This window comes from Cynocephalus volans, chromosome 7 (assembly GCF_027409185.1).
Source record: "Cynocephalus volans isolate mCynVol1 chromosome 7, mCynVol1.pri, whole genome shotgun sequence".
In the NCBI taxonomy this organism is placed as follows: Eukaryota; Metazoa; Chordata; class Mammalia; order Dermoptera; family Cynocephalidae; genus Cynocephalus; species Cynocephalus volans.
In genome coordinates, this window is record NC_084466.1 from 121,242,624 (window position 1) to 121,382,220 (window position 139,597).

A 139,597-nucleotide genomic window follows, 5' to 3' on the forward strand; every position below is an offset into this window, starting at 1 on the left:
GATCGAGAACAAGACAAAGATGCCCATTCTCACCACTTCTATTTAGCATAGTACTTCAAGTACTACCCAGAGCAATCAAGCAAAAGAAAGAAATAAAGGGCATTTTTGGAAAAGATGGAGTCAAATTATACCTGTTTGCAGATGACATGATCCTATATATAGAAAAACTGAAAGAGTCTACAAAAAAACTCCAAGTTGATAAACAATTTCAGTAAATTTTTTTTTTTTTTTTTTTTTTTTTTTTTTTTTTGTCGTTTTTTTTTCGTGACCGGCACTCAGCCAGTGAGTGCACTGGTCAGTCCTATATAGGATCCGAACCCGCGGCGGGAGCGTCGCCGCGCTCCCAGCGCAGCACTCTACCAAGTGCGCCACGGGCTCGGCCCCAATTTCAGTAAATTTGCAGGACAAAAAATCAACACACAAAAATCAGTAGCATTTTTATACTTTAACAATGAACTAGCAGAAAAGGAAATCAAGAAAGCAAGCCCATTTACAATAGTCACCAAAAAAATAAAATACCAAGAAATAAATTTAACCAAGGAGGTGAAAGATCTCTCTACAAAAAGAAATCACTGTTAAAATAAATTAAACAGGACACAAAAATGTGGAAAGATTCCATCCTCTTGGATTGGAAGAATTAACATTGTGAAAATGTCCATACTACCCAAAGAGATCTACAGGTTCAGTGCAATCCCCATCAAAATACCAATGACGTTCTTCATAGAAATAGAAAAAAAAAAAATGCTAACGTTCATATGGAACAAGAAAGGATCCTGAATAACCAAAGAAATCCAAAGCAAAATAAATAAATAAATGAATTAATAAATAAATAAAGCCGAAGGCATACCATACCACTACCCAACTTCAAATTATACTACAAAGCTATAGTAACCAAAATAGCATGGTTCTGATTTAAAAACAGACATTCAAACCAATGGAACAGAGTAGAGAACCCAGAAATCAACCCATTGACTTACAGCCAACTGATCTTCAACAAATGCACTGAGAATATACATTGGGAAAAAGATTGTCTGTTCAATGAATGGTGATGTGTAAACTGGATAGCCATAAGCAGCAAAATGGAACTAGTCCTGTACCTCTTGCCATATACCAAAATAGATTAAAAACTTAAATATAAGACCTGAAACTATAATACTCCTAAAAGAAAACAGAAGAAACACTTCAGAAAGTAGGACTGGGCAAAGATTTAATGACTATGACCCCCCAAAAACAGGCAACAAAAGGAATAATAAGCAAATGGGATCATATTAAACTTAAAAAGTTCTGCACAGCAAAAGAAACAATTAACAAATTGAAAAGACAGTCTATGAAATGGGATAAAATATTTGCAAACTATGCCTCTGACAAAAGATTAATATAGGACTGGGCAAAAACTTTATGAATAAGACTCCAAAAGCACAAGCAACAAAAGAAACAGTATACAAATGGGATTATATCAAACTAAAAAGCTTTTGCACAGCAAGGGAAACAATCAATGGAGTGAAAATACAACCTACAGAATGGGAGAAAATATTTCCAAACTATGCATCTGACAAAGGATTAATATCCAGAATATACAAGGAACTCAAACAACCTCACAGTAAAAATCCAAATAATCCAATTTAAAAATGGGCAAAGGAGCTGAATAGACATTTTTCAAAGGAAGACATAGAAATGGCCAAGAGGTACACGAAAAAGTGCTCAACATCACCAATCATCAGGGAAATGCAACTCAAAACCACACTGAGATATTATCTCAACCCAGGTAGACTGGCTATTACCCAAAAGACTAAGAGTAACAAATGCTGGTGAAAATTGGAGAAAAGCGTATTCTTCTACACTGTTGGTGGGACTGTTAACTTGTACAGCCATTATGGAAAACAGTATGGAGATTTCTGAAACAACTATAGATAGATCTACTATACAATACAGCAATCCCATTTCTCGGTATATACCCTAAGAAATAGAAATCGTCATGTTGAAGGGATACATGTATTCCCATGTTCATCACAGCTCTATTTACAATAGCCAAGATATGGAACCAAACTAAATGTCCATCTATCAACAACTGGATAGGGAAAATGTTGTATATGTACACAACAGAATACTACTCAGACATAAAGAAGAATGAAATTCTGCCAATCACAGCAACATGGTTTAGCTTTGAGAAAATTATGTTAAGTGAAATAAGCCAGGCACAAAAGGAAAAATCCCGCATGTCCTCACTCATATGTAGGAGCAAAGAGAGAAAAAAGGAAGGAAAGAAAGACCACAGTGGTTCATTGAACTTCCAGATGAGGGAACAGAACTAAGATAACCAGGGGTGAGAGAAGGGAGGGGGAGAAGGGTTGGAGAGAAGCTGGGTTGAGGACACAGGGAATAATTGCAATTTGCAGTGGTGGGCTTGCTGACAGTATTGATCCAATCATCACATCTTGTGCACAACTGTCATGGTCAGCTCGATGCCCCATTAATATGTATAATTAATAAAAATAAATTTTTAAAAAAGCACGGCCGAGCCCGTGGCGCATTTGGGAGAGTGTGGCGCTGGGAGCGCAGCGACGCTCCCGCTGCGGGCTCGGATCCTATATAGGACTGGCCAGTGCACTCACTGGCTGAGTGCCGGTCACGAAAAAGACAAAAAAAAAAAAAAAAAAAAAGCAAAGAAAAGAAAAATCCAGAATATACAAGGAACTCAAACAACTTAAAAGCAAAAATACAAATAGCCCAATTAAGAAATAGGCAAAGGAGATGAACAGGCATTTCTCAAAGGAAGATATACAAATAGCCAACAGACACATGAAAAATATTCTCATCATTAAACATCAGGGTAATGCAAATCAAAACCACATTAAAACATCATCTCATCCCAGTTAGACTGGCTATTACCAAAAAGACAGAGAATAACAAATGCTGGCAAGGATGTGGAAAAAGAGAAGACTTCCTACACTGTTGGTGGGACTGTAAATTGGTGCAGCCATTATAGAAAACAGTATGGCAGTTCCTTGAACAACCACAGACAACTGCCATACGATCCAGCAATTTCACTGCTGGGTATATACCCGAATGAATGGAAATCATCATGTCGAAGGGATACCTGCAGTCTTATGTACATCGCAGCTCTGTTTACAATAGCCAAGAGTTGGAACCAACCTAAATGTCCATCGACAGATGACTGGATAAAGAAAATGTGGTATATATACACAATGAAATACAACTCCACCATTAAAAAAAAAAGAATAAAATTCTGCCATTCATGGCAACATGAAAGAGCTTGGAGGAAATTATATTGAGTGAAATAAACCAGGCACAGAGAGAGAAACACCACATGTTTTCAATCATAAGTGGGAGTGAAACAAACAAACTAACATTAATCACAATAATGCATTGAACTTTCAAAAGGAGAGAACAGAACTGAGGTTACCAGAAGTGGGAAAGGTGGAAGGTGAAGGGAGTAAGGGAGGAATTGGTAAAGGGCCATAAAAAATGATTACATTGTATAATGTTGGATATACTAATTATCCTGATTTGAGCATTACATATTGCACACAAGTATTGATGTTCAACTCTGTCCCCTACATATAAATACAATCAACTATGTTTCAATAAATAAATAAATAAATAAATATGCAACCTTGAAAAACAAAAATAAAGTAAAATAAAAAATCAACACCTGGTTCTATTAAGATGTCCAGTAGGTCAGTGGGAAAAAAATATCAGTCCAATGTAGACATTGACAATTTGGATTGAGATTCAGTGACTTGTGAATTTCTATTAGCATCTTGCTAGAACAATTCCCTCTTAATCTGTTCTTTTTCAGTCTTATTGCTACTGTTACTTCTCAACAACAGAACCAAATACCAATGTTTGATCCAATTGCTTGGTGTTGTCCCCTGAGTTTGTCAACAATCTTTCAAAGTAATGGGCAACATTTGCAGCTTGCTTACTATACTGTGATAGCACTGCAGATTCTTCACACTAGGAAGCAATAGTTTCTCTGCTAATGGTCAAGACAGCCCAGGTACAAAAGGAAAAGTGTGACTTACTCCAAATTGGCTACCAAAAGATGCAGGAAAGGAGTGCAAAAAGCCTTCTTGGGCCCTATGGAGAGGGACACCTGCATATCTGCTGCTACTAGGGCCAGAAAGGGGCATTTTAAAGTGGAAAGCAGCCAAACTCAAAGGCTTGCTGCCTTCCACAACTAATTAGGTCAATCCTGCAAGTCTCACACCTGGTAGAAGTAATATAGCTGAGTAGTTTAAAAACACAGGCCACAGAAGTGAAACAACTTGGGCTTAAATCCTGACTTTGACACATTACTTTACATGACTTCAGGCAAGTTACTTAACATCTCTGTGATTTACTTTCCTCACAAATAAGAAAGCAGAAAATGATTTTGCTTATCTGTTAAAGTTGTTATACTATACGATATAAAGCATGTGATCATGAAATTGGAACAAGAACCCAGGCCTGACAATCTGGATTCAATGCTGTCCTATAATTCTAGCAGTATTAGTACAACATAAAGAAAAGTAACATAATAGGACTTATCTCAAACATCCTAGTGATAACTACTACATCTGTTTTGTATATTGAGACTCCTATATTGAAGCATTTTTAAAGTGCCTTCTTTCTTTTCTATAAATCTTCTCTCTAAGTTGTATGTGAATATTTATGTCTGCATTTTGGAAAGCAATCGGTCAATAGGTGAATTTGTAATGAGTTAGTGTATGTTTTGCCTCTATATTTCACATATGAGATAAAATGTAAGAAATGCTTTTGAATTTAGGCAGGGATCCTCAGTTGGCAAATAGCATAATTATATCTAACATTGTCACACTATACATTTCCCCCCAATCAACAACTTCCTAATCATTTAGTTTTCCAAGAACTCAGGCAGAATGGTATATTTTGCTAGGAAATTAATATAATCATAAGAAAAAATTACCTCCCACACACTAATCACATCTCAGCACATTGTGTAGTGGTTTTATGTCACATGTAGAACAGAGCTGGATATACACTTCATTCCTAGGAGAATACTGGGTTTTCAAATAAGAGCAACTGCTCCTAAGATACTCTTTTTTGTACCCTTGTGATTAGTCTTTTCAGCTGTGGGTTGGTCAATTACCAGACATTTATTATTACACAATTATCAGAATTTATCCATGACGGTATGTTAGATGTGGCCCAGATGTAATCATAATGAACAAACATGGGTGTAGCATGTTGAAGTCTACTGCAGTCTTAACCAATTAATAAAGAAGACCATTTATTGAGTAGGTAGTAGTTACTATGTAGTGGAAACTATGCTAAGCATGTTGTATGCACTCTTTTATATAATCTTCATAATACCCCTGTGATCCCTATTTTTTATATAAGGAATTCAAAACTTATAAAAACTAAGTTCATATCTAAACTTATAAATTAAGAAGTGGCAGAACCAGGATTTGCATGTACATTTTTCTGACTCCCAAAACCCAATGGTTAACCACAAATGTGACTGAGAAGTTGCTATGCAAACACAATGCTCTGTTCCAGATGCAGAAGTGAGTGAGGCACAGTCAACTCAGACCAAATCATAATACACTCATATCCCTTAGAAACTGGTTATTTCCTTCTAAACATTCACCAGCTTGATGATGGTGCCACATAGGATATAAGAAAACAAAAACTAAATTTTTTTAGGAAAGGAAAACTGGTGATTTTGACAGAGTAATATCCACAGTATGGCCATTTTTAATGAAAAATGCAATTATAAAAAATTATAGCATAAGTAACTAACAAAATGCCTACATAACTGCAATAGTTTTCTTGTTGTTGCTGTAAAAGTTATCACCAAATTAGTGGCTTAAAACAACACAAACTTATTCTCTTACAGTTCTGATGTCCAAAATCAGTCACACTGGGCTAAAAGCAAAGGTGTCAGCAAGGCTGGTTCCTTCTGGAGGCTGTAAAGGAGAATCCATTTTCCTGCACTTTCAGCCACTAAAAGCCTCCTACATTCCTTGGCTAGTGGTGCCTTCCTCACATCACTCCAACCTCTCACTTCCATCTTCACATCTCCTACTGGTTTTGGTCCTCCTGCCTCACTCTCATAAGGCCCACCTGGATAAAACAGGATAATCTCTCTATCTAAAGATCATTAACTTAACCACATCTATAAAGTCCCTTTTGCCAGTAAGGTAACATATTCACAGGTTCAGGAGGTTAGAATGTGAATGTCTTGTGGGGGAGCATTATTTTGTCTATCACAAATACCAATATTTACATTTTTTAAGTTAAGAAAAAATTTTAAATTAATTAATAAGAAATTGAATATCATTGGAATCATCTCTGTCCAATTTCCAGTTAATTTGTGGTTTTTCATGGCTTACTTCACAGCTAAGAAATCTTTTTTTTTTTTTTTTTTCATCTGGTTGGAAATTTTTCTGGAGCATGTGGGTGCAGTCACTGCTTTTGTTCTGGGTTAAAAAGCAGCCTGGATGAGCATCTGTATAATCACTGCAGTAGACTATATTTAAAAACCATTTCTTCCAAATGTTCAGAAAAGAAAAGGGCTAGGTCTCTAGTAAAGAAGCAACTCTGAATCCTCTACAAGAGGATTACAAAAAAGAGGGAGAGATTACAAAATGCACAGGGTAGTTAAATATTAGCTGTTCAGAAAAACTTCAGTTTCTTGAAGGATAATTGAACAAGTTCATCATATTATAATTAGAAGAGTATTGTGATGGTTAATTTTAGGTGGTAACTTGACTAGATTAAGGAATACCTAGAAACCTGGTAAAGCATTATTCTGGGGTGTGTCTGTGAGAGTATTTCCAGAGAAGGTTAGCATGTGAGACTGAGTGGACTTGGTGGGAAAAATCTGCCCTCGATACTGGCAGGCATCATCCAGTCCGCTGGGGGCCCAGAGCAAATAAAAACAGGAAAAGGTGAATCTCTTGCTCTATCCACTAGACCTGGGATGTAGTCTTCTCTCCTGTCTGTGGACATCAGAACTCAAGACCCTTTAGCCTTTGGGTTATAGAACTTATACTAACAACTAACTCCAGCTCTCATGCCTTTGGCCTTGCTGAGAATCAAACTATGAGTTTCCCTAGTTCTGAGGCTTCTGGACGTGGACTGAGCCATGCTACCAGCATCCAATTTGCAGACCTCCTATCGTGGGACTCCTCAGCCTTTGTAATCACATGAGCCAATTCCCCTAATTAAGCCTTTCTCATATATTTATGTCCTATAGGTTTGTCCCTCTGGAAAACTCTAATGCAAATATATAACAAGAAAATGTGTTGTATATTCCTGTGAGTTTTCTGTTCTAATTATGGGAAAAAAAAAAAAAAAAAAAAAAAAACCCAAAAGGTCAAAATGCCATTTGAATGGAACTGGATACAACAAAACAAAAAAAAATTCTCAACAAATTCTGACTAGGGCAAGCCCATGCAGAAACATATTTGGTTTGGTTTGGTTTTCCTGTTGAACTGGTAATTGGAGAACATCCGCTCACTTAACACCTTCGGGAGAGATGTACTAAAAGAACCCTCCCTACAATTGTTACTACAAAGATAGAGCTATGTATTTTGAAGGTTTCAGTTGCTTCTTCTAAGAGAATCAAGTGAAATTCAAAGTAGCTTTGAAAATAAGTTAACAGTTCTAATACAAGGAAACCCATGTTTATCTAAATGTTTCTCTTTTTTTCAGGCTTGCTTCTAATAATATTTCAATGTGTATATTCATCTCTTAGAAGGGTATTAGCTAATACATAATGTTACTATATTTAAAAGCTATAATGTAGTTTATTTTAAAATATAATCAAACCTGAAAATATATATAAGCTGCTTTGAAACAACTAGCAATACCTAATAAAATATTGTAATACCCTAAGTAGAGTTTCTTTATATCAGTGAAGAAAGAGAGAGAGAGAACCTTTAAACTAGTAGATACCAAAACTTGATGAAGTACTTCTCAAACCTTAATGGACATGCACACACACACACATATATACACATATACACATTTTAATGCACATACAAAGCCCCTGAATGTTTTGTTAAAATACAGATTCTGATCCAGTAGGTCTGGGGTTTGGGGTGGCTCATAGATTCTGTATTTCTTAAAAACTCCTAATTGATATCAATGTCACTATTCTTCCCCCTTTGAGTATCATGTCATAGAAAACTTTATAAAATTACAGATTCCCGTTTACCACCCCAGGCCTTCCCACAGAACTGTAATTTTAACAAGCCATCTCTGATTTATTTCTATACAACCAGCCTTACACTGATTCAATGAACTGAGTTGGCACAATCATTATAACTCAAATCCCTGCTGTGGACATGTGGTTACATTAATGCTTGAACTGTTTTTATTTTTAAAAAGGTGCTAAGCTGCTTGTACTTTGACTAAGCATTTGATCAACGTTAATTGCATACCTGTTAACATACTAATGCTGACTTCTTGCATTATATAAGCTACCTCTGAATCTAGAGTTGGCAGTCTTAACATTTTGGAGGCCCTGAACTTTGTGAAGATTTAATATAAGCTATGGAACATCTACCCCCAGGAAAATTTACAAACACACATTTTGTAAATAATTTCAGGAAATTGCATATTTCCTAGGCTATCCATGGCTTCCTGAAGGATTCATGAGCCTCTGACTAAGAAGCCATGGTCCAATCACTGTCTTGCCAGTACCATCTGTGTCAGTGATGGAAAACATACTAGTTTCACATCTTGTCTTGGTACCATTTTGACTCTCCTGAGCCAGCTCCAGGACCTATCCCTGAAACTGGCCTAAAGCATCTGGCTCAGGACTTCTCCCCAACCACTCCCAGGTGCTCTCTGAGGTACTGGCTTCAAAGCTGACTTCAGGCTGCATTGCCAGCCTCTGTTTCTCATCCTGTCTTGACTTGCTCCCTGATTAAGCTTCTAAAAAAGTCCCCCTCCAATTGTAATTCTCCCTTCTGAGGTCACACCTGTGTTTTTCAAGTCTTCTCTGCCAATCTCCTAACTTTGAGACTGCTTTCTTCCATCAGAAGTTATTACTTAAAAGACTCCTCAGTTGATCACTTAATATATTACCTTCCTTTTCTATCAATACAGTTTACTATAACAAGAAAGGTCTTTTGCCTCTTATCCTTGAAGTTTTACCAGCCTGAGAAGCCCTCTGCTTAAAGGGACTTTCAATTTTACCCATTTTCCTTAAAGTTTTTAAAATGCAAATATATTTTGAATAGAACATAATTGTACTTCAGAGAATATACAGAGAAATATAAAAATTTTAACATTAAAATGAAGAAATGGAGTCTAATTTGGATTTCTAATGCACACCTACACATACACACACTCACACACAAACACACTCTATAGAACTTTGGCATTGAGCAATTATTCCACTTAACTGTTTTATCAGCTATTCTTTTAAATTTTCTTAGGAATTTGTGTTTCACATTTCTTGTACTCCATTGTGCAAAAATGAAAGGTTATAGAATTGAGCATTACTAGTAAATTGCAATATGTGACATTATACATTGAATATTTTTGTTGTAATTTCTCCTTATTTAAGGGTACAAAAGTGGTAACTATGTAGAGGTGATAGAAATGTTAATTAGCTGAAATGCGGTGATCATTTCACAGTATATATTAAAATATCAAGTTTTATACCTAAAATATATACAATACTTATTAAATTGTCACAAAATTCAAAAAACAGAAGTCAAAACCAAAAAAGATGTCACAAATAATTGGTTATAAAGTCAAAACTTCCTTTATTGCAAAATATTACCTTCTAACAGTAAAACATAAGGGGAAGTTGGAATCTGCAGATTTATCCAAATAAACATTTACTGCTGCTTTAGCTTCATAAACATTGCCTAGACAGATATTAACTACCAAGTTTTCTGTTTTACTTGGTGAAAAAGAGACTTTACAAAAAAATGATGAGTCCAGAATAAGGGACCACCAAATCACTTGGAAATAATGGGAATTAGTTTGACCTCTGAGTGGAAAAAACACACTCAGAGTCTTAGAACAATTATGATCTATTCAAAATATATTTACATTTTTAAAACTTTCCCAAAAAAGGGTAAAAATGAAAGTACTGTTAAGCAGAGGGCTTCTAAGTCTGGTATAATTTCAAGGATAAGAGGCATAAGATCTTTCTTGGTATATTAGAAAGTACTCATGGAAAAGGAAGGTAAAATATTGTGATCCACTGTGGAGTCTTTTAAGATGCTCATATACTCTCACACACACTTCTGACACCAGATGTGTGGGGATTTCTCCCCACTGACAAGCAAGCAATTCTGCAGCAGACACTAGCTGGGTATCCTCTAATTTAGTTCAATTCTGACACTATCTACCTGGAGATAGCATCAGGTCACACTGGTTGAGGGTTCAATCCCCAAAGACACCAGTTCCAAGTCTGTGCCTCAAGAACTTCAGACTGACTGACTTCAAATTGGGGTTTCCATGACCCCTTCTTTGGGTTCAATTAACTTGCTAGAGCAGCTCCCAGAGCTCTAGAAAACACCTACTTCCATTTTCTGGTTTATTGTAAAGGATATTACAAAGGATACAGATGAAGAAATGCATAAGGTGAGACATGGGGGAAGGGTCATGGAGCTTCCAGGCCCCACCCCTCATGCCCCACCCTCCAGGAATCTCCACAGGTTCAGCTATCCACAAGCTCTCCAAACCCAGTCTTTTTGGATTTTTATGGAAGCTTTATCACATATTCATGATTGAAGCATGGACGACCATGTAGAAATGTGATTGGACAAAAAAGTATGATCTAATACAAATAGACTGAGTAAGGAAACCCAGCACAGAAAGACCTCTTTGTTTAGATTATTTTTGGCCTCTCTGTGCAGCATTCCTTCCTGCAGGGCATGGGGCAGGAACCCTTCTGAAAAGGAGATCTTATGACCTACAGTCAGACAACATAGGTCAGAGAATTTCTTCAGGACCAGCTCCAAGACAGAAAGGCGAGAAAAGATTAGAACAATGACTATGGGAGTTATAAGCCAGGAACTGTAGTTACCTTAGCTGAATTCCACAAATTCTAATACATCGTATTTCCATTTTTATTCATTTGAAAATATTTTCTAATTTCCCTCAAGAATTTTTTTTAAACATGGATTAGTAAAAATGTGTTGTTTGTTTTCCAAATATATGGGGACTTTACATATATTTATTATAACAACTCCTTTGTTATATTCCTTACTTTTATTCCATTATAGATGGGGAATATACATTGTATAATTTCAATTATTTTAAATTTGTTATGGGTTGTTTTACGGCCTATAGTAGTAAAAATTTCACATACACTTAAAAATCATGTATATTTTGCTGTTGTTTCGTGGAGTGTTCTGTAAAAGCTAGTCAACTCAAAGTTGTTCATTGTATTATTCAGTACCGTCTATATATAACTTTGCAGAATATCCACTTCATCATTTTCTCAGAGAGGAGTATTGCTGTCTCCAAATAGAATAGTAGATTTGACTACCTATCCTTTCTGTTATGTCAGATATTGTTTCATATAGTTTGTGGGGGTCTTTTTGTTTGTTTGTTTCATGTATTTTGAAGCACTGCTTTTAGGTGAATGAACAGGATTATATGTCTTCTTGGTTATAAATAAATAAATAAATAAATAAAATCAACAAAAAAACGGGTCAAAGCAAAATTATGCAAAATAAAACTTACAAAGACAGAATTGGTCTCATAAAAGCACAATTTACCTGAATACAATAGATATACAAAATAAGATTGTTGACAATTATGAATGGATAGGTCAGCCAATGTAGCATTTAAGAGGATTTCACAAAATGAAACGAAAGTGGTAGACACTCACACCTTGTGAAATTTTACCCAATGAACCTTAATTATTCATCCCTATTATTATGTGGATGAATCAAACCGTCTTAGAGTAATTCCATTAAATATTTCACTTTGAGGTTTTTTTTATTATATATGTATTATTTTTTCATTGTTGATGTAACAAATTTCCACACACTGAGTGGCTTCACACAAATTTATTCTCTTACAGTTACAGAGATCAGCAATACAAAATGAGACTGAAATCAAGTTGCAGCATCAGGGCTGGTTTCTTCCAGAGATTCTATTGGGGGAATCCCTTCTTTGCCTCTTCCAGCTTTTGTCGGCTGCCAGCATTCCTTGGCTTGTGGTGACACCACTCCAATCTTTGCTTATGTTGTTCCATTGCCTTCTTCTACTTTGATTTCCTGCCTTCTCTTGTAAAGACTCTTGTGATTACATCAGCCCCACCTGGATAACTTATGTAAAAATCTCCCAATCTCAAGATCTTAATCTAATCATATCTGAAAAGTCCCTTTTGACATATAAGATAACAGGTTCAGGAATGAGGATGTGGATGTGTTTTGAGGGCATTATTCAGTCTTCTACATCATGCTTACTAAGCAACCTTCCAATTACATCTTGGTTTCCCCTGCAGACTTTGCTATAGAGAAATAAGGAGCTATTCATGATGGATTAAGTTTTTCAGTTCCTACAGATTACATTTTCCCAAGTAAATTAATTAAATGATAGCCTGGTCTTATATATCAGGCCAATGGGTTTAGAAGTCTACCCCTTAGCAATGGATCTACTTTTAATGAACCCTTCTTGTCAGGTTTCTGAAGCCTGCAGGAATAAAAGCCAGAATCTAATAAGGTGTATCTCCAAGTCCACAACCAATACCTTTCCACAAGATGCCCTGCACTAATTAATAACTCCAAAATCTCAGTGGCTTACAACAATAAATATTAATCACAGCTTCGGGTCAACTGTGACTGTCCTCCTCTTTTCCTTCTGAGTTCTAGGCTAAAGGAGTAGACTTCACCTGGCACATGTGATTTTGGGGGCAAAGAAAAAGACATGGAGTAATAGTCAGTCAGTTCACATAATTCTGCTTGAAGATGACATAAATAATATTTGCTCACATCCCATTAGCCAAAGCAAGTCACATGACCAAGCCCAAACATCAATATGGGGTAAATATACTCCTCCAACAGGAGGAATTGAAATTCACTTGAAAGAACATGAATATATAATCATTTTTTATGGAAGGGCAAGCAAATATTTTGGAACAATAATACAAACTACTACAGAATTCTGGGCAGCCAATCTAAAATACTTCACACCACATCTTGACAACTTTATTCATCCTAAAACACAAGTAGACTAAAGAGTGTGACAACAATAATGCAAAAAGTGAGAGAGAATAAATAGCGCTAAAAGAATCTAAGGTTCTCTTGTATTGTGGGACAAATAAAAAGCTGTATTATATTAGGTTAAGGATGTTTATTGTAGTCTCTAGGGTAAGCTCTAAAAGATATAACATGTAGACCCTAATCAAATGAAGTCTTGGATAGCTATATATCAAATAAGATTTTAAGGCAGAAAGTATTAATAGAGATACAGAGGGACATTTTATAATGATAAAGTGGCTAATCCAATATATATCCACCTATTAATATAGATCCAAATCATATGAAACAATAAACACACAAAAAATAATGAGATAAAGACAAATTCACATTTACACTTTGAGATTTTAACACAGCTCTTGCAATAGATGTGGGAAGAAAAGTAGACAAGGAATAGTAAGAGAGTAGAAGGTGTGAAAATACAATTAAGAAAACTGACTAAATGAATATGTACACATATATATGGGGTGTGTGTGTGTATGTGTGTATCCAGCAAAAGCATTATTTACATTCTTTTCAAATGAACATGGAGCACTTACAAAAATTGACTCATTTAGCTGGTTCATAAAAAATGTCAACAAAATTCAAAAACTAAAATTATTCTGAGTGTATTCTTTGATTAAAATGGAATTAAGTTAGTGGTCAGTAATAAAAAATAGATAACCAGGAAAGCCCCAACTGCATAGAATTTAAGCAAGATACATCTAAATAATAGTCTGTGGGTCAAGGAAGAAATCAAAACTCATGTTATAGAATTCTGGTTTCACTATAGTAATGAAAGCCTATTATAGCCTATTCTCTTGCTGGTTAAAGCTAAAAATGTGGATAAAAAACTAAAATCAGCTACTTGGCACCCCTAAAAGGTAAACAAAAGCAGATACATTATACACAAGAAGCAAAACTGGAAGTGACTTATGCAGGAGTGGGTTTTCCTTTTTTCCTTTTCTCAGCTCTGACCTAAGGTCAGACCCAAGTCACTGAGCTCCTTGGCAGATCGATAGCACTGGTAGCAAAAACTCTGATAGAAACCCTGTCTTTCTGTCCAAAGAACCCAGAAATAGAATCTGAGCAGGCTGTAGAGTGATAGGGAGAAAAGGGGTGTCCTGCAGAGGAGAGAGCTGGAGAAGGGGATTCCCTAATATAGCAAGGACTTTGAGAACTGAACTGAAATTTAAAGTACTTCTCACAGAAGGAAAGATAGAACTTCAGATCTGAACCCAAATGTTCCAAAATTGCTGCCTAACTAAAGAACAATGAAAAACATGACTAATTCTCATTGGAAAAGACAGTAAGTGTCACCCCAAGATGACCCAGATGTTGAAATTATCAGACCAACATTATAAACCAGCCATTATAACTAACTGAAAAGAATGGAAACTAACATGAAAAGAGTGAAAAGATACAATTTCTCAGCAGGGAAATAGGAACTATAAAAAGAACTAAAAGAAAATTTTAGAATTAGAAAATATAATATCTGAACTAAAAATTCACTGGCTCATTCAATAGCTGAATGGAGATCAAAGAGACAAGAATCAGTAAGCTTGAGTGTAGAGAAATAGAAATTACTGAATCTGAACAATAGAGAATAAAAGATTTTTAAAAATTAACAGAGCCTCAGAGTCCTGTGGGACAATATCTAAAGGTCTAACATACATGTCATTGGAGTCCTAGAAAAAGAGAAGATTCAGGTAGAAAAAATATTTAAATAAATAATGCCCCAAAACATCCCAAATTTGGAGAAAAAATAATAAATTTACAGATTAAAAAAGCTCCATGAACCCATGTAGAATAAACTCAAAGAAAATCACTACCAAACACAACATAATCAAATTGAAGAAAACCACAGAAAAGAAAAATACATAATAGCTAGAGAAAAGCAACACATTGTACACAGGAAAAAAGCAATTTGAATGACTGCAGAATTCTTATCAGATACCAGAAGACAGTACAACTACATCTTTAAAGTGCTGAAAGAAAAGAACTGTCAATCCAGAGACATATCTAGTGAAAATATCTTCCACGAATGAAGGCAAAATTAAACACTATCAGGTGAAGGAGAATCTAATAGAACTTGTCACCAACAGACCTTTCTAAAAGAATTGCTAAAAGATGAAAGATATTCTTTAAGTTGAAGGGAAATGATGCCAAAGGAAAACTTAAATCTTCAGGAATAGAGGAAAAGCAAGAGATATGGTAAATACCTGTGCAAATGCAAACACCTATTTTTCCTCTTAAGTTCGTTAAAATAATATATCACCAACGAAAGTAAAAATTATGACATTATCTCATAGTATTTTAACAAGTGTAGATAAACTTCATATGACAAGTATAACATAAAGGTTAGTGAGGGGTAATAAATGTACCTATACTTGAAAGGATTTTTACTGGAAGTGGTACAGTATTAAATGCAACGTAACAGTGAGAAATTGGATATGTGTAGTGCAATCTTTAGGATACCCACTTAAAAAAATACAAATAGTTGTACCCAAACAGCCAATAGATAAAATTGAATTCTAAAATATATTCAAATAATCAAAAAAATGGGGGGAGGGGAAGGAAATAAAGAAAAGGTATCAAAAATCAAAGTTAACAAGTAAAAAATCAAGTAAAATGATAGACTTAAATCCAACCATGGCAATAATTAACTTAAATGTTAATTGTCTAAAGAAAAAACACTCCAATTAAAAGGTAGAAATTGACAGAGTAGATTTTTTTTAAAAGCAATATATATACTTATATACTGCCTAAAAATGACACACTTTACATACAAAGGCAAAGACAGGTTGAAAGGAAAGGTGGTGGATGGGGGAGGGGTATACACACCATGCAAACAGCGAGCCTAAATAAGCTGGAATGACTATTTTTCTGTAAGAAGAAAAGTCTTCAAATATAAGCATAAATAAACTTCAAGACAAAGAGTATTACCTGAAATGAAGAATATTCCATAATGTTTAAAGAGACAATTCATCAAGAAGACACAACAACTTAAAATGCATATTCACCTAATAACAGAACCTGAAACTACATGAATGAAAAATTGAAGAATTAAAGAGACAGACCACTGTACAATTACAGTAGGAGATTTTAACATCCATTTTTTAATAATCGGTAGAGAAACTAGAAATAAAAATATCAAGAAGGACATAAAGATCTGTACAACCCATTCAACACTTCAGTCATTATAATTAACATTCATGAAACACACCACCAACAAATACAGAATCATATTTTTCCAAATTCACATGGTACATTCACCAAAATAGAACATATGCTGAGTCACAAGACAAGTTACAATAAGTTTAGAGCACTGAAATCATATGATGTGTATCCTCTAACTATGATAGAATTCAATTAAAAAATAAATTTTAAAACAATATGTCTAGGAAAAACCTAAGTATATAAAATTTAAACATTACATTTTTAAATAATTTGTGGGTGAAAGACAAAACCTCAAAAGAAATTAGAAAAATATTTTCAACAGAATGACAACAAAAATACAACTGTATTAACTAGGGTTCTGTAGAGAAACAGAACTAATATTGATAGAGAATGAGAGAGGAGAGGTAAAAGAGAAAAGGAGGAGAAGGGGGAAAGGGGAAGGAGAGGAGAGGAGAGATTTTAAGAAATTGGTTCACATGATTGTGGTGGATGGTAAGTCCAAAATTTGTAGGTCAGGCTGGCAGGCTGGAAATTCAAGGTAAGAATTGGTGTTGCAGTCTTGAGTCTGAAATCTGAACGGCAAGGAAGCAAGCTGGAAACTCAGATTTTATGTTGCAGTCTTGAGACAGAATTCCCTTTTCTTTGGGAAACCTCAGTTTTTGTTCTTAAGGCTTTCAACTGATTTGGTAAAGTCCACCCACATTATAGAAGACAAAACGCAAGTAATACTTAAGTCTACTGATTGTAAATGTTAGTTACATACACAAATATCTTCACAGCAACATCTAGACTATTGTTTGACCAAACAATTGGGCACCATAGCCTAGCCAGAAGATGCATAAAATTAACAATCACATACAATGTATCAAAATTTGAGAGATACTAAAGTAGTGTTTAGAGGAGAATGTACAACTTTAAATGCCTATATTAGAAAAGAAGAAATATCTAAACCCAATATTACAATGTTCTACCTTAAAAATATGTTAAGAAAAAAGCAAAGTAATCCCAAAGTTAAGTAGAAGAAAGGAAATAATAAAAAGCAGAATTTAATGAAATAGGAAAAGGATAGACAACAGGGAAAATTTAGAAGCCAAAATCTCTTTTTTAAGAATATCAATAAAATTGATCTTCCATACCATCTAGCAACCCCACTTCTGGGTATATACCAAGAGAAATGGAAATCATGTCAAAGGGATACCTGCATTCCCGTGCTCATTGCAGCTCTGTTTTCAATAGCCAAGACATGGAACCAACCTAAATGTCCATCTATGGATGATTGGATAAGGAAAATGTGGTATATATACACCATGGAATACTACTCTTCCATAAAAAGAGAATGAAATTCTCCATTTGCAACAACATGGATGAGCCTAGAGAAACTTATGTTGAGTGAAATAAGCAAAGCACAGAGGGATAAATACCACATGCACTCACTCTAAGTGGGAGCTAAGAGAGAAAGAAAGAAGGAAAGAAAGACCACAGTGGTGCATTGGAATTGCAGAGGGAGAGAACATACCTTGGGCTACAAAGTAGAGTGGGGGTGATGGGGGAAGGTGGAGGGACAATGGGGATAATTGAGTGGGGGACACATGGTACAAACACAATTTGTGGTAATGGGGTATGCTGCCAGTATGAATCTGGCCTTCACATCTTGGGCATGGCGACAATCAGCTTTGTATCTCATGAATATTCATAACAAAAAAATTGAGAAACTTCTGTCGAGGTTGATCAAGAAATAAAAGAGAGAGAATACAGATAATTAATAGTAGGCATGAAAGGGAGGTTATCACCATAGACATCAAAAGGATAATAACAGAATATTACAAACAAATTTATGCTAACAATTTTACAACTTAGATAATATTGAGAACTCCTTGAAAAGCATAATTACCAAAATGGACACAAAAAGAAACAAAAAATATAATTAATTGAATATATACTTGAATTTAAATTTGCTATCAAAAGCATCTCCCAAAAGAAAACTCCAATCACATAAGATCTATGATACTGAATCATATCAAATATTTCAGGAAAAGATTAGTGCCAATATTATCTAAATTTTTCAGAAAAAAAAGAGGAGGAGGGATTACTGATTAATTCATTTTATACCCTAATACCAAAATCTGACAATGACATTACCAATAAGGAAATTACAAATTAATATTTCTCATGTAGATAGATGTAAAATCCTTAATAAAATATAAGCAAATCAAATCAAACAACATATAGAAAGAATAATGGATCATAACCAACTCAGATTTATACCAGGAATTCAAATTTAGCTTAGCATTTGAAAGTCAATGTAATTCACTATATTAAAACAATAAAACAGAAAAACCATATGATCATTTCAACACATGCAGAAAAAATTTTGAAAATATTTAGCACTATTCATGATAAAAGCTCTGAACAAACTAGGAATTATAGTGAATACCCTCAAAGTGCTAAATGGCAAGTATGAAAAACCTGGAACTAACATCATATTTAATGGTGAACATGTAAATTATTTTATCCAGATATCAGAAACAAAGGAAGGAAGCCTACTTTTGTCACTTCTACTCTGTACTGTTCTGGCAGTCCTAGCCAGTGCAATAAGGTAAGAAAAAGAATACTGTAGACCTCTTGGTTGTCATCTAATGATAATGAGTCACCATTCTGTTCAGAGTACATTTAATGTATGCTCAAAGTTTATTTATTCACACACACACACACACACACCACCACCACCACCACCACCTATATCACTGCTAAGGAAAAGAACAAAAATGATATTGTAATTATCAAAAATAGTATTCTTTGTCATATGTTTGCCTATGTTCCCCTCTTCTCACCATCAAAAAGAACAAGAATATTCTGTCATTATTTTGGGCAGCAATTGCATTTTATAGCAATTCTAACTGACAAAAGCATTTACAAATTCAGGTTATGTCCAGATGGTCACAATTGTATGAACAAATAGGGGGAACATTTTATTCTAAATCTGAAACAAACATTTGCCTCTCCAGGTCAAATTCTGACAGGGCTGGAACTTGCTCTGTCAAAATCCTTATCGCAATTCCAGGAATCCTGTTGGTGTGTCAGTCACCATTAAGCTGCTAGAGAATTTGAATTCTCTCCAAGGGTAGAGAGACATTTGTCTGGAGAACACATCAGACCCCACTGACAGATACCAAGGCATCTGAAGTTATGAAAAATAGATTTTTTAAATGGCCCCAATTATATTCCTCATTGTATCCATGCTCTTGAAAATATAACTTTGAGGCTTATCAAATCAATGAGTCTCTTTTTACACCCCTTGAATTTAGGCTAGCCTTGTGACTTGATTTGGCTAACAGAATATGGAGAAAGTGATGCTGTGATGGTTCTGGGTTTCAGCCTCAAGAGGCATTATGTCCTTCTCCTCTCTTCTTGGAACTCTGCCACCACTATATGAACAAACCAGAGCTAGCCTGCTGAAGGAAAGTTCTTTAGTACCAGCCAAGACTATCCTAGACCAGCCTATAACCAATTGATTTACATGCATGTGAGAGAGCCCAGTCAAGATTAGTCAAGTAGCTTATCCAATCCACAACTGATTATAGACACAGAATGAGCACATAGGAGACCTGAACTGCCTAGATGACCCACAGACTTGTGGGCTAGATATATTGATATTTTTAAGCCATTAAGAGGTTTGATGTGTATCATGCAAATAGGCAATAAGTGAAATGGAAATAGATGAAAGTATCCATATTGCCATCATCAGAGTTCTAGATCTTTGGGAAGAATATTTGGTCCATTTTTTTCATTTCATGAATATGAGTAAAGATAAAACATAAAGACATGAAAGAATAGAAAGACTTCAAATAAATGACCTAATGCTACACCTCAAAGAACTAGAAAAACAAGAATAATCCAATCCTAAAAGTAGTAGATGGAAGAAAAAATTAAGATCAGAGCAGAACTAAATGAAATAGAGATAAAAAAAAATATGATGCAAAAGATCAATGAAACAAAAAGTTGGTTTTATAGAAGATAAATAAAATAGACAAGCTTTTAGCTAGGTTAACAAACAAAGGAGGAGGAGGAAGATGAGGAGGAGAAGGTGGAGGAGGAGGAGGAGAAAGAAGACCCAAATGATAAAATCAGAAATTAAAAAGGAGACATTACAGATGACACCACAAAAATACAAAGAATCATTGTGGACTTTTATAAACAACTAGATGCCACCACATTTGAAAAACTGGAGGAAAGGAATAAATTTCTGGACACATACAAACTACCAAGACTGAAGCAAGAAGACAGAAAATCTGAACAGACTAATAATAGCAACAAGATTGAAGCAGTCATCAACAGTCTCCCAACAAAGAAAAGCTGAGGACCTGATGGCTTTACTGCTGAATTCTACCAAAATTAATGAGGAACTAATACCAATTCTCTTCAAACTCTCCCTAAAAGTCAAAACAGGCCACTCTCCCAAACTCATTCTATGAGTCCAGCATCACCCTGATTCTGAAACCAGAAAAAGATACAACAAGAAAAGAAAACTACAGGCCAATATCCTTGATGTACATAGATTGAAAAATCTTCAACAAGGTACTAGCATCAGAATACAGCAACACATCAAAAAACACATGATCAAGTGGAATTCATCCTAGGGATCCAAGGATGGTTCAAGATACACATGTCAATAAATGTGATACACCACATCAACAAAATCAGAGATAAACCATATGATTATCTCTATAGATGTTGAAAAAGCTCTTGACAAAATTCAACATCCCTTCATGATAAAAGCTCTCAGAAAATTAGGTATAGAAGGAAAGTATCTCAGCACAATAAAAGCCATATGCAACAAACTTACCACCAATATCATCCTGAATGAGGAAACACTGAAAGCTTTTACCTTAAGAACAGGAACAAGACAAGCATGCCCACTCTCACTACTCTTGTTTAACATAGTATTGGAAGTACTAGCCAAAGCAATCAGGCAAAAGAAAGGAATAATGGGCATCCAGATTGGAAAGGATGAAGTCAAATGGTCCCTGTTTGCAGATGACATTATCCTATATATAGAAAAACCTAAAGACTGTACCAAAAAACTCTTAGAGCTGATTAACAATTTCAGTAATGTTGCAGGAAACAAAATCAACATCCAAAAATCAGTAGCATTTTGATACTCCAATAACAAACTAGCAGAAAAAGAAATGAAAAAAGCAAGCCCATTTGCAACAGTCACCAAAAAAATAAAAAATAAAAACAAAAAAACTAGAAATCAATTTAACCACAGAGTTGAAAGAACTCTACAGTGAGAACTACAAAACACTACTAAAAGAAATTAACAGGATACAAAAAGGATGAAAAGACATTCCATGCTCTTGAATTGGAAGAATTAACACTGTGAATATGTCTATATTATCCAAAGCTATGCACATATTCAATGCAATCCCCATCAAAATACCAAGACATTTTTCACAGAAATAGAAAAACAATCCTAACACTTGAATGGAACAACAAAAGACCATAAATAGCCAAAGCAATCCTAAGCAAAATAAATAAATAAATAAAGCATAACCACAAGAAACAGAGACACAACTGTACCCAACTTCAAATTATACTACATCATGCCCTGAGGCACCTGTGCCAGAGCAGGTATAGGCACTGCTGCAGGATGTCCCCAGCCCAGGCAAGTGTGTGCTTCCCAGAGAGGTCTCCTCAGTGAGGCCCGAGAGCTGCCGGAACCATGCTCCCCAAGGTACCTGCACCAGAGCAGGTATACAGGCCATCACGGGATGGCCCCAGCCCGGGGAAGTGCGCACTGTCCAGAGAGGCCCTAAAACCCCCAGGCCCACAGGGCCCCAAGCCACCCGCATTGAAACAGGTAGGAACCACTGCAGGACTCCCAGCCCAGTCCACTCACTGCAGCCCAGAGAGGCCTAAGCCTCCCACCCACAGGCATTGAGGTGGCCGTGCCAAACTGGCAGTCTGGGCAGGATCCTAGCCAGATGATAAGGTAGAATGAGTGGACCATGAAATCCCCTGACACAATGACTAAACACCAAAGGAACGACACCAGAAATATGAAAAATCAAGAAAGTACACCACCAAAGGGTAATAATAACTCTCAAGCTCTAGATCCTATAGAACAAGAAGTCCTTGAAATGACTGACAAGGAATTTCAAGCGATAATTCTAAGGAAACTAAATGAGATACAAGAAAACTAAGCTAGACAACACAATGAAATGAAGAAAAGTATACAGGACCTGAAAGAAGAAATGTACAAGGAAATCAAGGCCTGAAAAATAATGTAGAAGAGCTTGCAGAGCTGAAGAATTCATCCAATGAAATAAAAAACACAACAGAGTTTAACAAGCAGGCTAGAACAAGTAGAAGAGAGAATTTCTGACCTTGAAGATGGGCTGTTTGAAATAACATAGGTGGACAAAAAAAAAAAAAAAGAAAAAAGAATTAAAAACATTGAAGAAAATCTAAGAGAGATAACAGACAACCTTAAGTGCTCAAATTTCCAAATCATGGGTAGTCCAGAAAGAAAGGAAAAAGGAGATTGCATTGAAAACATATTCAACAAAATAGTTGAAAACATCCCAGGTATAGAGAAAGACACAGATCTTCAGATTCAGGAAGCTCAAAGATCCCCAAACATATTCAACCCAGAAAGGTCCTCTCCAAGACATGTTATAGTCAAATTGGCAAAACTCAAAGACAAAGAGAGAATCTTAAAAGCTGCAAGAGAGAAGCATCAACTCACCTATAAGGGAGCCCCAATCAGACTAACATCAGACTTTTCATCACAAACCCTAAAAGCCAGAAAGAAATGGGATGATATATTCAAAATACTAAAAGACAGAGATTGCCAGCCAAGAATACTTTACTCCACAAGGCTAACCTTCTGAAATCAAGGGAAAATAGTACATTTCTCAGACAAACAAAAACTGCAGGAGTTCACTACCACCCAATCACCCTTATAAGAAATTCTCAAAAGAGTACTGGGTTTCGTACCTGAAAAACAACCATCACTGCCATAATGCTCAAGAAAAATCAAAATCCACTAGTAAAATAAAACTGCTAACAATAAAGAGAAAAAAAGTTTATCTAAAACCCCAAGAAAACAACAAATAGAGAAGACAAACAGTAAAGCAGAAAGAAAGGAACAAAAGACACTTAAGACATCCAAAGAAAAGACAATAAAATGCTAGGAGTAAATCAGCACTTTTCAACAACAACTCTTAATGTAAAAGGATTAAACTCTCCACTCAAAAGACACAGACTGAATACTTCTACAAAAAAACTCAGCAGAGTTGCAGGAAGGACACAAAATCAACACACAAAAATCAGTAGCGTTTCTATACTCCAATAGTGAACATTCAGAGAAAGAAATCAAGGAAGGTAGCCCATTTACAATAGCCACCCCAAAAATAAAATACTTAGGAATAAAGTTAACTAAGGACATGAAAAAGCTCTACAATGAGAACTACAAACCACTGTTGAGAGAAATTAAAGAGGACACAAGAAGATGGAAAGATATCCCATGCTCTTGGATTGGAAGAATCAACATTGTGAAAATGTCCATACTACCCAATGTGATCTACAAATTCAATGCAATCCCTATCAAAATTCCAATGACATTTTTCTCTGAAATGGATGGAAAAAAACTATTCTAACATTTACATGGAATAAGAAAAACCATGAATAGCCAAAGCAATTCTGACCAAAAATAAAAATAAAATAAAACTGGAGGCATAACACTATCTGACTTTAAACTGTACTACAAAGCTATAATGACCAAAACAGCATGGTACTGGCATGGATCAATGGAATAGAAAAGAGAATCCAGAAATCAACCCACAGACCTACATCCATCTGATCTTTGGCAAAGACACCACATCTATACACTGGGGAAGAGACTGCCTCTTCAGCAAATGGTGCTGGGAAAACTGGAAATCCATATGCAGGAGAATGAAACTAGACTGCTATCTCTTACCATTTACCAAAGTCAACAGAAAATGGATTAAAGAATTAAATATACATCCTGAAACAATAAAACTCCTTAAAGAAAATATAGGGGAAACACTCCAGGAAATAGGACGGGGCACAGACTTTATGAATACAACCCCAAAAGCATGGCCAACCAAAGGAAAAATAAACAAATGGGATTATATCAAACAAAAAAGCTTCTGCACAGCAAAAGAAACAATCAACAGAGTGAAAAGACAACCAACAGAATAGGAGAAAATATTTGCAAAATATACATCAGACAAAGGATTAATATCCAGAATATACAAGGAACTGAAACAACTTTACAGCAAAAAAACAAGTAACCCAAATAAAAAATGGACAAAGGAGCTAAATAGGCATTTCTCAAAGAAAGATATACAAATGGCCAACAGATACATGAAAAAATGCTCAACGTCACTCAGCATTCAAGAAATGCAAATCAAAACCACACTGAGGTACCATCTCACTCCAGTTAGGATGGTAATATCCAAAAGACTGTGAATGATAAATGCTGGTGAGGTTGCGTAGAAAAAGGAAGCCTCCTACACTGTTGTTGGGACTGAAAAATGGTGTAGCCTTTATGGAAAATGATTTGGAGTTTCCTCAAACAATTGCAGATTGATCTACCACATGACCCAGCTATTCCACTGCTGGTAATATACCCAGAGGAATGGAAATGATCATGTCAAAGGGATACCTGTACTCCAATGTTCATTGCAGCACTATTTACAACAGCCAAGAGTTGGAACCAGCCCAAATGTCCATCATCAGATGAGTAGATATGGAACATGTGGTATATCTACACAATAAAATTCTGCTCTGCTTTATAAAATAATGAAATACTACCATTCACAGCAACATGAATGGACTTAGAAAAAATTATATTAAGTGACATAAATCAGGTACAGAAAGAGAAATACCACATGTTCTCACTTATTTGTGGGAGCTAAAAATAAGTAAATAAATACACAAATTGAGGGGCAGGAAGAAGACACAACAATCACAACTCCTTGATGTTCTTAAGACAAGCAAACAGATATGATGTTGATTGGTTGGAGGGGTTGGGGGGAGGGAGGATTTGGTAAAGGGACACAAAAATCAACCACATTGCATATTGATAAAATTAAATTAAATTTTTTAAAAAGAGCAAATTATACTACAAAGCTATTGTAACCAAAAGAGCATGGTACTGGCATAAAAACAGACACTTGGAACAATGGGACAGAATAGTAAACCTGGAAATCAACCTACATACTGACAGCCAACTGATTTTTGACAAAGGCAAAATGAACATATATTGGAGAAAATACTGCCTTTTCAATAAATGGGGCTGGAAAAATTGGGCACTATATGCAGAAGAATAAAACTAGACCTGTACCTCTCACCATAGGCCAAAATCAATTCAAACTGGATTAAAGACTTAAGTGAAAAACCCAAAGCCATAAAAGTACTAAAAGAAAACATAGGAGAAACACTCCGGGAAGTAGGACTGGGCAAAGACTTTATGAATAAGACCCCAAAAGCATAAGGAACAAAACAAAAAATAAACAAATGGGACTACATAAAACTAAAAAGCTTTTGCATAGGAAAGGAAACAATCAGTAGAGCAGAAAGACATCCCATAGAATGGGAGAAAATATTTTCAAACTATACATCTGACAAGGGATTAATACCCAGAATATATAAGAAACTCAAACAACTTCACTGTAAAAAATAAATAAATAAAATAATAATACAATTTAAAAATGGGCAAAGAGGCTGAATAGACATTTTCAAAGGAAGACATACAAATGACCAATGGGTACATGAAAAAATGCTCAGCCTCACTAATCACCAGGGGAATGCAAATCTAAACCACACTGAGATATCATCTCACCCCCATTAGATTGGCCAGTATTAAAAAGACCAAGAATAACAAATGCTGGTGAGGATGTGGAGAAAGGGATACCCTCCTGTACTTTGGGTGGGACTGTAAAATAGTACATCCAACATGGAGGTTTCTGAAACAACTACAGATAGAGCTACCATATGATCCAGCAATCCCACTGCTGGGAATATACCCAAAGAAATGGAAATCATCATGTTAAAGGGATACCTGCACTCCTGTGTTCACTGCAGCTCTATTTACAATAACCAAAATATGGAACCAATCTAAATGTCCATTGGTAAACAACTGTATAAGGAAAATGTGGTATATGTACACAGTGGAATACTACTCAGCCATAAAAAAAGAAATTCCACCATTTGCAGCAATATGGATGAACTTGGAGAAAATTATAAGCGAAATAAGCCAGGTACAGAAAGAAAAAAAACCACAGTCCTCACTCATAAGTGGGTGCTAAGAAAGAAAAAAAAAAGGAAGCAAGGAAGGAAGGAAGGAAGGAAGGAAGGGAGGGAGGGAGGGAGGGAGGGAGGGAGGGAAGGAGGGAAGGAAGGAAAGAAAGAAAGAAAGAAAGAAAGAAAAAGAAAGAAAAGAAAGAAAGAAAGAAAGAAAGAAAGAAAGAAAGAAAGAAAGAAAGAAAGAAAGAAAGAAAGAAAGAAAGAAAGAAAGAAAGAAAGAAAGAAAGCACTACAATAATAGACTGATCTTTCAGAAGAAGAAAATATATGTATGGTTACTATAAGCAGAAGTGGAGGAGGTAGAGAGGGGTTGGGGAGAGATTGGGTGAGGAGCATAATGAATAATTATGATTTATAATCATGAATATACTGATAATATTGATTTCATCAACACATGATGTGCACACATGATGGTAGCCAATGCTGTACCTCCAAAATATGTATAATCGATTATGCTTCAATAAAAAAGAGTAAATAAATAAATAAAATAAAATAAAAATAGAATATCAAAAAAATAAATAAATGAGGACATGAACTAGGAGTCTGAAGCACCATCTCTTTTCTTCACTAGATTTGGGTAATATTACATCAAAATTTCTTTGAACATTTCTATTATAATAACTATATTACCAGCAAGTAGTTAAGCACTTAATATAGACAAGGAATTATGCTAAAAATTTTACATCAATCTTTTTCCATAATCTGAGGAAATAAAGAATTGTTCAGAAGCACACATGGAACCAGTATGTGAATGTAAATCCTTCTGATACCAGAGCCGCTGCCCTATAGTTACATTACATTCTATTGCCTCCGACTACAATAAGGCGTAGAGCTGCAACTTACATGGGGCTGAAATCCAAGTCAGTTCGCTGAGCAAATAACAACTGCAGTCCAAATTACCCTTGAAAATGTCTTTGTCCCTAAATTACAACACCAGCTGCCAGGAAGTCCACCAGAGTCCGTTTTTTCTCCAGTATTGAACAGACAGCTAGAGTGTGGGAGGAAGGAAAGTCAGTGGAAATGTAAAAAACATGAATATAAAATACATGGCCACTTAGCATGGTTAAATGCTCACACTGGAAGAGATTTATGAGATCTGAAACCACTGAGTGATCATCATACTCACCTTTCCCATCTCATTTCCCTTTGACCCATAAACCAGACTGACAGATGGAATCATTTGCAATATTAAAATTCTCTCTTTCTCTGTCTCCCTTCATTGCCAACTGTTTAAACTCTTAATTCACAAAAGTTAAATGTGTATCTGGTGCAATTCCACTATACTGTTTTGGAGTAATGGATAACATGCCAATACTTCCAGAAGAAATCAAGGCAGTAAGATCTATGTGGGGTACTAGAAGGGTGCTAGGCTAGGAGTCAGGAACCCTTGGTCCTGATCCCTGATCTGGTACTAACTTGCTATGTGACCTTGAGTTACGTGAACTTGCTATGTGTCAAAATCCATTTGACATCTCTGGAGCTCAGTTTCCTCACCTGTAAAATGATTTTTGACTCTGAGAAATGAACCTTAATCCTTCTATAGGAAGAGATACTGATTCCAGGAAATAAAAAAGGGTAGGGAAGGGGCAGGATTAATGCTGGGCTCCTGTTCCTTAGAGAACAACTGGCTCCCCGGGTACTTCCCGAGACCCAGACTTCCAGCACCTGCCCTTGGCTGCACCCCGCACTCATGAATACAGAGTATGAAAATCCTGACCTCCAATCTTAGCTTTTTCTTTTGTTACCTGCACATATTTGGCAACTTATCTAAGCTCGCTCTAATTTCAATTTCCTCATGCATGCAACTGAACTCATAATACATACCTCATAGTGTTTTTGTTAAATATATAAGATAATATTATGATAGGCCCAGATATTCTGTGCCCTTTGGTATCATTTAAACATTCTGTAAGCAACAGAAGTAGAAAACTACTAACTTAAGCAAAAATAAATAAACAAATTGGAATGACGCTGGGTGAGTGCAAAAAACTGAAGAAAGAGCAGGCAGGTGTTGGGAAGATAGGGCCCAGGGATGATTTGGGCATCCCAAAAGTAGGGTAACAATTCCTAGTTTTCCCCATCCACCTTCTGTGTTCAGGATGTAAACCGCTGACAAAAATAACTCATAGGCCTAGTTTGGATCACATGACTAAATCTGTGATCAGAGGGAAAAAGCCCTGTGATTATAAAGACTCCACTCAAGCTACATGCAGTAAGGAGGGAAGAATCCCATAAAGGTAGGAAGGGATGCTGAGCAGATGAAAACTAGATTCCATGCCCAGACCTGTAAGTTATCATCAATGCTATGCTGCAGTCAGATCCTTCTAAAAAGTCACTGGTTTAAAAAAAAAAATGGCCTGCACCCCATCTGTATTCATGGGTTGGCTGAGGGCAGCTTAAAGAATTTCCGGAGGATGAAAGGGTTTCAAGCCACAATGGAAAATGTCTGTTCCCATCAGTTGGCTTCTGAAACAGGGATCAGAGCAACCCCACCTGGAACACCTTTTATGGGGAATCCCCAGTCCACAGCCTTCTAACCCAACCTCCCTTCACCAGGAGAAGGAGACAGATCTCACCTGTCACTAGGACGCTGGGAGGCCACAGCTTCTTCCACAGCTTTTCCATGGGAAGCAGCTGCTGCTGGGTCTCCAACCCCAGAAACCTCTGGGCCTGAGCTTCCACATCCCCACACTGGGATGTGCTGAGGTCACCCCAACAGGAGGTCTGGCTGAACCCAGCAGCTGCAGAGCAGCTCTCTGATGTTTCCACACAGAACATTTCAAGGATTCCAAGAGACCTCACAGATGGGTGAAGTGCACCCCCTCCCCTCCCTTCACCTACCGAGGAATCCAAGATCTGAGTTATGTGATGAGTTAACATTGGAGTGAGATCCAGGATGCCTCCTCCCCAGCCCTCCATGAAGCCCCCTCTGTCCTTGATCTGGGTGGATGTACACATTCAAGGCAAAGGCATCAGGGTATCTGGGCTAAAAAAAACATGTATAACATAACTTTTAGGGGTCATGCCCTAAGGGTATGACCTGGAGAAACCATGGTGAGAGAAGTCAGGGTACGCTCTGCAGGGCCCGCCTATCTCTGTGCTGTGTGCCGAAGAGGTGGGGGAGAGGGCAGCATCCCCTCTCTGGCACCTCGTTCTCTGCACTGTCACTTCCTACTCGAGTGTGAGGACCAGCCATCCTCCAGTGCCAGCAGGGGCTTCCGCACAACTTGCAACCCATCTTGTCTAGGGCGAGCATCTCTGGCTCACTATGCACCGGTGTGTGGAGCAGATGGGTGTTCTGCACATGAGGCAACTTTGCCTTGCTGTATATTGGGCTTGTTCAAGTGCCCTCCTTCGGAGCCCATTGTAGCAGAGAGGGGGTAGTTGTCCTAATGGCTTGGTGCCCATGAGATGGAAGTTGCTTTGATACCTAAAACTGATCACAACAGGGAATGTATCAGTAGCAATGGGAACTCTATCCAATAGGAAAGCCCCTGGTATGTGCTCGATGAACCCATTGAACATTGAGGAAATATTAGGGGCCAACTTCTTAGTTGGAAGCCTAGCCAGATGTGGGGCCTCTCTGGGGACGGGAAGGGATTGAACTATGGAAGATGAGGAAGTGACAAGAGTTTGTGAAACCCTGCCCCCTCAACAAAATCCAGAACAGAACCCAAGTTTACCCCCTAAATCTGCCTTTTCTGGGAAGTCTGTAAAGAGCAGACAGGCATTCTCAGTAGTACTGTCATGATACAGGTCATTTGAAATGAACCAAGAAGTAAAACATACAAATCCAAAAAAAAAAAGGCCTGTCCAATGATGCTACCCCCTTAGTCATATCCTCAACCAGACCTTTCCTGCTAACTGCCTGCCCACCTGCTGGGCCTTTTGTTGTTCTAGCTCAGCTTTTCCTCTGAGAGCTTTGTCAAGCTTAATCACCCCTGGGGGCAAAGTTCTTCGTGCAGGTGAACTGGACTGAGGAAAATACCATCAATCTAGTGGTTAGGCCTCATTGCACCAAACACAAAACTTTTGATTTTTCTCACTTATAGAACCATACAAACTCCACATAATTGATAAATCAATGAATTCAAAAACTGTGAACTTCACCCAGAGACAACACAAAGAAACTCAGAAACCAAGCAGTAAGCCGACCTTGCCCTCTGTGAACTCCCTCCCTCAGTGAACTCATTCATGCTATTTGAACAGCTGTCACATGTTTGGTCTGGTCTTCTGAAATCTCCATGACATCAGGTTAGACAGTAACATCAACACTATATTTAGCCATGAGGGAAACAGAAGATGAGTGAAATCGGGGCCAAACAGACCAAGATGAACAGCTCAGTCACCCTTTTGTTTGTAATTTTTCTTAGCAAAATAATGGGATGCTTGCTATGAATATTTAGGCTCAAAAATCCAGATCCTAATGTGAACTTTCTGAACAATGTCTTATGAAATTTAATCTCTCCGTGGCTTTTTCTTACCCACACAAAATGGCTGTATGGAAATTCACACCTGCAGTCCACAAGTGGGGAAATATTATTCAGTCTATTTCAGTCTTCGGTAAAACCACTAGAAGTCAGGATTCCATGGTTCTGATCTAAATTCCAACTGCTATCTAACTTGAAGGAATTTGCTCCCTTCTGTGGCTCTCAGTTTTCTAATCCCTTGAGTTAGAATGCTGAACAGCATGTTTTCTAAAATCCTTTCCCTTATGTTCTGATGTTCAATAAAATTAGGGTCAGAGGAAATTCTAGGAATAAATACTTCCAGTGTTTGGGGAGCCAAAGCTTCTCCTAGGGTGGAAATAAGGACAATTAAAGGGCTCCATTCACCCACCTTGATTTAGCTGAGGGTGAGGAACTGAGAAGGGCCCCCGATGATGTTATTCACAAACTGCGGGAAAGCATTCTTTGAGGGCACTGATTCTATAGCAATCAGGATGATGAGAAAAGTCAGGCATCAGCTAACTTTTTCTGTAAACGGTCAAATAACAAATATTTTAGGCTATGCTGGCCTAAAATCTCTGTCTTAACTATTCAACTTTACCAGCGTGTACTATAAGCAGACACAGATAGTAAATACATAAACAAATGAGTGTGATCATGTTTCACAAAAACAGGTGGCAGGGACTTGGCCTTTCAGCTGTAGTTTCCTGACCCCAATATATAAATGATGCTCTTTGTGATAAGAAACATGCTACTTTATCCCCACACACACTTCACACATAGATGCAAGGCCTGATAGTTTATTATTGTTACTAAGAGAGCTGAAGAATGTTTCAAAGCCATAAAATAATTTGGAATAAGGAAAGCAATGTGAGTACCGGGGAACTGATCATAGGAGACAGAAAATGTAGATTGAAGCTAAATTTCACCATTGAACTACTTGGCAAACTTCTTAACCTCTGTGAACCTGTTTTCTCATTTTCAAATTAAAAATAAATACATAAATAAATAAATAATAAAAGGGAAATGGCATATGCTATGCCTAAAAGGAATAAGAATAGTAACAGGTATTTGAATATTCTCAGAAAAATTAAAATTCTCTATTCACATTTATCATCACATTTAATTCTCAAAAAAGCCCTTGGTATCTACCTAGAATGTAGATATTATTATCTAGCTCACAACATTCTGGCATTTCGATATCATTATTTCATCTTATGGATAAGACACTGAAGATCACATGAAGAGTAAAAGTGAGATGAAACTCTACAGTGTTGCATTAGGATGTGTTACAATTATTCAACATAAGGAAAATAATGTTTCCCAAGACTTTCCTCTACAGGTTGAAGTAGTGCAGTTGCATCATATACTCAACATAAATATACTAGCAGCCAATGTGTGTGTAATCAGCCACCACTCCTTTAAGGAGCTTCTGCTCTCCATAGGGCTCTAATTTACACCTAAAGTGAGTCTAGAGAATCTCTGTTTATATTTCATTGTCCTCCCTAATAGCATATCTAGGAACACAGAGTTGCTGCTAATTTCATGGACACAGTAGTTACACGGCAACAGAAATACAGGTTATATGTCCCACCTGGGCCAATAAGATATGTGGAAGCATGGAAAGGGAGAGGTTGTCAGCGAAACCTGGCCATCTTCCCACTCCCAACAGTCCCCGCTGGTAAGAAGGCTGAGGTTTCTCCCTTGCCTGAAACTGTGTAAAGACAAGGATGGCAGGTACACAGCAAATATCTTCCCGTGCTTTAAATTGGATGATCAGGCCAAAGGACACATACACAGCGCATCATTTGCAAGTGTTTGAAATCATCCCAGGCATTACCTTTAAACATTTTACATTTTTAAAGAACAAAGATTCGTGTTGTTAAATTTCATTTGCAAAGTACCTAACACAGTGTAATTTAGCACTTACATGACTTATTTCTTGGGTTTTTTTTTTTTTTTGTCTTTTGTTTTTTGCCATATGTTTTTCTGCTATTAAAGGAAGCATAGTCTTAATACAGAAAACTAAGAAAAAATAGAAAATATAATTTATGAACCAAGAGTAATCCATAATTCCATAAGGCAAAATAACTATTATTGTGGAAAATCAGTTTCGAAGACAGCACAACTACCCCTCCCATTCTGCACACCCCTTTGCGATGTGATTTTGTTACTATTCACATGTAGACATGGAGTTTGATTTTTTTTCTCCCCTTGAATCTGAGCTGATACTACAGCTTGTTTTGCCAAGTGTAATATCACTTTGGCAGAAGTGATATTGTACAAGCAACCATAAAAGGATTTAAGAGGACTTTGAGCATTTGTTTTTGTGTGCTTGGAACCCTAAGTCTTCATGTGAAAAAAAAAAGATCTGTTAAAATAAAAAATTTTAAATAAAATCTAGAGTCTTATAATACCCCACAAGTCCAAATTCTAACTGAAAATCACTCAAAGCAAGAACGTAGAAGATACCAAATCAAATGAGAAAAGAAAATCAATAGGCACCAACACCAAGAAGACACACATGTTTAAATTATCTGACAAAGATTTCAAAGCAGCCATCATAAAAATGCTTCAATGAGATTTTATGAACATGCTGGAACCAAATGAAAATACAGAAAGTCATAAGAAAGAAATAGAAGATAGAAACAAGGATCAACTATAAATTTTAGAACTAAAACATGCAATAAACAAAATTTTAAAACTCAATGGATGGACTCAATAGCAGAATGGAGAGAACAGAGAAAAGATTCAGTGAAGGTGAAAAAATTAAACCACAGATATTACCCAATCTGAACAACAGAAAGAAAACAGACTGAAAAAAAAAGAATAAAATTGGAAAACTGAAGGAAACTAATAAATTTCTGGACACATCCAAACTAGCAAGACTAAAACATGAAGAAATGGAAAACCTGAACAGTCTGATAACAAGCAATGAGATTGAAGCACTAATCAGCTGTCTCCCAACAAAGAAAAGCACAGGATCAGATGGCTTTACTAATGAATTCTACCAAGTCTTTAAAGAGTCATCAATACCAATTCTCTTTAACCATTCCAAAATTGAAACAGAATTCATTCTCTCAAACTCATTCTATGAGGCCAGCATCATCCAGATACCAAAACTAGACAAAGATAGCACCACAACAAAAAAAATTACAGGCCAATATCTCTGATGAACATAGATGCAAAAATCCTAAACAAAGTATTAGCAACCAGAATATAGGAATACATCAAAAAAATCATACACCATGATCAAATGACACCCATCCCAGGGATGCAAGGATGGTTCAACATAAGCAAGTCAATAAATGTGATATGCCACATCAACAAAACCAGGGACAAAAACCATATGATTATCTCAATAGATGCAGAAAAAGCATTTGACAAAATTCAACATCCCTTCATGACAAAGGCTCTCAGAAAATTAGCCATAAAAGGAAAGTATTTTGACACAACAAAAGCCACACATGAAAACCCACCACCAATATCATCCTGAATGGGGAAAAGCTGAAAATTTTTCCTTTAAAAACAGGAACAAGACAAGGATGCCTCCTCTCATCACTCCTTTAAGATAGTATTGGAAATACTAGCCAGAGCAATTAGACACGAGAAAGAAATAAAGGGCATCCAGGTCAGAAAAGATAATGTCAAACTATCCCTGTTTGCAGATGACATGATCCTGTATGTAGAAAAACCTAAAGACTCCACTAAAACACTCTTAGAGATGATGAACAATTTCAGTAAATTTGAAGAACACAAAATCTACGTGCAAAAATCAGTAGCATATTTATACTCCAATAATGAGCTGACAGGAAAAAATGAAAAAAGCAAGTCCATTTACAATAGTCATCAAAAAAAAAAAAAAAGTAGGAATCAATTTAACCAAAGAGGTGAAAGATCTCTACAAGAAGAACTTCAAATCACTGCTGAAAGAAATTAAAGAGGACACAAAAGGATGGAAAGACATTCCATGCTCTTGGATTAGAAGAATTAACATTGTGAAAATGTCCATACTACCCAAAGAGATCTACAAATTCAATGCAATACCCATCGAAATACCAATGACATTCTTCACAGAAATTTTTTTAAAAATTCTAACATTCATATGGAACAACAAAAGACCCTGAATAACCAAAGCAATTCTGCACAAAAGTAAGTAAATAAATAAATAAAGCTGGAGGCATAACACTGCCTGAGTTCAAGTTACACTACAAAGCTACAGTAACCAAAACAGATAGTGCTGGCATAAAAATAGAGACTCGGACCGATGGAACAGAAGAGGAACACAGAAATCAATCCACATGTTTACAGTCAACTGATCTTTGACAAAGACATCAAGAACATACATTGGGGAAAAGACTGCCTCTTTAATAAATGTGCTGGGAAAACTGGACATCCATATGTAGAAGAATGAAATTAGATCCATACCTCTTGCCATATACCAAAATCAATTCAAAACAGATTAAAAACTTAAATATAAAACCTGATACTATAAAACTTCTAAAAGAAAACATAGGGTAAACACTTCAGGAAGTCAGACTGAGCAAAGACTTTATGAATAAGACCCCAAAATCACAGGTAAGAAAAGAGAAAAATAAACAAATGGGATTATATCAAACTAAAAAGCTTCTGCACAGCAAAAGAAACAATTAACAAGATGAAAAGACAACCTATGGAATGGGCGACAATATTTGCAAACTATGCATCCAATAAGGGATTAATATCCAGAATATACAAAGTATTCAAACATCGTAACAATAAAAGAACAAGTAACCTGATTAATAAATGGGCAAAGGAGCTAAGGCATTTTCAAAGGAAGATATACAAATAGCCAATAGACACATGAAAAAATGCTCAATATCACTAAGCATCAGATGAACTGCAAATCAAAATCACTTTGAGATATTATCTAACCCCAGTTAGATTGACCGTTATCAAAAAGAGAATAAGAAATGCCGGTAAGGATGCATAGAAAGGGGAACTCTCCTACACTGTTGGTGGAACTACCAATTAGTGCAGCCATTATGGAAAACAATATGGAGGTTTCTCAAACAACTACAGATAGATCTGTTGTACAATCTAGCAATCCCATTGCTGTGTACATACATAAAGGAACGGAAATCATCATGTTGAAGGGCTACCTGCACTCCCATGTTTATCACAGCTCTATTTAGAACAGCCAAGAGTCAGAACCAACCTAAATGTTCATCATTGGATGACTGGATAAGGAAAATGTGGTATATATACACAATGGAATACTACTCTGCCATAAAAAGTGTGAAATTTTGCCATTCACAGCAATCTGGATGAACTTAGAGAAAATTACATTATATGAAATAAGTTGAACTTTCAAAAGAAGAGAACAGAGCTGAGGTCACCAGAGGTGGGAAAGGGGGAGGGACAGTGGAGGTTAGCGAGAAATTGGTAAAGTGGCACCAAAAAATGATTGTATGTGTCATGTTGAATATACTAATTATCCTGATTTGAGCATCACATATTGTACACAGTTATGGATATTCAACTCTGTACCCCACAGATATGTACAATCAATTATTTTTCAATAAATTAAATAATAATAATTTTAAAAATGAGTAGAGTATTTTTCATGTGGTAGTATAGCAAAAGATTTAACATTTATGCCATGGAAGTCCAGGAAAAGATGAGAAAGTAGTTAGGTACCTATAGAGAAAAAAACAATGTGAATGAGGCAGATTTCTGAGAATCTGTGAAGGCTAGAAGAAAGTGGCACAATATTCTTTAATTGCCGAAAGATAAGAACTGTTGATCCAGAATTCTATAACCAGCAAAAATATTCCGGTTATGAAGGGAAGATCAAGATATTCTCAGACAAAGGGTAACTAAAAGAATTTGTCACCAGCAAACCCACTATAAAAGAATTGCTAAAGGTAGTTCTCTAAACAGAAAATTATAAAAGAAGAAAACTTGGGACATCAAGAAGAAAGAACATAAAATAAGCAATAAACTTTCTTTCTCCTCTTAAGTTTTCTTAATAATGTTCGATGTTGAAGCCAAAATTGCAGCAATGTCTGGTGTGGTTCTCAATGCATGTAGAGGAGATATTTAAGACAGTTGTAGTGGGGGAGAGTAAAAAGATGTAAAGGGAAGTAAAATTTCTACATTTTGCTCAAACCAGTAAATGTTGACACCAGTAGACTAATACATTGTGTATTAAATATAATACCAATAGCAAATCAGTCAAACAACTGTACAAACCTAAAACACTCAAAAATACTATAGATGAATCAAAATTGAATTCAAGTAATCCACAGGAAGGCAAGAAAAAAGAAAACAGAAAATGTAAAAGAAACAGAGAGAACAAAGAGAAAACAAAAATTTCTCAGTAAGCACAATAAGAGCAGCTTCTGAGCAGTTCGGTGTATAGTGACTAAAGCCCATACTCTGGAGCCAGTGTGACTGGGTTAAATTTCTGGCTCCTTAACACTAGGCAAGTAATCTAACCTCCTTGTGCCTCAGTTATTGTATCTGTAAGTTAAAGACAATAATATTCATATTATTTAATATGAATATTTAAATAAGTTAAAATTTACTTACAACAGTGCCTGGCATAGTAAATATTATTTATATACATATTTTCCATTAAATAAAATAGTTAACTAGGGGCAAGAAGACATTCAATTGTTCTTTTTTGCCCTCTTAAATTGTTAAACTGTGACAAACGTCCTTTTACTTTAGATTTATCCTACATTTCTGATGATTTTTCAGAGATTGTCCCATAAGGGGATCTGAAAGACTCAATATGTGGTTTGCAATCTTTGCAAATCTATTGTAGATGAGACCCCTGAAATATGTTTTGATGTTTTCATACAGCCCCACTTCTTTTGTCTAGGCAGGATAAACTTCACAGACCTCTATACGAGGTAGTTTGGAAACAGAACTTGAGTAACTAGAATACTTGCAGTTTTCACCAAATTTGTCTTGCCCCCACACATAATAGAGAGTGAAAGTCTTTACGGCACATATTGTGAAGATGCCCTAATTGTTCATGACTTCATGTCACTATAAAACACACTGTATCAGACTCTGAAATTAGATCACCTGGGTTCAAATTTTATCCCTGTTGTTTATTAGATGTGCAACCTTTGGCACGTAGTTTAACCTGCGTCAGTTTCTTCATCTGTAAAAAGGGAAACATAATAGTATTCACCTCCCAGGGATGTTACAAGGATGAAATGAGTTAGTGCACCAAAAATACTCAGAGGAGTGCCTGCCATTACACCAGGTAGAAAGGCTAAGTGAAGTCCCCTCATGATGGCCTACATTCATCCTGAAAGCATGTAAATAAAAAAATGATGATAAACCTCAATGCAAAGTGGTGAAGAAAAGTGAAAAAATTCCTCCCTCTCTCATTATTTAGCAATGTTAGCTGCCAAGAGTGTTGTAATAGAGCTACTGTTTATGTGTCACCACTATATGTAGCCCGCTGAACATTGCCTTCCCAATAAATCATGAGCAAAAATTCACAAGTAATTTTGCATAAGGAATTTTTTTTCATCTGAGCCAATTCTAGCTGCATGTACATGTGGGAGCTTAGGACACTTGTGTGATGACAAACAGATTAGCCTGTCCCATAAAGACATCTGAAAGACTCAATATGTGGTTTGAAATCATTGCAAGTCTTGCTTAAAAGGGACTCCATAACTAAAAGGAGTTATTTTTAAATTCCTTATGGTTGTAAATCAAAATACAAAATCATGCTTTGGGAGATATTGTTTGTTGTGTTTTCAAATGGAGTTAAAAATAAACTGTTAATTATCTCTCAAACTGTAAGCTTAGAGTAGATTCTATTTTGGGATATTATTACTCAGTGTATAAACGAACTATACCAAGATAAACTGTACAAGACTACATAATTCCTTGCCACTAAAGAATAGCAGCTGGTTGCTGCAAAAATTTTAGCTTCCTATCTATCTTTACTTTCTCCTTTCCTAATTCGTAATGGTTGAGTTTTTTATGGAATTCAAAAATGGAACAGATTATAAAAACCATGCATTAACCTACCCATTCTATTTAACCTTGCTGCAGGATATTCAAGATCCAAAGAAGTAATCCTATAATTGTCACATTTCATGCACCATAGAAAATACAGAAGATGTTTGGGGCTGATACATCCTTCTTCAACTCATATCTAGTTTATCACAGCTCTATTTACAATAGCCAAGAGTTGGAACCAACCTAAATGTCCACCGAAAGATGACTGGATAAGGAAAATGTGGTGTATATACACAGTGGAATCTACTCAGCCATAAAAGAGAATGAAATTCTGCCATTCACAGTAACATGGATGAACTCAGAGAAAATTATGTTAAGTGAAATAACATAAGCCAGATACAGAAAGAGAAATACTCAGGTCCTCACTCATAAGTGGGAGCTAATAAATAAATAAAAAAGAAAGAAAGATGCAACAATCACAATAATATGTCGAAGTTTCAAAAGGAGAGAACAGAACTGAGGTTACCAGAGGTGGAAAAGGTAGAGTGGGGTGGGACTTAGCAAGAAATTGATAAAGGGCCACAAAAAATGATCATGTTGTTCAATGATGAGTATACTAGTTATCCTGATTTGATCACCAGATATTGTTCACAGGTATTGATCTTTAACTCTGTACCCCACAAATATGTATAATCAATTATGTTTCAATAAGAAAAAAACAAAGACTCTGCTAGAAATCATCCAGCTAGAGATGATTTGCATGTTGAACCCTGTTCTCACAGGGAATAAACAAGGGAACAAGTCCCAGGTAATTGAAATAGGAGACCAAAGAGGCACTCCAGCCACTATAGCTATAATGGTGTGAACTCTGGAGTCAGACAGCATGGGTTTGAATCTTTTCTCCCCGCCACTTACTACCTTATGATCTCAAATAAGTTAAAACCCTCTTCAGGGATAATAACAGTGTCATCCACAAAGGATTGTTGTGAGGATTAAATGAACCTAGAATAGTGCTTCTGAAACAGTATTTCTTATTTTAGTAATCTTATTATTGAGGTTGTTATTAGTACTATTATGTTCATATTGAGAGATTTGCAATGAATGCTTGGAAAACAACTATCAAAAATGTATTACCATTCATCCTGTCCTGTGTTAAACATTCAGTGTTCAATAATGTAAAAACATTTAGATAAATGGTGAAGAAGAGATAAATCCTTCATGCAGAATTCCAAATAATTTATGTAGATACTTTGCCTTCAAAGAGGTGGAATAGAAATAACTCCCCACTCGTGTGGGCTGCACATAGTGACTTCCTTCCAAAGAGTACAGTATGGAAAGGGGAAACCTGACGAGAGCTAACTCAGCAAGGTCACCACCAACAGTTATAACCACGTTAATTTTATGCACCCAACCCCAGACAACCCAGGAGAAAAACATCTGACAAATCTCAATTGAGGGACGTTCAACAAAATAACCTGACCAGGACTCCTTAAAACTGTCAAGGTTATCAAAACCAAGGAAAGTCTGAGAAACTGTTCTAACCAAGGGGATTCTAATATGACATGACAACTAAATGTAATGTGGTATTCTGGAACAGCAATAAAAAAAAGACATTAGGTAAAAACTTAAGAAATCTGAATAAAATATGGATCTTAGTTAGTGATAATGTATCAGTAATGGTTCATTGATTGTAGTAAATGTACAGTACTAATGTAAGATGTTAATAATATGGGAAACTGAGTGTGAGGTGCATGGGAACTCTATAGTATCTTTGTAACTTTTCTGTAAATCTAAAATAGCTCTAAAAACTAAAGTTTATTTAAAAAAAAAAGATAATGGCTTGGCTCATAAGGAATTCCCAATGTAATAGGGAGATGAATAAGTAATTAAATGTAATTAAATTATAAATTATAATGTGGTGTGATGTGTGTAATAAGGGAAGTATGTAACATATGCAGAGCCTGCATGAAACACAGAGGAATTAACTCTAATCTGGGAGTAGAGGGGAGTGGGGGTGAGGGTGTGAAACAAGGCTTTATGTAGAAGGCATTGTGTGAGGTACAATTTTCAGGAATGAATCCGGAGGTGGAAAGGGCCAATGCTCTAAGCAGAAGAAATGCCTGGGTAAAGACTTGGAAACTATTGAGCTGTCAGTGTTGCCAGGGCTTTAAGAGTTAGGGGAAGGAATGGCAAGACAGGAGACTGAAGAGGAATGAGGAACCAGATCAGAAAGAACCTGGTAGCTAAACTAAGGACTGTACCTTTCTTAGCCAGAAGGATGTCCAACCCTTCAAAACCATTTTCAAAAGGGGATCTGGAATGGCAAAGCAGCAGAAAACACTGCTAACAGCCATCTCGTTCCTTTAAATTAAAATGTGTGTCATTCTCCACAGCCGGAAAAGACACCTGGAACATACTGGACCTGACCTACTTTTAATTTCATTTGTCTGCTAATGCTACTGGGTTCAATCTATTGATGATTAATAGGCTCTTTCTAGAGAAAGACTTATGAACAGAGAAAAAGAGCTTATTAGTCAGAAGGCATCTCCTAGAATGGACAGAACAAATATCAGAAAGGCTCAGTCCTTAAGGCTTGGCCTGGATGACAATCCCTAGCCAATGTCAGCAGCTTGTGTGTGGTCCACATGAATCAGCACGAAGTCAGGGAGGATGGGAAGTGGCAGATATTGGGCTAAGAGGAGGAGGTAGAAATGCACATTTACTATCAGCTAAAATTGAGCAAAATTCCCTGGCAATTGGGCTCCAAACTGAATACAGGCTAGCAGCCCAGAAAGGATATTAAAATAAGAATATAATTCTCTAGCACACTTGTTTTCCAAAGCATATTATCACATGAAGAACAGCAGTGAGGTCATGGGTTCAATTGTGCAGATTTAAATATCAATTTATGAAATAAATGAAGAGCAGAATTTGTCCAACCAATACTTTTGATGTTTGCAATGATGGGAACAGACAGGAATGTTAGATGTCCCACAAGGCCTGGGACTGTTCTGTCCAAAAAACAAATGTCTTGCAATCTACATTCTCTCCCCCCCACCATTCCTCACTATTTTTTATTGTGATAAAATGCAAATAACATAAAATTAAATATCTTAACCATTTTTAAGTGTACAGTGCAGTGGCATTAAGTACATTCATATTGTTATGCAACCATCGCCACCATCGATCTCCAGAACACTTTCTTTTTTTTTTTTTTTTTTTTTTTTTTGGTGGCTTGCCTGTATGGGGATCTGAACCCTTGAACCTGATGTTATAACATCATGCTCTAACCAATGGAGCTAATCGGCCAGCCCTCTAGAACTCTTTCTAATTTACAAAACTGAAACTTTATTTATACCAATTAAACAGTAACTCCTCATTGTCCTCACTTCTCAGCCCCTGGCAACCACCATTCTACTTTCTGTCTCTACAATTTTGACTACTCTAGGTACCTCACATAAGTGGTATCCCACCATAGGTGTCTTTTTGTGACTGACTTATTTTGCTTAGCATAAAGTCCTAAAGTTTAATTCATGTTGTAGCATATGTCAGAATTTCTTTTCTTTTTAAGGCTGAGTGATATTCCACAGTATGTATATACCATGTTTGGTTTTTCCATTTGTCTGTCAATGGACAATTGTGTTGCTTCCACATTTTAGCTATTGTGAATAATGCTGCCATGAACGTGGGTGTGCAAATATCTCTTCAAGACCATGCTTTCATTTCTTTTGAGTATATACCCAGAAATGGCATTGCTGGATGTACAGTAAGTCCATTTTTGATTTTTTGTTTTCCACAGCAGCTGTACCATTTTACATTCCTACCAACGGTGCACAAGGGTTCTACTCTCCTAATTCATATCCTTGCCAACACTTTATTTTCTGGATTTATTTTTAATAATAACCATCTTAATGGGTATGACGTAGTATCTCATTGCAATGTTGATTTACATTTCCCTAATGATTAGTGAGGTTGAGCATCTTTTCATGTGCTTATTGGCCATTTGCGCATCTTCTTTAGAGAAATGGCTATTCAAATCCTTTGCCCATATGGTACTGGCATAAAAACAGACACACTGACCAATGGAATAGAATAGAGAATCCAGAAATCAACCCACACACTTACTGCCATCTGATCTTTGACAAAGGCACCAAGCCTATTCACTGGGGAAGGGATTGCCTCTTCAGCAAGTGGTGCTGGGATAACTGGATATCGATATGCAGGAGAATGAAACTAGATCCATACCTCTCACCGTATACTAAAATCAACTCAAAATGGATTAAGGATTTAAATATACACCCTGAGACAATAAAACTTCTTAAAGAAAACATAGGAGAAACACTTCAGGAAATAGGACTGGGCACAGACTTCATGAATACGACCCCAAAAGCACGGGCAACCAAAGGAAAAATAAACAAATGGGATTACATCAAACTAAAAAGCTTCTGCACAGCAAAAGAAACAATTAAAAGAGTGAAAAGACAACCAACAGAGTGGGAGAAAATATTTGCAAAATATACATCTGACAAAGGATTAATATCCAGAATATATAAGGAACTCAAACAACTTTACAAGAAGAAAACAAGCAACCCAATTAAAAAATGGGCAAAAGAGCTAAGTAGGCATTTCTCTAAGGAAGATATCCAAATGGCCAACAGACATATGAAAAAATGCTCAACATCACTCAGCATCCGGGAAATGCAAATCAAAACCACATTGAGATACCATCTAACCCCAGTTAGGATGGCTAAAATCCAAAAGACTATGAACGATAAATGCTGGCGAGGCTGCGGAGAAAAAGGAACTCTCATACATTGTTGGTGGGACTGCAAAATGGTGCAGCCTCTATGGAAAATGGTATGGAGGTTCCTTAAACAATTGCAAATAGATCTACCATACGACCCAGCCATCCCACTGTTGGGAATATACCCAGAGGAATGGAAATCATCAAGTCGAAGGTATACCTGTTCCCCAATGTTCATCGCAGCACTCTTTACAATAGCCAAGAGTTGGAACCAGCCCAAATGCCCATCATCAGATGAGTGGATACGGAAAATGTGGTACATCTACACAATGGAATACTACTCAGCTATAAAAACGAATGAAATACTGCCATTTGCAACAACATGGATGGACCTTGAGAGAATTATATTAAGTGAAACAAGTCAGGCACAGAAAGAGAAATACCACATGTTCTCACTTATTGGAGGGATCTAAAAATTAATATATAAATTCACACACACACATACACACACACACACACAAACCGGGGGGGGGGGGAAGAAGAGATAACAACCACAATTATTTGAAGTTGATACAACAAACAAACAGAAAGGACATTGTTGGGGGGGAGGGGGGGAGGGAGAAGGGAGGGAAGTTTTGGTGATGGGGAGCATTAATCAGCTACAATGTATATCGACAAAATAAAATTTAAAAAAAACAAAAACAAAAAAAACAAATCCTTTGCCCATTTTTAAATTGGGTTGCTTGCTTTTTGTTGTTGAGTTTTAGAAGTTCTGGATTTTAATCCTTTACCAAATATGTGATTTGTAAATATGTTCTTCCATTCCATAGGTTGCGTCTTTACTGTATTGATAGTACCCTTTAATGCACAAAAGTTCTAACCTTCATGAAATCCAGTTTGTCTATTTTTTTCTTTTATTGTCTACGCCTTTGATGTCATACTCAAGAAATCATTGCCAAATGCAGTCATGAAACTTTTCCCCTATGTTTTAAGAATTTTATCATTTTAGATCTTACACTTAGGTTGTAGATCCATTTTTAATTAATTTTTGTATATGGCGTTAGGTAAGGGTCAAACTTCATTCTTTTGCAGGTGAATATTCAGTTTTCCCAGCACCATTTGTTGAAAACTATCTTCCCCATTGAATGATCCTGGTACCCATGTTGAAAATTATTTGGCCATATATGTGAAGGTTTTTTTCTGTACTCTCTATTCTATTGCATTAGTGTACTTGCTTGTCTTTATGCCAACAGCACAATGTTTTGATTACTGTAGCTTTGTTCTAAGTTTTGAAACTAGAAAGTGTGAGTCATCCAGCTTTGTTCTTCTTTTTCAGTATTGTTTTCCTATTCAGGATGACTTGAGATTCCATATAAATTTTAGGGTGGGTTTTTCTATTTCTGCATAAAATATCATTGGAATTCTAATAGGTATTGCATTAAATCTTCACATTGCTTTGGGTAATATAAACATCTTAACAATATTGCTTCCAATCCTTGAATATGGGATGTCTTTCCATATATTTATGTATTCTTTAGCTTCAAAAATGATTTACAATTTCCATTTTACATGTCTCTCACCTTGGTTAACTTTGGTTAAGTTTATTTCTAAGTTTTTATTTATTTATGTATTTTGATGCTATTGTAAATAAACTTTTTAAAGATTTTTCTGTTTGGGCTCTTTATTGTTAGTTTGTAGAAGTGCAACTGAATTTTGTGTTGACTTTGTTTTTTTTTTTTTTTAATTTTATTTTGTCGATATACATTGTGGCTGATTATTGCTCCCCATCACCAAAACCTCCCTCCCTTCTCCCTCCCCCCCTCCCCCCCAACAATGTCCTTTCTGTTTGCTTGTCGTATCAACTTCAAATAATTGTGGTTGTTATATCTTCTTCCCCCCCGCCCCGGTTTGTGTGTGTGTGTGTGTGTGTGTCTGTGTGTGTGTGTGTGTGTGTGTGTGAATTTATACATTAATTTTTAGCTCCCACCAATAAGTGAGAACATGTGGTATTTCTCTTTCTGTGCCTGACTTGTTTCACTTAATATAATTCTCTCAAGGTCCATCCATATCCTGCTATACTTTGCTAAATTGGTTTATTATTTCTAACACTTTTTTTTTTTTTTTGGTGGAATCTTTAGGGATTTCTGCATATAAGATTTCTACACATTTTTACATTTTACTTCTTTCTTTCCAATGTGGATGCCCTTTATTTATTTTTTCTTGCCTAATTGCTCTGGCTAGGACTTTCAGGACTATGTTGGCCAGAAGTGGTAAAAGTGGACATCCCTTCCTTGGTCTCGATGTTAGAGAAAAAGCTTTCAGTCTTTCACCATTGTGTATGAGTTCACTATGGGTTTTTCACATATGGCCTTTATTATGTTGAAGTAGTTTTCTTCTATTCCTAGTTGGTTGAGTGTTTTTATCATAAAATGATACTGAATTTCGTAAAACACTTTTTCTGTATCAATTGAAATGATTGTGGTTTTTTCCTTTATTCTGTTAATGTAGTGTGTTACATTGATCAATTTTTGTATGTTCAGCCATCCTTGCATTCTGTGAATAAATCCCTCTTGGGCATTGTGTATAGTCCTTTTAATATGCTGCTGAATTTTGTTTGCTAGTATTTTGTTGAGAATTTTTGCATCAATGTTCATAAGGGATATCAGTCTAGTTTTCTTGTAGTGTCTTTGGCTTTGGTATCAGAGCAATTCTGGCCTCATATAATGAGTCAGGAAGTGCTCTCTCCTTTTCAATTGTTTGGAAAAATTGGAAAAGTATTAGTACTAGTTCTTTAAATTTTTGGTAGAATTCACTGGTGAAGCCATCAGTTTCAGGGCTTTTCTTTAATAGAAATTTTCTTATTATTGATTCAATCTTCTTAGTAGTTACAAGTCTAACCAGATTTTCTATTTCTTTATGGTTTATTCTTGGTAGGTTTTGTGTTTCTAAGAACTTGTTCATTTCATTGAGGTCATTCAACTTGTTGGTGTACAATTTTTCACAGTACTCTCTTATAATCAGTTTTATTTCTGTAAAATCTGTAGTAAAATGTCTCTACTCTTATTTCTGATTTTAGTAATTTGAGTCTTCTCTCTTTTTCTCCTAGTCCATCTAACTAAAGGTTTGTCAATTCAGTGTGTCTTTTCAAAGAACAAATTTTTGGTTTCATTGGATATTTTTCTCTCATATTTTTATATTCTCTATTTCATTTATCTCCACTCTAATCTTTATTATTTTATTCCTTCTGCTAGCTTTGCTTTTATTTTGTTCCTTTTTTTCTAGTTTCTTTTATTTATTTATTTACTTTGTTGGTTATGCATATTCATTGGGTACAAACCTGACCATTACCACTTGTGGCCAAGATGTGATAGCAAGGCCAATGTTATCAGCATGCTCATTACCGCAGTTTGTGATTATTCCCTGTGTTCCCTACCCTGTTAATCCCCATCCTCCCCCACCTCCCCTTCCCACCCCACTCCACAACCGTAGGTAAGCTCTCTTCCTCTGAAAGTCCAACACACCACTGTGGTCTTTTTTTCCTTCATTCGTTCTCTCTTAGCTCCTACTTATGAGTGAGGACATGTGGTATTTTTTTCCTCTGTGCCTGGCTTATTTCACTCAACGTAATTTTCTCCAAGCTCATCTACGTTGCTGTGAATGGCAGAATTCCATTCTTTTTTATGGTATAGTATTCCATGGTGCATATATACCACATTTTCCTTATCCAGTCATCTGTCGATAGGCATTTAGGTTGGTTTGAACTCTTGGCTATTGTAAATAGAGCTGTGATGAACATGGGAGTGCAGGCATCCCTTCAAAATGATGATTTCCATTCCTTTGGGTATATATCTAGAAGTGGGATTGCTAGATATCGTAGAGTTAGGTTACTGATTTGAGATCCTTCTTACTTTTTAATGTAAGAATTTATAGCTATAAATTTCCCCCTAAACTCTGCTTTCTCATCACATGCTTTTTACATGTCACTTTAGACAACTATGAGTAACAAAACCTGTGTATACTTATTAGAGCCTAGAGCATAACTCTGTTTTACATATAAACACAAAGTATCTTTTGCAAGATATTAATTTTGCAGAAACACAACCACCATATAATTAAAAGAAAAACTTTGCATTGTTTGAAACTTCCAAGAGTTGTTCACCATTTTCGACAGTTCCTCACGTTATCTTACAGCAGCAGTCATGGTAGTTTTTGATCATAGACTTTGTGAGTTTGCACTTGGGAGTCTCTGCATTCATAGAAGTTCTGTATATAAGTGCAAGCATCTGGCACCTTCATTTGGCCTTCTGCTGTGGTCATGTTTGAAAATTTACATGTTGAAATATCTGCCATTTTATTAGGAATTACTTTCTTTTTATTTCCCCCTTATGTTATGACTAAGATGTTATGTTAAGGTTTTTAATTGTGTGAGTAGGTATTTTGTTTCAGAATAAAAAAGAGGACATTACAAAATATTTGGTATAATTATGTATTAGGTCTGGTAGCATTGAGAATCAGTATTAGATACCAGGTGGATAAGAAACTGGGAGAAAAGGCCCTCTGAGCTGCCTGACCTTTCACTATCTCTAGGAGAAAAACCAATGGCTCTGATGGACTTATTCTAGACTCAAACTACAATAAAATATGCTTGAGAAAATTCCTGGGGGCACAGAAATTTGGAGTTACTCTGTTAACCAGTTAAATGTGGGAACCCGCAGAAAACCCCAAACTTGCTTCAGATATGCCTTGGGAAGTCTAATCCCTTTAGGGCTGTAAGACCAGGCCAGGAACGAGCTTCTGCTTTAAAAGAGTTACATTTCACATACACACAGACAGAAGGAAGGCTCGTTAAATTGTTTTCTGTGGGAAGGCAGGGTGGCTACTTACTAGATTTTTCTACATTCAGCATCAGCACCTTAACTGGAACCATTAACTAGATTTCCCTTGGTATGGCATGTGTGTGTTTGTTTGTTTTTTCACCTTTATGAGGATTTGGTGAGAATGGTGACGTCAGCAAAAACAAGTATATTGATTATCATGCAACCTGATACAAAGTGGAATAGAAAGACCCTGTGGATTCTGACATCAAGTCTCCAGTTTCTCCTCACTAAATAATGTGGAGACAGCCTTTTACCAGTGTGACCAGGGAACCAGTTCTAACCCAGCCAGGATCCTCCTTTGAAGACTCACATTGCTCTCAACCATCACAGCCTCAGTGGGGTTTTTGTTTCTTGCATCAGGGTAAGGTGAGTAGATCATAGAAAAGAGGACCTGGAAAGATCCTCAAATCAATGATATCTACCACAGCATCCCACCAGAAGTGCAGAAAGAAACTTCTTCAGTATGTGACGCCTGCATCAGAGGATTCTGGATATTAACACTAGATGAGGGTCAGAGCCACAGATGTAATTTCTCATGTATTCATATTTTTACTAACTTGTCATCTACCATATTACTATGATTCAAATCTTATTTGTCTCCATTTCCTTTAGTGAAAATATTAAAAGGCAAGTGCTTGAACTAGCTAAGGAAACTCTGTGTACCAAAAGAATAGCATGCAAAACCCAGTCTGAAGAAGAAATTTCAATAGAAGTGCTTCCTCCAGTACTCACATGGCTCATATTTACCCTCACTACTGAAAGTCATTTGGGAAAAGAGTTGTACGTGGTGATCTCCAGAATTTGAAAATGTTGTGACAGCTTCAGATAAATTTTTCTTCAAGTATATTATAAATAAGCAAAAACAAAATCACCACCACTAATAAAATGCCATTTATTGGGTCTTAACTACATTTCAGGTGGAGCACTAAGGATGTGCTGCCTATGTCATCTCATTAATTCCTCACAATAATTCATTAATGAAAGTATTATCATCCCCAATTTCCAGACAAGCAAACTGAAGTTCATGTATGCTAATTAGCTTTCTAAGCTGCTTGGAAGTTGAAGATGCGAATTCAAGACTGCCCGACTCTAAGGCTCTACTCTCCATTACTGCTCCATGAGATACAGTAGGAATCCCAGCATCAAGCACATCCTGAATCAGGCTGGAATGAGCATCTTCAACACTCTCTACTTTCATTTTTCCAAGATTCCATGGGCTATTTGAATGCTCATCCAGAGAAGAGCAGATGTGGGTACAGACAGTTGGCTGAGGATGCGCTGTCTTGTTTATTCTCTGAACTAGTCTCAGAAGGCAGCTAAAAGTACATGCAGTGGATACTCGCAGGTGTCCACTGACTGCGAGAGCTGAATGCACACTTAAAGAATGATGGCAGCAACTTCATGCATTTGCACTTGTAAGGCCATTGCTCTTGCAGCTATTCATTTCCTGTTCAGTACTTTTGCACAAGGTGTGAGAAATGGGGACAGGTGTTCTCTATAGTCAGTTGTTTGTTGCCTTGAGTGTTTGTAATCATTGCTATCTGGATATAGCTGAGAAGATTACCTCGCTCTTCTGGAGTTTGCTGCTGTTAAGTGCTGAAAACTGCTATTACTGAGTAGCCCAGCTATCACTTTTAGACTCATGAGAACCAAATCCAAATAAAAATAATTATAATGTAGAGAGAGATTATATAGTATTATTTTAATATTATATATACACACAATTACTAGCTGTTTATCCACAAAAGTTAAAACTATTTATACATTAAATCAAACACTCTAAGTCAAATAACTGAATTAATACATGAAATGGATGTAAAATACCAGAAGAACAAATTTTAAAAACACAATATTTATCTTACTATAGTTTTTGAGAGGAAACTTAATAGTAAAAGTTTGGTTCTCCCCCAACTCTGCCACTAACTAGCTCTGTGAACTCTGTAAGACACAGTGAGGTTTATAATAAGCTTTAGGGTCAGACAAATCTGGATTTTTAAATTATGGTATAGCAGGCATTGATTTGCACAATACAACAATACAACATGCCAGATGTGTAGATGTCCAATAACCACAAGAGTGGTTTTTTTATCCCCATGCCTGACCTCATCTTTGTGAGGCTCCCTTTCCCATCAGTGGTGGATAAAACACTTAAATATGACAATTTAAGGTAATTTAGTCTAAGGTTTAGAAGAGCCTTCTTCAGTGTAACAATTTATTCTGAATAGTCCATTCAAAATTCAAACTCCCTCTCTTTCCCTGCTTTCAAAGTTCTCCACATTCCCTCCTTCACAGGATAGTATCTGAGCAGAGGGGAAATTTACCACAACTTGCCTTGGTAGGGCTGGGCCATCTGGTCTACCTGCTTGTTTTACCTCAGTGTCACAATGCAAGTGCAGTTGGTGCAGACAGGCTCTTAGGCACCCTCTACTGGTGCTGGGGAGATCCAGCTTATCTTGGTATTTTGGGATGTGATGTTGGTCCCTGCTCTTAAATATTCTAAATACAGTGGTCAAAAGAGTTCAGGAAATAAATATCTGAGAAAGCGTGAGAGAGACTATCTTATTCACCATTCCAACTACATCCATGATGTCAATAACTATCCACAGGTAAATGACTCAACATGTTTTATCTCCAGTCCAAACTATTCAATGAGCATCTGGCTTATGTAGCCAGCTACTACTTCTCATCTCCACATAGCTGAAAGATGCCCTGAATTGAGCATATCCTGCTAAATTTATAACCTTAATCCTCCTAAGTTCTTGCCTTCTTTCAGTGTTTCTTAAACCAATAAGTGGACCTACTATCCACCCAGGTATTCAAGCTAAAAATTTAGAGTTTATTCTTAAAAGCTCCTCTCCCTTAGATTCTCTACGTAATCAATCACTAGGTCTTATTGCTTTGACCTCCTAAATATCTCACAAATCTGCTGCCTTCTCTGTGTCTCTCCTGTCACCATCCTAGTCAAAGCCACTATTGTCTCTCATTTGGACTTCTTCAACAGCCTCCTAATTAGTTTGCCTGTACCCACTCTGGTCTTCTTCTAATCTATTCTTTCCACCTCAGCCAGAGAGATGTTTGCCAAGTAAACACAATGCCATCAACACACATGCACACACACGCACACACACACACACACACACACACACACACACACACACACACACACACACCTCTTAAAACTCTTAGGTGGCTTTCTATTATTCTATAGTGAAGATGAAACCTTTAAGTATATCTCAAGTACTGCATCATTTGGTCCCCCCTTGCCTCTGCAGCCTCCCCTCATACACTCTCCTCCACTCTCAGAGCTCCAGAAACACTGTTCTGATTTTAGTCTCTTAATCTGAAAGACTTCCTCCTCACACGGGACCTTGGCACATGCTATTTTTCTCTGTTTTAAAGGCTCCTTTTCTTTCTTAATTCCTCTTTGCCTGGAAAACAGAAACTCTTTCTTCTGATCTCACCATGTTACCATTTCCTTGGGGAGCCTTTTCTAACATTGCTAATAATGTAAATTCCCTATATCATTATTTACTTCTCAATTTTAAGTTTACATGTATATATGTGATTCTTTGACTAATGGCTATTTCTCTCACTGGGTTATAAGCTTAATGAGAGCAGGAACTACAACTGTTTTTGCTCACTATTTTATCCTTGACACTCATAACAATGCATGGCACATAGTAATGTGTGTGTGTGTGTGTGTGTGTGTGTGTGTGTGTGTGTGTGTGTGTGTGTGTGTTCATTGAATACACAATTGAATAAATGTAATCCATCCAGAGACCTTTTGGGGATTATTTAAAAAATTGCAGGTATTGATATTTATGGTATTAAGTCTCAATGAAAGAAATGATTTCTGATTAGGGAGTTTGAGTCCAGTTTATACCACCTATTACTCAGGTAAATTACAGAATATAATTTAAGTCAGCATCAGCATTGTAATACTAATGCCTATTTTCAATCACAAGGCTAAAGATGTCAAGTGCTATATAAATGCAAGGCATTATGATTTACTCATAAAGTTTAAAAGCTTTTTCTTTAAAAGCCACACACAAAAAAATACCTAACAATGATTAATGCTGGGGGGGGGGAAGCTTTTCAGTTTGCTTCAAAAATTTGTTTTATATTAGCTAATATATTGGTCAGGGTTCTCCAGAGAGACAGAATCGATAGGATATATATATGAAAAGGGATTTATTAGGGGAATTGGCTCATGCAATTATGAAGGCTGGGAAGTCTCACAACAGGCTGTCTGCTAGTTGGAGGACCAGAAAAATCAGTAGTGTGGCTCAGTCTGAGTCCAAAGGCCTCAGAACCAGAGAACCCAACAGTGTAACTCTTAGACTGATACATAAGGCCAAAGAACCTAGGGGTACTGGTGCAAGTCACAGAGTCCAAAGGCCAGAGAACATGGAGTTCTGATGTCCGAAGGCAGAAAAAGAATGATGTCCTAGTTGCAGAAGAGAGCAAATTTGCCTTTCCTCTGTTTTTCTCTTCTATCTGGGCCCTCAGCTCATTGGCTGGTGCCTGCCCACATTAGGTGAGGGCAGATCTTTCTTACTAAGTAAACTGATTCAAATGCCAATTTTTTCCAGAAACACCCCCACAGGTATACCCAGAAATAATGCTTTGCCAGCTCTCTGGGTATCCTTTAATCCAGTCAAGTTGACAGCTAAAAGTAACCATTGTAAGTCAAACCCTTGTTAACTTGTCACCCATAATGCATCTCCTTAAACCATACTTAATCTCCAGAAAAAGACAATAACAGGTCATTGTTCTACCTAACATGATACAACTATAGTGTGTACAAACAGAAATGCACTAATGTCTTCCCCAGAAGAGCAGGTAAAGTCCTTGAGTGATGTGTACTCTTCTAATATCTCATACATTAAATACTATGATGTGAAATTAAACATTCTTAAATACTTAAATAAACTCAATACATCATATGTTATATAATAAAAATATTGGAATAGGAAAAGAAAGATTTGCTTGATATGTGTATATATACACACAAATAATTATTAACAAAATAGGGAGGAAATACTCATGGCAATTACAATCCTCATTTTTGTAATTGGTCACTTGGTAGTAGCTGGTGTTTATAACAACCTTCTTCTACTACTCATTCTGTATTTCCTTTGCCTTCAAGAAGCACCTTAGCTGATCATGGTTTTTTTACCTGGTGGGGTGACCTGAACCTTTATTCCTTAAGGGTCTGGACCATTTGTAGTCACACATGGATTGGGGTGTTGTAGCTTCCTATGAACCTTAATCACAGAGCATGGTAGTACTAAGAGATGCCTTAAAGGATCTTCTGTATTGCAGACACTCTTCCATATCTCCACTGTGGAGTAGTAGTTCAATTTTCCCTTGGTCCACCAGATCAATCACCCCAGCCAATACCGTAACTTCATTCTTTGCCTCATTCAGAGGCATGAGGATCTCATAGTGGCTAGGTGGCAGGCTTAACTTCCAGTTCAATGAATCATTATTGTTTGTCTTAATGGAGCATTGGTCCCTCTGGAACTAAGACCTATATGCCAGCAGATCATAAAATCATGGGAACAGGAAGCAAAAACTTTGCCAGAAAGTCACTAGGAGTAATAGTAACTGGTGCCACTCCTATTTTCACCTCTCAATTCCTGGACCTGTGAATTCTGGCTATGGAAGAAATTGTACCATATATTGGATGTGAATTCAGAGCATATACAGCCTCCTGGAGAAACTTGCCCCAGCCCTGAAAAGAATCGTCACCTAGCTTGAAATGTTTGTGTCTTCAAAAGGCCATTCAATTACTCTATTGAGCCAGCTGCTTCAGGATGTTGGGGAACATGGCAAAACCAGTGAGTTCCATGAACACGAGTACATTGCCACTCTTCTTTGGCTGTGAAGTGAGTTCCTTGGTCAGAAGCAATGTTGTGTGGAGTCCCATTACAGTGTATAAAGCATTCCATATATCCATGATTGGTAGTTTCAGCAGAAGCATTGCATGCAGAGAAGGCAAATCCATATCCATAGTGTCTATTCCTGAGAACAAAATGCTGCCCCTTCCATGATGGAAGTGGCCCAATGTTAACAACATGCCACGAGGCTAATTACTGAAGGGGATGGTGCCATATTGGCAGTGAGGTTTGGCCTCTGCTGCTGGCATATTGGGCACTCTGCCAAATGATTTAATCTGGTCCATAGCCAGTTCAGCCTTGGTAAGTGGAAGTCAATGTACCTGAGTGCATGATAACCTCCATCCCCGTCACATTGGACACTTTGTTCACGAGCCCATTAGGCAATGACAGCAGTGGCTAGGGAAGGAGGCTGACTGGTATCGACAGAATGAGTCATTCTATCCACTTTATTAAAGTCTTCCCCTGCTGAGGTCACTCTTTGGTGAATATTCCTATGCAAAAAAAAAAACCTCTTACATTCTTTGCCCATTCAGAGTGGTGTATTTACATATCTCTTCCACAGATATCTTTGTTGCCAATTTTCCAATCATGTTTCTTCCAAATCCCTGAGCATCTGACCAAAACATTGGCTACAGCCCATGAATCTGTATATGATCACCCATCTGGCCATTTCTCCTTCCAAGCAAAGTGCACAGCCAGTGCACTGCCCAAAGTTCTGCCCACTGAGAAGATTTCCTTTCACCACTGTCCTTCAGGGATGTCTCAGAAAGGGGCTATAGTACCATAGCTGTCCATTTTGGGTTGGGAACTACATATCATGCAGAACCATCTGTAAACCAGGCATTAGTCTTCTCCTCCTCTGTCAACTGATCATAGGGTACTCCCCATGAGGCTATAGGTACAGTCTGGGAAAGAGAAGGAAATATAGCAGGAGTACAAATCATGAGCATTTGGGCCACTTCATGTAACTTACTTGTACTTTAGGGACCTGCTCAGGCCTAATTACACATATACCACTTCCATTTGATGATGGAGTACTGCTGCACATGCCCAACTTTATGGCTTGGTGGGTCAGATAAGACCTCATTCATTGCAGACAGCTCAGGTCATATAGTAACTTGGTGGCCTATGGTCAAGCATTTGGTTTGAACCAAGGCTCATTAGCAGACCAAGAGCTGTCTCTCAAAGGGAGAGTAGTTATCTGTAGATGAAGTCAGGGCCTTGCTCCAAAATACTACAGTCCTGCACTGTGATTCACATATGGGGGCCTGCCAAAGGCTCCAGATAGCATCCCTGCATACCACTGATACCTCAAGTACCACTGGATATGTCGGATCATGTATACCAAGTAGCATAACAGCTTGCCCAGCAGCCTAAACCTGTTTCAGAACCTTCTCCTGCTGTGGACCCTGCTGAAAACTAGTAGCTTTTCAGGTCACTCAGTAGATGGGCCAGAGTAACAGGCCTAAATGAGGGGTGTGTTGCCTCCAAAATCTAAATAGGTCCAGTATGTGTTGTGCCTCTTTCTTGGTTGTAGAAGGGGTCAGATGCAACAACTTATCCTTCACCTTAGAGAAAATATCTCAACATGCCCCACACACCACTAGACCCCTGTAACTCTTACTGAAGTAGAAGACCTCTGAATTTAAGTCGAATTTATTTCCCACCACCATCTGAGATGCAAATATTGTACCAGTAAGTCTAGAGTAGTTACTACTTGCTCCCTAGGTCCAATCAGCATGTCATCAATGTAATGGACCAGTGTGATATATATTTTTTAAGGATATGCACATTTATTTCTTCAAATAATTAATACATAAACTAAATAACAGATAAATAACAAAATACTCTGTAGAAAGTAAGGCTTCAAACTTTTACAAAACCTGGAGATGTAAAACACTAAAATTTATGCATTTCATTTTAAAATCCCTACAATTATTTGAAATAGCTCTCTAAAGTCTTCCAAAAGCATAGAAATATCAAATTAATTTCAACAGAGGAAGACAAATAAACTTTTCAATGGCAAATTAATTTCTAATCATGTCAAAAAGTTCACTTAAAAATAATCAATAACAGAAATTAAATATCTAAGTTTAGCACCGTAAATTGCATAAAAGATCAATAAAACAATATAAACACAAGGTCACTTCAAAAATTTCATGGAGAAATAGAATTGAAAATAATGGAAATATTTCCATAATTTTAAAAAATTTTTTCTTTTTTTTTAAAGACTAAGATCATCGAAAATATGTTTTCTGATCACAATAATAGAAGGAAATGTAGAAAACTCACAAATGTGTGGGGATTAAACAACACTCTCCTAAATAAACATTGGATAAAAAGAAAAATCACAGGGAAATTAGCAGGTACTTTGAGATAAAGATCAAAGTGCAACATATCAAACTTTGTAGGATGCAGGGCTAATGCAGTGCTTAGAGGAAAATTTACATTGTAAACACCTAAATTAAAGATAAGAAAAATCTCAAATCAATAATGTAAACTTCTACCTTAAGGCAAAAAGTAGAGCAAACTAAACCAAAAGCAAATATAAGTAAGAAATAAGAAAGGTTACAACAGAAACATATGAAATAGGGAATTAAAAAACAATAGAGAAAAATCAACAAAACCGAAAGTTGATTCTTTAAAAAGATCAACAAAATTTGCAAACCTTTGTCTAGACTGACGAAGAATAAAGGTAGAAGACTGAAATTACTAAAATCAGAAATAAAGTAGGGGCATTATTACATTGTCACTATGGCTTCTTGTGGTGGTAAAATTTAGTTTCTTTCGCTTTCCTGTACATATTTTTTGTTCTACCAGTGGCCTTGTTCTTTCTTGTGTATTTATGGTAGTGATTATTGTTTTTTGGATTCCAGATGCAGGACTTCTTTGAGGATTTCTTGTAGGGCTGATCGTGTGGTGGTAAACTCCTACAGTTTTTGTTTGTTTGGAAAATATACTATTTTCCCCTCATTTCTACCCATCTTCTGCAATGAATGACAGCTCAGAGCCAGTGTCCAATAGTCCCCAAAAGTTCTGATTATTTTCTTTCCAACAGTAAACAGTTACCCTGGTAACAGTTTGTAGGTCACAATGGGAAATGATGGAAGAAAGATTAAAATAAATTTTGGTAGTATACCAGGGTTCTTCCTCAAAGGGATCTAGCCTCCACTTTATTCAAAAAGTTCTGACTATGTAAACTGGCTCAAGTTTGGGGATTGATTGAGGGGTTATAGGTCTCTGTTTTTATGATTCAAGTTAGACTTTTATTCACTTGACCTGACAACTTTCTTCTTATATGGATTAAGTAAGAATTCATTAGGCTTCCTATCTATTTCACTTCTAAGAACCCTATGATTAACTTGACAATGCCATAGGTCTACACAAGTCAGACTATTCTGACTGTTTCCTTGCCTCTGCTCTCCATTATGGAAACTATGCCCACCTTGCCTTTGCAATTGAGTGCTGCCACCTGGCCCCCGCCACCCCAGGATCCAATGTTTCCTATTGCATTTAAGTTTTCCATTTGAGTGACTGTGGTTCTTTGGTCTACAGAGAAGAGCAATCACAGAGCTTTTCAAGGATGCTGAGGCTCCCCTCACAAATCTATTTCTCAAAATATTGGTGAAAGGTATATCTTATGGACCCTTCCAGTATGGTTGAGTAGGTTTAAGGGACAAGTCCATTCTAGTACTGCAATCTTACTAAGCATTTGAATCTTTCCCTCTATGTTAAGCTACAGGAGATTGGGTGTCTCCAACTCACTCATGGTAGGCCAACTTTGATCCATGTTCTAGCCAACCAAACAAACTGTCAGAGCCCTTTCTAACTTTCCAAACTGCAACAATAAATGCAGAGTCTCTGCTTAGTGGGCCCATATCAATAAATTCAACCTGATCCAATTCTATGTTTCTTCCACCATTATACACACCCTTAATATATATTCCCACACATATGCCCCCTAGATTTCTGCTTGTATGAATTAGAAAACTCAAGTAGATTTTCTTAGAGTGTAATGCATCTTCTCATGAGTCACACTTTGTACCCTACTTTCAGGGGCCTACTGAAACTCTGGGCCAGTTACAGATACAGGCACTAGAAGGGACGGTGAGTGTGGGTCCTGAGGAGAGTCAGCCTTGTCTTGCTTGGCAACTGCCTCAGGGAAGGACATCACTACTTTCTCAGGCCATGCAGGGTTAATGCCCTTAGACAGGGCATTAATGATACTACTGTGGGTGGAGATGTTACTGCTGTTGGGGATGGGGAGGACACTTCCACTGGCAAAAAAAACTCTTCAGAATTTAGGACTCACTGTCCCAAACTTCATCAAAGTCTTTTCACACATTCCTATCGCAAGTTACAAGATCCCATTATTTCCCAGTCAATGCCCTCACGTTAGCAGTAGATACCCTCCGAGGCTGAGAGTTCAATTTTGGTTATAATTCATCCAGTCACATAAGTGCTTGTGTTTGATTTTCCTCAATTTCAGCCCAGTAGCTACAGGAGAGAAAATTCTCCTACAGGGCACACATAGAAGCTCTTCGGCTATTTATCAAAGCTGAAGGCAGCTATTTAGATCCCTGAGCTCATACTTGTTTTTCATCACTTTGTCCAATGGCATTAGGCACAACCAACCAATGCCATTGTATTCCTTGTGGGAAACTCAAATCTTCAAAAGTACCATATACAGAGTAACCAGGTTCTTTGCCTCTTATAAATGTTTATTAGGAGTGTCCGATGCATATATTTTGAGTACTGTTCACAATATAGACTATCTTTCTGTACTATTGAAAATACAGTGGTTCCCCCTTATTTGTGATTTCACTTTCCACAGTTTCAGTTATCCAAAGTCACCAGGGTCCAAAAATATTAAGTGGAAAATCCCAGAAATAAACAATTCATAAGTTTTAAATTGTGCATCATTCCAAATAGCATGATAAAATCTTGCACTGTCCTGCTTCATCCTGCCTGGGACATGAAACATCCCTTTGTCCCGTGTATCTATGTTGTATGTAATACCCAACCCTTAGTCAGTGTATTAGTCCATTTCTGTTGCTTATAAGAAAATACCCGGAACTGGGTAATTTATAAAGAAAATGAACTTTATTGCTTACAGTTTCAGAGGCTGGTATGTCCAAAGTCTAGGGAACACATCTGGGAAGGTCTTGTCCTGGTGGTGACTACAGCAACTCAGAGGAACACATTATGCAAATGGCAAAGCAGAGAGAGACAGACTGTCACGTGCTCTCCTTTAAAAGTCCTCAAAACCATGCCCCTGACCACCATTATTAATCCATTCACTACGACATGGTTCTATAATCTGATTACCTCCCCTAGACCCCACTTTTCAATCATCACAATAAGATTTCCCACTCTCTCAACACTTTGACAGTGGGAGCCAAGTTTCCAATACCTGGAACTTTGGGGAATACAATTTAAGCTTCAATGAGTTTGGGGAGGACATTCAATCCACAGTAGTTACTTAGTAGTTGTCTTGGTTGTGAGATGTCATGGTATTGCACTGCTTGTGTTCAAGTAATCTTATTTTACTTAATAATGGCCCCCAAATTCAAGAATAGGGAAGGTACTAAACAGTTGGCCAGTCTGCCACAACCATGTGCTCCCAATCTGCAAAGCCACTGGAATGCCAAGCCCACATGTGCCCCTGCCCACTTCAATAGCTGGCCCAGAAGCAATCCTACTTATCTGGACAGGCCACCACAGAGCCACCCAACCCCATCACACCTATGCACACCCACTCCTTGATTGACAGCCAATCTGGCAGTGATCACAGACAGATCACTGCAGAGCTGCCTGGCCCTGCTGCACATGTGTGAGCCCATATCCAGTTCAACAGCCAGTTCAGTGGCAGCCCAGCCTCTTCAAACAGCCCACTGCAGAGCCACCTGGCACTGCCACACCCACACTTGCCCATGCTTTGCCCAACAGCCAACACAGCAGTGGCTCCACATCCAGTGACAGGTATTCACAGAGCCGTTTGACCACATTGCACCCATATGTGCCCACCCCTGGCTTGACAGCTTTCCCATCCTTAAGGCTCTTCCCTTCACCTAGCACACTCACAGGAGAGGTTATAACACCCTGATCCTGGTAGCTTGAAGCCTGGGCTCACAGTCACTGTGACTCAAGTTCTGTAGCCTGAGAAGCCAGCCCTAGTCCTGTCTAGCAGCACAACCCCCCACTCAGAGGCAGCTGGACAGGTCACTTCACTACAGGACTGCCTGGTGACCCCACCCACTTACTGGAAAGAGGCTGCTTGCGCCACCTCACTGCAGCCCCACCTGCTAGCCTTGTCTACTTCCTGTGAAGTGCCTCAGCAGCAATTCCCTGGACAGTCCACCAGCTGAACTTCAGAAGGAAGCACAATCTCACATCAGGTCTCAAGAAGTGGCACAGAAGAAAGGCCACCAGCAGACCCACACTCAGCTAGCTGAACCAAAGCACATCCATGCCCCTGGCTCAGAGAAGCAGCTCAGCTGTCATAAGCCTGGAAGACCCTCCCCAAGTTTTTGAGCCATCACATGCACATGCATCTGAGTAAAGAACCATCTTGGCTGATGTGCCCTTGGCAGGCCTACCCATGGTCAGAGAAGCAGTGCAGTGGCCCTGCCACTGGCAAACCAGTCCAAGAGACCATGATATGCCATACACCAGAACCCCCAGCCCAAGAATCAATCCAGCCATCACATTCCCAGGTAGCTATCTCCTGAGACAATTGACACACAGGGTTCATGTGCACACTCCAAGCCTATGAACCAACTTAGCAATCCCCTCCCCCAGCAAAGCTCTGCCACCACTGCCACAAACCTCCAAAGTATAGGTCACTGAATCACATGCAGACATAGTGAACATGGATTATAGCGGAAGAAACTACAGAGAATCTACACTACTGCATCCATCCTGAACAAAGCCATTACACTCCACCAAACTGACACCTTAGGACATAGTTGCAGGTGAAAGTCTTTTCCCAAGAAAAGCCACTCTACAAAACTCAAAAAGATGACTGTTTACCAGATGCACAGATATCAATGCAGGGAAACAAGAAACATGAAAAAAACCAAGGTAACATGAAACCACCAAAAAGAAAAAATAATGCTCTGGTAACTGATCCCAAAGAATCAAAACTTGCCAGCTTGTCAGAAAAGGAACTCAAATTAGTCATCTTAAGGAAGCTCACTGAGATATAAGAGAACACAGGCAAACAGTTTGATAAAATGAGAAAAATAATTCACAATCTGAATGAGAAATTCAACAGAGAGATATCATTTTTAAAAAACCAAGCAGAAATCTTAGTATTGAAGAATTCATTGAATGAGATTTTTTAAAAATACATCTGACAATCTCAAAAACTTCAAGAAAAAAAAGATGACAAACTTTCTGATCTTGAAGATAGTTTTCATATAGTACAGGAAGACAAAAAGAAAAGAAAAAAGGATAAAAAAGAATGAACAAAGCTTACAAGACCTATGAGATACGACTAAGTAAACAAATGTAAGAATTATAGGCAATCCAGAAGAAGGAGACAAAAAGATATTGAAAACCAACTTAAAGAAATAATAGCTAAAAAACTTCTCTTGTCTTGGAAAGATGCAAATATCCAAATCCAGGAAGCTCAAAGGTCAGCAAATATACTCAACCCAAATAGGTCATCCCCCAAGACACATTGTAGTCAAGTTGTCCAAAGTTAAAGACAAAGGGGGAATTCTAAAAGCAGCAAGAGAAAAATGTCAAGTCACTTACAAAGGAATCCCCATTAGACTAACCGCAGACTTCTCAGAAGAAATCTTACAGGCCAGGAGAGAATGAGATGATATATTCAATGAACTGAAAGAAAAAAGCTGTCTGCCAAGAATATTATGCCCAGTGAAGCTATCCTTCAGAAATGAAGGGGAAATAAATTCTTTCTCAGACAAGCAAAAATTAAGGGAATTCATCACCACCAGACCAGCCTTACTGGAAATGCTCAGGAGACTTCTACATCCAGAAGAGAAAGAATAATTACAACCATCATAAAATTATCTGTAAATGTAGAACTTACTACTAAGTAGATACATACATTAGAAAGGAAAAGGAATAGAACATGATCAATACAGAAAACCATCAAACTGCAAGGGTAAACAGAAAGAGAAGAAAGAAACAAAGGATGCACAGAATTATCAAACAACCAACAAAATGACAGAAGTAAGACCTTAGATATCAATAATAACCTTGAATGTAAATAGATTAAAGGCGAAAATTAAAAGACATAAACTGGCTGAATAAATGGGGAAAAAAATGCCCCATCCATATGCTGTCTACAAGAAATACACCTTACTTAGCAAGACACATGTAGTGAAAGTGAAGAGTTGGAAAAAGACATGTCATGTTAATGGAAAACTAAAGCAAGCACCAGTAGCTACACTCATATCAGATAAAACAGACTTTAAGTCAAAATCTGCACTAAGAGGCAAAGAATGGCACTAAATAATGAGAAAGTGATCAATACAGCAAGAGGAAAAGACAATTATGAATATATATACACCCAACACCAGAGCACCTGGATATATAAAGCAAATATTAGTAGATATAAATGAAGACACATGTAACAACACAATTATAGTTGGGGAATTTAATACTCCACTCTCAGCATTGGACAGATTCATCGAGACAAAAAATCAACAAGGAAACAGTGGATTTAAATGGCACCATAGACCAGCTAGACCTAACAGACATTTACAGAACATTTCATCCAAAAGCTGAATATACACATTCTTATCATCAGCACATGGTACATTCTCTGAGACTGACTCTGTTAGGCCATAAAATAAGTCTCATCAAGTTCAAAGAACTGAAATTATGTCAAGTATATTTTTGACTATATTGGAATAAAACTAGATATCAATAACAAGAGGAACTTGCAAAACTACACAAATACATGGAAACTAAACAGCATGTTCTTGAATGACTAATGGGTCAAAGAAGAGATTAAGAAGAAAATTTAAAAATTTCTTCAAACTAATGAAGACAAAAACAGAACATACCAAAACCAATGGGATATAACCACAGCAGTATTATTAGGAAACTTTGTAGCAATAAACTCTTACACCAAAAAAAAAAAAAAAAGATTTCAAAAAAACAACCTAGCAACACACCTCAAAGAATTAGGAAAGCAAGAACAAACCAATCACAAAATAAGTAGAAGAGAATTAATAAAAATTGTAGAAGAAATAAATGAAATTAAAACTAAAAATACAATACAAAAATCAATCAAATGAGAAGTTGGTTCTTTGAAAAGATAAACAAAATTGACAAATCATTAGCCAGACTAACCAACAAAAAAGAGAAAGCACCCAAATAAATAAAATCAGAAATGCAAATGCAGTCAATGCAACAGATGGCACCAAAATACAAAGGATCATCAGAGACTATCATGAACAAATATACACCAATAAATATGAAAACCTAGAAGAGGTCAACATTAGCCTGATACCAAACCAGGCAAAGACACAACAAAAAAAGAACAGGCCAATATCCCTAATGAACACAGATACAAAAATCTTCAGTAAAATACTAGCAAACCAAATCCAACATCACATCAAAAATATTATACACTATGATCAAGTGGAATTTACCCCAAGGATGTGAGGATGGTTCAATATATGCAAAGCAATAAACATATCACCTCAAGAGAATGGAGGGGAAAAAATAAATGGAAAGGATGAACAGGGAAAAGCTGAAAAATGTCTACTCTCACCACTTCTATTCAATATAGTACTGGAAGTCTATAGACAGAGTTATTAGACATAGAAAGACATAAAGGGCATCCAAATTGGAAAGGGGGGATCAAGTTGTCCCTGTTTGCAGATGACATGATTTTATAGAAAGTGAAACCTGGGCCGAGCCCGTGGTGCACTCGGGAGAGTGCAGCGCTGGGAGCGCGGCGATGCTCCCGCCGCGGGTTCGGATCCTATATAGGAATGGCCGGTGCACTCACTGGCTGAGTGCCGGTCATGAAAAAGACAAAAAAAAAAAAAAAAGAAAGTGAAACCTAAAGATTCTACCAAAAATCTTCTAGATATGTTAAATAAATTCAGTAAAGTTGCAGGATACAAAGTCGATGCACACAAATCTACACACCAACCACCAACTAGCAAAAAAACAATCAAGCATTTCTATATACCAACAATGAACTGAGAGAAAAAGGAATCAAGAAAACTATCCCATTTACAATAGCAACAACAACAAAACAATACCTGGAAAAAATTTAACCAAGGAGGTGAAAGATATCTGCACTAAAAACTATAAAACACTAACAAAAGATATTATAGATCACACAAAAAAATGGAAACACATCCCATACTCATGTATTGGAAGAATCAAAATCATCAAAATGACTGTGCTATCCTAAGTGGTCTACAGATTCAATGCAATCCCCATCTAACTACCAATGACATACTACACAAAAACAGAAAAAAAAATTCAAAAATTTATATGGAACAACAAGAGACCCCAAATACACAAAGCAATCCTGGGCAAAAAGAACAAAGTGGGAGTATCACACTCCCTGACTTCAAAATATACTACAAAGTGACAGTAATCAAAACAGCAGGGCATTGGCACTAAAACAGACACATAGACAAATGCAACAGACTAGAGATTTCAGAAATAAACCCCCACACCTACATGATTTTTGACAAAGGAGCCAAGAATGTACATTGGGGAAAGAACAGTCTCTACAATAAACAGTACTGGGAAAATTGGAGTTACATAAACAAAAGAATGAAAGTAGACCCCCATCCCTCACCATATACCAAAATCAACTCAAAATGGATTAAAGCCTTAAATGTAAGACCCCAAAACTATGAAACTTCTAGATGAAAACATGTGGGAAATACTTAAGGACATAGGTCTTGGCAAAAACTTTGTGAACAATACTTCAGAAGCACAGGGAACAAAAGCAAAAATAAATAAATTGGATTATATCAAAGTACAAAGCTGCTGCACAGCAAAGGAAACAATCAACAGAGCAAAAAGACAACCTGCAGAATGAGAGAAAATATTTGCAAACTATGCCACTGACAAGGGATTACTATCCAGAACATACAAAGAACTCAACTCAATCTAAAAAAATAGTAATAGTATTAGTCCAATTAGAAATGGGCAAAGGAGCAAAATAGACATTTTTCAAAAGAACACATACAGTGATCAACAGGTATATGAAAAAATGCTCAACATCATTAATCACCAGAGAAATGCAAATCACAACCACAAAGAGATAACATCTCAACCCAATTAGAACAACTATTATGAAAAAGACAGAAAATAACAAATGCTGGCAAGGATGTGGATAAAGGGGAACTTATACATTGTTGGTGGGAATGTAAATTAATACAGCCATTATTGAAAACAGTATGGAGATTTCTCAAACAACTACAGATAGAGCTACCTTATGATCCAACAATCCCACTACTGGGTATATATCCAAATGAATGGAAGTCAACAAGTCAAAGGGATACCAGCTATCCCATATTTATCATGGCTCTATTCACAATAGTCCAGAGTTGGAACCAAAATAAATGTCCTTCAATGGATTACTGGATAAAGAAAATGTAGTATAAATACACAGTGGAAAACTACTTAGCCATAAAAAGGAATGAAATTATGAAACTAGCAGCTTGGGAAAAAATATGTTAATTAAAATAACTCAGGCAAAGAGAGGAAAATACTACACTTTCTCAGTCATATGTGTAAGCAAAAAAGTAATCAAAACAGCATGGTACAGGCACAAAAACAGACACATAAGCAAGTGGAACAGAATAGAGATTTCAGAAATAAATCCATGCACCTAAAGCCAATTAATTTTTGGCAAAGGAGCCAAGAATGTACATTGGGGAAAGAACAGTCTTTTCAATAAATGGTGGAGGAAAACTGGAGATCTATATGTAGAGTGTAGAATAGTGGTTACTAGAGACTGGTTGGAGGAAAAGGGGGAATGGGGAGAGGGTGGTCAGTGTATACAAAATTGCAAAGAGATAGGAGGAATGGGATCTAGGGTTCTACATTAATATGGAGAGATTGCAGTTAACAAAAAAGTACAGTGTATCTTTGGATAGCTAGTCAAACTGATGCTGACTGTTCCTAACACAAAGAAGTGACAAATATTTGAGATGATGGATATACAAAGCACCCTGATATGACCATTGCACATAGTATCAGTGTAAGCAAATAGCATATTGTACTCCATAAGTATATACAGTTATCATGGGTTAATAAAGAAAAAATAAGAAGGGAAAAGAGAAAAATAGTAGAATAATAGTTACCAGAGGCAGGGTAATGGAGTAGGGAGATGCAGCTGGGGAAATGTTGGTAGACTGATACAAAGATACAAAGTTACAATTAGCTAAGAAGAATAAGTTCTGGTGCTCTAGGGTGACAATAGTTAATAACGTTGTATTGTATATTTAAAGGCAGCCAGAAAAGAGGATATTGAATGCTATAACCACAAAGAAATGATAAATGTTTAAGCAACAGATAAGCTAACCATTCTCATTGTACAATATATGCATATATTGAACTACCAAACTGTACCACATAAACATGTGCAATGAAAAAAGTAACTAAAATAGATAAAAACAATTGGAAATATATAAGTATCCAACACTGAAGCACCCAGCTATATAAAGCATATATTATTAGATCTAAGGGGAAAGACGCACTGCAATACAATAATAGTAGGGCACTTCAACAACCCACTTTCAACAATGGACAGATCGTCTAGACAGAAAATTAACAACAACAAAAAATTGTATTTAAACTGCACCATAGACCAAATGAGCTTAACATTTACAGAACACTCCATCCAACAGCTTCAAAATGAACATTCTTCTCAACTGTAAATGAAACATTCTTCAGGATTTATCATATGTTAGGCAGAAAAACAAGTCTTAACAAATTTACGATGACAAAGATCATACCAAGTATTTTTTCTGACCAAGTATTTTATCTAGTATGTTATAAACTGGAAATCAACAGCATGAAAAGTTTCAGAAATTTTACCAGTGCATGAAAATTAAACAACATGCTTTTAAATAACCAGTGCATCAGTGAAAATATTAAAAGAAAAAGGTTTTAGTTCCTTTAGTTAAATGAGAATAGAAACGTGATATATCAAAGGTATGGGATACAACAAAAGCAGTTCTAAGAGGAAAGTTTTCAGCATAAATGAGCTTGGAGAAAATTATGTTGAGTGAAATAAGCCAGGCAAAGAGAAAAATACCATATGTTCTCACTCATATGTGAAAGCTAAAAAAGAAGAAACATTTCTAATATACAACCTAATGATGTACTTCAAAAAACTATAAAATCGAGATCAAATTAAACTTAAAATTGGTAGAAGGCAGGATATATTAAAGCTAAGAGCAGAAATAATTAGAACAAAAACTACAAAAACAATTCAAGATCAACAAAGCAGAGTTGGTTTTTTGAAAAAAAATGAACAAAATTGACAATCTTTTGCTAGACTAACCAAGAAAAAAGAGAGACAATTCAAATAAATAAAAGCAGAAATTTAAAAGGAGATATTACACTGATACCATAGAAATTTAAAGGATCATATGAGACTAATATGAACAACTATATATCAACAAATTTGACAACACAGAAGTGAATAAATTCCTGGACATTTACAAACTACCAAGATTAAATTATGAGGAAATAGAAACTCTGAATAGACCAAAAACAAGTGAAAAAATTAAATCAGTAGTAAAAAGTCTGCCATCCAATAAGAGCCCAAGGCCTCATGGCTTTGTTCCTTAATTCACCCAAAGATATAAAAAAGAAGTAATACAAATTCTACTCAAACTGTTCCAGAAAATTGAAGAGGAGTCAATATTACTAAACTCATTTTACAAGGCAAGTATTTCCCTAATTCCAAAACTGGACAAGGACATAATAGTAAAAGAAAACTACAGGACAATATCCCTGATGAACATAGATGCAAAAATTCTGAATAAGATACTAGGAAACTGAATTTAATAGTACATTAAAAAGATCATTTACTATGATTAAGTGAGATTTATCCTGGAAATACAAGGATAGTTAATTAGGTCCAAATCAATAAATTTGATTCACCACATTAACAGAAAGAAACACAAAAATCTTTTTCTTATCATTTCAATCGATGCATACAAACCAGTTGACAAAATTCAACATTTCTTCATGATTAAAAAACCCTCAACAAATTGGGTAAGGGGCACAGTGGATAATTACAATCTGTAATAATGAATATGCTAATAATAATGATTTGATCATCACATATTTTACACAAGTAATGACAGTCAACATTGTACCCCAAAAAGTATATAATCAATTATACTTCAATTAAAAATTCAATTTAATTAACTTAATTAATTTTAAAAAGAAAGAAAAACAGTATAGAATAAATGGTCCAAAAACATCACTATAAAACTTATGTAAAAGACAATTATGCATCATTCCTAGTTCAACATTTAGTTTAATCCACTGAAATGAAGCAATTAAACATGCATCTCTCATCGACATTCCTTAAAACCTGATTTAATGCATGAATATGAAAACTAATTGAAAACCAAAATTAAACAAATGGTTGAGAAGCATCAGATTAAAAGTTTTGTTAAGACAATCATACATCATTCCTACTTCAGAATTTAGTCTAATTCACTTAAATGAAGTAGGTAAAAGTGCATCTATTATCTACCTCGGTGATATGTACTTGCAATTGCATATATAAAAGCCCATTGAAAACCATTATAAAATAAATGGTCCAAAAACATTGGTATAAAACTTATGTAAAGGACAATGATAATCCTTCCCAGTTCAAAATTTAGTTTAATTCACTGAAATCAAGCAGTTACAAGTGCGTTTTTTATCTACCTTGCTGAAATTCTGATGTTAAATGTGTATTAGAAGACTCATTGAAAAGCATAATCAGAAAAATGATACGGAAACATCAGTACCATACTTATGTAATAGACAATGATGCATCATTGCTAGTTCAGATTTCAGTTGAATTCACTGAAATTAAGTAATTGAAATGCAAAAATAAATCAACATACAAAAATTAGTAGCATTTTTAATAGGATTATAGTGAATTATCTGAAAAAAATAAAGAAAATTCCCTTCACAATAGCTGCCAAAAAAAGTACCTAAGAATTAATTTAATCAATGTGATGAAAGATCTCTACAAGAAAAAGTATAAAAGACTGATAAAATTAATTGAAGAGGATACACGTAAATGAAAAAATATCTTATGTTCATTGGTTGAAGAGTTAATGCCAAAATGACCATACTACCCCGATTTAATCCAGTTCCTATCAAAAAAACAAATGCTGTTTTTCACAGAAATAGAAAGAACACTCCTAAAATTTATATGGAACGATAAAAGACCCTGGATAGCCAAAGCAATCCTGAGCAAAAAGAACAAAGCTGGAGGAATCACACTTGCTAGCTTCAAAACTTAGTACAAATCTACAGTAATCAAAACATTGTAGTATTGGCATAAAGACAATGGAACAGAATGCAGATCAATGGAACAGAATAGATAGTCCAGAAGTAAACCTCACATATACGGCCGAATGATTTTCAACAAACGTATCAAGACCATTCAATGAGGAAAAGACAATCTTTTCAACAAAAGGTTTTGGGAAATTGGATATGCAGAAGAATGGTACTAGCTAGACCTCGACTTCTCACCATATACTAAAATCAACTCAAAATCGGTTAAATTGTTCAACAGAAAATGAAAACTACAAAACTACTAGAAGAAGACTTGGGAGAAATGCTGTACAACATGGAACTGGACAATGATTTTTTAAATAAGACCTGAAAAGGACAGATAAAAATAGACAAATGGGATTATATCAAACTAAAAAGCTTCTGCACGGCAAAGAAAATTATTAACAGAGGGAACAGACATCTATGTAATGGGAGAAAATACTTACAAATGATACATTTGGCAAGGGGTTAATATCCAGAATATATAGGGAACTTAAACAGCTTAACAGCAAAAAAATAAATAAATAAAATAATAATAATAATAATCTAATTGGAAAATGGGCAAGAGAGCTGAATAGACATTTCTCAAAAGAAGACATACAGAGGGCCAATAGGTATATAAAAAAATGCTCAACATCATTAATCATCAGGGAAATGCAAATCAAAATAACAATGAAATACCACCTCACTCCAGTTAGAATGGCTGTTATCAAAAAGACAGACAATAACAAATGCTGGCAAGTATGTGGAGAAAAGGTAACACTTGCACATCATTGATGGGCATTTAAAGTATTATAGCCATTATGGAAAACAATATAAAAGTTCCTCAAAAAATTAAAAGTGGAACTACAATATGATCCAGCAAACTCACTACTAGGTATATATTCATAGGAAATAAAATCAATTGTCCAGTTGTTGAAGGAGCTGTGGGCTGCAGCCCTGTCTGCCTGGGAGCAGGCAAGAGAGCATTCCAAAGGTTCTAGGCAGGAAGTGATGGGTCACAGACTCCATCACCTGGAAATAGGCAAGAGAGCACACCCAGGGTTCTAGGCAAGGAGCCTCAGCCACAGCCCCCTCTGCCCAGAAGCAAGAAAGAGAGCATGTCCAGGATCCAAATCATGGAGCTGAGGGCCAAGCCTCCTATGCCCGGAAGAAGGCAAGAGAGCATGCTTTGGGTTCTAGGTAAGGAGCTGAGGGCTACAGTCCCTCTGCCCAGAAGCAGGCAAGAGAGCATGTCGAAAACACCACTTCCATGTGTGTGGCCACACTGCCATAGCCATGGCTGCCAAAAAAGCAGCTCAAGGCCACAGCAGCAGCCATAGCCACCATTTAGGTGGCCTGCTAGACGTTCAACTGCGTGGATACAAGGAGAGTCCCTAGCAGAGAGTGGAAAAAGAAGAGGACCTCTCTCTCTTCCCAAAGCCCACCACTAATAGAAGAAGCAACTGCTCTACCAGAAGACCAGACATCAATGTAGAGATACTAGAAATATGAAATCCCAAGAAAATATGACTCCATGAAAAGAATATAGTAATTATCCAATACCAGACCCCTGAGAACAAGAAATCCTTGAAATGACTGAGAAGGAATTACAAGCAACAATCTTAAAGGAAACTCTCTGAGATATGAGAAGACTCAGTTAGACAACATAATGAAACAAGAATGAAAAAAATCCAAGATATGAAGGAGGAAATTTGCAGAGAGATTAATACCTAAAAAAAAGAATGTAGCAGAACTCATGGAACTGAAAGATTCACTCAATGAAATATAAAACATTATTGATAGCTTAAGCAGGCTAGAACAAGGAGATGAAAGAATTTCTAATCTTAAAAGTAGACTTTTTGAAATAATCAAGGTGGACACACAAAAGAAAAAATTAATTTTAAAAAATGTAAAAAATCTAATAGAGCTTGCAGACAGCCCTAAGCACACAATTTTCAATCATGAGTGTTCCAGAAGGGGAGGAGAAAGGAAAAGGCGTGGAAAACCTATTCAAAAAAAATAAAAACAGAAAACTTCCCAGGTGCAGGGAAAGACACAAACCTTCAGATCTAGGAGGCACAAAGATCCCCAAACAGATTCAATCCAAAAAGATCCTCTCCGAGACACATTGTAGTCACACTGGCAAATCCCTAAGACAAAGAATCTTCAAAGAAGCAAGAGAAAAGTGTCAAGCCAATTTCAAGGGAGTTCCTATGAAACTAAAAACAGACTTCTCAACAGAAACTCTACAGGCCAGAAGAAAATGAAATGATATTCCAGATAGTAAAAGGAAAAATAACTGCTACCCTAGAATACTATACCCAACAAGGCTATCCTTCAGAAATGAGGGAGAAATAGTATATTTCCCAGACAAGAAAAAACTGCAGGAGTTCACCATCACATGACCAGCCCTACAAGAAATCCTCATGGAAGTCCTGCATCTGCGATCTGAAAAACAATAATCACTACCACAAATACACAAGGAAGAACAAAACCTACTGGTAGAACAAAAATGCAAATGAGAAAGAAAGAAACTAAACCTTACCACCACATAAAGCCATAGTGACGGTGTAATAATGCCCTTACTTTATTTCTGATTTTAATAATTTCGATCGTCTCTCTTTTTTCTTGGTCAGTCTAGACAAAGGTTTGCAAATTTTGTTGATCTTTTAAAATAATCAATTTTTGGTTTTGTTGATTTTCTCTATTGTTTTTTAATTCCCTATTTCATATATTTCTGTTGTAATCCTTGTTATTTCCTACTTATATTTGCTTTTGATTTAGTTTGCTCTGCTGATTCTATTTTCTTATGGTGGAAGTTTATGTTACTAATTTGAGATTTTTCTTATTTTTAATATAAATGTTTACAAGTATAAATTTTCCTCTAAGCACTGCATGAGCCCTGCATCCTATAAATTTTGATATGTTGTGCTTTGACCTTTTCTCAAAGTACTCTCTAACTTCCCTGTGATTTTTCTTTTTACCTATTGTTTATATAGGAGAGTGTTGTATAAAATTTTCACACATTTGTGAGTTTTCTGCATTTCCTTCTGTTATTGTGGTCAGAGAATATATTTTCTACAACCTAAGTCTTTAAAAGAAAAAGAAGGAAAAATTTAAACAAAACAAAACAAAGATATAAAAAGGTTATTGGAAGATTTCCATTATCATTCAATTCTATTTTTCCATGAAACTTTCGAAGTGGCCTAGTGTTTATGTTCTGTTTTATTGACTTTTTATGTGATTTATCTTGCTAAACTTAGATATTTAATTTCTGTTCTTGACATTTTTTTATTGAGTGGACTTGTTGATATGCTTTGAAATTAATTTGCCTTTGAAAAGTTTATTCATCTTCCTCTGTTGAAATTAATTTGATATTTTCATGCTTTTGGAAGACTTTAGAGAACTATTTTAAACAATTGTAGAGATTATAAAATGAAATATATTAATTTTAATGTTTTACATCTCCTGTTTTTGTGAAAAATTGAAGCCCCACTTTCTGCAGAGTATTTTGTTATTCATGTTATTCATTTTATGTATTTATTATTTGAACAAACAAACGTGCATATACTTAAAATAAAAACCAGTTGTTGAAGAGATAGATATCTGCATTTCCATTTTTATTGCAGCACTGTTTACAAAGCCAGGACATGTAATTAACTTATGTGCCCAACAACAGATGAATAGATAAAGGAAATATGGCATATATATACAATGGAATACTATTCAGCCATAAAAAATAGTGAAACCCTGTTATTTGCAGTAATATGGCTGTACCTGGAAGACATTATTTAAGTGAAATAAACCAGGCACAGAAGGATAAATACTGTATGATCTCGCTCGTGTAGAATTTTTTTAAAAAGTGCTTATCAGAGACTGGGGAGAGGAGGGAAGAAAAGAAAATAGGGAAAGGTTAGTCAACAGGCACAAAATTACAATTAGATAAAAGGAATAAGTTATAGTGTTCTATTGCACAATAGCATGACTATGGTTAACAGTAAAATATTGTATATTACAAAATAGCTAGGGGACAGGCTTTGAATGGTCTTACCACAAAGAAATATAAATGCATGAGGTGATGAATACATTAACTACCCTGATTAGATTATTATACTATATATATATGTATATATATATCAAAACATCACATTGTACCCCATAAATATATATATATATAATTATAATGTTTTGATTTTAAATTTTTATTTAATTTTAAAAGGGTAACTAGGCAGGACCAGATGGATTCACAGCAGAATTTTACCAAACATTCAAAGAGGAATTGACACCGATTCTTTACAAACTATTCCAAAAGATTGAAACGGACGCAAATCTCCCAAACTCATTCTATGAAGCAAACATCATCCTGATACCAAAACCAGGTAAAGATAAAACCAAAAAAGAAAACTACAGGCCGATATCCTTGATGAAGATAGATGCAAAAATCCTCACTAAAATACTAGCAAACAGAATACAGCAACACATACATAAAATTATTCATCACGATCAAGTGGGATTCATCCCAGGGATGCAAGGTTGGTTCAACATACGCAAATCAATAAATGTGATACACCAGATTAATAAACTCAAACACAAGGACCATATGATCATCTCTATAGATGCTGAAAAAGCATTTGATAAAGTTCAGCACTCATTCATGACAAAGACCCTCTATAAGTTAGGTATAGAGGGAAAGTATCTCAACATAATTAAAGCCATATATGCCAAACCCACTGCCAATATCATCCTGAATGGGCAAAAGCTGAAAGCTTTTCCTTTAAGAACAGGAACTAGACAAGGATGCCCACTCTCACCACTCCTATTCAACATAGTGTTGGAAGTACTAGCCAGAGCAATCAGAGAAGAGAAGGAAATAAAGGGCATCCAGATTGGAAAAGATGAAGTCAAACTGTCCCTGTTTGCAGATGACATGATCCTATATATCGAACAGCCTAAAACCTCTACAAAAAAACTGCTGGAATTGATAAATGATTTCAGCACAGTAGCAGGATACAAAATCAACACACAAAAATCAGTAGCATTTCTTTTCTCCAATAGTGAGCATGCAGAATGAGAAATCAAGAAAGCCTGCCCATTTACAATAGCCACCAAAAAAATAAAATACTTAGGAATTGAGTTAACCAAGGAGGTGAAAAATCTCTATAATGAGAACTACAAACCACTGCTGAGAGAAATTAGAGAGGATACAAGAAGATGGAAAGATATCCCATGCTCTTGGATTGGAAGAATCAACATAGTGAAAATGTCCATACTACCCAAAGTGATATACAAATTCAATGCAATCCCCATCAAAATTCCAAAGACATTTTTCTCAGAAATGGAAAAAACTATCCAGATATTTATATGGAACAATAAAAGACCACGCATAGCCAAAGCAATGCTGAGCAAAAAAAATAAAGCTGGAGGCATAACACTACCTGACTTTAAGCTATACTACAAAGCGATAATAACCAAAACAATATGGTACTGGCATAAAAACAGACACACTGACCAATGGAATAGAATAGAGAATCCAGAAATCAACCCACACACTTACTGCCAGCTGATCTTTGACAAAGGCACCAAGCCTATTCACTGGCGAAGGGACTGCCTCTTCAGCAAATGGTGCTGGGAGAACTGGATATCCATATGCAGGAGAATGAAACTAGACCCATACCTCTTCTGTCACTCTGGAATGGGCTTTGTGGAGAGAGACATCCTCTTCTTTTCTTTGGTCTCTGCTGGTGACTCACCTTGTGTCAATGCACTCCAGTGGCTGGAGGACTATCCGTGTGGTGGTTGTGACCTCTACCCACTTTCATGGCAGCCATGGTTACTGTGGTGGCTGTGGTGGACCTCCCACATGGAGGTGATGTTTTTGGCATGCTCATTGGCACTGGCAGGGCCCCAGGTGCTGGCGGTGTGCCTGGATGTGGGCAGGGGGTCCAGTCCTCGCCTCCATACCTCGGGTCCCCTGGCAGGCTCCAAGATGCTGGTGGTGTGCCTGGGCCAGAACTAATTTTTTGTCCTTTGCTTACTTCTAAAATGGGGGAACTTCCTGTGGGAACCAGTACTTGAGCTGTGTTGTTGAGCTAAATTGCTGCTTTGCTGCTGTTTCCCTAGGCAAGACTTTTTGTGGAGCTCAAGGTTTAATGTTTGACCTTATAGGTACTTCCAGCTCTCCAGAGACCCAGTGCACCTGCGTTGTATAGAAACTCTGGTCCAGGCCTCAATCTTTTCATCAAACTGCACCCCATGCAATTCTGCATTCCTGACCAGTCTCCCCTGAGTTGTTCTGTGCTGATTGGGGGACGGATCGGCTGTCCATACTGAGTCTCAGTGTTCTCCCAGTGGACCCGTCTCCCCCACTGCCTGTGCTCCAAACACTAACCACCAGATGGGCCCAGACCCGGTCCCTTATGATGATTCACTGGCCTCTGATGTTGCTTTGCCTCACACAGATTTGTCACCTCTCTTCCCCCGGGTGACAGAGATGCAAAAAGGATTACTCAAAGCCCATTTCTTCCGAGTAGTGAGAGACCCCGAAGGGGTTAATTTCCTGGAACCCTCAAGAGAGAGGCATTCCTTCCTTTGGAAATTAACTATGAGCTGGGGTTCTCTTCCTGCATTTATTCTCCAGACCAGAAAGTTACAAGAAAAGAACATAGGTGGGGTTATGGCTAAGTATAGTTTAACAGTATAGGCTGGTAACATCAGTGAAACAAGCAGTGACATTCCATAATGCAATTTGCAAAAGGTTAAGTCGATCCACCAATAAAAGCTTGTTCTTAGCAAATGCTGTGCTTTCCTGCAGCAGTTTCCTCAGTATTTTTGCATACAAATGGTAGGTTAACCAAGGACATCTGTCCTTCAGCTAGCAACTTTACTGTGTTTCAATTTTATATCCACAAAAGAGACTTTAGCCTGAGGAAAGTTTCCTGTCTTTTGCAAGGTTAACATTTCTATATGTAATTCCGAAAGGTTAGGCTAAATCTGAGATGACAGGGCTTTGGAAAATAGGCCCTGTGAAATACATCTGCTTTATAAATGTTAGTGCTTTCTACACTCTGAATGGCTCCCCTTTTTCAGCTATTCTTTTTCAGCTCCTCACTCCTGCATGGGTCCACAGGAACCCAATTAGTGGTCTTGCTGTCCTGGGGGCCACCAAGGCCCTCTTCTCCCCTGTGGCCTCCAAGCAACTTTATCTGAAGGGCACAGCTGCAGCTTCTGCCAGCTCCTGCTCCATGTGCTCTGCAGTTCCAGCTTTAAAGTGACTGTGGCATGAAACACTCAGAGCAGTTTTTTCTTTCTCCCATCATGGCTTCTCTCATCTTCGTGCACTCTGTAGGTCTCTCCTCCTCTTCCCCTGAGCTCCAGCAGCACCAGCTTGGCTGTTGTTACATTTTTTATGGTTGTAAATTTGTTGATGTGTGGGAGAGAGTGATGCTGGGGACTGTCTATTCTGCCATCTTGACCAGAACCTGGTTTCTATTTTATTTCTAAGCTAAGTATAGTGTACCCACATTTTAAAACAAAACTATCAAAAAAGTTGCTCTGAAGATGTCTAAACCAAGAACAGAAAGTTCTGTTTTTATGAGGAAATGGATTTTTCATTAAATGGCAAATTTATTGTTTCATAGAGTTCAGCAAAACAGCGTTTTAAAAAATTTTATATGTTTAAATTTAGGTATATGAAAGTCCCATTTAAGAATATTTTGTATTACAGAAAGAACATCTGAATTCGGATGTGAAGAAAGCCAACTTTCATCTACTTTACACTTTTCACTCTCAGTATTTTGTTCTTCTGAGCCAGGAAAGTAAGTAATGACACTCTGTTAGCCTTTAAAGTTTCCATCACATTTCACATAATCATCTCAAGAGCATTATTACTTTTAGCACATTTTCAGAAAAGTTATCATATTCAAAAATATGCCTATTTGTCAACATTCTCTTTTCCTTGTAGCAAGATGAATTTTCTCTGCCTATGACCTTTCTCACCTGAAACTCTCCCTCACTGTTTGAAATCACCTTAAACTGAAGTAGTAATTCCCCTTCTCTGTTGGTTTTATCCAAGAATTGACTATGTGTCATGAGTATCAGCACTTTTCTGTCCCTCACCCATAGCAAACATCACTAATACATTATGGCAAATTCTACAGCCTGGATTTGATACTCAGAATTCATGTCAACAGAGTGCTTATGTGAGATAAAACTTTTTTTGCCATTGCTGGTCTAGAAACTACCTGAGGCAGTTAGACCAATTAGATGTCTTGAGATCCATTTCAATTCTATTATTCATTTTTTTTATTGTAGATTTTTATACGGTACAGTCTGTTGTTTCAACACATGCACAAATGATCCAGTCAGAATAGTTAGCATATCTATCACCTAAACCTTTATCATTTCTTTGTGGTAATAACATTCAAGATCCTCTTTGCTGGCTATCTTGAAGTATACAATACAATATTAATAGCTGTAGTCACCCTAAAGCACCAGAATTTATTCTTCCTATTTAACTGTGACTTTGTAACTTGGTTCTTTATCCCCCAGTTTTTTGTTTTTGGGGTTTTTTTCTTTTTTTTTGGTAAGACATATGTAGCATAAAAATTTCCATTATAAGCATTTTTAAACATACAATTGCATGGATTTAATTATATTCACAATGCTGTGTAACCACTACCTCTACCAACTTTCAAAACATTTTGTAATCCTGATCATAAACTTTTTACCCATGATTATGGATTGAATTGTTTCCCCCCAAAATTTTAACATGTTGGAAACTCAGTCCCCACTGTGACAGTGTTAAGAGGGCGAGAAATCCTATTGTGGTAGTTGAAAGGTGGGGCCTTAAAGAGCTGATTAAGTTGATGGTTTAATGGTGGTCATGGGCATGGTTCTGAGGGCTCTGAAAGGAGAGCATGTGAGAGTCTCTCTCTGCTCTGCCATTTTCCATTTTTGCTATGTGATACTCTGTGTCACTGAAATCACCACTGAAGAAAGCTCTCACCAGATGTGTTTCCTGGACTTTAGACTTCCCAGCCTCTGAAATTGTAAGTGATAAATTTTGTTTTCTTACAAATTACATGGTTCCAGGTATTTATGTTATAAGCAACAGACTTGGATTGATACACCCATTAAGCATTATTCCTTTCCTCCTGTTTCTGGTAACCTGTAATCTACTCCTGTTTCTCAAATCTTTTTCCTTTTAATTTGTTTTTTCTCTATTGACACATGATAATTGTATATAATTATGGGGTACAATATAATATTTGTGTATATTGTTACAGTGTGCAATGATCATATCATGATATTTAGCATATCTATCACTTCAAATATTTGTCACCTCTTTGTGTTGGGAACATTCAACATCCCCTCAACTACCAAAGGGCAGTGGGCAAAGCTGCTGGACGGAGCTGGAGAGACAGGACCCTGCCAGCCACTTCTTGGGCACTGGGCAAAGAGCAGTGAAGCAGGCCAGTCAGCCACTTCTCAGGCAGCGGCAGAAGCCTCTAATCAGGTCTGTGGGGGGTCAGGGATCCACCAGCTGTGTCTCAGGCAGTGGGCAAGGCTGCTAGCTGGGACTGCAGAGAGGGTGCCAAGCCAACTGCTTCTCATACAACAGGGGAGGTAGAGCAGGCCTGCTAATGGGGGGCACCCAGACAGCCACTTCTGGGACAGCAGGCAAGGCCACTAGATGTGCTGCAGAGGGGTCCTCAGCTAGCCACTTCTCAGGTGGTGGGCGAGCCCACAGAATAGGACTGCCTATAGGGGGCTGAGCCAGTCCCTTCTTGGCCTGCAGGCAAGGCTATAAAGAAGGCCTGCAGATAAGGGGCCCAGACAGCCAATTCTCCAGCGGTGGGCAAGGCTGCTAAATGTGCTTCAGAGAGAAGGCCCTACCACAGGCTTCTCGGGCAGTGGGCGAGGCCATGGAGCAGGCCTGCCAAGAGGGGCCCTAGCCAGCGGCTTCCCGGGGCAGTAGGCAAGGCCACTAGGCGGGACTGCTCAGGGTGGAGCGCTTGGCTGCTGCTTAGGGAGCGTGCAAATGCACTTTGCTTTTACTGGTCCAGGGGTATGTTTGTTAGGGTAGGGACCTGTGAGCTGTTTTTCCAGGTTAGGAGCCTGGGTGTATAGAACTCAGCCCACTGGGCAGGGGCTGGGGATAAAGATCAGATCTTTCTGTCTAATCTCTGGGATATTTCCTGATTAGAAAACTAAGTTGAAGGAAGTGGCATTTATTTAGATCGATAATCTTCAGAGCCTAAACTTAAGCAATAATCACAAGCCCCAACCATTTTACCCTGCTGTGTAGAAGTGGCAGGAATGCGCCCTTTGTTAATATTTTTAGCAGACAAAAATTTTACCAAGTTAATGTGTTTATAATGAATACATGCTCTTTATGAGACAGAGAAATGCTGTTTATTGAACTACAAAAAATATTTGGGTAGAATAAATTAACTGCTATTTACATCTATCTTTTTGGTTAATTCCTAAACATCTATGACCAAAGCTGTAATAAGAGTTGTAATGACTAGTGTAAAGCACTTTTTTTATGTACAGAGAGATAATTTTCCCTACCCAGTATCCTCCTAAACTGCAAATCAAATATATGAACTTGTGTCTTTCCTATTCTTTCAAAGATAATCCGGCTTCTAGCCACCTCTGGCAAATCCTGAGGTGCACTTCCCAAAATAGCTTCTTGTATTCGTCCCTAGCTAATGGTGAAAAAATAATCTGATTTTTATAAAAGTGAGGCTGTTCCTCAGCATAAAATAATACATGGTGTTATCAGAAGGAAATTAAAGGAGTATATGAAGTTTCAAAATCTTACCCATATTTTTCTATTTTACCATATAGAACCAATGAATCAAATGAATGGGTGTGCTCGATGTTCCTCTCCCCAGTTCATGCTTTTTTTCTTTTTGCAGGGAGGGAGAAAGGGAGAGCAGAGCTCAAAGAGTGGGACACTGTCCTAGCTTCTTTTCACATCTCTCTGGTTTCGCGTCAGAGCAATAGAAATTGAGAAACTATTACCATTTTTCTCCCTGGTTCCTCTGGAGATACAATTAGAGAAGAGAAGAAAACCATCTGTATCAGCCAGAATTCTTCAGAGAAGCAGCACCACATATACATGGATATATATATATATAAATTACATATACATATAATAGGCTAAGTGTATATGTATATATGAGTGTGTGTGTATATATAAGTGAGTGTGTGTGTGTGTGCATATGTTTTTGAGCAGACTACTGATGTTTGACCAGACACCTGGGTACCAAAGCCTAAACAAATTTATTACATAAAATTTAAATATCACATAGTCCTACGGATGTCTCAAATTGTTGAGCTTCCAGAAATTATTTTTTTACATATCATTCTACCAGATCTATAAATATATTTCTCTTTTAAAAAATAAATTCTAGAAATTTCAAAATGATTGCTTCATACGCATAGCATAGGCCTTTTAAAATTAAATAAAATTATGTCATAAATAAATTTTAGATTTGTTTAAAGATAAGAGAAAAGGTCTAAAATATTTCAGGTTCTGTATAAATGTAGGAATGGGTCAGAATTTGAAAGCATTTTAAATATGTGACTGGAATTAAAGCAACACAGCTAAGATCAACACACACACTAGGCCAGAATGTAGGATCTCCTTCTTGAGGGATTTTTTTCTTTTTACAGGAGAGAGAAATACAACTTTTTCAGGAGTTTACATTCTCTGTAATTGCTTTGGTTTCAGTAAATGAGGTCAAGAAGAAAGGGGAGTGTTTTATTATCGCCAAAAATTCAACAATAAATAGAGAAAATGTGGAACCAATTTATTTTATGACTCCCACAAATTCAACACCCCATTGTTGTAAAATGTCCTTTCATTTATTCATTAATATTGTTACTCAACATTATTGCATGGCAGCTATGTCCTGACCTTTCTCATGTGTACTAGCAGTACAATGACTCTCAGCCTCACGGCAATAATTCCAGAAGGAATTGGTTTTGTTTATAAAATAACTGTGAGGCAGAGAGATAACATTTTTTTCTGCACGTAAATGCATAAACATTGCCTGTATGGCTACATCACCTGCCAGACAGGTGCATCTGCCAAGACGAGGCAATGTTTGTGTGTGCTCAGTAGCATCCCTCTTTGAAGTATTCCTCCTTCCCAACACACTCACCATCCATAGTCCCAAACCCATCCTTTTTCTTTCTCTCCTGGCCCCTCGGAGTTTTTCCTCAACATAGCACTGATGATAAAGTGATTTGTTTTTATCTGTTTCTTATTCACCCTTATATGCCCTGCTCTCAGCACAGTGCCTAGAATGGAATAAAAGATTAATAGATAATTTTGTAGTGAATGAATGATAATTCACAATTATATGAACATCAAAACCCGCTCTGGGTAGGAAGTTAGGGGGAGGAGAAAAACATACTGCACTCTCTGACCAAGCAGGCATTGCCAGCCATGGGCTGTCCACATTACCACCCCACATTACTATCTTCGAAACACGTGGTGCTAAAAGAATGAGGACCCTTTCTTAACCTAAAAGAATTCACCTCTAAAGCCCTAAGGCGCCTATTATACGTCATAAATTAACTTCCCTCTTATGCAACTAGAATGTTCTGTACCATCCTTAGGAAAATTAAAACAGTCACACCCAAACAACTTTCTGTGTTCTGCGATCCAGAAGAGAACACTCAGTTGAGAAAGGCTGAGTGGGAGTCTCCCTGGTGGCTCAGGGGCAATCCTTTCATACTGTATAAATGCGATTACACTGAGTAACTGTAGATTACCATTCTTCACTCCAGGCTCGTTCCCTCCGTTTCCTTCTATCCTGTTTAACCTTGATCGGTTTAATTCTGTACTGGTGACAGGAGTCCACATTTTAACTATTATTTTAATGCATCATTAGTGGGTAATAGTTCTTCCCTTCTTAAGTCAAAAGCCTCTTTGTCAACTTTTCTACTGCATTATCATGGGCTCAGGCAGTGGTAATCCCGTGCTTCTGGTCCCTTTTTAGAGTGGCACATTCCTCGTGCACTTTCTGATATTTCTCAGTTGGCCATGAGGACAGTCAATGCCAGGGACTTCAGAACATCGGGGAGGAGGGGAAAGAGACCTAGAACCCCCATATCAAGTCTGCTATAAGGTAGGCAGCATAGAAGTTAGTCCAGGGACAGCCAGAACTCAAGGTGGAGGAAGTGAGGAGCACTGAGTGTTCCCCAAACTGCAGATGCCTGCTGACCAGCTGACTCACTACCTTACTTCCCATTCATTACTCTTCTGAGAAAACCAGGACCCTTTCTCCTTCATTATACTGCTTTAGGTAGGAGCCCAAACCTCAGAGCAGCTGGGACCAGAAGGTGAAAACAAGGATGTGTGATCACTTTACAAAAATCCTTGATACAAGGAGAAAAGAACCTTTTTCCTTCTGTTTCCATTAAACAACATAAGGCTGGGCTTTTGCTTAATCAGAATACATCTTGGCTATTTTCTCTGCTATTTTACCACTATCGTCTGCCAACCATTCTTTCAAAATAGATGCAACAAGAACAGTGCAACCTGTGTGTCTCTCCAGCAACAGTAAGTACAGAATTATTATAGACAGGAGAGGCACATTTTTAATAGATCCTTATTTGGCCACTGAATTTCTAGAGTTAAGGTCTACATCTAAAATCCCAAACAGTGCATGTAGCGGCCTGGAGACATTTTCTACTGCCACTCCAAATTCTTGTGTGGATAAATGATACTGATAGGTAGAACAAATCATTCTGTTATAGTTTCTCTTTGTGTGGGTGAGAGATTTGCCATCATTTAATATCTTTAAAAGTAAAAAACTGGTCCTACACAAACTGCTCCCCTCCTCAAAGGCCTACATCGGTCGTGGATGTGTGGATCAGACAAAATAGGTCCCCGTTCAGGGTGGGTACCTGAGGAAAATGAGGTAAAGTATACTTTCACACCTCCTGATAATTTGTCTCTTCAGATGAACTATTAGAATAATAATGTATTTGGTCATCTAAACACAGTATTTACCAAATATAAATATATATATTTTGATAGTACTATACTAAGAATTTTATATATATATATATATATATTTATTCATTTAAAATTTAAAAGCCCCATGCAATAGATGGTGTTATTAATCTCATTTTATGTACTAGGAAACTAAAGCACAGACAGATAAGGTCTAAGCTCACATAGTGAATAAGTATATAAAGATAATGTTAAAAAGTAATATTGTTAGGAACAGAATAATACCTCTTGTCACTAAATTTTATTTCCATCACCATTTAATTTAACCTTGGCTCAGAAAAAGGTCTATTTTCTCAAAAAAAAAAAAATGAAAAAAATTCCCTTGTTTCAGGTGAGGCCTGGCCTCCCAGCTATTTCCCATTTGCATATTATAACACAGTGGATCCTCCTGTTGACAAAATTAAATTGAGGCTGCTTCTCACTGAATATTCTCACTGTGGGTAAAAACTTCTATCTGTTCATGTGGTGATTCCATACTGCTCTTTTCTGCATCAGAAACACAAAAACTAAGAAGGTTTCTGAAATCTTAAGTGTTTCCCCAAAACAGACATTCTAGTGATTATCACCTCCCAACCTAAAAACTGATGAAGCAACCAAGTTGCTGGTTCATTCAAATAACCATCTTCTCCTCACCCAAGCTCGTCCCTGCTATAGCACTTGAAAATTTCTAGCTAGCCTGTGTTTAACAAAGATGATTCCTTACTGGGGCTTTGCCCCTGGAACATCTAAAAGCACAATTTAGCAAGAGCAGTTGCTTTTAAATAATTACATACTGCTTCCCCTCTAGGTACAAGTGTCTTGTGAATTCTAAGAGAGCCTTTTACCTAAACCAATTACAGAGACCTAGGTCCCCCAAATAAAATTTGCTGCATTTTAACTCCTAGGCAAATTCAAGGTAACAAATGGCCTCGGGTTCCACTGTGTACAAAAAAGAAAACTTATAGCTCCTCAGTTTGTGTTTTAATTCCTAGTCTCCTCTCCAAATGATGAAGCTACTTTAATTAAGAATTCTTCACAAATACTGATAGTCAACTCTGTACCCATAAATACGTATAAATAAAAATAATTTAGAAAAAACAAGAATTCTAGACTCCCAGGTTTTTAAAGCAATGGTCTATTTAGTGATAGAAACAGAAACTGCACCGCCCAGCACATCTCCCTCTTCCTCCCATCTTTCCTCTACCCCTCAGCCCCAGGGATGGGAACCTCTCACAGACAGCGTCCTGGGGGTTGATGGATTAGAACAGGCCATAGAATTCTCAGACTAATCTTAAATACACAGCGAATTGTCTAGGAGGCTGCATAAAGATAAAAGTCAGGATTCTCAGAAGGTCCACAACAAAATGAACCCATAATCAATAAAAGCCAACTTTGAACACTCACTGTGTGCCAGCCAACTTTCTAAATGCTTCATATGTTTAAATCTTTTAGTCTTCAAAAAGAAACTATGAGGCAGGTACCATTCTTATAATCCACATTTTACAGATGAGAAAATTGAAGCACAGAGAAGGTAAGCAACTTGCCAAGATCACACAGCTAGAGTCAAAACCAAACATTTGAACCCAGGCATTTTAGCTTCAGAATCCCTAAGCTAAATTGCTGTGTTCTAGCTGCCTCTCAAAGGAGTTTTATACTGACTCTCCTCCTCCCGATAGCCTCAGAGATGAAGAAACAGTAGGTCAGCTTCTTACCCAGGGGCTCTTGGAGAGAACCAATTTCAGAAATCCTCTTGTTGTTGTTGGCAGGTGGGTGGAGGTGAGGGGAGGACATTCTTTTTGATTTTCTTTCATAAACATTTACCACATAAGAGAACACTTATAATTCTCATATTTGTCTAGCAGAGAACCTTTGGACATGTTTATCTGACTTTTCGAGACAGAAGTAAACAGTTCTTAATGCCTTCCATTCATACTTATATTAATGACACATTAATAATCCAGTGAACACCCAAAGCACCAACGTAGGTCACAAATGATACAAGCAGAGCAGCACACCTGGAGGGTGAGTGATTTCTCAGCCCATTTTATCCCACTACATCCAACCGGTATGAATTTGTTGATGGAAACATGTCAGTTTCAACCTTTTCAGTATTCCTGACATTTATTTAGACTCAAGGAATAAAAAGGAAATTACATTGTAGGCTACAAAAGCAATCAAGTCATTGGACCATCTCCACTGCAGAGTTTCAAACTAGCAAACTCTATTTCTCTTTGGAAATTCAGATGATTTAGAGTCTAGAATATAAGTTAAAATAAAAGGAGAGCCCAAGTTTTGTTTATCTTGCTCACTGATGTGTTGCAGATGCCTAGAAGTGTTCCTGGCAGGTAGTAGGCACAGAATACACCTTGCTGAATGAAGGAGTTAGAACAAAAGAATTCTTTCTGAGTCTGGTTCCATTCCCAGTTTAAAGGAAACAAGTAAAGCTTCTTTATTCAAATTTGTTCTAGAATTCTTTCTGCAGGATTCGAAACCTGAAACATAGTAGGCAAGGGAAATCTTGATTCAAACATCTACTTCCAAGATTATCTCAGTTGTCCCTGGACTTGTCCACTACAATATTAACATTTGACAACAGGTTGAAGATAAAGGCCTCCAACCACCTAAAGCACAAGCCCCTAACTCACATGGCAAGTACTAGCATAGTGGTTAAGACCCTGGTCTCTGGAATCAGACTTAAATATAAATCTAAGCTCCATCACTTATAAACTTCAATGAGAACCTCTTGTAACCACCACTTTCTCAACTTTATTTATTTATTTATTTTTATTGGTTATGAATATTCACGGGGTACAAAGCTGTCTATCACCATTCATGCCCAAGATGTGATGGCCAGATCAATACTGGAAGCACACCCATTACCACAAATTGTGATTATACCCCATGTCCCCCACCCAATTAGTCCCCGACCTCCCTCTACTTTCTCAACTTTAAAATCAAGTAATTTGTAGGTCAGAGCTACTGTAAGAACTAAATTAGATAACATATCAAAATAGCTAGCACAGTGCCTGGCATAGAGGAAATGTCTAATAAATGGATGCAAACAGAGAAGTGGGAACATGCTGAACACACTTTCATTCTGAGGCTCATTCTCCATGGAATGTTTTAAAATCCTCGCTTTTATCACTAACAGCACATTGATTGGACAATTATCAAATTTTCTTTCAGTCTGTTTGTGTGCCCCCAAGTCACTGAACCTCTTAGAAAAGAATTGTGATGTGTTCTAGCAATGTGCCAAGGGAAGCGTGGCAAGAGTGGGTCTCATCGTGATGGCACTGGGAAGTCTCATCCTCATAATGACAATACCTTTTACTAAATGAAAGAATTTGTGTGGTTTCCAGAAATACAATACCTAGTTTGCTTCCAGGCCAGTGGTCCTTATTTAAGTTAATCTCAAGCTGCATTTCCAAATAATTTTAATTAAAAGCACCCTCGACTCTTCCATACCCTGAAGATTCCAATCTAATGTATTATGTGTTATTCTAAATATCAGCACATAGTGGAGCCTCTTAGACTCTTTTGGTCCAAGTCAAGAATTCTGTTGCCAGAACTCAGGGAATTGAACTTAGTCACATAAAACATTCATGCTTATATGGTGATATGAGCTATAAAATATAAAAGACATGTGTTGGTTATAAAAAAAAATACTTAAATTAACCTAAAATGATTATTGCTATTACTAGCAATGTGATCCTAAGAGAAGTAGACTGTTGGATTCAAGGTTGAAAGGAAAGGAAATGAAGCTACTGTTTTAAAATCAATACAATGTGCCAGAAGCTAGGATATTTAACCACGAGCATTTACTGAGCTTAAGATGATCGAAGCTTTGTGCTTAGTACTTTTATGCTCATCCACTCTTATTTAGTCATCACACCTATTTTTTGAAGTGGGTAAAACAGATCCCAACTGGGAAAATTACAGCACAAAAGGGATAACTTGCATAAGCTCCTTCATCTAAGAAGTGGTGAGTTCAGAATTTAAACCCCCAAATCTGGATCTGAATTAAGATTTCTCATGCTACCATTTCATAGTCCCTACTGTTGACGTAAGCAGATGGTGAAATCTTGACCCTCACAGTTAGAATAAGAAGAGATATAGAATGTAATTTTATGATTAATACACAGCAACAGATACTATCATATAGAAGGACCGCTTCACAGGCTCTCTGTTTATATCAATGAGTTGAAGATGCACCCTGAATCCTCTGTCAAATGAGGAATAAACTAGATCTCAATCTCTCTAGAGATCAACTGGTTCTAATCGAACTCTGCAATTATGGAGTTTCCACTTAGAATGATTTTGTTGTGTTTGTATCATGGTCCAGTTTCAGACCAACTTGTTATATATAGTAAGTTTTCTTTGCTCACTCACCAACTTCACACAGTTCGTGGTTCTTCTCTAAAACCTTTTCTGCATATTGTAATAAATAGGTTTCATAATTGGAAATAAAAAAAGAGTCACAACATGCCACTTCCACCCCCCACCCCCACCCAGGACTGGTTCCTGAAGACATGCTACAGACCTTTCACTTGCTTTTAGACAAGAGTGGAAATAATTGGGCAGTGCTAGGTCTATTTTAGTAAAATTATTCTGAAGAATAGTCATTATGTTGGGAAGATTCTACCTTGTCCATTTCCATGGGTTTGCTAAATGAGGACAGCAGTTTAAAAGGTCACTGTAAGCTTTTAAAACCACTATATTTAATACAGTTGGTTTGGTTTCTTACATATTTCAACAGGTATGGCCTCAAAGCCCAAACTTAAAATACACACACACACACACACGCACATATATGTAGCTGTAATTTAATAAAAATTTTTCTATACAATGTCCAGGACTATATGATATGTTCAGAAAAAATACATCCATCACGTCTGTTAGCATCATACAAGCAATGTCACTATTATTAAACTATGAGATATTCTGCCAATATGTGGGATATTTGCTTTTATGATGGGTTCCTAAAATATTTTTCAGACTGAGAGATGGATCTATGCAGCACTGGTTTCCCAGTCAAGCTCTTTTGAGTCCTGAGATTTGCAGTTACCTCTGCGGCTTTCACATATGCAAGTGGTTTAGGGCAAATGGAAAAGTTTCCAAGTCAAAGACCTTGGCTCAACTCCTGACTCTGCTGGTAGAATTTACTTCATTTAAATAAATTTCTCTACCAAAATAAATTTCCAAAATGTGTGAATTTAACTAGATGATTTCTAAGGTCTCCCTGAAGCCTTGAGGGAAGAGGGCAAGCTCTAGAATAGAGCCTCCTCTACCCACCCCCACCCCATACTTGCACAGGCTTCTTCACTTCTTCACCTTCCCATTGCAAACACCACTGGAAGCAGGGGTGACTACTGAAATTGGTCTGATTGTCAGACTCCAGAACACCACTGTGGCCCCTTTCACTACTGGGCGAAGTTGCTATGCAGTGGAATGCAATTGGGAGTGGCTCTCCTTTCCTGCTCTCAGCTGTGCAGTTGGAGTGGCAAGTGGGACCAAGTCTTGTTTTCTGTACCACTCTATCCCCTCTCTTTTCTGTCAACAGCCAAGCCTGAGCCCATGGCTCCAGTTGCAGTCTAGGTCACCCTAGGCATTGGACTGGAAACAATGGCACTCTCCTTTCAGTCTCCCTCTCCCTCTCTCTCTCCCCCTCTGTCTGAAGTTCCACTCCCCTGCAGCTGGCAGATATGATGGATTGGGTATAACTGCATAGCAGATAGTAAAAAATTATGCTCTTTACATCCAGTCAGCTTCACAGAGTTCTATGGACTAAGACCTCAAGCCTAAACCCAACTGTCAATCATGTAGCTTTGTCACTTTAGTCTCTGTGTGTCCCTTATGGGTGTATCTTCCAGAGAAGCTTCCAGGGAGGATAGAGGCTTGGCCCAGGTAGGAAGCAGATGTTCTGAACCCTTGGTCCTAACACCCTGTTGTCACCAATAATACCATATCAATGAGATGGTTCAGAGAATATTCTCTGATTTCAAAAATCAACTATAAACTATAGTTTTATCAGAAATTAGTTTATGCCCTGATTAATGTAGTGTTTCTGTAAAATTTAGGCTATTGCCTGACAAATTTATAGGAAAAATTCATGTATCTGAATCAGTTTGCATGAAGCTCAAACCTCTCTCTTTCTCAGAGTGTCTCTATCTCTCTTCCTTTCACTGTCTGCTTCTCTTTCATACACACACACACACACACACACACACACACACACACACACACTACAGTGTGAAGAGGTAGGTGTATCACAGCATCACACTGAGACAGACTGAGAGTGTGCTCCTTCTCAGCCAGACCATGTGAACCAGGATGGTCCAAAGAAGAAATACTAGAATTGGTTCCAACTTTTGTCCACAGCCCATATACACCCCACCCCTTCACCCCCATACACATGCACACACACGTGCATGTGCTCAGTCTGACTTACACACACCAGCATTTTCCCACCCTCTGGGAGCCACATATCTCAGATAAAAGTTACTGCTACTGTGGAAAGTGAATTGTCAAAGACATATCCATGGTCTGAGAAAATTTGCAGGCAAAAGGCTGCTGCCCTCTTTATGCCCAGTGGAGCTCAAAAAGCCCTCTTTACTAGCAGCAAAGCCTAACTGAGCTCTGTTCCGCTTTTCCTTTAGGGCAGTGACTTATCAATAATGAAACTTTCCAGATTCTTAGCCTCCCATCCTGTCATGAGAATCCTATCATTTCCACACCATTGGCTGGAGCCTAAATGCTGCTTTTGGTATAGAAGAAAAGGAAATAAAGTTGAAGGAAAATTCAGCAGTCGCCTCCTCAGGCAGTTATAAAAACTCAACTTACAGAATCATGTCTGGCTTCTCAGAGAAGAAAAGAGAAAGAAGAAAGACAAAAACATCCAAGAGTTGTCAAGTCCCAGAGTTCCTCCAGTCACTCCTTTCCACAGTGATAACAAATGCAGGCTGCGTCAAAGATTTTTAGGTTTTCCTAACACTCCCTGAGAAATTCTCAAGCTGTTGCCATTAAGTGACTCTAAAGTTTTCTAATGTGCAAGAGCATTTATAGTAATTACACACGAGATGCCTCTTTCCTTAATGTTGGGAGCTTGGTAGAGAAAGCTTCGGCTGAGTCTTCTCAGTGACAACGGCTACTCTCTTGCACCATCTTTTTCACAAGAGGAAGGTGAGTCCATTATGATGACAGGCTGGAACCAAATCCAGGGTAGAGCTAGCTACCCACAGAGCCCCAGAGAGGGAGAACTGTGCCAGGGGCCACCCTTTGCATTGCATGACGGCAGGGGAGAGATGTGGTGAGGGAAGGTGGGAGAGAAGAGGAAAGAGGGAAGATTGGGGCTGACCAAAGAAGAAGTTAGAAGACATGTTCTGGAAAGATCTTGTTACCTTCCCTCCTTGGACAGAAGCAGAAGCAGGAAATAATAAGGAGGGTGCCTAGTGACACTATTCCTTGAGGTGGCATGAGGCAAGGAGGGTAGACACCCTATTTCTGGAATGACCACACATGCTTCTTACCCCATCCCACTTCCTCAACCTCCAGGCAAACACAAATGCCTAGACCTCCTCCATATAACATGCTGCCCTAGCCAAGACTGGACCTAAAGATTCAATTTGTTATGTATTGTAAGAATATTACGTAGTCAGAGTAATATCTTCAGTTATACAGAGGAGTATATGACGAAAGGTAAAATTCCTCTCCCTGTCACCTGTCCATCCCCACCACGTGCTCTCACCACAGGTAACCACACTTAACAATTTATTTTATATCCCTGGAGAAATGATTTACATATATGCAACTACATCTACATATAATGTTTCTTTTAAAAATATTCAAATGGGAATCACACAAAGCATATGTTCTGTCACATATGTTCTGTTTTTAACTCGATATATTCAGACATTTTTCCATATCAGTACACCCAGGTCAAATTTGTTCTTTTTAGGAACTGAATATTGTCTGGGCAGACTGTACTTTAATAAATCCTCTCGTAAGTGACCATTAGGTGACTTCCAGTTGCCTGTTATTACAAGCCATTCTGCAGTTAAATTATTTGTATGTATATCTTTGTGTACCTGTGCAAGTATATCATAGAAGTGGAATCCCTGGCTTAAAAAATATGTACATTGTATATTTTGATAGATAACGTCAGATTGGTCTCAACCATAATGCTTACAAATAAAGTGTTTGCTTTGCCACATCCTCACCAACACCCAGTATTCACCAATAGGTAAAAATTGTATTTTATTGTTGTAATTTATATTCCTTTAATTATGGATAAAGTTGGGAATATGCCCGCTCATTACAAATGTTAAGTATGGATTTGCAATGTCCTATTTATACAGACACATACACAGAAATACATTTCCTCTGTGAATGATCTATTCATTTCCTTTACTCATCTACATTTTTATTATTTGTTTATTCTTCTTGATTTGTAAGAATATATATGTATGCAATTACTATATCTTTATCATATTTGTTCCTATTTTTCTTGCTTTGTCCTTTGAGGTTTTCTTTTTCTACTTTGTTGACAGTATCATTATAACATTGAAGTTTTTACACTTTCTTTAAAGTAGCTCAATTCACCAACCTTATGCTTTATAACTTCCAGGTTTTACGTAAAGCCCCGACGGCTTACCCACTCCAAAATTACTTTTGACATCACTGGTATTTTCTTCTAGTACTTTTATGATTTAATTCTTTAAATACAAATGTTTTAATTATTGGGAATTAAATTTGATGTAAGACATGAGGTAAGGATCTAGCTATATATTTTTTCCAAATTTTTCATTGTCCAAATATAATTTCTTACCAATGTAATTTTGCCTCATGAATTCCAAATATCATCTTGCATGTCCAGTTCCAAAACATATACAGGTCTATTTCTAGACTCTGTAATCTGTTTGATTTTCCTATTTCTACCTCAGTTCTAAACTTAATTACTGTAACTTATTATGCATTTTAATAGCTGCTAGGGCTAGTCTCTCCACAAAACTCTTATTTAGTATGTTTCCTTTTCAAGCTCAAAAAATTGCAAACAGACTTTCTCTTCAAGGGTGGAAGCTTGAGTTTGCTTTGAAGGATGACCACACTTTAGTTCGGTGAAAAGCCACTTAAGTTGTTCCTCTGGTTATGAAGTGCCTGTGCACAGCTCTGGGGAAGACCTAAATGCAAACCCAGATGTAGTCTGTTCCACTAGATGCCAAGCATCAGAGAGATGCCGGTATGCAATCCTGATGCTCTCCTCAGCCTACACTGCAAGAAAGAATGTAAAAAGGAACAGGCCTGGACTGGGGCTGCCCATCCTGAGCCTCAGCTCTTTATTCCACATTTGGTGTCTTCAAAGATTGAACAAGCTGAATTAGGAAAATGTATATTGTTAAACTGCAATGTTCTGATTTATTCTGGAGCCTTGAAGGAAAATGTTCTTGCTCTGTGGCCTTTTCCCATTCCCAGTCATCCTGAAAGGGGAATGGGGAAATGTGGATGTTTGGAGGCCTTTTAGGTTGGAGGGCCAGGACTCCAGGTAAGTGTGCTGAAGGGTACTTGACTGTGAATGACAAGCAGCCAGCGGGTGGCTTCACTGAGAGGGGAGTCGAGAGCTGGAAAAGAGGCACATCCAGTAGATGACCTCCCAGAGGAGCTTTGAAAGCTGCCATATCTGGAATGCTTTTGGCAACCTCTTTGTTGTGATACCCTTTTGAAATCCCCCAAACTTCATAAAGCTTTGAACCACCTAACAGGCAATTATGGGGGCATTTAAGGGAAGTGGCAGTGCAAAGGAAGCTGACAAAGGCAAAGGAAGCTGGGGGAGCAGAGGGCAGAGCAGCAGCCAGCTGACTGAGGTGGCAATGACCACAACTCCCAATTCCTGTAACCTATGAGCATTTCCTGGGGGTCCCAGAAATACTTGGGGAGGGAAACCAAGAATACCCTGGAATTCCTACTGGCAGGCCAATGTGAGTCCTATGGAGAAGTGTGACCTCAATCTGCTGAAAAACAGTCTTTTCTGTAATGAGTGCTTAACTTTTCATAAACTCTACTTTCACTGCTTAAACTGAGGCACCCTTTTATTCATTAAACTATTTAAGTTTTTCAGAAAGGTCAGCTTCTATCTAGTTCCCACCGAACAGGCACAGTTTTTACATAGCCTAGTAAATCCTATCAAGGCAGAAAGATTCTTTATTCTAAACAACAACCACAAATGAAAATCCAGCTTACCTGGGCAGTTACCTCAACTCTCCTCTCATCAGGCTGGGGCTCCAAGATCAATCTTGGTTGCAACCTTTGCTGGTGAGCAGGGAAAGGCCTCCTGTGTTGGGTGGCCCTCACATTTCCTCATGGGTACTGTCTGGGGAGGGTGACATTGATCTTCCAAGTATTGCTAAATAAAAATAATTTCCCTCCTCTACCTAAGTGGGTAGAGCTAATCTCCCACCCCTCCTATACCACCCTTTATACTGTCTCTTGTGTCCTCTTTTCAGTACAAGCTTCCTTTGCTACTCCTTTGAACTCAATTTAATCAAGACATAAGTCTGGATTTGGGGAGAGCCTTATATCCCCCTACAAACAACTTTATAATGTAATTTTCACTTAGGATCACCCAGTCCTTAAGCAATCATGAAAAAACAACATTTGACTCATGTACCATTAGTCCTGTGAGTTCACTCATCCATTTAGTAAAGCATCTGCTGAGCATGTGTCTATTGTACTCACAACTCTATACCATGGATAATAGAGATGTTACTGACAATATTAGCTATTATTTTTATAGTATTTTAATTTAAAAAATAATTTCCAAATGCATTACCTCATCTAATCCCAAGTACAAGAAATATCTGTGATTTAAAAGAATTATAGGCTCCCATGTGAATGCAAAAAGAAAAATGAAATTTATGCTTTCTGTTGATTTACAAAATAAAAGAAAATTAATATATGGCCAGCCCAATTTGAAAAGGATTCTTGGAGGCAGTCGACACTTACAGCAATTTTTCTTTCTTAGTTCGGGGATGAATATGAGTGAATTTTTAAAAATTGTTTTCCATATGACCACAGTTTGGAAATTTGGGGGAAAAAACTACATTAATTGATGCTATTAGCATGCTTAAGAAAAAAATTGTGAAATGAAGTATATACAGAAGTCTTAGACACTGAAGTCTTTCCTCCTGTTAATTTTCCCTTATATGCTATAATTACATATATATTAATATATATAACTCAATATTCCGATTTTTACCTAACATTAGGGCTTAAATATATGCTGCTGTATAGTACTTATAACCTTCATTTTAAGATTTATGTCATATTACAGTGACTATCATATGATTATAATGTACCATACAACTATTGCTCTATTACTAGACATATAGAGTCTTCCAGCTTTTCAACTCTTTTGTACCAAATAGTCTTTCCATATTGCTGTTCTTGTTTCCTTAAGGTAGTTACCTATGGGAAACCTATTTGTAGTAACTTATCTTCTTTTGAGTTTGGGCTTTCTTGCTGAAATTATGGTAAACCCTTGCAAAATAAAAAAAAAGATGATTGAAATCTCAATAAAGATTTTTACTGTAAGGCTCTCCCCAACTTCAAATTTAAATCTGCATTCATTTGTGAGTTACTAGTCCACAATTTTTTCTGACTGCTTTGTTCTTCTGCAAGGTAAACAGTATCTTTTTCCACCAACTTTTTGTTGTACAGAAAGGAGCCCATTAACACCAGTAATCCTTTCTAATTAAATGAAACAGTGATGAGTGATACTAGTGTTTTCTCTGGGTTGAATTCAACACCAAAACTTCTTGGGCCTCTGGAATCACTTTTGTGCATTGAAGACAGATTTAGTAACACGTTTTCCTGAGTTATACAGTGGGTTTGCTCAGCTTCTTCGAGGATACCTCAAAAATTTCATAGAAAAATACAATTAAAATATAATAAAGTCTTTCCATTAACTTTTTGAATTACCCTCATATTTATTTTTTGCCTTTTTTCCCTAAGCCCGTTTGCATGAAACAAGAAATGTTCCTAGCTTCCCACTGCATGACACCACTCTGCTATTTCTTTAATTAAGCAGTCAGTCCTCTTGAAATTACCTTTTATATTCCTCCTACATTTTTCTATAACAATCCATAGGTCCTGTTCAGCCATTTACAGTGCCTGCTAGCATCTCATTGATGGTATATATTATGAGAGAAAGCAAATCAAGATTTCTGTTACATTTAAAGTTTCATATCCAGAAATGTTTACCCAGGGCTCCCTGCAATGACTTTGAGCCACCTTCCTCTTTCAGTGAATTTCAGTGCAGAGCACTCTAAACATGGAAAGATGTGCAATTATTGGGCAAACAAAAACTGCCGGACCAAATTCCTCCAGCCAAAAAAATAAAAATAAATGGTTCTAGAAGGTACATGTACTTTGAAATGTCTCTACATAAATTTCAGGATGCCAAATATAACTAGGAGCACTTCAGAAGATTGGTTAGCTATTCAAGCTATACAAAGAAGATTGAATAAGAAATTACAAACGAAAATGTTAAGGTCTTTCTATGTTTAATGTTGAGATGTAATGTTTTTACATTCCACATTTTCTTTATCCTGTTGATGGACACTTAGGTTGATTTTGCTGTTTTCCATAACGGCTATAAATACTACTTTACATCTCCACCAGCAGTGTGCAAGGGTGAGGCAACTGTAATAGCCACCAAACTATGGGAGACCCACTAAACGTTGGTCGTTTTCTTTTTTTTTTTCCTTTGATGGCTGGCCAGTGAGGGTATCTGAATCTTTGACCATGGTGTTATCAGTGTTCAATGTAGAATACATACACAATGGGATACTATTCAGCTTTTAACAAGTAGGAAATCTTATCATTAGTGACAACAGGGATGAACATAGAGGACATTATGTTAAGCGAAATAAGTCAGGTACAGAAAGACAAATATCACAGGATCTCTCATATATGTGAAATCTTAAAAAGTCAAACTCATAGAAACAGAGAGTATAGCGGTGGTTTACCAAGGGCTGGGGGTTGGGATTGGGGAGATGTTGATCAAAGGGTACAAACCTTCCAGAATAAATGATTAAGTTCTGGAGACATACTGTACGGCATGGTGACTGTAGTTAAAATAATGCACTATATACCTGAACTTTGCTAAGAGAGTAATTGGTTAATGGACACAAAGAATGATTGTGCACTGCAATGAGGAATAAGCTAATTATCCTGACTTGACCATCACATATTGTATACAAGTATTGATAGTCAACTCTGTACCCCACAAATATGTACAATCAATTAAGTTTCAACAAAAAATTTTAAAAAGCAGTGTGCAAGTGTTTCCTTTCTCCACATCTTCACCATCACTTGCTATTTTTTTAAATTAATTTTTTATTTTAATTGACACATTGTATGTATTTATGAGATACAATTTAATGTTTTGATACATATATATGATGTATAATAATCGTGTCAGGGGAGTTAATGTATTCATCACCACATGCCCTTATCATTTCTTTGTGGTGAGAACATTCAAAAGCTTCTCCTTTCTCTCTTGAGAAAAACTAAACATACTCTAGCAATGTTTAGTTTTTCTCAAGAGAGAAAGGGAATTATTTTTCGCATGTTCATCAGGGACCATATTACATCTGTTTTGAGAAAGTATGACACTTAATTCATTTCCTGGTAGAAAGAGAACATTTGCTCTCCAGGCTGAGAGTTTCAAGAGATAATATGATAATTCCAGAGAATTTCAGCAAAGAAAGAACTTCTGGTTCAGAAACCAGAATTTTTTTTCTTTGTGCTTTGAGTCCTCATTCTGGTCCATATATAAAGGTGCACACTTTAACCTACTTAACTATTTCTTCATATCAAATACTGTGGATATTTTGTAAGGTTTTTAAAGTCCACCACAATGCTGAAAAATAGAAATGTCTTTGCTCATGTTTTTCAATTGGGTTATTTGTTTTCTTACTATTGAGTTTTGGAGTTTCTTATCTATTTTAGATATTAACTCTTTACTGAATGTATGATGTGCAAATATTTTCTCCCATTCCATAGGTTGTCTCTCATTCTGTTGTTTCCTTGGCTGTGAAGAAGCTCTTTAGTTTCTAATAATGCCATTTGCTTATTTTTAATTTTGTTGTCTGTGCTTTAGGGTTCACATCCAAAAAATCATTGCCAAGAACAGTGTCATGGGGCTTTTCCTTTGTGCTCTTTTCTTTCTTTCTTTCTTTTTTTTTTTTTTTGTGACCCCGCTCAGCCAGTGAGCGAACCAGCCATCCGAACTGGCCATCCCTATATAGGATCCGAACCCGTGGCGGGAGTGCTGCTGTGCTTCCAGCGCCGCACTCTCCCGACTGAGCCATGGGGTCGGCCCTCTTTGTGCTCTTTTCTATTAGTTTCAAATCTTACATTTAAGTCTTTAATTCATTTTGAGTTGATTTTTCTATAAGCTGTGAGATTTAAAAGGTCTTATTTTATTCTTCTGCATGTAGATATCCAGTTGTCCCAATACCATATATTGAAGAAATTGTCATTCCTTGTTGTGTACTCTTATCAACTTTGCCAAAAATCAACAGACTGTATATGTGTGGATTTCTGGGCTCTCTACTGTGTTCCATCAGTCTATGTGTCTGTTTTTATGCCAGTAACACACTGTTTTGATCACTATAACTTTGTAGTGTATTTTGAAGTCAGGTAGTTTGAGGCCTTTGGCTTTTTGTTGTTGTTGTTTCGTTTTTATTTTATTTGTTTATTTATTTGTTTTATTATTATTATTTTATTTTATTTTGCTTAAGATTGCTTCAGGTCTACAGAATTTTTGTGGTTCCATATGATTTTTAGATCTTTTTTCTATTTTTGTGAGAAATCTTATTGGAATTTTGATAGGGATTGCATCAAATCTGTACATTGCTTTGAGTAATATGGACATTTTAACTATATTAATTCTTTTAATCCATGAAAATGGATATCTTTTCTTTTTTTAATTTTTCTTCAGTTTCTTTCACCAATGACATATATTGTACAGTTTTCAGTATAAAGATCTTTCACCTCCTTGGTTAAATTTATTTCTAAGTATTTTACTTTCTTTTTGATGATATTCTAAACAGGATTATTTCTTGTTTGGATATGTCATCATTGGTGTACAGAAATGCAACTGATTTTTGAGTATTGCTTTTTTTATTCTGCAGCTTTTCTGAATTCATTTATTAGTTCCAACACTTTTTGGTGGATTCTTTAGTGTTTTCTATATAAATGTTCATGTTGTCTGCAGAGACAATGAATAGAAGTACAAGAGTAAGCATCCTTGTCTGGTTCCTGATCTTAGAAGAAACGATTTCAATTTACAATCCTTGAGTATGATGTCAGCTATGGGCTTGTAATATATTGTCTTTATTGTGTTGAAGTATAGTCTTTCCATGATTAATTCATTGAGAGTTTTTATCATGAAAGAATGCTGAATTTTGTCAAGTGCTTTTTCTGCATCTATTGAGATAATCATATGGTTTTTTGTTCTTCATTTTGTTAATGTAGTGTATTGCATTTACAGATTTGCATATGTTGAATCATATTTCTATCCAAGGATAATAAATCTTACTTAAATTACGGAAGATGATACTTTTAATGTGCTGTTGAATTCAGTTTTCAGTTTACTGGGTTTTCTCTTTTTTCTTTCTTTCTTTCTTTCTTTTTTTTTTTTTTTTTTGGTATTTTGTATCTATGTTTATCAGGCTAATTGCCTGTGATTTTTTTTTTTTTCTTTCTTGTATTCTCCTTGTCTGACTTGGGTATCAGAGTAATGCTAGCCTCATAAAATGAGTTTGGAAGTATTTTCTCCTCTTCGTTTTTTGGAAGAGTTTGAAAAGTATTGGTACTAGTTCTTTTATAAATGTTTGTTAGAATTCAGCAATGAAGCCATCAGGTCCTGGGTTTCTCTTTAATGGGAGACTTTTTATTACTGATTTATTCTCATTACTTGTTATTGGTCTGTTCAGATTTTCTACCTCTGCATGATTTAGTCTTGGTAGGTTCTATTTTTCTAGGAATTCATCTATTTTTTCTAGGTTGTCCGATTTTTCAGCATGTAATTGTTCATAGTAGTCTCTCATAATCATTTTTATTTCTGTGGTACAAGTTGTAATGTTCCCTCTTTCATTTCTAATTTTATACTTATTTGTCTTCTCTTTTTTCCCTTACTTTAGCTAAATATTTGTCAGTTTTGTTTATTTTCCCAAAAAAAAAAAAGCTCTGTTTTGTTGATTTTTTTCTATTGCTATTCTAGTCTCTATTTAACTTATTTTTCTCTGATCTTTGTTATTATTATATTTCTGCTAATTTGGGGCTTAATTCTCCTTTTTCTAGTTCCTTGAGGCACAAAGTTAAACTGTTTGGAGACCTTCCTTCTTTTTTAATGTAGATGTTTATTTCTATGAACTTCCCTTTTAGTACAGCTTTGCTACATGACCTAAGTTTGGGTACGTTGTGTTTCATTTTCACTTGTCTTATGAAATTTTGATTTCTTCTTTGACCCATTGGATGTTCAGGAGTATGATGTTAGATTACCATATATTTGGGAACTTTCCGGCTTTCTTCCCATTACTGAGTTCTAATTTTACTCCGTGTGGTCAGAAAAGACACTTGATGACGTTAACCTTCTTTGCACTGTGTAAGGTGATGTGGTTCTGGCTCCGGTGAGGATGCAGCTGTACAGTGCATGCGCATGTCCATCCTCTGGGGTCAATGAGGCTGAAGATTGCAATTGTCCCCAGCACTGCAGCTGCCGATGCCTGCAGCAGCGGGGCAGGGCTGCCTGTGTCTTCGGTGATGAAGACTAGTGCCAGGGTGCAGGCATCTTCGCCACATCAGTGGTAATGGTGCGTGAGGGTGGGTGCTTATGGAGCAGCCAGGAAATCACGGTGGAGAGCATGGGAGCGAACAAAGCTACAGTACAGCATGGAGTACAGTTGCACCTGCTGTAGGGTGGCTCCAGTGGCCGAGGCTCCAGAACCAGCAACCACAGCAACCTCCGCTTGGGGTCCTGTTGAGAAGGATTGGTGGGGATGGCAGCCACGTCCCAGCCTTGTGCAAGAGCAGCTGCTGCTTGAGGGAGCCCACGGTGGCAATGGCGGCTGGTTACCTCAGTGACAAAAACTGCTGGAGTCCTCCACGGAGCAGGCCACTGGAGACATTGCTGTGTGGCTGATACGAACAGCCCCTGCCCTTCTTTTCTCCTAGCTGTCTGCAAAAGTCTCAGGTATGCCGCTCTCCTCAGCGATCCTTTCCATGTGCTTATTCTCTTATATTTTTTTGCTCAGCTGTGTTGCTGCAGTTTCTTACTTGAAGAAATATTCCTCTCTCTTGGAGTTTAAATCCTACGCGGATCCTACGCCAAGTTAGAACAATGGGACTTATTTCCTAGGATTTTATATGCAGATAGTAAGAGAAATACTCGGGGGGAGGGGAGTTGCATTTGGTTTTGTTGTGTTGTGTTTTGTTGACAGCTAGCCTGTACAGGGATCAAACCTTGGACCTTGGTGTTATCATCATCACCTCTAACCACCCCCTTGATTGAAAGCTATAATTACACTATTCTAGAGCTCTCAGAGGCTGTGTCCTATGCCATGCAGCAGCACCAGAAGAAAGTGCCAAGCATACTAAAAAAGCTGAGAAAAAAGGGAGAGAGCACAGACAGCCACAACCCTTATGATTTTCATCCCTAGTCTTATCCCTGTGTTTCAAGTTACAAGAGACTGTGTACCAGTTCCTGCCTTTTTGTCTTTAACCTATGTATCTAACACAAGACTTCCTGCTCTCACTCAGTAATACCTCACAATCATGTGGTTCATAACAATGGCGACACATTCTGAGAAATGTGTCATTTGGTCATTTTATCCTTGTGCAAACATCATGGGGTGTACTTACACAAATCTAGATGGTGTGGCCTACAACACACCCATACTATATGGTACAGCCTATGGCTCTAGGCTACAAAGAGCCATAGGCTGTACTGAGTTACTGTACTGAGGCTGTACCATGTTACTGAGTGCTCTAAACAATTGTAACACAATGATAAGTATTTGTGTATCTAAACATATCTAAACATAGAAAAAACACAGCAAAAATACAGTATGAAAAGTAAAAGTGGCACACCCTTATAGGTCACTAACCATGAATAGAGCTTGCAGGACTGGCAGCTGCTCTGGGTGAGTCAGTGAGTGGTGAGTGAATGTGAAGGCCTAGGACATTACTGTACGCACTGTAGACTTTATAGCACTGTATGCACACTTAGGCTTTTGGACACAAAGAACACAAAATTTATTTTTAAAATAAAGTAATTGTGCTATGATGTTATGATGGTGTCACTAGGCCATAGGAATTTTTCAGTTCCATTATAATATTATGGAACCACTGATAAATATGTGGTTTGACTGAAATGTCATTATGTGGTATATGACTGTAGTTCCTTTTGTTTTAGAAGATAGGATCTCAGAGTGTTAGAATCAGGAAACAAGAAAGGAGATGCTAAGTTTATGACTATGTTTTTATTTTTCTTTTCTCTAGCAGTACTCTCTTTCATTATTTTATTTACTCATATGATTAATTTTTCCAATAAATATTTATTGAGCAACTACTATATACCACATAGTCTTCTAAATGTACAACAGTAAACAAGACACATTAAAATTTCATACCTTTAGGGAATGTACTTTCCAGTTACTTTACCATGACTATTGTCTAGCTAACTAGACAGTAAACAAACTAACAAACAGGGAAGTCATAAGGAAATAAAAAGCAGGAAAGGAAAATAGGGAGTGTTGAGAAAGAATAAGGAAGGAATTGTTGTTTTAGAAAGAACAACCCGGGAAGGCTGGCTTTTGAAGGGGAGGTTTGAGCGGATACCTGAAGGAGAAGAGGGAGCCAGCCATAGGCTAGGTGAGGGAGTGAGACTACGAAATAGAGAGGAGCAGTTCAGGAATGCCATGACACTGCAGAGATGAGTCTGCTCATAGTGTCTAGTCTCTGGGAAGTCTTTTGTTCTAAGCCAAGAATTAGTAGTGGATAAGAAGGAAAGTGAAGGAAAAAGGAAAAATGTGTTAAAGAGTATATAGGATTTCTTTAGATCTCTAGACTTATTCATCCTACATGTCTGCAATCTTGTATCTCTTAACCTACATCTCCCCACTTCCCCTCCCCCCATAACCAACATCTCACCATTTTATTCTCTATTTCTGTGTATTCAACTTTTTTTTTCTTGTATAAATGAAACCATGCCACATTTGTCTTTCTAAGCCTGGCATATTTCACTTAGCATAATGTCCTCTAGGTTCATCCATGTTGTTGCATATGACAGTATTTCCTTCTTTTAAAAGGCTGAATAGTATTCCATTATGTATATAAACCATCTGTGTCACAATTTACATCATTTTATATTATATTTCCCTTAATGAATTGTTGTAACTATTATCATTGTTCATTGCCTTGTCTCTTAAGCTTCATACAAAAGACATAAGTAATTTACATGCCACCGCTAGGTATTAGGGTATTGAGAATTTGACTGTGTACTTTCTTTTACCAGTGAGTTTTATACTTTCATATATATTCATGTTCCTAATTAGCATCCTTTTCTTTCAGCTTGAGAAACTCCCATTAGCATTGCTTGTGAGGCAGATCTGGTAGTGATGAACTCCCCCAGCTGTTGTTCATATGAGGAAGTCTTTATCTCTCCTTCATTTCTTTGGGATGTAAAGTACTCTTTGTTGGCAGTTTTTTTCTTTCAGTACTTTGAATATATCATCCCACTTTCTCCTGGCCTGTAAGGTTTCTGCTGAGAAGTCTGCTAACAGTAGTATGTATACCAAATATACCCTTCCTTACCTCCATTGTGGAGTGGGAGTTCAATTTCTTCCTGGTAGTCCAGACTAATCACCCCAGCCAGCTCCATAACTCCCTTCTTAGCCTGTTGATCCAAAGCAAACTGCTTTTGGTGGATCTTAAGAACAGGGATAGAGTAAAAGTCATTTGTCAGATCAGTAGCTGCATACCAGGTACCGGGAGATGCATTAATTCGCTCAAGAAATAAAACCACATCTGGTAGAGCCGCTGCAATTGGTGTCAGCACTTGAATAAGCTTATGATAATATATTGTTATTCTCCAGGATCCATCTGTCTTCTTTACAGGCCAAATAGGACATTTGAATGGGGATGAGGAGGGAATCATCAGTCATGCATCTTTCAAGTCTTTGATGGTGGCACTAATCTCTGCAATCTCTGCAGGGATGTGGTATTGCTTTTATTTACTATTTTCCTAAGTAGAGGTAGCTCTAATGGCTTCCATGTGGCATTTTCAATCATAATAGCCCTCATTCCACAAGTTAGAAAACTAATGTGGGGATTCTGCCAGCTGCTAAGTATGTCTGTTCCAATTATGCATTCTGAAACTGGGAAAATAACCACAGGACAAGTTTGGAGACCCACTGTGAATAGAACCTAAGCTAAAACTTCATTGATCACTTGACTTCCATAGCCACTACTCTGACTGAAGGGCCACAGTGATGTTTTGGATGTCCTGGAATCAATGTCAGTCCTGAGCCAGCATCTAATAATCCATGAAAAGTCTGACTATTTTCTTTTCCCCAATGCACAGTTACCCTCATAGAAGGCCATAGATCCCTTTGGGGAAAGATAGAAGAAAGATTAACAATATAAAATTCTGGTAGTATAACGGCATCCTTCCTCAAGGGGACCTGGCCTCCCCTTCATTCAAGGGTTTCTGGCTATGTAAACTGGCTCAAGTCTGGAAATTGATGAAGGAGCAGTGATTCTGTGTTTTTATGATTCAGTTTAGACTTTTGTTCACTTGACCTGAAAGGTTTCTGCTTGTACAAATCTAGTAAGAATTTAGTAGGCTTCCTATCTGTTACACTTCTAGAAACACCACTGTTAAATAGTCATCTCCACAGATCTAGTAAGAATTTAGTAGGCTTCCTATCTATTACACTTCTAGAAACACCACTGTTAATTAGTCATCTCCACACATCTACATGAGTTGCTTTGCCTCTGCTGTCCATTATAATGACTTTTCCATCTTGCCTTTGGCATTGAGTGCTACCACTTGGCCTCTGCCACCCCAAGGTCCAATTATTCCCATTGCATTTAAGTTTTCCCATTAAATGACAGCAGTTCTGATGATAAGGTCGTCTACAGAGAAGAGCAATCGTGGAGGTCTTCAAGGATACCAGGGCTCCCCTCACAAATCTATTTCTCAAAGTATTGTGAAGCTATGCCTCCTGTAGCCTCCCAGTATAAATGAGTAGCTTTTAAGTGACAGGTGCACTCTAGTATTTCAATCTCCCTAAGACTTTGAGTCCCTTTCTCTGTGTTAACCCAAGGAAGACAAGGCATCTCCAGCTCACTAATAATGGGCCATCTTTTGATCCATGTTTCAGCCAACCAACCAAACAAATTGTTAGTGCCTTTTCTAACTCTCCAAGCTGCAAGACTAAATGCAAAATCTCTGTTTAGTGGGCCCATATCAATAAATTCAGCCTGATACAATTTTCTGTTTCTTCCACCATTATTTCACACCCTTAATATATATTCCCATCCATGTTCCCCAGATTTCTGGTTGTATAAATAAGAAAACTCAGATAGTTCTTTTGTAGCATAGTATACCTTTTCATGAGTCACACATTGTACCTCACCTTTAGGGGCCTGCTGGGACTTGAGTATAGTTATCGGTCTAGAAGCAAAGAAGGATGAGGGGTGAGTTCTGAGGAAAAGCAACATTGTCTTGCTTGGCAACTGCTTCAGGGAGGTCATTGCCATTTTCTCAGGCAATGCAGTTAGTCCCCTCAGATAGATGGGGAAATACTACCGTGGGTGAGGAGGCCACTGCCTCGGAGGGTGGGGAGTCTCTTGCCACTGGCAAACAAGACTCATCAGAATTTAGGAGCTCATTGTCCCCAGCCTCATCAGGGTCTTCCCACAGTTGTCTCCATCCAAACTTACAGGATCCAATTCTTTTGCAACAGATGCCCTCACTTTAACCGTAGACACCCTGCAAGGCTGAGAGTTCAACTTTTCTGGTAACTTATCTATATTAGTCCATTTTTACTACTTGTAACAGAATACCTGACTGTGGGTAATTTATAAAGAAATAGAAGTTATTGCTTACAGTTTTGGAGGCTGAGAAGTCCAAAGTCCAGGCAACACATCTGATGAGGGCCTTGTTCTTGGTGTTGACTCTGTACAGTGACATGGCAGTGGCTTCATCAGAGAGAGAGAGAGCAGTTCTCATGTGCTGTCCATTTAAAGCCATCAGAACTATGCCCATGACCACCTTTAGACCATCAATGGATTAATCCATTCAGTACGACATGGTCCTCACAATTTAATCACCTCCTAACGGCTCCACTTTTCAGTTACCATGATAGGATTTCCCACCTTCTTAATACTGTCACTGTGGGGATTAAGTTTCCAATACATGGGATTTGGGGGGACACAATTCAATCCATAGTACTGTTCAATTGCATAAGAAGGGCTTTTGTTTGACTTTCAGGAACTTCAGCCCTGTGGATACAGGAGAGAGAATATTCTGCCTCAGATGTACATAGAATCTCTTAGACTATCTGTGCAAAGCTGGAACTGGGAAATAATCAAATCTCTGAGTTCATTTCCTTTCATCGCTTTGTCCAGCAACAATAGGAGCAACCAACCAACATCATTATATTCTTTCGTTTTCCACAAATGTTCAAAACTTTTATTTAGAGTCATGAAGTTCCTTGCCTCTTACAAGTGGTGAATTAGGAATATCAAATGTATTTATTTTGTATATCTGTATAAACAGTTCACAGCACAAAATATCAGTGTTCTCTGTACTATTAGTAGAGTCTTCAGCATTTATAGGTCTAATAAGATTGGGGAGCCAATTACAGAAACCTCAAAACCAATTAAGTTCATCCTGTAAATTATGTTCCTCTAGAACCACACCTAGTACTAAAATCTGTATTAATTAGGGTTCTTCAGAGAGATAGAACCAAAAAGATAGAGGTAAATAGATAGACTTATAGGAAGGGATTTTTTAGGAAAATTGACTCACACAATTACGGAGGCCGAGAAGTTCCACAGAAAGAAGTCTGGCAGCTGAAGACCCTTGGATGCTGGTAATGTTGCTCAGTCCAAGTATGAAGGCCTGAGAACCTGAGGGACAGCTGGTATAAGTCCTAGAGTCCAAAAGTCAAACAGCATAGACTTCTGATGTCCAAGGCAGGAGAGTGTATCCCAACTCTAGGAAAAAGAGAGACCGATTCACCTTTGCTCTATTTTTGCCCATCAGTTTTTCAGGAGTGTGCTGTTTAATTTCTATATATCTTTAAATTTTCTAATTTTCCTCCTGTTATTGATTTCTAGTTTTACATATTTTATGGTCAGAAACAATACTTGATATAATTTCAATTTTCTTAAAATTTCTTAGTATTCTTGCCTGATATTTTTGTTTTGTTTCCTTTTCTTTGCCTATTTTTTTAATTAACAAATAAAAGTTGTATATATTTATTGTGTACAACATGATGCTTTGAAATATGCATATTTTGTGGAATGGCTAAATTGAGCTACTTAACCTCAAATATGTATTACCTCGCATATTTATTATTTTTCTGAGGTGAGAACACTTAAAATCTATGCTCACAGCAATTTTCAAGAATACAATACATTTTTATTACTCTTAGTCACCATGCCGTATCATAGATCTCTTGAACTTATTTCTCCTTTCTAACTGAAATTTCGTTTCCTTGGCCAACCTCACCCAAGCCCCCACAACCACCACCACCAGCCCCATAACTACTTTTCTATTCCAATTCTATGAGTTTGATTTTTTCAGATTCCACACATACGTGAGATCAGGTGCTATTTGTCTTTCTGTGCCTGGTTTATTTCACTTAACACAATGTCCTCCAGTTTCATCTATGTTGTCACAATGATGAAATTTCTTAATGTTTTTAAGTCTGAAGAGTACCTCACTGTGGCTTTAACTTTCATTTCCCTAATTTATTATTATTATTATTGATTAATTATTAGTGATATTGAGCATTTTAATATACCTGTTGGCCATTTGTATGTCTTCTTTTGAGAAAGGTCTGTTTAGATCATTTGCCCAATTTTTAATTGGATTATTTGTTTTGTTACTATTTACTTGATTAAGTTCCTTATATATTTTGGGTATTAACGCCTTATTGAATGTATGGTTTGCAAATATTTTCTCCTATTATGTAGGATGTCTTCTCACTCTGTTGGTTGTTTCCTTTGTTTGAAGAAACTTTTTAATTTGACATAATCCTATTTGCCTATTTTCAATTTTGTTGTCTGTGATTGAGGGTTCTTATCCAAAAAAATCATTACCCAAACAATGTCATGGAGCTTTTCATCTATGTTTTCTTCTAGTAGTTTTAGTTTCAGGTCTTACATTTAAGTCTAACTCATTTTGAGTTTATTTTTGTCTATGATGTGAGATAAAGATCTAATTTCATTCTTCCACTTGTGGATATCTAGTTGTCACAACACTACGTATTGAAGAAACTGTCATTCCCCATCATATTGTCTTGGCACTTTTGCCAAAAATCAATTGGCTGTATATGTGTGAATTTCTGGGCTCTCTATTTTGTTCCATTGTCTATTTGTTTGTTTTTATGCCAGTACTATGCTAATTTGATTACTATAGCTTTGTAATGAATTTTGAAGTCAAGTAGTGTGAGACCTCTGACTTTTTTTTTTTTTTTTTGGTACAAGATTGCTTCAGTTATTAAGGGTCTTTTGTGGTTTTATACAAATTTTAGGTTTTATTTCTATTTCTGAGAAAAATACCATTGGAATTTTGATAGGTATTGCATTGAATCTGTAGATCACTTTGGGTAGTATGGACACTTGAACGATATAATTCTTCCAATTCATAAACCCAAGATACACTTTCCATTTATTTATGTCTTCTTCAATTGCTTTCAGTAATGTTTTATAGTTTTTAGTAGACAGATCTTTCACCTCCTTGGTTAAAGTTATTCCTAAGTATTTCATTTTTTTATGTTATGAATATGATTGTTTGCTTTATTTTTTTGTATATTCATGTTATTAATGTTATTATTAGTGTATTATTTGTGTATAGAAATGCTATACATTGGTATGATGATTTTATATATTACAAATTTACTGAATTCCTTTATTAGTCCTATCAATATTTTTGGTGGAGTATTTAGGGTTTTCTACAGATAACATCATGCTATCTGCAAACAGATATGATTTAATTTCTGTTTTCCAAATTGGATGCCTTTTATTTCTTTTTCTTGTCAAATTGCTCTGCCTAGGACTTCCAGTACTATGTTGAACTGTAAGATGGGACAAAAAAGGTCACTATATACTGATAGAGGGATCAATTTATTAAAATGATATAACACTTGTAAATATATATGCACTCAACATCACAACACCTAAGTATATAAAGCAAATATTAATAAATCTGAAAGTAGAGATAACTGTAATACAATAATAGTGGAGGACTTCATACCCCACTTTCAACAATAGACAGATTATACAGATAAAAAATAACAGAAGTATACATTTTTTGTTTGTTCACTGTTACAGAGTATAGGGTGACCCTATGATTCTTGGGCCCTTGTGTGATCCTTTTTTTGAGAATGGTTAGATCCTGTGGCTTGTTTCTAATCAATAGAAAAAGACAAAGGTAACAGAATGTATTGTACATGATTATGTGCATATGATTTTTTTACATAAAATTGTAACCTATCTTGCTTGGAGACTTTATCTCTATTGTTAAAGAAAGAAGCTGCTAACTTACTGCTAACTTATTATTATACTGAGCTGCCATATTGAAAGGGCCAAACAGGATGGAGTTAAAGATGCCTCTGGCTGAAGTTGGTGAGAAACTGAGGCCCTCAGCTCAGCAGCCTGCAAGGAACTGAATGCTCCCAATGACCATGTTAGCTTGGAAGCAGATCCTTCCCAAATTCAGCCTCATATAATATATCAGCCCCAGCCAACAGCTTGACTGAAGCCTTGTGAGATCCTGAGGCAGAGGACTCAATTAAGCCATGCTCAGACTCCTGACCTGCAGAAACTGAGATAAATGCATGTGTTTTTTAAGCTGCTGAATTTGTCGTAATTTTGTTACCCAAGAATTGATAATTAACACATGCACTTTCCTTAATGAGTGCCATACTTCACACTTAAAAACTTTTAAAAATAAATTAATAGGCTATTTCTTTAAGCAGGTTTAGATTTACAGAAAAATTGAGCAAAAAAATACATAGAACTTTCATATCCCCCTTTCCTTCTCTCTCTCTCTCTCTCTCTCATCACCCACACCCACGCCCACGCCCACGCCCACACCCACACCCACACACACACACACACACACACACACACACACACACACACACACACACACAGTTTCCCCTATATTTAACATCTTTTATTAGTGTGGTACATTTGCTATAATTGATGGACCAAAATTGATACATGATTATTAACTAAAGTACACAGTTTACATTACAATTCTCTCTATGTACTGTACAGTCCTGCATTTTTTTAATTGGCAAATTATAATTATATAATATATATTATAATTACATATTAATTATAATTATATTACAATTATAATTATGGGGTTCAATGTGATATTTTGACATATGTATACAATATGAAATTAATTCTATGGGTTTTGACAAATGCATAATGACGTGTATCCACTCTCACAGTGTTACACAGAATAGTTTCACTGCCCTACAAATGCCCTGTGCGCCACCTATTCATCCCTCTTTGCCTCCCTGCCCAGAACCTCTGGGAACCACTGATCCTTTTACATCCTCTATAGTTTTGCCTTTTACAAAATGTCATGTAGTTCAAATCATACAGTATGTAGCCCTTTCAGATTGGCTTTTAACTTTGTACTATGCATTCACATTTCTTCCATTGCTCAATGGAGGAACTACATCTTTTTGTGGCTTAATGAGCTCATTTCTTTTTCTTACTGAGTAATATTACATTGTATGGGTTACAGTTTGTTTATCCATTCACTACCTATTGAAGAGCATCTTGGTTGCTTCTAAGTTTTATCAATAACGAATTTCTTCCATAAGCACTTGTCTGAAGGTTTTTGTGTGGACACACATTTTCAGCTAATTTGGGTACATACCTAGGAGTGTGATTTTCGGATCATATGGTTAGGGTATGTTTAGTTTTGTAAGAAACTGCCAAACTGTCTGTCAAAGTAGGTGTACCATTTTGTATTCTCACCAGCAGTGAATGAGACTTTCTGTTGTTTCACATTATCACCAACATTTAGTACTACCAGTGTTTCAGGTTGTGGCCATTCTAATAAGTGTCTAATGGTGTATCTTTGTTTTAATTTGCAACTTTCTAATGAGATATGATGTTGGGTATCTTTCCATATTCTTGTATAGCATGTGTATATCTTCTTCGGTGAGGTATCTGTTCAGATCTTGTCCCATTTTTTAATTGGGTTTTTTTTTTTTAACTGTTGAGTTTTAAGAGTTCTTTGTATATAGTCCTCCCTCAGTATCCATAGGGGATTGGTTCCAGGATCCCTGCAGATACCGAAATTCACAGATGCTCAAGTTCCTTATATAAAATTGCATAATATTTGCATATAACCTATGCATATCCTCCTGTATACTTTACATCATTTCTAGATTACTTATAATACCTAATACAATATAATTGCCATGTAAATATTTGTTAGACCTCAGTTTTTAATCTTTTTACTGTTGTACTGTTATTTTTCAGTGTTTTTTCCCCCAAACTAGTTTTGAGCAGCGGATGTGGACCCTGTGGATATGGAGGACCAAAAGCATTTTGGATACAGGTCCTTTATGAGACATGTTTTGCAAAAATTTTCTCCCAGCCTGTGGCTCATCTTTTTATTCTCTTAACAGTGTCTTTTAAGGAATAAAAAAGTTTTTAAAAAGAAAAAAACCTTATAGAATAATTGACCATAGAAACTCAATATTCAGATTGAACAACAGATTAGAAGAGTGTGTGAAGACAGAAGTAGTGACCAGGAAATGGAATGTGAAATAATTATCCAAATGCAGCACAAAGAGACAGACAGATAAAAAAAAATAAGAAAAAAAGTAGAGCCAAGAAAGATAGCATGAAGTTCAAAACATGTCCATTTGGAATTCATGAAAGACAGAGTAGAGACAATGAGAGAGAAACAATATTTTACAGACACAATGTTTAATAATTTTCCAAAGGAGGTGAAATGCACTAACTCTCAGATTCGAGAGGCCTAGCAAATGGCACAATAAACACCCCTAGACATAACGTGGACAAGCTTCGGTATTCCAAAGACAAAGAGAAGATCTTAAAACCAGCAAGAGAAAAAGGCATAATTACCCATAAAGGACTAACAATTAGGTTCACAGTATTTCGCAACAGCAATAATAGAGGTCAGATGACTGTAGAATAATATCTTCAAAATGCCGAAGACATAACTATCAACCTAGAATGTCATACCCAAGAAAATGTTTTTCAATAATGAAGGTGAAACCAAAACATTTCTAGACAAACAAAAACTGAGAATTTTTTTACCAATTTATACTCACACCTAAAAAATGTTCAGAATGACAAGAGGAAAACAAACTAATGCCTTTATTGCACATCTTTTTGTTGTTTAGGTCAATTGTAGATCAGTAGTTATAATATTTTTAAATAGTCACACTGGGATAAATAAACAATGTATTCCAGGTCATTAAAACCCAAGAATTTATGATTTATTTTTGAACGGGTTTGGGTCTAATCTATGGCATTTGACTTACTCTATACTGAAAAAATTCAGATGTAGAAGCCAGAAGTGGAATTCAGGCATGTACGATCACAAGGAATGAACTGGTGGGTGCCCCCCCCACACACCCACTCACCCAATTTATTTACACGAAAATAATTTGTTTGCCTGCTTGCTTATATTTACAAGAGACTGAGTGGTGTTTGCGTAAGTGCCTAAGTGAAAAGACTAGGGAAATAGGACCACAGCATGATGTCAGTCTCAAATCTGGTCCTCTTTTGCCTGGACAGTGCCTGCACCTGGGATAAGGATGTTTAGCAACCATTTCAGGGAATCTGTTTGTCATTACTATTTGTACAAAGATACTAGCAGCAGCAATCTTGAAGTCTCTCCTTCAAGGAGCTTCTTGGGCAGTAAACACTGATAAGAATCCAGAAGAGAAAAATGTTGGGGGGAGAGGGGCTGTTGAGCACATGTGAGAATACCCTCTGAGAAATCTTTAAAATAATGGGAGGAGGACTCTGTCAACAGCAGACTGAGATCCTGCATTAAACAGAGGAGGTGGAAGTGTGTGAAGTACAGTAACACCTCTGCAAAAGAACCTGCACGAAGTGGGCAGATATGAGATAAATCACTTGCAGGGTATTCTTCCTACAGGGCATTCATTTGCCACTAGTTATTGGACTACCTCGCAGACTTCCTTCTTGATGCCTAAGCCCTGTAGCTTCTACCAAAAATACTTTTAATTATCACCAGAAACCGGGATGGAGAGTGTTTTTAGGAGGCTGGCCGTAGTGGCATAGTCACTATGTCAGTCCTTCCCGGGCAAAATTAAATCACTTGAATTAAAACTAAATTCAAAACAATTTTTGAAAAATTAAGAGTATAATAAATGGCCCCACCCCAGGGGGGTAAAAGAGAAGAGAGAAAGTCCAAAAGGAGTAGACGGAGGTCAGAGCATGGAGTGTAAGGCCCCAGAGAAAGAGCAGAGAGAAGTGGAAGCCAAGCTAAGAGGAAAGAAGCAGAAGAAGCATAAATGCAAAGAGAAAAAGGACAATGAGGAAACAAGGAGAACAAATGATTAGGAAGCGGATAATGACAAATAGCGAGTTCTTCCTAGGGCGCATCAGTCACCTCTAGGACTGCAGCCCAAAGAGCAATAAGAAAATGAGTGTTTAGGAAATGCAAGCCAGTTCAATAGGAGAAATTCGGCTCAATAGGAGAAATTGACAGAGATGTGCAACAGAGGAGATGGAGCACTGAGAAAGAGAAACCAAGACCCACTTCTTTTGCTCATCAGCTTTGCCAGCTCCCTGGTAGTCTAAGTACAAAATGCAGCATTTGTGCAGGTCTGCCTGTAGATATAATGGCATGACATACAGTATTGGGAATTGATTTTGCGTAATTCTTTATGTGCAAAGAGTAGGAAAAAATGATTTTTAATTTTATAATATTATACATTCTTGTAAAATGATTCTGGCAATCCTGAATAGTTGAAGGGAAAAAAAGCAGAAAAAAGTACCCAAATCCCACCTACTGGAAATAAGCATTGTTAATACATGTTGGATATCATTGCAGAAAATGTCTGTCTAGGTAGATATACACAGATATACACATAAATGTGTACACACACACATATATACATACACTCATACATATATCAAGCACATACACCCCTCTCTCGGAATATACACATGCATATATATTTACACACATATATACCACACACACAAAAGTAGGCACAGATAGATAAATAGAAGGATGTGTATATAGAAATACAAAGATTAGGTAGATGGATATGTGACAGACTTTTACAAAGTAGACTTATACTACTTTCTATTTTTAATAAAAATATTTCAAAAATAAATAGTCACACAGTGAAGTCACATTATTTAAGCATTTACTTAACTTATAGATATACAGTCAGACACTAAGATAAAAAGAGAGAGAGACAGAGGAAAAGTAAAAATTTATATAGTGCAGATAATTAAAGTTACATTCCCCTCACACAGTGAGCATGAGCGAGATCTCCATATGTTGTTCCTCATTCACTTTCAATGACAGTGCATCTCTTATAGTGCAAGCATCTCATTGCACTGAATATGGGCTTTGGTATTTAAAAATAAATATTCTTTTCATAATATGGCCACAAAGACAAACTTATTACTTTACCTAGTATTCAACTGAGAAAACAGTGATCTCCTCCAAAGCTGTACTGTACTGAACTTTCTCAACTAAAATGACCTTCATCACCATGTACTTTTTCAAATTTTCAAAGAAAATTTTGACTATTAATATTTTTACTATTAACATTTTGACTAATATTAAAATTTTGACTGTGTAATCTTCACATTATGGGGTCACTTTAAAGCCTATATCTTGAGCAAGATGTAGTTTTTCACTGTAGATTTTTTTAAAATTACCAGAAGGTACTGAAGAGTAACTGAAAAGTTACTAAATCTCAAATTAATATTCATTTACAAGAGATTTCATTCATGAAAACTCCCCAAAACAAAAGACATAGTATTTTTTTTAACTGTGCAAAGAAAAAATTCTTTTTTAATTACTTTTTTTTTTCTTTTTTTTTTTCTTTTTTTCTTTTTTTTAAGTTTTATTTTGTCGATATACATTGTGGCTGATTATTGCTCCCCATCACCAAAACCTCCCTCCCTTCTCCCTCCCCCCCCCCAACAATGTCCTTTCTGTTTGCTTGTCGTATCAACTTCAAGTAGTTGTGGTTGTTATATCTTCTTCCCCCCACCCCGGTTTGTGTGTGTGTGTGTGTGTGTGTGTGTGTGTGTGTGTGTATGTGTGAATTTATATATTAATTTTTAGCTCCCACCAATAAGTGAGAACATGTGGTATTTCTCTTTCTGTGCCTGACTTGTTTCACTTAATATAATTCTCTCAAGGTCCATCCAAGTTGTTGCAAATGGCAAGGAAGATATACAAATGGCCAACAGACATATGAAAAAATGCTCAACATCACTCAGCATCCGGGAAATGCAAATCAAAACCACACTGAGATACCATCTAACCCCAGTTAGGATGGCTAAAATCCAAAAGACTCTGAACGATAAATGCTGGCGAGGTTGCGGAGAAAAAGGAACTCTCATACATTGTTGATGGGACTGCAAAATGGTGCAGCCTCTATGGAAAATGGTATGGAGGTTCCTCAAACAATTGCAGATAGATCTACCATACAACCCAGCTATCCCACTGTTGGGAATATACCCAGAGGAATGGAAATCATCAAGTTGAAGGTATACCTGTTCCCCAATGTTCATCGCAGCACTCTTTACAATAGCCAAGAGTTGGAACCAGCCCAAATGTCCATCATCAGATGAGTGGATACGGAAAGTGTGGTACATCTACATAATGGAATACTATTCAGCTATAAAAACGAATGAAATACTGCCATTTGCAACAACATGGATGGACCTTGAGAATTATATTAAGTGAAACAAGTGAGGCACAGAAAGAGAAATACCACATGTTCTCACTTATTGGTGGGAGCTAAAAATTAATATATAAATTCACACACACACACACACACACACAATTATTTTAAGTTTAATTAATATTTATTAATAACCCACTTTGAAAGATATGGAAGTTAACACTTATACTTCCTTCCACCATCCCTCCATCAATTTCCACTCATCCTTAGTTATATAATAATTTTACATTTCCAAGGTTTGCAGCATTGCAGTCTGTTCTATAGTCATAATTCTCTGTTGTTGTTTGGGCTCTATTTCTGTGGGTTTCACCACTATCCCACACATTATGACAACATCAGTCCTCTCTTGATGTCTGAATATTGTCATCAAGTAGCTTCTTCAAGATTTGCTCACGGAGACCACAATATTTAGAACGTCTGTTTTATAACTTCCTACTTGAATAACCAAGCTACTGAGATGTTAGTAGCTACCACTCCATCGTCTATTAAGAAGCCCAGGGCCAAACATAATTTTGCCTTGTATAAGATTTCATTTTCTGACCATTAAATTTTTCTTATCCCTAAAATTCATTAATATATATCCTAGTGTCAATTATTCTAATGAAGTTTTTTTTTTTTTCTTTCTAGGATAAATTGTCTTTTTAGCTGCAATTTTATTTAGTTCAGCAAAGTTGTCTTCTATTATATTTTTGTTCAATACTTCCCCCCTATATCTAGAGTTACACAGTAGGCATGCAATAAATATCCCTTGAATGCATATATATTTTTGAATATGTTTTCTGCTCCATTTATTCTGTTCTCTTCTTCAGGAAATCAATTACACTTAACATTGACTATGTTTTCTCTCTCTTCCAGTTTGGCCACTTCCTTGTGATCTTTTAAGTATCTTCAACTTTTCCATTTTGTTTTTGTAATTCCTCACGCCTGTCTAGCTGTGTTTTCAGCACTTACATTATTCTTGTTGTTTCAAAAGTATGTTTCTTCTCTGCACTGACTTCATTTTCTTGCAGCTTTTCCCTAAGTTCTACTGACAAACTATTTATTTCCTGCAAGATGTATTATATTTTCTTCTCAGAACCCTTTGAGCTCTCTTTTAGAGAAAACATTGTAATTTCTTTGAAAATATACAGATTTTTCTGCCTGAACTCTTTCTGTGCTTTAGGGTAGTATTTGTGATATATTTTTAAATCTACTTATTTAAAAATGAAAACAGTGATTCTTCTTTAAGTGGGGCCAACTATTAGCTAAGAAATAATGTGGGAGGGAAAGATTATCTAAGGCCATTCACAATGTAAATTTAGGTTTATTGTTGTGGGCAGTCTCACCAAGTCTGCCACTACCTACGCAGTGGGCTAGAAGCTCTTGTTTAAATGTTAAGCTAACAATTTTAATCAGAATAAAAGGAAACAGCCATCTGGACACCTTTATCTACCTCGCAACGGTGCTCATCTCTGACATTCCTTCCTAATAAAACATATAAATAAAAAGAGATTATAATATACATAGCCCCTGTTGTGGACCTATCACTCCCAGAAACAGACAGATCCCTGTCTTTTTCCAGCCTTCCATAGGCGTGAAAATTCATGGAGGTAACACTTCTACTCAGTGTTGTTTAGCATCACTGTGGAATACTTTCTTCTCCCCAGAGAAATACTGAAATGGTAATGAAGACAGTGGGTGAATAAAAAGCCCAGGGATAAACAGGGCAAAATTAGGAACAAAAGATGTATATCTGAAGGGCATGCTTGGGAGGGAGAGAAAGGGGATGACACATAGAATTATTCAGGAGGCAGAGTTAAGTGTATAAGAAATTCTAATATTGGGATTTAGAGTCTGAGATGGCAGAGATTCAGAACCGATCTGTGCCACCAGTCGGACGATCAATTAAGCTCTGATTACCTGCATTCATCTTCCTGACTCGCATCTCCAGTACCTACACAGAAAAGCCAAAAGCAGAACAAGGATTCAAATCACAACCTTGACTGCTCTGCTCCTTCCCCAGTGCCTCCCCTTGCTGTTCCTAAAGAGCTAGGAATTGGGAGGCCACAGTGGATTCAGGCCAGGAGCAAGGAGCGTGGCAAGGGCAATTTGATGCAGTAGAGAGCAAGAGCAAGGCTGCTATCTGCCACACGGCAAGTTCACAGGTGGGGGACCTAATGGTTTGCCCAGGAAGGTTTAATGTATCTGACAATCAAGACTTTTCTACATAGTAAGCAGGTAATCACGGCTTCCCTGCATGCCTTCATGCTGATGCTAATCAGATGGATCTTAGACAATAAATACAGTCTCAGTGAGGTTTCTCTTTTAGAGACGCCATCCTTGCCATTGAAAACATTAAACTCGGTCTCCACAGGCACATTCCTCACCTAGTGAACTGAGTCCTGCCGCAGCCATAGATATCCTACAAATGTTAAGCATTGCAGGATGGGTCTGCAGATCTGAGGGAAATTTGCATGCTTCTGACTCATGTTCCTCCCTCCTTGGATGAAGAATACAGTTTGGGGCAGAAATGCCTCAGAGATTGCAGGCTGGAGTTGTGGTCATTTTTCCTTGAATATGAAGAGGTTTTTCTTTTTTCTGTTTTTCATTCTTTTTTTATTGCTTTTGATATGTTTAAGAGGAGTGAAAATGCTTTTACAAGGACATATATTTAGCAAACTTTTATTGCAACAAACCTTGATTGCAATTCACAGGATGTATGGTGTTTTAGAGCTTTGAATCTCAAGTCAGTTTAGATCCTGCTTCATACTCTTGTTTCTCTCCAGGTCATATAAATCTTCCACCTTTTAAATCCTGCCTCTCTCACTCAGGAGATCTTGCACTAGTGGTTTAATCTCTCCATGCCTCAGTTTTCCCATATGAAAAAAAAAATGGAGATAATAGGATCTTACTGATAAACTTATTTTCAAATTTAAATAAACTAACTCATTTTAAACATTAAGCATATCGTAGGAGCAAAAAAAAATGCTACTTACTATTATCATAATTTTTTCTTTACCATTCCCTTTTGTTAGAAAGTGCCTGTTTAAGAAAATAATAAAATATTGGTTGATTTGCCATACCTAAATCTAGGCAGACCCTATTAATCATCTAGTGTTTATAGTTATGTTCAAGTAAGAAAATATAGCATCCTCTTCCTCATAGGGAAAGATATGCAACACTTTCCTGTACTTCTAGCCCACAAATACATCAGTGGGATGTAGTACCAACCCTTTATAAAAGAATGGCGCTTCACATGGCAGTAGCATATTCATTATCAATGTTGATGCTTCAGTAACACTCTGAAGCAGGCATCTATCATTCCTGTTATGTAGATAGGAAACAGAAGTGACCTGTCCAAGATCTCATAGTAAAGGTTTCAACCTAGAACTTCTCTCTTCCTGTCCTCTCTATGACACATGAGCCCTCATAAGAAGAGAGCAGAGGTTATGAGGGAACATAAGTCATCCTCTGCCCTGCCTAAGGTACTAGAAGGAATAAAACACCAAAATACACAGAGCTGACACCCTCTCCTCTTTATAACCATGCACCTTAAAAGGGCTTAGAATGGCTTAATGGAAATGTTCTCAAATCCTGTATGGAATAAGGCAAGTTAGGAAAAAAGGAAGAGAGAGAAGGAGAGAGGAAGGAAGGGGGCAAAAGCCTACTTCTGTCATAAGAACACTGATAGTTGATCTTAGGTTTTCACAGACATGAATGAAATGATTTAAGAATTTTATTTCTTATAATTTCTGTGGAACATACTTATAGCCAAACCTGACATTATCAATTGATTTCAAATTTAACTTCTCTTGGTATCTGAAAAAAGAGATGAGGCTTGAAGAGATGACAGGAAGAGACAGAAATGTAAGCCTACAGATTGCTCAATGTCAGGCTATCACTGGGAACTGAGAGCTGTTTCACTAAGGGTAGCAGCTGAGACTGGCTAGGGCCGTACTGCTAATAAGTTAAAGAAATAGCTTTGTAACTGACCTCTCATACTTGGACTCCAAAAATCTTGACATCTATGATAGGTCGAGTGTCCACCTAGTACAGATATGTCTGTCACAATAAATGAAAGAGTGCCTTAACACATGACTTTATGAAGACACCAACAACTTAATGAGAATGACTGATTCAGGTTATAACGAGATCCACATACAGTTTTGCAATAGTTAACTAAAGCTCACAGACATGCAGAAGATATTTAAATGGGATTCCCCCCAAAAAGATGCTCTCTCTAACTCTTCTACCTCTGTTTGGTCCATGTTTCTGTTCTGATTCATTTTAAAGCAGAGAGGAAGATTTCATTTCTTAGCTTTCAGGCAAGAATCCTAACTCCCAGGTTGTTTGAGTTGAAAACAGTATATCACTATTATACCCTCCAAGGGAGTCAGCACTTTAAATGTGACACTGTCTGCTAATCATACTATTAATTAGGAAGGCAGAACTTCTTAAGAGATGAAAACACAATAACGGTTCCCAGTAAGGAGAGAAGATGGTTTCTTTCTCCAGGCCTCCAGACTAGAACAGTTACAGTTGGCTGAGTAAGAAGTAGCTTGGGGGCCACAGTAGTCTATCGTCTCTCAGCCCAGGCTGCAGTCACAGGAATGATATACTTGCCCAGACCCTACCCAGAGCACACTGTTCCTTGGAGTCTCCTACAGCTGAGCAACACACCAGAGTCCCTTGCACACTTACAGCATCATCTCAATCAGCCCTTTTAGGGCCCTTCCAACACTTCCAGTCCTTCCAGGACCCTGTGGACAATGGGATAAATCAACCACTGAAAAAGAAAAAGACAGGATCCTCCACCAGCAGCCAAGGGTTTGCGTGTAGATCCATCCTGAAGCATCACATATTAGCATTTCGAGCAGGTTGCTGCTACTTTGCCCAGTCAGGAGGGTGCTGGCATCCATGACAGCTCCTTCTGAAATTGGCACTGACATCTTTACTGTCCCCCACACTACCCATCATTGCCCCATGCATCGCCTACCCCCCAATTCCTGATTTTGCAGCCACAAACCTCTCCAGAAAAGTACAAGAGATTCCATCTTACACTAAAGCTGAGGAGCCCTATAATAGAAATTAAAAATGAGAGTTGTCCTTTATGCAAACAGTGGATTCTTGAAGTCACTCCCTTTGAGCACAGTGCCTAGACTCATGGTACCTAACGCCAGATGATATCTATTTAGAATAATGTAAAACCAAGGTAGCATTTTGGGGGGCTTACTATATGCCCTGCATAGCCTAAGTGTTTTATATATATTAGCTGACTTAATCCTTAAAACACTCCTAAGAGACTGGTATTATTGTTATCCATATGCTACCGCTGAGGAAGCTAGGCACAGAGAGACTAAACACGTTGCCCAGGCTCACAGCCAGTAAGTGGCTGGGCAGGATCCAGCCTAGGTCTGTCTGACACCATGCCTGTGCCCTTTCCAACACTGTTTCTCTCTCCTAGAGTTTAGACATACATTATCGAATAACTTTATAAAGTTGTTATTAAAGTTTATATTTGTATTGTATTTTAAAGTTTATGAAGGCCTTACACTATGGTTGTCATATTTGAACTTCTCAACCCTAAGACATAGCCTATTTGATTTCACAGATGAAAGTTCTTGCGTCTTGAGTCACTGAGAGTTAATTTGACCAATGAATCAAAGCTTTTAATAAAATTATCACATTAGGCTTCAAAAGGAGCTCTTCTGAATACTAGACCAACATTTTATCTTTACTGATCCATGATGTAAAGCATGTGCCTTTACATAGAAACATTTACAGCACAATTTAAAGATTTCTTTCCAAGTGACTAATATTTCATTAGCACAAGGATTATTAGAAACTAAAAAAAAAATTGCAAATATTAAGCAATGTGCATAGTCAACAAAAGCATTGAAATTTAGTCGTTGCTTTATCCTCAGTGCCTAGAAAATTGCCAGTGCATAATAGGTGCTTAATAAATAGTTGTGGAATAAATGAAAGAATGGCAGGAGTGGGGATCACAGTATAGCTGCACATAATATACTATGAGCAGCTCTTTAGTCATGTGACATAAAGATTTGATGAGCTTGGGGAAAGTCCTTGAATTGATCAAGGTCTGATGCAAGGGGACATGGCAGCATGGCATGTTGGGAAGTAGCTTGGGTTTTAGAAGCTAAAAAGCAATCTTTGACTTGCTCCTCCACTACTTCCGAGCTATATGGCCTTGGGAATTTATAAATACACTCATAGCCTTAGCCTTCTTCAGTAAAAAGAGAACTCATTGGAATCGCATCATGTGAGTGTTTTTATTAGAAGATTAAATCAATTATTTATATGTAAGGGAATAGGAAAAGCAGAGAGAAATAATAATTTGAATTGTGCTGCCATTTCATTAAATGAGCATATGCCCTGGAGGGTTTTCTTCTTTTTTTTCTCTCTCTCTCTCAATTAAAACTTTTTAGCATTTTCATTTGCATATAAGCTCTTTATTCTATAGTGTACATTATGGTATATGGTTATTAAACTAGTCTGTATAGCTGAATACCTGAAACCATGTTTACTTTATGGTCAATTTAAAGAATTTTTAAGAGTAGTTCAGACTGGGAATTATTTTTATTTTATGTACTTTCACTAAAACCTAACCTCTATAGGAGATGGGACCCCACTAAATGATGAGTTCATGGGGTTCTTGTGAAGATCAAATGAAACACTGAGCACTGTGCTCAGTACTCAAGAAGTACTATTTTCTCTACCCACCTCCCAAATCTAATACACAGACTAACTTCTCTGACAAGGCACCCTCGGTCAATGGGAATTACAAGTCTGAGATAAAATGAGCCAATAGAGATAGAGTTCATATTTCCTTTTCTGAGATCTGTTTAGGGCACCTAATGATACCTTCTTTAAAAACAACTGAGGAAAAGATCTAGAGACACTTTGCCAACATTCAACGGGTCAAATGTTTCTATCAGTTGAATTTTCATATTTTTACCTTTGTCTTTTTCTCTCTTAAACGAAGTAAATAATATCTCAAAAATAATTAGGACAGATTTCTAAATTCATGGCATTATAGACACCATAAAATTATTCATCTTTAAAGTTTCCGTCTGGCAATTTGACACAATGCCAGGACAACTTCAATTTCCTAATTTCCTTCATATAGCAATCACTTAAATAACTGGAACAAATTTTCTAAGTCATATCCTTCCCTATTTATTCATAATTATCCAATCATTTGAAGTACTTTCCTGTAACTTCAACTATAATATAATAAGTGCTTTAATCGGATAAGTTTAAAGTTGAATCAACTCAGACCTCTATGTCTATGGAAATGTTTTAATATAATCTAAATTAAAATCATCTATGATAATTCACTCATTCCTCTCAATGGTATTTGGTAGTTCAAGGAGGGGCACATGTTATGGCCTTGGCCTTCAATGGCTTTGTATTGCATCAAGCAAAAGTCATTTTCTTTAAACACAACATAAATTGCATTTTAATATCTCTATAGATTTCTGCATTGGCAAGAAGAAAGCACAGCAAATCTAAAAAAATTTGAACAGAATCACCTAGTGTTATTATATTTTAAGAATATGAATTTGCTTGTTTAAAAACCATCTGATGAGATTCTAGTGCCTCTGTTTTGAAGGGCAGGTAAGCTCAGTGTCACTAGAGTCATAGTGACATAGTCAAGGTAAGCATATGCACGTTGTTTGTGTTTTGGGACTAATCTACTGTGTTGTAAAAATCCAATGAGGTAGTGTGTGTGTGCATGTGTGTGTGGAGGTGATATGTAACCTCTAGAATGTTACAGAAAGCAAAAGATTATTACTGGGTAAGCAAGTAATTGCAAGTAGGTCAATTCAGGTCCACAGGATTACTGGAGGCAACAATCTACTAAACCGGGAAGCCACCCCTCAGACGGTCCCTCAGTTCGTGGTGATAGCAAATGCTATGATCAGTGCTTTTTTCCAATTATATAGTCTATTAACACTTGAGAAATGCAGAAAACAATAAAGACAGGAATAAGAAAAATCTGTAAATCCCACTATTAAAAATGCACTTACAATAACATTTTGGAAATACAAACGATCCCTGACTTATGCTGGTTCAATTTACAGTTTTTCAACTTTACCATTTACAATGGGTTTGCTGGGATGCAACGTCATTGCAAGATGAGGAGCATCTGGACTTAACAATGACTTGACTTAGGATTTTTTGACTTTAGGATGGGTTTCTGGGGTATTCAATGTATTTTTGACTTACAATGGGTTTATTGGGACTTAACCTCATTGTAAATACAGGAGCATCTGTACAGAAAAGTATAAAAAAGAAAATAAAAGTAACCTGTAATGTCGATATCCACAGATAACCACTTATAACAGTTTGATATGCACACATACACATATATGTACATTTACCTACATATATAAGGACATCTATGTAAAACACCTTTTTAATTGGGATTAAAATACTATATATGCAGCTTGTTGCTGGAGTTTTTCACTCAAAATTGTACCGTTATTTTTCTTTTCATATTATGAACTATATTTCTAAACATGTTTATTGATAGCTCTAAAATCGTTCTATTAAACTGTAAGCTCCATCAGCATAGGGACTAAATCTGTCTTGTTCATATAATCAGTAACAAGTACGCCATATTTATTTAGCCACTTTCCTGTTGTTTGATGTTCAGACGTTTTTCAAATTTCCACTGATATAAATGTTATGGTATTATTAATGTATGAATCTTCCCTTTCTATGGCAGATGTTAGTTTCCATCTCTTTCCCACCCACAGAGAGGAGTTCTATTTTGCCTCATGATTCTTTGACACTTTGTGATGCAGATTCGGAAGGAAAGAAACGAAGTTGAAGTTGAAGAATAAGAAGTGTATGGGTTAGGACTGGAAGAGGCATTTTCTGAAAATTTTGGAGGATAAGATGTGGAAGCAGCTGTGTGAGGGAATTAGATGGGAGATTTTTTAAAAGTATCGCAGTGATCCATACAAAGTTTTCACTGAGTTTTTAAGATGCAAATACAGAAATTGAAGTGGAATCAGGTTTTTATTTTTTTTATTTTTTGCCTGCCCAACATCCATCCCTGAGCATTAGGATAGCCTAACTTCTGAAATAAAGAATGCCAGGGGGAGGGGAGAGAGGGAGGGGGGAAGAGGAATAGGTAAAGGGTCACGAAAATCAACTACAATGTATATTGAGAAGTTAAAATAAAATTTAAAAAAATAATAGTAAAGAATGCCCAAATCACAATGGCTTAACATCATTCCTTGCTCCTGCCCCTGTCCAATGGGTTTTCCAATGGGTGGACTTCATGTGATGATGTAGGGAACTCAGCTCCTTCCACGTGATGGATTGGACACCTTGCAGAGCCTCTGAGTCCTGTACTGGTCCTTCTACATCCTGCCTGGAGATGAAGAAGCAGAGAGAACATGGAGGATTCAACAGGAGTTTTAGTGGGCCAGGCCAAGAAGTGGTGTACATCACTTTGGCCCCATTCCATTGCCCAGAACTCAAGTCACATGGCCCCCACTTAGCTACAAGGGAAATCGAAAATGTAGTTCACTGTTCCAGGATAGCCAGCTTCTGCTACCATTCCCTATTCTATGACATCTTGGTAAAACTGTTACTCAAAGTATCTGTGTTCCCCTGGCCAAATGGTAGACACAGGCCCTGGGTAAGGCTACTTGGAATATCCTTCCCAGGTATTTGAATCTTCAGTAAACTGACAGAAGAATGAAAAATATTTGGAGTTGATTCACCCTGAAGGGGGTGCCCTGTAGAAACCCTTCATTTGTTCCTGTCACCTGGACCCCCACCATAGCCTTGGACCTGTCCTTTACATGAGCTAGATATTCAGCTTTTCCTTCATATCCCTGATTACCATATCCTTCCAAAAAATTCTTTTTTGCCTAAGTTAGCACAATTAGTTTTTGTTGCTTATAACCAAAGAACCCTAACTAATACAGAACTTGAATTATTTTGAAATTATGTTTGATTGTTATTGTTCTGTGTTTTTCTGCTCACACCACTTTTGGATGATGACCTTCTGGGATTTACACAAATAATGTGGAGATAAATTGATTTGAATATAAATCTTGGCTCTATTTCTGATTATTTCCTTAGACCAAATGCATTTTTTAAAATATCATAATATTAATTATGTATTTCAATCATTTAAATATTAATATAAAATCTTTTCATATAAGCATTCCATTTCAGCTTTAGAAAATTGTGTTTTCACCATTGTAAGTACTGTAATAGCAAACACAAGAAATCACACTTGTGCACTAAACAGTCTGGTGTTAATGTTAAGTTAAATTGATGAAAATAATCATGCATGAGGAAATCCTTGCAGAAATTCTAGATACATGATGAACTTTCCTAGAGAGCACTGCCCTCAGTTGCAAAAGGAAGGGAGGAAGGGGAAAACGTAACTGTACCATTGGTGTAGCCTTTTGCTGCTTCTTTTGATTTCAGATCTGAGTTTCAGTGGGGGCCACTCTCCCCCTCAGCCCCCATGCTTGTCTCTTCCCTACACGGTAATGTCTCTGAACCTCCATAAATCACCAGGCCACAATAAGTTCTGCCCACATAAGTCAGTAAAGTCTTTATGAAATTGCCCATGAGATCTTGCTGTTACATGTTGACAAATTTTTTCAGAGAAGATTGGTGTGTCGTCTTCACTTAGGAAAGGAAATAGAAAATTTGGGGATACAGAGATTCATGATTTTTACTGAGAAACAGCTTTACTGAGCCGTGCACACCTAGGGCAATTCTTATGCAATAATATTCAACTGTGAAATTAAAGTAGCTGACAGCTTTTAAAATTTATCTCAGGTGTGGCCAATGTAGCCAAGTGTTTTGTTATTGGTATTGTCCTACTTGTTGTAGGATGTATTGGATGTATTGAAAAATACATTATCAAAATATTACCTTAAAATGTTTTAATTAATATTTAAGACCAAAATACAATATGCATTTAAAGAAGCACAAATACAAAATTAATGTAAAGGAAAAAACTTTAACAGAGTACTACAGAAGTATGAGTAAACACTTTTAATAAAAATAGAGTAGAAAAGATCTTTCTTAACTTGACACTAAAGGCACAATAAAATGAAAACGTTTTTAAAAAGCTTTCAAACATTTCAAAAAGACCTGGTAAGATCACTTTGTGAGCAAATTTTTTAACGAGTACTATTTATTTACTTATATAAATAAACTTCTCTACTGTACGCTAGAACAGTTTATAGAGAAAAAAATATTCCAAATGTGTATTAGAAACAACATGACATGGGCCGAGCCCGTGGCGCACTCGGGAGAGTGCAGCGCTGGGAGTGCGGCGTCGCTCCCACCACGGGTTCGGATCCTATATAGGACTGGCCGGTGCATTCACTGGCTGAGTGCCGGTCACGAAAAAGACAAAAAAAAAAAAAAAACCGAAAAAAACCGAAACAACATGACACTATTGCCAAATGTTATGAAACGAAAAGAAAGCTACTGACCAATCTCACTTATAAATACTGATCCTCAAAATCCTAAACAAAATATTAGAAAATAGAACTAAATGAGACACTTGCAGGATATTTATTTGTGAATGAGTCAATCATTCTAGACTGCACAGGTGATTTTACACTAGCATTAAATTAACATAATATACTCTCTTAGCTGTCAAAAATATTAATTCTAAACATATTCCTGATTTAAAACAAACTATAAAATAGGATTGGATAGCTACTGCCTGAATATTATTTTAAAAAGCATTACATATGTAAGGCCAGCATTATGCTTAGTGGAGAAATAGTGAAAGTATTTCCATTGAAGTCGGAAATAAGATATAGACATCTTAGATCATCACAATTATTTAGTATTGTTCTGAACATTCAAGCCAATAAAATAAATTTTTTAAATGAAATGAGCTATACATATTTGAAGGGAGAACACAAAATTATTATTTTCAGCTAACATACTTTTATATAATTTTAAAAATTTATAATTTCCTGTAAACCTCAGGAAAAAAACTAGAAAACTTTTTGAACTATTAAGAGAATCAGTAAGGTAGACAGTTTCAAAATAAATGTACAAAAATGCAATCGTTCTTTTCACATACCAGTGATAACCAGTAAGAAAACTATCAAATTCACAATAGCAACAAACAACAAAAATAACAAAAAGAAAATAACTAAAAATAAATTTTCAATAATAAAAATTATAAAACCTTACCAAGAAATACAAAAGAATTATTGAGTGGATGAAAAGACACACCTTATTTCAGAATAAAAACATCTGGTGCTGTAAAGATGTTAGTTCTCTGTAAAATAGACTATACATTGTATGTAATCCCAATCAAAATCCCAACAGGATTATTTTATAATTTAATGAAAATTATTTTCAAAGTCACCCTCAAAGATCATAACAGAAATTATAAAAGGTGTGGGAGAGAGGGACACACACTTTCCTATTAGAAAGTAACATTTTGTATTTAGCAATAACAGTAATAGCAACAGCATAGATGGCACTGGCACAAAAAAAGACAGACTGCCAAGGGACAGACTAGAGAATCCCAGAAACAGACTCAAGTATGATGAGAATTTGAAGTATGATAAATGTGGCATTTTAAATCACAGGGGAAAGATTATTTACTAAATAATTGAGGGCAACTGACTAGCTGGATTAGAGGAAAAATTTAATTTCACAAATTAAATTTCAGTTAGATTAAAAATTTTTAACAAATGTAAAAAGTAAAACAAAAGTGAGTAAACACTTTTTATAACAATAGAGTGGAACAGGTCTTTCCTAACTTGACACCAAAGCCAGAAACCTATAGAATAAATTTATGTAGAAATTAAATATTTCTGGGCAACAAAAACAAAATACCACAATTACATATGTTTGAAAGACTTAGGAACAACTGTTTTGTCACACACAATACGGACAAGGAATTACCATTACTGTACAAAGAGCTCTTACAAATCAATTATAAAAAGAAGAAACTAAAATGGACAAAAAATACAATGAGATGTTCAGTTTTGTTATTTTCTAAAATGCAAATAAAAATAACAAAAAAGAAAGCTTCAACCATATAATTGACATCAGATGAATAACAAAAACTGAATATTGGCAAAGGAGAAAGAAAATTGGCATTTTCAGAAACTGTCGATAAAGTGTAAATGGATACAACCTCTATGGGAGGGATTTTTGTCAATCCATATCACAATTATAAATGTTATTATTTTCATAATCAATTATAAATAAATTCCATTCAATCCAACAATCTCATATCTAGAAATTCTCCACCCACAAAGAGATAATTACACAATAGGGAAAATATATATGCATAAATATGCCTAGTATTTTAATATTCATAAAAGCAAAATTGAAAAAACAAATCAAAACGTCTATCATTAGGTGATTGGTCAAGTAAATGAGATCATCTGCTATCATTAAAAAATAAGAATGTAGTTTTTATCTATCGAGATAGAAACATGATCTCAGCATGTTTTTTGAATGGGAAAAAATAGCCTGCTGTGTACAATGAAATCATTCACAAGCATTATGTCCACATATCCATATGTGTGTCATATACATTTAGAAATCTGGAAGCTTATCTAAGGATGGTGAAATTTTGGTGATTTTTATTGTCTTCTTAGTAGGTTTTTCTTTTTGCTTTTGATTTTTTTTAATCAAATGAACATGTGTCATCTTAACTACAAAATGTGAAGGTTTTGCCAAATAAATCCCCTTACCAACAGGTTCACTGACTCTTTTCATTGTCTTTGTCTCTCCCTCTACATCAATACTACATTTCATCAGTCCTAAGTGGCACATTTTTTCACGTTTTCTCTCACTAGGGTGCATCTTGAAATAGACTGCATCTCAAAATTACTGTTGTTCAGAAGGCTGTTGTGACACAGTTGTCATTGGTGGTGCATGTGCAAACTTGGTCATGGTTATTCATATTGTCATCACTTCAATTAATTACAGGCACCATTGGAACTACATTTGTTGAGTATAACTAGCATTTAAAATTGCTTTGGCTACTATTGCTACATAACTAATCACCTCAAACCTTGGTGGCTTAAAATAACGATGATCATTTTATCATCTTTCACAGTTGCTGTGAGCCAGGAATTCAGGAAGAGTATGCCTGGGTGATTCTGGTTAAGAAATCTCTCATGAGGTGGAGCGAGCAGGAGCAGCTGGAAACTAGGAAAGCATCTTTCTCTCTTCATGTAGTCTCAGGGATTCCCCATGTGATCCTTCTGGAGTTGGGCTATTTGGGCTTCCTTACAACATGGCAGCCAAGAGTAGTCAAACTCTTCACATGGGGCCTCTGGGCTCCAGAGCAAGTGTTCCAGCGAGCACAATGGGAAATGCATCATCTTTTCGGACCTAGTTTCAGAAGTCATGCGACACCACATCTGCAGTGTTCTTTGGTTACAGGCAGGTCAGAAACTAGCCTAGATTGAAGTGGGGAGGGATCAGGCTTCCCCTCTTAACATGGAAGTAGTAAGGTTCTAGAAGCATGTGTGGGACAAGAGCTATTATTGTAGTCATCTTTCAAAAAAAAAAAAAATCTGCCACAACATGTTTTTAAAAGGATTACATCATTGTTTAGCATTAAAATGTAAAGTTATTTTAAAATCCAGACAGGTACTACATGATAATAATAAATCCATTTCTTTATCTAACAGAGCTCTTTGAATACACGTAGAAATAAAAATTTTAAGTAGTAAGAGAGCAGTGTCTCAGTTTTATTCTTTCTCAGTAGCTGTACCAGAGATGTTCTCCATTTCCCCTTCCAGGCCAACTTTCCACACTTCTCCCTGTGAGGCTGATCCTTAGAGGATATGGACGTGCTCCTGTGCCCTCTGGCTTCAGGTTGGGTAGGACCAATGCGGTGGCCTGGCAGGAGATGGGAGGGAGAGGGGAGAGTAAGGACAGAGTGTCACTCCCCTCCCTGACCCAGGCAGCCCGCTCTCCCCTTCCCGGTGTCTGGGTGTCTGTAACAGTCTGTAACATCTCCCTCCCCTCATTCTTTTGTAGTGAGGTGACAGCTCCTCAGATGCTAGCCAGCCTCCCACACTTCCCTTGGGGGTTCCCCTACACCTCTGTAAATAAATCCCGACTGGTACTTAGAATAATGCTGCATCTTACAACTAAGTGGCATCTTAAAATGGATGAAGTACAGATTTAGAACTGCCTCCCCTTCCCTCACTTCACATGTCAGCAGTATGAACAGACTGGTCTGTCCAAGCCCTTCCCGCTATGGGAAGGTAGACTGCTGGCAGCTGGGAGCTGAGGGGAGAAATGTGGAGAAAATTCCCTGTTGTAGAGGAACATGGCCACTAGATTCGGGGGGAAAGTGACCCACGGTCATACTTTCTACGTTGTAATTCCCTTGTGCTACAAACACACCTGCACAGGTGTTTGCTCAGTGCTTGGAGCCTCATCTCATCTATGACTACGATGCAGGCAAGACCCAGACCTACCCGTGTTGTGTAGCAGAAAGAGAAGAGCAACGAGGAGGAGACACTGGTTACCAGACAGCAAGGAGTGACCAAAAGGGCTGGAGGGTCCCTACCCAGAAACAGCTGACTGAGGTGACAAAGAACAGTTGGAACGGAACAAGGACACGGATGACTTCCTTGTGGCATCTCAGACACGTAAGAAGGAAAAGATACTAAAAGACAGGACCCCTTCTGCCACATGCAACTCAGGGTGTCAAAGGAGAGAGGGGGATCCCTGAAGACTGGACACCTGGTTTCATACAGTTTTAAATGTATTTAGGTGAATTTCTCTTTTGAACACGTTCAGTCATGAGCCTGATCTTAGCCACATCTATGCATTTTAGTGGTGAGAGCAAGCCAGAACATCCCAAATCATCTTGAAATCTGCTTAACAACCTTAGCAATTTCAATACTGCCAGATATTGAAAACTAGGTATATTCTTTTCAAGCAAGCTTGAGTGAAGGTATATATTCCTGCTTTAACCTAATAAATTACCAAAAAAGAGAAGGCAGACTCTGACCGGTTGTGGCAAATTGCTTTGTAAAAAAAAATTCAGTTAGGGCCGAGCCCGTGGCGCACTCGGTAGAGTGCTGCGCTGGGAGCGCAGTGACGCTCCCGCCGCGGGTTCGGATCCTATATAGGAATGACCGGTGCACTCACTGGCTGAGTGCCGGTCACGAAAAAATGACCAAAAAATAAATAAATAAATAAATAAATAAAGAAGGGAATTAAAAAAAAAAAAAAAAGAATTCAGTTAACTTTTTATGATTAAAAGTATTATTTCAAAGATAACTGCTGAGTTAATTTCAACAAAAATGAAGTCTTTTCCCAACAATTTTAATTATTGAAATCTGTCAAGAAAAAAAAAATAAAATGAATTACCAAAAAGTAGTGATTACAAAGGGTCACATGGAGAACAGAGCTTTGGCACACCAAGCACTCTCACACTGGGAGAGCTCTTGGAACTCTCTCCTTCTTTATCCTGTCCCCTCTTCTTCCCCAGATTGTAAGAATTTCTTCTACCTGCAAAGATCCTCTGAGTCCACACACAATTGTAGTAATTGTTACTTACCTTCTTTCACCTGGGTATTTGTACTGTCTCCTAAAGCTTAGCTATGATGCTTCATTTTGCCAAAGGTGCCCACCTCCTTCTAACATGAACTTCTCCAGTATGATAATTCGTAAACGTTTCAAACAATAAAAGTACAGTGTATTTAAAATGAGGATTATCTGGAAAATAATGTCATTCTGAAGGTTTTCTACTTTCAGTTGTTAATGGTTTAATAAACTTTGCTGTGGAAGGCAAGAAAATAGATTTTTCTTTACTTTATTTGGCCTCCCCCTAAAATCATGAAGGTCTGAAAAACTCCACCTACCTGCAGCAGCAACTCTGGGCAAAGATCCCTAGAAATTCCAGGTACTCACAGGTGCAATGTTTGAGGCACACACACGTTCTGTCATAACTAGTAGGTACAGAAGTATAAGATGTTATACAATAGGGTAAGGCAAAATGTTCACTCTTAAAAATCTGAATTTTGAGATATTAAGAACAGCAAGCCTGAAAGCACCTTTGCAATGTTCATTTCAGCACAGCTTCTCCATCAGGCAGGCCCCTCTTGGTTGCTGGTGTCAGAAACGAATTTGAACTAACCTAAACAAAAACTGTAATTTACTAGCTAGTATAACTGGGAAAGTTCAGGGTGAAGTGGTGGGCCTCGGGCACCACAGTATTCATGAATTTAAATGGTGTTATTAGAACTCTTTCATCTCTTAACTCTGTTCCTCTCTGCATGGGCAGCTGACAGAAGTCACCATGAAAGCTTCCAAGCATTTGCCATTCAAAGACTTTGGAGAAATTCATTAACATCAAATTGGCAATGATATTAGATGGCCTTAAGGCAAATAAAAGGTTTTTAGAGGACACTCATGCATTGCTATTGGGAATATAAATTGGTCTAACTGCTTTGTAAAACTATTTGGCAGTATTTACTAAAGCTAAATATACATATACTCTATGGCCCAGGAATTCCACTCCTGGGTATACTCTTATAAGAACTGATTGCTAATGTTTACAGAAAGACATGTACAAGAATGGGCATAGCAACATTATACATAATAGTACCCAAATGGAAACAAACCAATCATCTGTCATTTAAAATGGATAAATAAATTGCGGTATATCCATACAACAGAATATACACAATTTCAAAAAAGAAAAAATCAGTGCTACACACAGCAACATGGCTGAATCTCATAAACAGAACACTGGATAAAAGAAATCAGATACAAAAAAGTACATATACGATTCTATTTATATAAAGTTCAAAACAGGCAAAACTAATCTATGGCAATAGAGGTCAGAATATTGCTAACCTTTGGGGATTATTGAATGTGGAGGTATAAGTGTCTGTTAGGGTACTGGAAATGTTCAGTAATGAAGGGAGTGGTAATTATATGTATATGCACATATGTAAAACTTCATCGAGATTTCCGTAAGATGTATGTACTTTATTATTGAATATAAAACATACCTAACTAAAAAGTTTAAAACAGAAAAAAGAGCAATAAAAGAACACCTATGCTTGCTATGAGATTGTCTTCTGGCCATGCATAATGGTACTCATAAGAGGGTTTGTCCAATCATGAAAAAAATATTTTCCTAAAAAGTGATGTCTAATGTATCTTGAATATAAAATATTTTGCTTTATATGACTAATAAATGTATGAAATTTTATATACTTTACTTTTACTTTATTATATTTTTACTTCTTCTTTACAATCTTTCTTAAAATTCTAACAATTGTAATTTTGAGGGTCAGTTTCTACCGTCAGTTTTTCCTGCTGGTTTTTACCTATTTCCTGACTTGTTTGTTTACTGTGTACAGCTCATTGTCCTTCAAAAAATATTAATGGGAATCCTTTGAAGACTAGACTTAATAAGCCTTTCTCCAGAGAAATTTGCATTTGATAGTTCCAGGTGCCTGGAAGTATTGTCAACTCACTCTGAACCATATCAAACCAGATTAAGAAACTTGGGGTCCCCTGTGTCTCCTACACAATGTAAACCAGGGCTGCAAATCTGCATGAGAATGGACTATGGCCCCGATTTCTCAGGAAAGTTTTTTTCCCCTCTCCTTTCCTCCCACCAGCTCAAGGCAACCTTATCTGAAGACACCTAGAGATGAAAATGGGAATTGGGATATGGGTGAGGTTGAGGCTGAGGTGGGTTTTTTTTTTTTTTTTTTTTTAATTTTATTTTGTCGATATACATTGTAGCTGATTAATGCTCCCCATCACCAAAACCTCCCTCCCTTCTCCCTCCCCCTCTCCCCCCCAACCATGTCCTTTCTGTTTGTTTGTTGTATCAACTTCAAATAATTGTGGTTGTTATATCTTCTTCCCCCCCCCCCGGTTTGTGTGTGTATGTGTGTATGTGTGTGTGAATTTATATATTAATTTTTAGCTCCCTCCAATAAGTGAGAACATGTGGTATTTCTCTTTCTGTGCCTGACTTGTTTCACTTAATATAATTCTCTCGAGGTCCATCCATGTTGTTGCAAATGGCAGTATTTCATTCGTTTTTATAGCTGAGTAGTATTCCATTGTGTAGATGTACCACATTTTCCGTATCCACTCATCTGATGATGGGCATTTGGGCTGGTTCCAACTCTTGGCTATTGTAAAGAGTGCTGCGATGAACATTGGGGAACAGGTATACCTTCGACTTGATGATTTCCATTCCTCTGGGTATATTCCCAACAGTGGGATGGCTGGGTCGTATGGTAGATCTATGTGCAATTGTTTAAGGAACCTCCATACCATTTTCCATAGAGGCTGCACCATTTTGCAATCCCACCAACAATGTATGAGAGTTCCTTTTTCTCCGCAGCCTCGCCAGCATTTATCGTTCATAGTCTTTTGGATTTTAGCCATCCTAACTGGGGTTAGATGGTATCTCAATGTGGTTTTGATTTGCATTTCCCGTATGCTGAGTGATGTTGAGCATTTTTTCATATGTCTGTTGGCCATTTGTATATCTTCCTTAGAGAAATGCCTACTTAGCTCTTTTGCCCATTTTTTAATTGGGTTGCTTGTTTTCTTCTTGTAAAGTTGTTTGAGTTCCTTATATATTCTGGATATTAATCCTTTGTCAGATGTATATTTTGCAAATATTTTCTCCCACTCTGTTGGTTGTCTTTTAACTCTTTTAATTGTTTCTTTTGCTGTGCAGAAGCTTTTTAGTTTGATATAATCCCATTTGTTTATTTTTCCTTTGGTTGCCCGTGCTTTTGGGGTCGTATTCATGAAGTCTGTGCCCAGTCCTATTTCCTGAAGTGTTTCCCCTATGTTTTCTTTAAGAAGTTTTATTGTCTCAGGGTGTATATTTAAATCCTTAATCCATTTTGAGTTGATTTTAGTATACGGTGAGAGGTATGGATCTAGTTTCATTCTCCTGCATATCGATATCCAGTTATCCCAGCACCACTTGCTGAAGAGGCAGTCCCTTCCCCAGTGAATAGGCTTGGTGCCTTTGTCAAAGATCAGATGGCAGTAAGTGTGTGGGTTGATTTCTGGATTCTCTATTCTATTCCATTGGTCAGTGTGTCTGTTTTTATGCCAGTACCATACTGTTTTGGTTATTATAGCTTTGTAGTATAGCTTAAAGTCAGGTAGTGTTATGCCTCCAGCTTTATTTTTTATGCTGAGCATTGCTTTGGCTATGCGTGGTCTTTTATTGTTCCATATAAATGTCTGAATAGTTTTTTCCATTTCTGAGAAAAATGTCTTTGGAATTTTGATGGGGATTGCATTGAATTTGTATATCACTTTGGGTAGTATGGACATTTTCACTATGTTGATTCTTCCAATCCAAGAGCATGGAATATCTTTCCATCTTCTTGTATCCTCTCTAATTTCTCTCAGCAGTGGTTTGTAGTTCTCATTATAGAGATTTTTCACCTCCTTGGTTAACTCAATTCCTAAGTATTTTATTTTTTTGGTGGCTATTGTAAATGGGCAGGCTTTCTTGATTTCTCCTTCTGCATGTTCACTATTGGAGAAAAGAAATGCTACTGATTTTTGTGTGTTGATTTTGTATCCTGCTACTGTGCTGAAATCATTTATCAATTCCAACAGTTTTTTTGTAGAGGTTTTAGGCTGTTCGATATATAGGATCATGTCATCTGCAAACAGGGACAGTTTGACTTCATCTTTTCCAATCTGGATGCCCTTTATTTCCTTCTCTTCTCTGATTGCTCTGGCTAGTACTTCCAACACTATGTTGAATAAGAGTGGTGAGAGTGGGCATCCTTGTCTAGTGCCTGTTCTTAAAGGAAAATCTTTCAGCTTTTCCCCATTCAGGATGATATTGGCAGTGGGTTTGTCATATATGGCTTTAATTATGTTGAGATACTTTCCCTCTATACCTAACTTATAGAGGGTCTTTGTCATGAATGAGTGCTGAACTTTATCAAATGCTTTTTCAGCATCTATAGAGATGATCATATGGTCCTTGTGTTTGAGTTTATTAATATGGTGTATCACATTTATTGATTTGCGTATGTTGAACCAACCTTGCATCCCTGGGATGAATCCCACTTGATCGTGATGAATAATTTTACGTATGTGTTGCTGTATTCTGTTTGCTAGTATTTTAGTGAGGATTTTTGCATCTATATTCATCAAGGATATCGGCCTGTAGTTTTCTTTTTTGGTTATATCTTTACCTGGTTTTGGTATCAGGATGATGTTTGCTTCATAGAATGAGTTTGGGAGATTTGCGTCCGTTTCAATCTTTTGGAATAGTTTGTAAAGAATCGGTGTCAATTCCTCTTTGAATGTTTGGTAAAATTCTGCTGTGAATCCATCTGGTCCTGGGCTTTTCTTTGTTGGGAGCCTTCTGATAACAGCTTCAATCTCCTTTATTGCTATTGGTCTGTTCAAATTTTCTACGTCTTCACGGTTCAGTTTTGGGAGCTTGTGTGTGTCCAGAAATTTATCCATTTCCTCCAGATTTTCAAATTTGTTGGCGTATAGTTGTTTATAGTAGTCTCGAATGATTCCTTGTATTTCAGATGAATCAGTTGTAATATCGCCTTTTTCATTTCTAATTTTTGTTATTTGAGTCTTCTCTCTTCTTTTTTTTGTTAGCCATGCTAATGGTTTGTCAATTTTATTTATCTTTTCAAAAAACCAACTTTTTGATTCGTTGATCTTTTGAATTGTTTTTTGGTTTTCAATTTCATTCAGTTCTGCTCTGATCTTAATGATTTCTTTCCGTCTGCTAACTTTAGGATTGGATTGTTCTTGTTTTTCTAGTTCTTTAAGGTGAAGTGTTAGGTTGTTCACTTGCCATCTTTCCATTCTTCTGAAGTGAGCATTTAATGCAATAAATTTTCCCCTCAATACTGCTTTTGCAGTATCCCACAAGTTTTGGTATGATGTATCATTGTTTTCATTAGTTTCAATAAACTTTTTGATTTCCTGCTTGATTTCTTCTTGGACCCATATGTCATTAAGTAGAATGCTGTTTAATTTCCATGTGTTTGTATAGTTTCCAGAGTTTCGTTTGTTATTAATTTCTAGTTTTAATCCATTGTGGTCTGAGAAGATACATGGGATAATTCCAATTTTTTTGAATTTATTGAGACTTGATTTGTGACCTAATATGTGATCTATCCTGGAGAAAGATCCATGTGCTGATGAGAAGAATGAATATTCTGAGGTTGTTGGGTGGAATGTTCTGTAGATATCTGCCAATTCCAATTGGTCTAGAGTCTTGTTTAGATCTTGTGTTTCTCTACTGATTCTTTGCCTAGATGATCTGTCTAATATTGACAGTGGAGTGTTCAGGTCCCCTGCTATTATGGTATTAGTGTCTATTTCCTTCTTTAGGTCTAATAGAGTTTGTTTTATAAATCTGGCTGCTCCAACATTGGGTGCGTACATATTTATGATTGTTATGTCTTCTTGATGGATCAGTCCTTTTATCATTAAGTAGTGTCCCTCATTGTCTCTTTTTATGGTTTTTAGTTTAAAGTCTATTTTGTCAGATATAAGAATAGCCACTCCAGCTCGTTTTTCTTTTCTGTTTGCATGGTAAATCTTTTTCCATCCTTTCACTCTTAGTCTGTGTGAATCTTTATGGGTGAGGTGGGTCTCTTGTAGGCAGCATATAGTTGGGTCCTGCTTTTTGATCCAGTCGAGGCTGAGGTGGGTTTAATTATGGACTTTTACCCCGGGCATATCTCAGTCCTCTGAGATGTAAGCTTAATGTGGAGAGGGTCTCCTTTTAGACTCCCCATCTAGGGTGATCCCTTCATTTCTGTACCTCAAGTTCAACAGAAGTGCACTTCACCTATGCCCTACAGGCAATTCCCTCAGGGCAAAAACAGCTCTGGGCTCTGCTTACTTCTCTGGGTCTGTTTACCTCTCTGCTTCTCCACTATCTTGTCAGATTCTCTTAAGGTGTTTTTCTATTTTAATTTTATCTAGATAGTTTATTTCTTATTACTAGAAGAGTTGATGTGAATAACATGGCCCAGAAATTACACTTGAATCTTTCATCTATTCTTATACTTTGGCATTTTTATATGAAAAGAATTTCCAAAATTAGAATACTTTTCATAATGTTACACTCATAAAATAC

The 139,597-nt window shown here is 37.0% G+C and overlaps 1 pseudogene; it reads right to left on the reverse strand.

The window, feature by feature from the left end:
- Positions 1–54,293: 54,293 nt before the first annotated feature.
- LOC134381756 (uncharacterized) lies at positions 54,294–121,388 on the reverse strand (annotated as a pseudogene).
- Positions 121,389–139,597: the final 18,209 nt, after the last annotated feature.